A 144,179-nucleotide genomic window follows, 5' to 3' on the forward strand; every position below is an offset into this window, starting at 1 on the left:
GCAATCATCACAAACATCCCATGTAATATAGATAATAAAAGGGATAACATAGTTGGCTTACACTCGCCACGTCAATCAAGTACATAAATAACATTACATCATCCAAACACTCATGGCCCGACTACGCCGCCAAAATAAAAGATAACCCACCATGCGACACGGTCCCGATCACCCCCAACAGGGCACCACTACTGATCATCAGGAAAAGAAACATAGTAACGTTGAGAGTCCTCGTCGAACTCCCACTTGAGCTCGAGCGCGTCACCTGGAGCGGAATCATCTGGACCTGCATCTGGTGTAATAGTAATCTGTGAGCCACAGGGACTCAGCAATCTCACACCCTCGCGATCAAGACTATTTAAGCTTATAGGCAAGGCAACGTAAATATATAAGTGGAGCTGCAGCAAGCGACTAGCATATATGGTGGCTAACTTATTCGCAAAAGAGAGCGAGAAGAGGAGGCAAAGCGCGAGCGAGAAACTAGAGAACAACCTGCGCAAGCATTACTCCAACACCGTGTCCACTTCCCGGACTCCGCCGGAAAGAGGCCATCACGGCAACTCACACGATTGATTCATTTTAATTAAGTTAAGGTTCAAGTTATCTACAACTGGACATTAGCAAATTCCCATCTTCCCATAACCGCGGGCACGGCTTTCGAAAGTTCAAATCCCTGCAGGGGAGTCCCAACTTAGCCCATGACAAGCTCTCATGGTCAACGAAGGAATAGACCTGCTCCCAAGACGTTCCGATCAGACTCGGTATCTCGGTTACTCAAGACACTTCGACAGGTTAAAACAAGACCAGCAACACCGCCCGAATGTGCCAAGAAATCCCGATAGGAGCTGCACATATCTCGTTCTCAGGGCACACTCAGATTGTCCAAACTTCCGGTAGGCCAGCCCAGAGTTTCCCCTGGTGGCCACCGGCGGCTGACGAGGTGGACCAACACTCAGAGGAGCACTGGCCCGGGGGGGGGGGGGGAGTTTAAAATAAGATGATCCTCGGGCTCCGGAAACACAAGGGAAAAAGGCTAGGTGGCAAATGGTAAAACCAAGGTTGGGCATTGCTGGAAAAGCTTTAACCAAGGCGAACTATCAAGGGATTCCCATTATAACCCAACCGCGTAAGGAACGCAAAATCCAGGAACATAACACCGATATGACAGAAACTAGGGCAAGAAGAGTGGAACAAAACACTAGGCGAGAGGCCGAGCCTTCCACCCTTCACCAAATATATAGATGCATTAAGATAACATGGCAATATAATGATATCCCAACAAGTAAATAAATGTTCCAACAAGGAACGGTCTCCAAACTTCACCTGCAACTAGCAACACTATAAGAGGGGCTGAGCAAAGCGGTAACATAGCCAATCAATGGTTCGCTAGGACAAGGTGGGTTAGAGGTTTGACATGGAAATTTGGGAGGCTTGAAAGCAAATGGTAGGCATCGTAGCATTGGCATAGCAAAAGAGCGAGCAAAACTAGCATACCAAAGATAGTAGTGATTTCGAGGGTATGATCATCTTGCCTGCACAGTTGTCAGAGTTGACTGGATCCTCGAAAGCACACTCAACGGGCTCCTCGTTAGCGAACTTGTCTCCCGGCTCTACCCAAACAAGACAAACAAGCAACAAGGATACAATCAACCACGTGCAAGACTCAAACAATATGATGCAAAGATGATATGCTATGCGGGATGCATATGCAAGATGTGACAGGGAATGCATGAACCTAGCCTCAATATGGAAATCCAAGTGTGCCACTGGAAAGATGAGATGAAATCACTTGAAACGATATAAAGATCACCAGAATCGGAGTTACGGTTTGGGAATGACAAGCGATTCAAATATGACACCGGTCTGCGATTACAGCAAGTAGCCATCTAAATGCAATGAGATGAACATGCTACAGCACTCAAACATGACAACAAAATACATGGCAGGGATGCACTCAAGATGCTTAACAAAAGTCTAGCACTGAGCTACGGCCAATTCATCCATTAACAGGTTCAAACAAGCATGGCAAAAATGCATATGGTAAACAGATTTCAGACTTAGTGAAATTAACACTTGTCTGGAATTTCAGATCAGGTAGCACTCTTTGGAGCAACAAAACTACATGCTAAAGGACCTGAACATGACAAAGTAAAGCATGGCATGGAGCTACTCAAAGAGCTTAACAAAAGTCCCTTAGTGACTTTGAGCCAAAAGGGATCACAAAAAACATTTGCAAGCATGTGAACATGGCAAAAACATAATCAGTTTTCAGACTTAGTGAAAACTGGCACGTGCTGAAACATAACTCAAGTAGGCATGTTTACGAGCTTGATGCACTCACTACGGAGCAAGTCATGACAAACTAAGCATGCATCCATCTAGAACACACAAAATTCAAGCTAGACATGGCAAGAACAATAGCATGGCATGCACGGATCAACTACAGCGTCATCGGCAAAATTGCAAACAAGTTGACAATCTGCCCAGAATCACAAAGTATCAAAAGTAGAGCTCGATTGACTCAAGCTAGTGTGCTCTATAATTACAAACAAGGACATGGATGGATAGAGCACTATAAGGTTAACAAAACACCCTTACTGATAATCCTCAAAAGAGGCACGGATCACTAGGAAACAACATGAACATATGGCATCATGAACTAACCAGCTCAAGGACTTAGTGGAAATGCTAAGTCCCTGAAAACAGAATTACCAAGTGCACCACTTTGCAAGATTGCACTAGTCACCACACACATCACAAAAATACATGGGTTGCACCTCTGGAAAGATGGCAAAACCCTTAACAAAACATATGTAGAGCTCATGGGCATAACATGCACACAATAATCATGGCAAAAATGACAAAAAGCTAAACGGACTAGCAGATCTGACAATTAACTCAAGTAGCCCTCTTCTAACAGCATTTCGGGCATTAAGATGAACTCAAATGAAAATGATGCAATGGAATGAAATGATGTACACTCTGAGACGAACAATTTGATATGCTATATGCATGAATCGGAGCTACAGATGCAAAGTTACGAGGCTATGAACATGAGCACTTGGATCTGGAATTTTAGGGACTTTGACGAAAATTCAACCTCCCAGATCTAGGGTTTGACCCGAGGCACACAGATCGAGGCGATTTCCGGCGAGGTGGCGGCGGCTTCAACGAGCTCGAAAAGGCGGCGAGGAGGTGAGGGAGAGGCGAGGCCGGCCGGACTTGGCGACGTCGGCGGCGGAGGCGGAAGCGGCGCTGGCGTGGAGAGACGGCGCGGGACACGTGGCGCCTTCGAAGTGGCTGCGGGCGGGTGGCGACTCTGTCCGGCGACGACCGGACGTGTCCGGGCGCGCGAGGGGAAAATTAGGGTTTCGGGGGGAGAGGAAGATCCAGATTCGGAGGGGTCTTTAAATAGGCATAGAGGGAGCTAGGAGGGTCCAAATGAGGTGCCGTTTTCGGCCACGCGATCGTGATCGAACGATCTAGATGATGGAAAAGACTTAGGTGGGTTTTGGGCCAAATTGGAGGGGTGTTGGGCTGCAACACACACGAGGCCTTTTTGGTCCCTCGGTTAACCGTTGGGGTATCAAACGAAGTCCAAATGGTACGAAACTTGACAGGCGGTATACCGGTAGTAAACCAAGGCCGCTTGGCAAGTCTCGGTCCAATCCGGAAATTTTTAATCCCCACACACGAAAGAAAGCTAGAAATGACCACCGGAGGAGAACGAAGCGCCGAAATGCAAAACGGACAACAGGGGAAAATGCTCGAATGCATGAGATGAACACGTATGCAAATGCAATGCACATGATGACATGATATGAGATGCATGACAACGACAACAACACACGGAGACAAAACCCGAACCTGAGGAAATAAATATAACTTAACGCCGGAAACTGCAAGAGTTGGAGTACAAATAGGGAAAGTTACATCCGGGGTGTTACATTCATAGTGGAAGGAATGTATAAACATCTTTAGTCCGCCGACCGAATATTCCCTTAAGAATGCTAGCTTTCGGCTTCACCCAGTCTAAGGTACACATCCGGATGACCCGATAGTAACAGTCGCAGATGTGCTCCCTTTATGCCCTAGCCGAACTAACAGGAACGTAAGGCATAAGCACAGGAGCCAGGCAACCCAGCTTGGCCAAAAATTAAGTCATATCGATGCATATAATGGCGAAGAAAAGGTACATATGAGGAAAAAGGCATATGTGATGAGATTGATGCTCGAAAAATAACAATAATAAGCTTCTGTGCAAGAAGCCCCCAGGTATAATGGACGTACACATTTGAGGATGTGTACGTCATAGGTGCACGTTTTAGCTGCACGGAAGCTTTAAGGCTAAAAAAGCAAAAAAAAAGAGGAGAAAAATAATGGAAATAATAGGGAGAAGGAGACGAACAAAGAGTTTGGCGCTAGGCATAGAATCATCGGAGTCTGGCCGCGTTTCAGGGGTTCGGCTCTAGGCGATTGTCTTATGCATCACGCATGCGGTACACTCCTCCAGTGAAACTTCGTCAATGATGAAGGGACCCTCCCACTTGGGCTTGAGTTTTCCCTTTTCTTCTCTGGCAAGCGTAGAACGAGTTCACCAACATTATAAGTCTTGGCCCGCACTTCTCTGCTTTGATATCTGCAGGCCTACTGTTGATAAAATGCGGAACGGGCTTTTGCAACATCGCGCTCGTCCTGCAGGGCATCTAAGTTGTCCTGCCGATCAAGCTTGGCCTCTCTCACTTCGTACATGCGCACTCGAGGCGAGTCATGAATAATGTCACAGGCTAACACAGCCTCTGCGCCGTACTCCATGAAGAAAGGTGTATATCCGGTTGTGCGATTGGGCATGGTCCGCAGCCCCCAGAGTACGGAGTCGAGCTCCTCAACCCAGTGCTTGTCTGATTCTTTCAAAGGCCGCACTAGTCTGGTTTTGATGCCGCTCATAATAAGACCATTGGCTCGTTCGGCTTGACCGTTTGTTTTCGGATGATAGACGGAGGCGTAATCGAGCTTAATGCCTACATTAGCACACCAGGCTTTCACCTCACCGGCTGTATAATTGGATCCGTTGTCGGTGATGATGTTGTGTGGGATACTATAACGGTGCACTACACTGGATATAAAGTCTATCACTAGTCGGGCTTCGGCCGTTTTAACTAGTTTGGCCTCTATCCACTTAGTGAACTTATCTACCATGACCAGCAGATATTTTTTCTTATGGTTGCCTCCTTTAAGGGGTCCGACCATATCCAGCCCCCAGACCACAAAAGGCCAAGTAATGGGGATTGTTTGTAGAGCGGTGGGCGGCATATGGCTTTGGTTGGCGAAAAGCTGGCATCCGACACAATGTTGGACAAGGTCCTGTGCATCTTCTCGGGCCGTTGGCAAAAAAACCCTGTACGAAAGGCCTTACTCACAAGGGCCCGAGCTGCGGCATGGTGACCACCGAGGCCAGCATGGATTTCAGTCAAGATTTGCCATCCCTCTTCTTCGGAGATACATCTTTGAAGTATTCCGGTAGCGCTTTTCTTGTAGAGCTCTCCTTCGTGGATCTTGTAGGCTTTCGAACGCGGAACAATGCAGCGAGCCTCATTCTGATCCTCAGGGAGATCTCACCTATTAAGGTAGGTCAAGAAGGGTTCGGTCCACGGGGCAATTACTGCCATTATTAGATGGGCCGACGATGTTGTTTCGGTGGCTGAGCCTCCGATGATATCGGTATTGTGTTTAGTATCTAGGGGTATAATCGTATCCGTACTAGTGTTGCCGCTCTCGTCCTGCCACACCACGGATGGCTTGAAGAGCCTTTCCAAAAAGATGTTAGGCGGGATGGGGTCACGCTTGGCGCCCATGCAAGCAGGAACATCCGCTGCTTGATAGCTTTCTCGAGCCACATGATGAAACTCGAGTCCCTCGAATTGAGATGATATTTTGAGTTCGGAGTTATGATAGGCCGCCATCTTTGGATCTTTGGCGTCGAAGTATCCATTTATCTGGGATATTGCGAGATTTGAGTCCTCGCGTACTTCCAGGCATTGTATTCCCATGGAGGTAGCCATCCGAAGACCGTGCAATAAAGCCTTGTATTCGTATGCGTTGTTGGAGTCTGTGTATAATATTTGGAGTATGTACTGAACTGTGTCTCCAGTGGGGGACGTTAAGACAACGCTCGCCCCTAAGCCCGTCAGCATTTTGGAACCATCGAAGGGCATGACCCAGTTGGAATATGTGCCATACTCTTTAGGGAGTTAGGCCTCTGTCCATTCGGTGACGAAGTCTGCCAGTACTTGGGATTTGATGACCCGGCGTGGCTTATATGTTATGTCAAATGGAAGGAGCTCAATGGCCCACTTGGCAATCCGACCTGTGGCATTGTAGTTGTTTATTATGTCATTCAATGGTACTTCAGAAGCCACCGTGATCAAACACTCTTGGAAATAGTGTCGTAGCTTCCGGGATGCCATGAAGACCGCGTATGCTATCTTTTGACAATGAGGGTGCCGGCATTTGCATGGAGTTAGGATAGTGGACACGTAGTATACCAGCTTCTGGAGCGGGAATTTGTGTCTGTCCTCCTCTCGCTCGACGACGAGTACTATGCTCACCACCTGGTGTGTTGCAGAGATGTATAATAACATTGGTTCGCCGACGCTTGGCGCGGCCAGGATTGGGTTGCTCGCTAAATGAGCCTTTATTTATTCCAATCCGGCCGTTGCCACATCCGTTCAGTCGAAGTGGTCGGTGCGTCGGAGAAGTCGATAAAGTGGCAATGCCTTTTCTCCTAGTCTGGAGATAAAGCGGCTTAAAGCTGCCACGCATCCGGCTAGTTTGTGGACCTGTTTAAGGCCTGTTGGTGTAGCAAATTGTGATAAAGCTCAGATTTTGGCTGGAGTTGCCTCGATTCCTCTACTGGAAACATTGAAGCCAAGTAGTTTTCCAAAGGGAACGCCGAAAACACATTGTTCCAGATTAGCTTAATGTCATATGTACAGAGATTGTCGAATGTGAGGTGTAAGTCGTCTATTAATGACTCAACGTGCTTAGTCTTGATGACAACGTTGTCCACATATTCTTCAACTATGATTTGTTTCTCCAGGCATGTTTGAATCATGCGTTGGTAGGTGGCGCCGGCGTTTTTAAGCCCAAAGGACATGGTGTTGAAGCAGAAAGGCCCATATGGGGTAATAAATGTCGTTGCGGCTTGGTCGGATTCCTTCATTTTAATTTGATGGTATCTAGAATATGCGCCAAGGAAACACAGTGAGTCGTGTCCTGCAGTGGCATCAATAATTTGATTGATGTGGGGGAGGGAGAAGGGATCCTTTGGGAAAGCTTTGTTGAGGTCTTTGAAATCGACGCGTAGGCGCCAGGATTTATCCTTCTTTGGCACCATCACTAGGTTTGCTAGCCAGTCCGGGTGTTTTATTTCTCTGATGAATCGGGCCTCAATTAACTTGGCTAGGTCCTCCCCCATGGCTTGTCGTTTGGGTTTGGAAAAGCGCCGCAGTGTTTGCTTGACCGGCTTATATCCCTTCAATATAGTGAGTCTGTGCTCGGCCAACCTGGGTGGGATTCCCGGCATATCAGAAGGGTGCCAGGCGAATATGTCCCAGTTATCACGTAGGAACACTCGTAGTGCGGCGTCCACCCTTGGGTCCAGCTGTGCCCCGATGGAGGCTGTCTTCTTTGGGTCTGTTGGGAGGACTTGAAATTTGACTATTTCGTCTGCTGATTTGAAGGAGGTGGATTTGGAGCGCTTATCAAGGATTACGTCGTCCCTATCCACCGTCAAGCGCAATGCGGTTAACTCTTCGGCCGCGAGGTCCTCAGATAGTGCCTCGAGGGCCAGGGATGCTATTTTGTTTCCGGCGTGGAGGGCTATATCCAGATCACTAGCAAGAGTGATAATACCGTTGGGCCCGGGCATCTTGAGCTTCATATACCCGTAATGAGGTATGGTTTGAAAGCGTGTGAATGCATCTCGCCCTAACAGGGCGTGGTATCCACTGTTGAAAGGGGCCACTTGGAAGGTTATCTCTTCGGACCGATAGTTCTCGGGCATGCCGAATACCACGTCAAGTGTAATTTTTCCCGTGCATCGTGCCTCCCGACTGGGAATGATTCCTCGGAAGGTCGTGCTACTTTGCTCGATACGGCTCCTGTCTATTTCCATTATATTGAGTGTATCCTCGTCGATGAGGTTTAATCCACTGTCGCCGTCCATGAGCACTTTGGTGAGCCAAAAGCCGTCCACAATTGGATTGAGGACCAAGGCGGCTGGTGCCTGGGCTGTCCTGAATTTTGGTTCGTCACTGGCATTGTAAGTTATGGCCATGTCGTTCCAGGGGTTTATTGTTGTGGCTTGGCAGACTTCGGCGAGGTCGCGGAGGGATGTTTTGCGCCGATTGTTTGAGGCAAAAGTCTCAAAGACCGTCAATACCCTGAGGTCGTCGTCTTCTGGGGGGTGTTGCTCTGAGGTAGTTCTGGTGAGGATATCCTCGCCACTCTTGGCCACTTGCCATAGTATCCAACATGATCTAAGGCTGTGGGTAGGTATGGTATCCGGTGTTGTGTGTAATGGGTTTAGATTTCTTTACTGTTGTGTCTGGCGCCCCGTGAGGGTGCATCCATTTTGCCCCGACGAGGGGTTGAGTGGAAACTGGTGGTTCCTAGCGAGCTGCCTGAGTTTTCCAGGTGCTTTCAATTGCACAATACTTCTATACTATGTTTGCCAAGTCAGCAAAGTGTAATACGTGACGGCGGTTGATGGAGTTGAGGATTCCTTCGCCTGTAGAATATTGAGATCGCGTCTTCGTCGCGGCAATCTTTAATCTTGTCCTTGACAAGGAGGAATCTAGCCCAAAACTGATGGACTGTTTCCTGAGACTGCTGTCGTAGGTATGTGAGATCGCGTATATCTGGGTGGGTGGGTGGATTTAAATCCAAACCCTGACCCAATTTGGGATCCGGAGTTTCAGAAATTTCAGAGCTTGATAGTTCGGGCTCTGGGGGATCGACCGATTTTTCAGGTCTACCGTCTGATTCCGGGTTCGAAGGACAAGGCATGTCGTCCCACGGATGGGTATCTGGCTCTTCGAGCTCGGAGATCCGAACATAGTCCGTCCTCAGAATAGAGGGAGAGTTGTTGTTTTGCTCCTCTACTACCGCTATCTGATGGGTGATCGGCGGAGATTTGATTTCTCTCTAATCGGGTTTAGGCCCAATCCGATCGTAGTCTGTAGCGACCCCCAAGGGGGCAATGCGATCCAGGAATTTGTTCAAGGGCGACAATTCCATTGGATCCATCCTTTTGGAGTATTCGGAGTCAATTCGAAGGCAATTTTTGATGACCCAAGAAGTCATCATCGGCTCACCCGACGAACGGACGGTCATGATAAAGCCACCCAGCCGGAGGGTTTGGTCTGAGACCAGAGCTCCTCCGGCGGTGATATTGTCCTTGATTACAAGGCGAGCCATCAACCCCGACTTCGATGTCATAGTGGAACTCTCAATGGAAGCACCAATGTCGGTGTCAAAACTGGCGGATCTCATGTAGGGGGTCCCGAACTGTGCGTCTAAGGTTGATGGTAACAGGAGACAGGGGATACGATGTTTACCCAGGTTCGGGCCCTCTCTATGGAGGTAATACCCTACTTCCTTCTCGATTGATCTTGATGAATCTGAGTATTACAAGAGTTGATCTACCTCAAGATCGTAATGGCTAAACCCTAGATGTCTAGCCTGTATCACTATGATTGTTTTTTCTATGGACTAAGCCCTCCGGTTTATATAGACACCGGAGGGGACTAGGGTTATACAAGGTCGGTTACAGAGAAAGGAATCTTCATATCTAGGTGCCAAGCTTGCCTTCCACGCCAAGGAGAGTCCCATCTGGACACGGGAGAGAGTCTTCGGTCTTGTACATTCACAGCCCATTAATCCGGCCCATGGCAACAGGACGGATGCCCGAGGACCCCTTAATACAGGACTACCTCACCCGTTCCCCTTGCCGCGCATCGATCAGATTGTGGATTCTACTTTAGGGTGTGATCTGCTCTCCTCTTTGGATGCATACTACGTATATCACCAGATCTTCATGTCCAAAGAAGATGAGGAGAAACCATCATTCATCACTCCATGTGGTACATACTGTTTTGTCTGCATGCCTTTCGGACTGAAGAGTGTCGGGTCTACTTTTGCAAGAGCAGTCTAGATTGGTTTTGAGCCACAACTACACAGAAACATAGAAGCCTATATGGATGACATTGTGGTCAAGACCAAGCATAATGCCACCCTTATCCAGGATTTGGAGGAGACATTTGCTAATTTGTGCAAGATCAACCTGAAGCTTAACCCAGAGAAGTGCGTATTCGGTGTTCCCTTCAGCAAGCTACTTGGATTCTTCGTGTCCCACTAGGGGATCGAAGCTAGCCCCGACAAGATCAAGGACATTGAGCAGACCCAAGCGCCAAGGACAGTTAAGGATGTGAGGCGCTTGACGGGATGCGTTGTCGTGCTAAGCAGTTTCATTTCCAAGTCTGTCGAGCATGCCCTGCCGTTCTTCGAAATTTTGAAGAAGGCAGGGACTATGAAGTGGACCCCGGAAGCAGATACAACCTTGCAAGAGTTGAAGGCTTACCTGTCATCTGGGCCTACCTTGGTTGCATCCAAACCTCAAGAGCCGCTACTGCTTTACTTGGCAGCAACCAACCAAGTGGTCAGTGCAGCCTTGGCAGCACAGCGAGAAGTGGATGAAGCAGAGAGCGGCCAAACCACTGCAGAGTTAGAAGGGGATCACAATGGTAGTAAGCACGACAATGAGTGTAACCCCAAGGACGCGACAAGGAATAAAGTGGTGCAGCACCTAGTGTACTTCGTCAGCTCCTTGTTGCAAGGGGCTAGATTGAGGTACTCTGGTGTGCAAAAGTTGATCTTTGGCCTCGTCATGGCCTCAAGGAAACTGCACCACTACTTCGAAGCCCATGAGATCATGGTTGTTACTCGTTTTTTGTTGTAGAGGATACTCCGAAACCCTGAGGCTACTAGCAGAATAGTGGAGTGGGCTTTGGAGTTATCCAGTTTTGGTTTGAAGTTTGAGAGCAATTCAACCATTCAAAGCAGGGCGCTGGCAGAGTTTATTTCAGAATGGACGCCAACCCCCGATGAGGAAGCAACAGAAACAGCTCTCCCGGCAAGGAATCACCCCAAGAATGGATTATGTATTTTGATGGTGCTTTTTCCCTACAAGGTGCAGGAGCTGGCGTGCTTCTTGTTGCCCCCTCTGGGGAGCACCTGAATTACTTCATCCAAATGCAATTTGGCCGGGAAGAAGCCACCAACAATACAGCTGAGTATGAAGGGCTCCTTGCGGGGCTCAGGATTGCAGCAAAATTGGGAATCAAGAAGCTGATCATTCGAGGAGATTCACAGTTAGTGGTGAGACACGTCAACAAGGATTACCAAAGCCCATTGATGGAAGCATACGTTGAGGAAGTGAGGAGGTCAGAGGAGCGCTTTGATGGGTTGCAAACAGAGCACGTACCCCGTGCGGAAAATAGCATAGCTGATCACCTATCAAAGTGTGCTGCACAGAAGCTTCCTGTGGAACCAGGAACTTTTGTTCTCCACCTCTATCAACCCTCCGTATCACCAACCACAATGGCCCAGAAAAGGAGAAAGTTGGACTATGGTAAGCCTCTCCCGATCGAGCCATCCGCTCCTGGCAGCGACCCTGCCGGAAACAACTCCTCACAGCCTGCCGGACCACCCCCTCTAGCCGGGCCTATGGACCAGGTGAACGAGGCTGGTGCTCCCGCAGCCGAGGAGGTGCCGCTATTCCTTGTTGCCGAGCCTCAGGCTCCAACTTGGGCAAGGCACATCATCCGCTTCCTCCAAACCGGAGAACTCCCTGGCGACCCAAATGAAGTTGAGAAAGTAGCCTGGAGGGCTAGTATGTATCAGTTTGTCGATGACACTCCGTACAAATGGAGGCCCAATGGTGTGAAATTGAAGTGTCTCTGCTGGGAGGACGGAAAGGAACTGCTGGCTGAGATTCACAAAGGAATGTGCGGCTCACACATTGGATCAAGGGCATTAGTTGGGAAAGCATTCCAACAAGGATTCTATTGGCCCACAGCACTCCAAGATGCAGTTGAGCTCGTCAGGACATGTGAAGCCTGTCAGTTCCATTCCAAGAAAACACACCTGCCTACCCAAGCTCTTTAGACAATCCCTCTGTCATGGCTACTTTCGGTCTGGGGGCTCGATATCCTCGGACCCTTCCCCCAAGCAACTGGGGGCTTTGAATTATTGTTTGTTTCCATTGACAAGTTTACAAAGTGGCCGGAAGTGATTGTCGTGAGGAAGGTGACTGCTCAGTCAGCTATCAAGTTCTTGAAAGAATTGGTGTGTCGTTTCGGAGTTCCGACAAGGATCATTAGTGATAATGGCACGCAATTCACAAGCAACACCTTCATGCGGCATGTTCAAACCCTCGGATGCAAGACTCATTTGCCTCTATGGCACACCCCCAAAGCAATGGACAAGCTGAGAGGGCGAACACTGAAGTGCTTCATGGACTCAAGACAAGGACTTTTGATACACTGCAGAAGCACGACATGCGGTAGATCGAGGAGCTATGAGGGAGTCCTGTATTAGGGGGTCCTCAGGTGTCCGGGCTATGTGACATGGGCTGGACTCATGGGCCTTGAAGATAAAATACGGAAGGCTTTCCCCCGTGTCCGGATGGGACTCTCCTTGGCGTGGAAGGCAAGCTAGACGCTCGAATATGAAGATTCCTTCCTCTGTAAACCGACTCTGTACAACCCTAGGCCCCTCCGGTGCCTATATAAACTGCAGGGTTTAGTCCATAGGGACGGTCATAGTCATACATGCTAGACATCTAGGGTTTAACCATTACGATCTCGAGGTAGATCAACTCTTGTAACCCCTATATTCATCAAAGTCAATGAAGCAGGAAGTAGGGTATTACCTCCATCAAGTGGGCCCAAACCTGGGTAAACAACATGTCCCCTGCCTCCTGTTACCGTCGATCCTCAAACGCACAGTTCGGGACCCCCTACCTAAGATCTGCCAGTTTTGACACCGACATTGGTGCTTTCATTGAGAGTTCCTCTCTGTTGTCGATAGAAGGATCGATGGCTCGCCTCGTCATCAACGACAAAATCACCACTGGAAAAGCCCAAGTTCCTGGGGAGATCCTCCTGATCGGCAATTTCACCATAGGCGCCCTCCCGGCCATAAAGCCCGAGGCGGCCCCCGGATTGCTAAAAATCATCTCCGCATCAACCCTGAAAGCGTCGATAAGATGGATCCGACAGATGTTTCGTCTTTAAATGAACTTTTAGATCGCATCGCAGCCCTAGGGGTTTGAACAAATTATGATTTGATAGGGCTTAAACCCGACTAGAGAGAAATCATATCCCCACCGGTCGCCCACCTAGTGACCGTCGTGGAAGATAAAGGTGAGGATACCGCTCCTCCTATGCTAAAAACAAACTATGTTCGGATCTCCGAGCTCCGCGAACCAGACGCCCATCTTCGAGAAACTATCCATCCTCTGAACATAGAACCAGGCTTCGAGACTAAAAACTCTCAGGACACTCCGGATCCTGTGCCATTAAACTAAGAAATTCTTCAAAACCCGGATTCCATAGTGGGCCACGGGTTAGATTTAATCCCACCCGCCCACCACAAACAATACTCACCAAGAAATTCCGGTCCCTCGGACATATGCGATTTAATGTTTATACGCCAGCAACCTCAGGAAACAGTCCATCACTTTTGGCTAGATTCCTACTTGTTAAAAACAAGATTAAAGATTGATGCGACGACAACGCGATCTCAGTATTTCGCAACAACTGTACAGATGGGGGAATCCTTAATGCCCTCAACCGCTGTCACATACTGCACTTTGCAAATTTGGCACACATAGTGCAGAAGTACTGCGCAATGGAAAGCGCTTGGAAAACTCATATAGCCCACTAGGAACCTCAGGCCTTTAAGCCATCTCCCAGACGGGCAAAAAGGATGCACCCTCGCGGGGCACCTGATCACCATCCCATGGACAAGAAAATTAAGCCTTTATAGGACATAGAACTATCTTCGAGGAAAGGTTTGAAAGGCCATGTCAGATACACATGACGTCGAGTACCGAACCAAGGCACAGCCTACGGGCATGTTGGATACTCCTGCTAGTGTCCAAGAGCGGTGAGGGTATCCTCACCAACACCACCCCAGAGATGTACTCTCCGAAGGACGACGATCTCAATGTACTCACGGTCTTCGAGACCTTCTCATCAAATAATCGACGCAAAAGGGCGCTCTGCGACCTTGCCTAAGTCTGCCAAATATCAGCAATAGACCCTTGGAACGATACTATAACACCCTCGATGCGGCTATATCTCCCACGTGTCGAAGCACGACTTAGAGGCATAACCGCATTGAAAGCAATGTCGCAAGTGAGGTAATCTTCACACATCCCATGTAATACATAAGGGAAAGAGATACATAGTTGGCTTACAATCGCCACTTCACACAATTACATGAATAAAGCATTACATCATCCAAATACAATCAAGGCCCGACTACGGAGCCAAAATAAAAGAAGAACCCCAAATGCGACAAAGGTCCCCGATCGACCCCAACTGGGCTCCACTACTGATCAACTAGAACGAAACAACACAAAGGACAAGATCTTCATCGAGCTCCTCCTGAGCTTGGTTACGTCATCTGCACGGTCTCATCGACACCTGCAAGCTGGTTTTGGAAGTATCTGTGAGCCACAGGGACTCAGCAATCTCGCACCCTCGCGATCAAGACTATTTAAGCTTATGGGTAAGGTAAAGGTATGAGGTGGAGCTACAGCAAGCGACTAGCATATATGGTGGCTAACATACGCAAATGAGAGCGAGAAGAGAAGGCAAAGCACGATCGAGAAAGTATGATCAAGAAGTGATCCTAAACAACCTACGTCAAGCATAACTCCAACACCGTGTTCACTTCCCGGACTCCGCCGGAAAGAGACCATCACGGTAACACACGATGTTGATTCATTTTAATTAAGTTAAGGTTCAAGTTATCTACAACCGGATATTAACAAATTCCCATCTTCCCATAACCGCGGGCACGACTTTCGAAAGTTCAAATCCCTGCAGGGGTGTCCCAACTTAGCCCATGACAAGCTCTCACGATCAACGAAGGAATAGACCTCCTCCCGAGACATTCCGATCAGACTCGGTATCCCGGTACAACAAGACATTTCGACAGGGTAAAACTAAACCAGCAACACCGCCCGAATGTGCCGACAAATCCCGATAGGAGTTGCACATATCTCTTTCTGAGGGCACACTCAGATGAGACATCCTACGAGTAAAACCAACCCTCAAGTTGCCCTGAGGTGGCCCCGCAGTCTACTCGGTCGGACCAACACTCAGAGGAGCACTGGCCCGGGGGGGGGGGGGGGGGTTAAAATAATGATGACCCTTGGGCGCGCGACCCCAAGGGAAAAGAAAAGGCTAGGCGGCAAATGGTAAACCAATGTTGGGCATTGCTGGAAAAGCTTTACTTAAGGCGAACTGTCAAGGGGTTCCCATAATAGCCCAACCGCGTAAGGAATGCAAAATCCGAGAACATAACACCGATATGACGGAAACTAGGGCGGCAAGAGTGGAACAAAACACCAGACATAAGGCCGAGCCTTCCGCCCTTTACCAAGTATATAGATGAATTAATTAAATAAGATATATAGTGATATCCCAACAAGTAACAGGTTCCAACAAGGAACAACATCTCCATGTTCCAACGAGGAACAAACTTCAATCTTCACCTGCAACTAACAACGCTATAAGAGGGGCTGAGCAAAGCGGTAACATAGCCAAACAACGGTTTGCTAGGACAAGGTGGGTTAGAGGCTTGGTTCAACAATATAGGAGGCATGATAAGCAAGTGGTAGGTATTGCAGCATATGCATAGCAAAAGAGCGAGCAACTAAGCAAGCAAAGATAGAAGTGATTTTGGGGGTATGATCATCTTGCCTGAAATCCCGCAAGGAAGAAGAACGAGTCCATGAAGGAGACAAACGGACATAGTCGAACGGATCCTCACAAACGCGACATAACCGGAACCAATCCAAAGAAGCAAACACCGGAAAGAAGCACACAACATAGTAAACAACCACCACATAACATGGCATGATGCACAATCAAGTATGATGCATGTTCGGTTTAATGAAACATGGCATGGCAAAATGCACAAACAACACTACAAGTTAAGTGGAGCTCAATATGCAATGAGTTGCATATTGCGGAACACCACATGAATTATTTAGTTCTCTCTCGTTTAGGTACTCAACAATATTAAATGTTGATTAACATGGCAAGAGGGTGAAGCAAATGAAAACTGCCTTTCTAGTCAAGGTTAAATGAGGCCGGAAGCAACGAACAACAATTCCGGAAACTCCTCATGAGCATATTATAGATTTGGTACTGTTCTGCCCTAAACACAATTTTAGAGTTGTTTAACATGCCAATAAAGGTCACCATGTTAAACTAGGCATTTTTCTACCCCATTTACATATAAAGTTTATTAAATTCCGAGTTACGGTTATTTAGTTATGAATTAAAACATTTTAGCATGGCATAGGATCAAATTTAACCAAACAACATTTTAGACATTTTAAACATGGATGAAAGTTGCATATTATGAAACTAGACAAAATTCTAAGCAACTTTCATATTAAGTTTGTCTTAATATGATGCACTGTTTGTGAGTAATTAAATGTATGAACATGAGAGTCTTTTAAGTAAAACTGCCAAACTCCTGGATATTAAACAAATTCGCATAACTGGAAAAAAAACATCTATGGGCCGAAACTGGCCCGAACTGGGCTGCACAGGAGCAAACAGAGATGGGTTCCTCACATTGGGCCTGGCTTAGTGGGGAGGCTGGATGTGGGCTGGATCTGGCAGCGGTTGGGCTGCGGCCCACGCCATGGTCAACGGCAACCGTGCAGGGGCGCACTCGCAGCAAAGTAGAGGGTGGCGGCACTGGGACTTGTGGAGGGATGATGAAGAAGCGTGATCCGGTGATGATCTAGTGGCGAAGACAACGGGGCCCTTCCGGATCCGGGCAGATATGGCCAGGGTGGCTCAATTTCCGACTAGGGGAGACCGGATCGGGCAGGGCCGACGAGGGTTAGGCGCCATGGCGGCGGCGCTGACCAAGGAGGAGAGCAGAGGGGTTAGGAAGAGAAAGAGAGATGGGGAGGAAAGGAAAAGGCGACGGCGGCGTGACCTGGGTTCAAGGCGGCCGGCGACGAGCATGCTCCGGCGGCCTTGGTCGCCGACGGCGGACGGCGGGGACGCGAGGGAGGAGAGATCGGGGTTCTCCCAATATGGAACGGAGGCAGCGGCGTGCGGGCTCGGGGGAGGGCCCCGATGGGCTCCGCGGGCTTGCTCCAGGCTTGGGCGGGCCACGGCGGTGCGGAGAGGCAGGGGGAACGCGTGGCATGCCCGGATTGGTCGCGGGAGGTGGCTGGCGACGTCTCGGCCAACGGCGGCGCGCCATGTGGCGAGATGGTGGTGGCTGGCGCCGGAAAACGAGGGGGAGGCAGCTGGTGCAGGTGACAAGTGGCAGCAATACGCTGAAATCAAGGGAAGGGGCTGGCGGCTGACAAAAATGGAAGGGGTCCTTCCTTTTATAGGCATGGGTTTAGGGTTGGGGTTTTTGCTCCGTTTCGGAGCCATTCGATCGCTATCGGACGGTCCGGAGTGGAGGGGGAGTAGGTGGGTTGCCGGTGGGCTGTTCGGAAGGCCTTGGGCTGAGGGGAGAGAAGAGAGAGAGAGGCCCGACATTAGTTTCCGGAGACCGAAAACGTCCGATGAAAAGACCGGCTATACTGCCGCTATAGTTTACCGGTTGGGCTATCAAACGAACTCCGAATACGACGAAAATTGACAGGCGGTCTATCTACACTATAATAAGACCACACGCCAACTTTCATCCCATTCCGAGGACATTTTCCAGCCACTTATAAAATACTATTTCGGACATGCCGCGGGCGCGTGCAAGTGTGGTTGGACTCAGAACGGACAACGAAAGGAACGGGGAGACCCGGACGGATGCAAGTTTTGAAAACATGATGATGCAATGCACATGATATCAAGATGAAATGCAACACGCAAGAAAATGACATGGCAATGACAACGAATAACTGGAAGACACCTGACACATCGGTCTCGGGGCGTTACAACACTCCACCACTACGAGAGGATCTCGTCCCGAGATCTAGAATGGCACCGGAGGGGAAAAACGGAAAAGAAAGAGAAGAGGTAAAGCTAAGTTGCTCCTTTGACAAATGAGTGACACCAAAGAACCTCGAGAGGTTGCGCAAATTTGAAAGAAAGAATACAACGAAGATGAATAAGGTTGAAAGCACTCCGTTAGGGAAAAGAACAAGGAAGAACAACTTCGGGCAGCACTCCGATTGAAAAGAAAAGGAATTAAATATAAACTTGGTAAGATGAGAGGATACTTGATGAAATCAACAACACACTACCTCCGTAACGATTGAATGAATGGGGCAAGGGGGTAAGAAAGATCTCGGACAGCACTCCGGTTCAAAAGAGGTGAAAAACTAGATAACATGAAAGAGCTTGAGAAAAGGGGCACAAAACTCCAGTTAAAAAGGATAAGCACGACCAAAACATGGTCCTGATAATCCAAGGAGATGGGTTGAGGAGAGCAACATCACAATGTGTCCAGAACGAAGGGAAACAAGATCTTGAGAGAGCACGGTTACAACAAATGCTAGAATGGAGTTGTTGAAAACCAACAACGAAAAGAATAAGCTTGATATGGTCTTATGGAATACATCTCAAATTATGAGGTGACAACCTGCCATTCACGGCAGAAAGAATTGGATTGGAATGAACAAGGAGACGAGAAAGTATATCACCGGGAGGATGAATGAAGAACTTGGGTCATTTATAAGCACCATAGATAGCAACAAACCTTAGGGAAGGCTTTAGGTGAAAAATAACCCAAGATAACCCCAATGACGAGATTGGTGGATTTAAAATACCTCATTCTTAACAACATGTGAATCATGAGACATGAACTCAAATTATCAAGAATGACATAATACCATCTCCAATCATACGGTTGAAAGAATAGAACTCCGGATTACAAGAAGAAGAATGCTTGAGCTCCTTTGAAAAGAATCTTGATGAACCCTTCGAGAAGGAGTTAAATCCTTGAAGAACCATCATGAAGAACTCCGGTAACAAAAGGATGATCAAATGAAAAGAAAGAGAAGTTGAAAGCACAAGGTGAAACCTTGTAAAGATTTAGATAGATCTCCGTGATAACATAATTGCGAGAGCTTGGAACTCCGGGAAAGAAAGATGAGCTATTAAAACCCATAATATGTATGATGAACCACTCCAGAATAAGGAATTAAATCATTTGGATGAAAACAAGAATAAGAATTACATTATGCTTATCCTTCACCAATTAAATTGATGACAAGCAACGGATTTGGCATATTACTTATTCTCGTAGAAAAGGATTTGATATGATAATGAAAGGAATAGAAATCTTGAACGAACCACCGTAAGAATTGAAAAAGAACGAATAAAACATAACGAAACACTGGGAAGAATTGACAAATGAAAGAAGATGCTTGAGAGAATTTGGAGACAAGAGAACAAAGGGATCAAGAACTGATTAGAGATCACTTGAATGAAGCACCGGTAAGATTTGGAGAATGATAACTGACAGCTGAGAAAGAATAAGCCTGAATTGATGGACTTCGGAGAATCAAACTGAAAAGACTCCTGAATTACTCCGGATGGGTGAAAATATCACAACTGCAAATAATTATGAGAGGATGGATCAACCTAGAATCACGAATCTTGAAGAGAATGGAGCAAGATGAGAGAAAAATCTTCTTCGGTCTTCCAATCTGAGAATGACGATGAGAAACACCACCATGAATCGTTGAGACACTGCGGAACAATCGAAACGAAGAGGTTGAGCCAACGATGAAAAGAATTGTGAAAGATCTAGGAGATGGCATTTGACTGATGACAATTCATTCTTACGTCAAACTTCGACAAGAATTTAGGCTAGCTCCGGGAAAAATTAGAAGAGTCAGGTAAGATCCTGGGAAAAGACCTGTGGGTTAGGGCCCACTCAAGAGAAACACCGTTGAAAAGATTAAAAAGAGAGAAAGCACCGGTTGAATTAAAAAGGCTTGAATGAGACAACCACCTCGAAAGAGCTTGAACGAATGCAGAGTGGAAACACGAGTCTTCGAGATATCTTGAGCACTCTGGAACAATTGAATAGCAAGCGGGGAATAATTATGAGGTGCACCAACATGTGAATAGCATTAGAAACAAAGAAAAGAATATGATCAACACTGAAAACTCGAATTGAATCCACCGGAGAAGAAAAAAATGAGTGAAGAGTGACGAACTTGAAGCTCCGTCAGAATCTTCATGAGAATCACCGGATAAGAATATTGATGGAAAAGGAAGAGGGAGACTTCATAAGAATAAAAGGATACTTGATAAAGAAATCTTAGTCCTCGAGGAAAAAGGATGGGTGGGTGGGAAAACAAAGACGACTTGGAATGGATGACATGAACAACGTTGAGAAAGCTGAGATTGAATCTTGCGGATGTTGAAATGATCGGATCCACTTGAAGATAAAACACGCCGATTGAAAAAGGATTGACAAGACAGACTCGATGATCAAGAAGGATTAGTGTTCACCTCGAGGTATGAGAACACCGCTTAGGAAAAAGGTATGGAATCAACATTTGACATTGAAGCAACTCGAATACCACAACTCAGAACAAAACAAAGGATTGGCTTGCAGAATAAGTCGGAACAAACATATGATAGAGAATTCGTCCGAAGTTTTCGTGGTGGGGCCTACACGGGCTCGTTCGTACAACACCATCATGTACAAGGCAGTGCACATGACATACGAAGCGTCCCCGAGTCAGCATAGCCAAGGACTCTTTAAGACACAACGAGACCACTGTAAAACCGACCGTGAATAGGCGGACGACTAGACGTCGAACCCCAATTTCATATCATACATCTGTCGGAAAGATATCCTAAGAGCTACTTGAATTCCCACCTATGAAACTCCCGAACCTTTCCGGTTATGCAATCGGGTGTTGGGGATACATGGGAAGCATAATATCTCACCCAAATCTAGCAAATCCTACATCCAGCTGTATCCATCCTTCAACACTAACCAAGAAACCTTCGGAAACCATCTACCTCAACCTTTGAAAAGCATCCGTTATACAAGTTATGGTGATACTTCCGAACTCCCACCCCAGTACTGGGTGGCATCGAGGTTATCTCACCAACGAACTGCATAAAAGAGATTTTCGATGTCGGCGAACTAAACTCAGGTATTCCAGAATTGCAACGATAAAATTATGACGACAACACCTCAGAGCTCAACTCCCCGAGACACTTCCACAAAACCCCTGACAGGAGGCACCAAGACAATGTTCTCGTCATAAAACCATCGGAACGATTCCAAGATACCCGCGTGATCCTAAATTTTTTTTAGTGAAATTTGAGAAGAGAAGAGTCAAAACTCTACGTCTGGATGCCTTACCCGAGCGATGAAGGAGACTGAGAAGTAAAAAGAATTCCTAAACTCTCCGATATATAATTCCTAAATGACTCAAAACATTTTCTAGACACAACTCGGCTGCTAAAAATGATCAATCAATGGGGCTCCTAAGGTCGGGGAAGGCTCTGATTACCAACTTGTAACGCCCTCGATGTGGCTATATCTCCCACGTGTTGAAGCACGACTTAGAGGCATAACCGCATTGAAAGCAATGTCGCAAGTGAGGTAATCTTCACACATCCCATGTAATACATAAGGGAAAGAGATACATAGTTGGCTTACAATCGCCACTTCACACAATTACATGAATAAAGCATTACATCATCCAAATACAATCAAGGCCCGACTACGGAGCCAAAATAAAAGAAGAACCCCAAATGCGACAAAGGTCCCCGATCGACCCCAACTGGGCTCCACTACTGATCAACTAGAACGAAACAACACAAAGGACAAGATCTTCATCGAGCTCCTCCTGAGCTTGGTTGCGTCATATGCACGGTCTCATCGACACCTGCAAGCTCGTTTTTGAAGTATCTGTGAGCCACAGGGACTCAGCAATCTCGCACCCTCGCGATCAAGACTATTTAAGCTTATGGGTAAGGTAAAGGTATGAGGTGGAGCTGCAGCAAGCGACTAGCATATATGGTGGCTAACATACGCAAATGAGAGCGAGAAGAGAAGGAAAAGCACGATCGAGAAAGTATGATCAAGAAGTGATCCTAAACAACCTACGTCAAGCATAACTCCAACACCGTGTTCACTTCCCGGACTCCGCCGGAAAGAGACCATCACGGTAACACACGCTGTTGATTCATTTTAATTAAGTTAAGGTTCAAGTTATCTACAACTAGATATTAACAAATTCCCATCCACCCATAACCGCGGGCACGGCTTTCGAAAGTTCAAATCCCTGCAGGGGTGTCCCAACTTAGCCCATGACAAGCTCTCACGGTCAACGAAGGAATAGACCTCCTCCGGAGACATTCCGATCAGACTCGGTATCCCGGTACAACAAGACATTTCGACAGGGTAAAACTAAACCAGCAACACCGCCCGAATGTGCCGACAAATCCCGATAGGAGCTGCACATATCTCTTTCTTAGGGCACACTCAGATGAGACATCCTACGAGTAAAACCAACCCTCAAGTTGCCCCGAGGTGGCCCCGCAGTCTACTCGGTCGGACCAACACTCAGAGGAGCACTGGCCCGGGGGGGGGGGGGTTAAAATAATGATGACCCTTGGGGGCGCGACCCCCAAGGGAAAAGAAAAGGCTAGGCGGCAAATGGTAAAACCAATGTTGGGCATTGCTGGAAAAGCTTTACTTAAGGCGAACTGTTAAGGGGTTCCCATAATAGCCCAACCGCGTAAGGAACGAAAAATCCGGGAACATACCACCGATATGACGGAAACTAGGGTGGCAAGAGTGGAACAAAACACGAGGCATAAGGCCGAGCCTTCCACCCTTTACTAAGTATATAGATGCATTAATTAAATAAGATATATAGTGATATCCCAACAAGTAACAGGTTCCAACAAGGAACAACATCTCCATGTTCCAACGAGGAACAAACTTCAATCTTCACCTGTAACTAACAACACTATAAGAGGGGCTGAGCAAAGCGGTAACATAGGCAAACAACGGTTTGCTAGGACAAGGTGGGTTAGAGGCTTGGTTCAACAATATAGGAGGCATGATAAGCAAGTGGTAGGTATCGCAGCATAGGCATAGCAAAAGAGCGAGCAACTAAGCAAGCAAAGTTAGAAGTGATTTCGGGGGTATGATCATCTTGCCTGAAATCCCGCAAGGAAGAAGAACGAGTCCATGAAGGAGACAAACGGACGTAGTCGAACGGATCCTCACAAACGCGACGTAACCGGAACCAATCCGAAGAAGCAAACACCGGAAAGAAGCACACAACATAGTAAACAACCACCACATAACATGGCATGATGCACAATCAAGTATGATGCATGTCCGGTTTAATGAAACATGGCATGGCAAAATGCACAAACAACACTACAAGTTAAGTGGAGCTCAATATGCAACGAGTTGCATATTGCGGAACACCACATGAATTATTTAGTTCTCTCTCGTTTAGGTACTCAACAATATTAAATGTTGATTAACATGGCAAGAGGGTGAAGCAAATCAAAACTGCCTATCTAGTCAAGGTTAAATGAGGCTGGAAGCAACGAACAACAATTCCGGAAACTCCTCATGAGCATATTATAGATTTGGTACTGTTCTGCCCAAAACACAATTTTAGAGTTGTTTAACATGCCAATAAAGGTCACCATGTTAAACTAGGCATTTTTCTACCCCATTTACATATAAAGTTTATTAAATTCCGAGTTACGGTTATTTAGTTATGAATTAAAACATTTTAGCATGGCATAGGATCAAATTTAACCAAACAACATTTTAGACATTTTAAACATGGATGAAAGTTTCATATTATGAAACTAGACAAAATTCTAAGCAACTTTCATATTAAGTTGTCTGAATATGATGCACTGTTTGTGAGTAATTAAATGTATGAACATGAGAGTCTTTTAAGTAAAACTGCCAAACTCCTGGATATTAAACAAATTCGCATCACTGGAAGAAAACATCTATGGGCCAAAACTGGCCCGAACTGGGCTGCACAGGAGCAAACAGAGATGGGCTTCCTCGCATTGGGCCTGGCTTAGTGGGGAGGCTGGATGTGGGCTGGATCTGGCAGCGGTTGGGCTGCGGCCCACGCCATGGTCAACGGAAGCCATGCAGGGGCGCGGTCGCAGCAAAGCAGAGGGCGGCGGCGCTGGGACTTGTGGCGGGATGATTAAGGAGCATGATCCGATGATGATCCAGTGGCAAAGACGACGGGGCCCTGCCGGATCCGGGCAGATATGGCCAGGGTGGCTCAATTTCCGACGAGGGGAGACCGGATCGGGCGGGGCCGGCGAGGGTTAGGCGCCATGGTGGCGGCGCTGACCAAGGAGGAGAGCAGAGGGGTTAGGGAGAGAAAGAGAGACGGGGAGGAAAGGAAAAGGCGACGGCGGCATGACCTGGGTTCAAGGCGGCCGGCGACGAGCATGCTCCGGCGGCCTTGGTCGCCGACGGCGGACGGCGGGGACGCGAGGGAGGACGGTGGGGACGCGAGGGAGGAGAGATCGGGGTTCTCCCAATCTGTAACAGAGGCAGCGGCGTGCGGGCTCGGGGGTGGGCCCCGATGGGCTCCACGGGCTTGCTCCAGGACTGGGCGGGCCACGGCGGCGTGGAGAGGTAGGGGGAACGCGTGGCAAGCCCGGATTGGTCGCGGGAGGTGGCTGGCGACGTCTCGGCCAACGACGGCACGCCATGTGGCGAGATGGTGGTGGCTGGCGCCGGAAAACGAGGGGGAGGCAGCTGGCGCAGGTGACAAGTGGCGGCGGCGCGCTGAAATCAAGGGAAGGGGCTGGCGGCTGACAAAAATGGAAGAGGTCCTTCCTTTTATAGGCATGGGTTTAGGGTTGGGGTTTTTGCTCCGTTTCGGAGCCATTCGATCGCTATCGGACGGTCCGGAGTGGAGGGGAAGTAGGTGGGTTGCCGGTGGGCTGTGCGGAAGGCCTCGGGCTGAGGGGAGAGAAGAGAGAGAGAGAGGCCCGACAGTAGTTTCCGGAGACCGAAAACGTCCGACGAAAAGACCGGCTATACTGCCGCTATAGTTTACCGGTTGGGCTATCAAACGAACTCCGAATACGACGAAAATTGACAGGCGGTCTATCTACACTATAATAAGACCACACGCCAACTTTCATCCCATTCCGAGGACATTTTCCGGCCACTTATAAAATACTATTTCGGACATGCCGCGGGCGCGTGCAAGTGTGGTTGAACTCAGAACGGACAACGGAAGGAACGGGGAGACCCAGACGGATGTAAGTTTTGAAAACATGATGATGCAATGCACATGATGACAAGATGAAATGCAACACGCAAGCCAATGACATGGCAATGACAACGAATAACTGGAAGACACCTGGCCATCGGTCTCGGGGCGTTACAGATACGGTGATTACTTTCAGTGCCGATGACGAACCAAGGTCCCACTCAGTCCGGGCACCAGCCGCTTTGGTCCTAAACCCAGTCGTGGATGACTTTCGGCTCACTAAAGTGTCAGTGGACGGTGGGAGAGGACTGAACCTCATGTACGAGGACACGCTCAATAAAATGCAAGTGGACAAGAGTCGCATTGAGGACAGTAATACAACCTTTCGAGGCATTATACCCAGTCGGTAAGCAAGATGCTCGGGGAAAATCAAACTCGACGTGGTATTCGGCACGCCAGAGAACTATAGGTCCGAAAAGTTACTCTTCCATGTGGCACCTTTCGACAACGGGTATCACACCCTGCTGGGGCGAGACACATTCACACGCTTTCAAGCTATACCCCATTACGGGTATATGAAGCTCAAAATGACCGGGCCCAACGGAGTTATCATTATTACCAGTGATCCGGACATAGCACTCCGCGCCAAAAACAAAACCGCCTCCCTAGCCCTCGAGGCAGTATGATGCCCTCGCGGCCGAAGGATTAACCACCTTACGTTCCACAGTGGACAGGGACGATGCAATACTCGATAAGAGACCTAAGTCAACTTTCTTCAAACCAGCAGACGAAATAGTCAAATTTCAAGTTCACACGACGGTCTCCAAGAAGACAGCTTCCATTGGGGCACATCTAGATCCGACGGTCGATGCCGCATTACGTGCGTTCCTGCGCGAGAATTGGGACATCTTCGCCTGGAACCCTTCTTATATGCCAGGAATCCCACGCGAACTGACCGTACATAGTCTCAATATACTGAAGGGATACAATCCAGTCAAGCAAACGCTGCGGCGATTTTCCGAACCCAAACATCAGGCTATGGGGGAGGAGCTAGCCAAGTTACTCGTAGCCAGGTTTATCAGAGAAATCAAACATCCGGACTGGCTAGCAAACTTGGTCATGGTACCAAAGAAGGATAAATCCTAGCGCTTGTGTGTTGATTTCAAAGACCTTAATAAGGCTTTCCCTAAGGACCCCTTCCCACTACCTCGCATCGACCAGATTATTGATGCAACCGCGAGGCATGATTCACTGTGTTTCCTCGATGCATACTCCAGATACCATCAAATTAAGATGAAGGAATCCGACCAGGCCGCAACGGCATTCATCACCCCGTATGGGCCTTTCTGCTTCAACACTATGCGTTTTAGGCTCAAGAACGCCGGCGTCACTTACCAACGCATGATTCAAACGTGCCTGGAAAAGCAAATCGGCAAGACTTTGGATGTATATGTAGATGACGTAGTCATAAAAACCAAGCACGTTGAATCATTGGTGGATGACTTATGCCTTACATTCGACAACCTCCGAACATATGATATACAACTCAATCCAGAAAAGTGCGTTTTCGGCGTTCCCGCCGGCAAATTGCTCGGGTTCATTGTATCCAATAGAGGAATTGAAGCATACCCAGCCAAAATCCGGGCCCTATCACAATTGGCAACACCAACTGACCTCAAACGGGTCCAAAAACTAGCCGGGTGCGTAGCAGCTTTGAGCCGTTTTATCTCTAGATTAGGAGAAAAGGCATTTCCATTGTATCGCCTGCTCTGACCACTTCGCGTGGACGGACGCTACAGCGGCCGGACTGGAGGAAATAAAAACTTTGCTAGCGAGCAACCCAATCCTAGCCGCACCAAATGTTGGTGAACCAATGTTGCTCTACATATCTACAACTCGCCAAGTGGTGAGCGCGGTGCTCGTCGTCGAACGAGAAGAAGAGGGGCATAAATTTCCACTCCAAAAACAAGTATACTACGTATCGATGGCCCTTACACCATGCAAATCCCGATACCTGCATTATCAGAAGATAGCATATGCGGTCTTTATGGCATCCCGCGAGCTGCGGCACTACTTTCAAGAGTGCTCGATCACGGTGGATTCATAGGTACCACTCAATGACATTATAAACAACCAAGATGCCACCGGCCGGATTGCCAAATGGGCCATTGAGCTCTTACCATTTGAAATAACGTACAACCATGTCGGGCCATTAAATCTCAGGTGTTGGCTGACTTAGTCGCGGAATGGACAGAGGCCGAACTCCCTAAAGAGTACGTCACATATTCCAACTGGGTGATGCACTTCGATGGCTCTGAAATGCTAGTCGGACTTGGGGCTGGTGTCGTCTTAACATCCCCCGCGGGAGACACAGTCCGTTATGTGCTCCAAATACTGTATATAGACTCTAAAATGCAGTCGAATATGAGGCCCTATTGCATGGTCTCTGGATGGCTGTATCCATGGGCATACAACTCCTTGAGGTGTGTGGGGATTCAAACCATGCAATATCCCAAATAAATAGAGAATTCGACGCAAAAGATCCAAGATGGTGGTTAATAGCAAGGCCATACTCAAAATATCAGCTCGGTTCGAGGGGCTCGAGTTTCATCACATGGCTTGAGAGCATAATCAAGCCACGGACATCCTTGCTCGCATGTGCGCTAAGCGCGACCCCGTCCCCCCTAACACCTTTATGGAAAGGCTCTTCAAGCCATCCGTGGTGTGGCAGGACGAGAGCGGGAACACTGGTCCGGAGCCGATCATACCCCTAGATTCCGAACACAGTTCCGATATCATCGGGGGCTCGGGCACCGAAATAACACCATCGGCCCACGAAATCATGGTTGTAATTGCCCCATGGACCGAGCCTTTCCTTGCCTACCTCACTAGGAATGGGCTCCCTGAAGATCAGACTGAGGCCCCACGCATCGTTCGATGCTCGAAGGCCTACAAAGTTCATGAAGGAGAAATGTACAAAAAAAGTACTATTAGAGTCCTTCAAAGATGTATCTCCGAAGAAGAGGGATGGCAGCTTTTGGCCGAAATACACACTGGTCTTGGTGGCCATCACACCACAACTCGCGCCCTTGTAAGTAAGGCCTTCCGTACGGGTTTCTTTTGGCCCACTGCCCGAGCAGATGCACAGGACCTCATACAGCATTGCGTTGGATGCCAGCCTTTTGCTAATCAAAGCCATATGTCTCCCACTACCCTCCGAACAATCCCCATCACTTGGCCCTTTGCGTTCTAGGGGATTGACATGGTCGGACTTATTAAAGGGGGAAGCCATAAAAATGAATACTTATTGGTTATGGTCGACAAGTTCACTAAGTGGATAGAAGCCAAACCAGTTAAAACGGCTGAAGCCGGACCGATGATAGACTTTATATCCGGCGTCGTACACCATTATGGTGTCCCGCACAATATTATTACTGACAACGGCTCTAACTTTACAGCTGACGAGGTGAAAAATTGGTGCGCCAATTTGGGCATCAAGCTCGATTACGCATCCGTATATCACCTTTAGGCAAACGGTCAGTCGAACGGGCTAACTGCATGATAATGAGCGGCATCAAACCCAGACTAGTGCGATCTCTGCAAGAATCAGACAAGCACTGGGTTGAGAAACCTGATTCCGTACTTTGGGGGCTGTGGACCACGCCCAATCGCACGACCGGATATACACCTTTCTTCATGGTGTACGGCGCGGAGGCGGTCTTGCCCTGCGACATTATTCATGACTCACCTTGAGTGCGCATGTACGAAGAGAGAGAAGCCGAGCTCGATCGGTAGGACGACCTGGATGGCTTGGACGAGGAGCGCGATGTCCCGAAGGCCCGTTCCGCATTCTACCAATAGCAGGCTCAGTGGTATCAAAGCAGAGAAGTATGGATAAAGACTTACAATGACGGTGAACTCGTTCTACGCCTACCAGAGAAGAAAAAGGACAAGCTCAAGCCCAAATGGGAGGGTCCCTTCATTATATATGAATTTCTCACTAGAAGAGCCTATCGCCTTCGCAATGCTTCGGATAATCGCTTGGAGCCCAACCCATGGAACACTGCAAGGCTTCGAAGATTCTACGCCTATGTCCGCACATATACCTTTTTTGTGTTCCTTCTTTTCTCCCCTTCACTATTTTCTTTTTTATCGTTTTTATACGACTTCTAGCTCGTGTTCGGATAAACCGCACACCTGAGGGGTATACATCCTTAAATGTATATACCCCACAATACCTGGGGGCTTCTTTTCACAAGAAGCTTATTATTATTCGAGCATCAAGCTCACCATATGTATGTGTCATCTACTCATATATGTCTTTTCTTCACCATTATATGCACCTTTATGACTTAAGTTTTTGCCAAGCTGGGTTGCTTGGCTCTTGTGCTTATGCCCAACATTCCTGCTTGTTCGGCTAGGGAATAAAGGGAGCACCTCTATGATTGTTACAGCCGGGTTATCCGGACGTGTACCTCAGATGGGTGAAGCCGAAAACTAGCTTTCTTAAGGGAATAATTGGTCGGCGACCAAAAGAAAAACTGCCCTCGTTGCAATACAAAGCCCCCACACTATATTGTGTACTGTGATATTTAGCATCATAACTTCGGTATGCACAAAAAACCCGCATGCTGGCCCAAGGAAAGGAACCCTTAACGAAACTATTCTCCCTGGAAGATGTATCTTACAATCAAATGTAATATAACGTAACTCCCCTAATACAACTTGTCTGTTCAAGCAACTATGACCGGACTGCCTGGTTTCCGAACATACTTTGGTGTTTACCTACGGTATAGTATTCGGAAACACTCCAAACCTAGGGTTTTCGGTGGTCGAAGCAGAAAGTCTACCATGACAATCATTTTACAAATTCGGCTGGAGACAAGTTTGTCAATAAAAGCACATTGCTACTTCGACTAAAAAACTTCTTCTTCCTCTAGACCCTCTAACAGGTTGTCTAGTTTACAATCCTATTGAGAAAACTTGGCAGCCATCTGCACTTGGTCATACACCAGACTGACTAGAATTTCCTGTCCATCAGATCCTCGAGGTCCGACGCACGCCATATGATTTGGATCAAGTCCGGTGTACCGTGTTTTCACCGTGGCCCAGGCTTCCTAAGCACCTTCTCGGCAGGCTGATATCTTCCATAGCCCAAAACGGTGCCGAGCTCCCTTGAACAAATTAACGAGTTCCTCCATACTTCCTGGAGGAGAATCAACTGGCCATAAAGCCTTAGCGATGTTTCTCATTGCCTTCCGAGCTCGCTCATGCACCTTAGACAACTCTTGTAGCAGGTCGCCTTGAAATCCATACACCTCTTCTTCGGGCTGCCCAGTCAGCATACCTACAGAAATAAACTTGTTAGGATTTGCATTAGCGAGCTGCATGGGATTAAGTTAAAAGGCATACTGATATGCCGCCTCTCAGCTTTCGGTTCTCCTTCAAGGTGTCCGCCAGTTGGTCTTGCACGTCTTTCAGCTCTTCGCCTAGCTGGGTGTTGGCGTCCTGCAGCTTGTTCTTCTCATCCCTGGTTCGTGTCAGTACACGCTGACCAGCAGCCTCTTGCCTTTCGGCATGTTGTTTAGCCACCTGCGCGGATTTCAGTTTCTCTTCTAGCTGATCCGATGATCCTGCCATCATAAGTACAATGGTGTTTATTTGAATAAACATTACTGGCACATGATTATATTTTCCGGGCAGAAGGGGATATTACCAGTCGGTGCCTCCTTGGACTTCTCCAGTTCGGCGGTAACAGTAGTTAACTGGGTCCGACACTTTTCCAGCTCTTGAGACGGCACGTTGTTCTTCATAGTGAGTACCTGATTATACAACGATCCTTAAAATCAGTTGCTTCAACCTTTTCAATTCCCAGGGGCTACTAGTACATGATTATTAAATCTACATAGTACGATCTTACCCGCATGTCCTTTGAAAGCTGGTAAGTGGCTCCAGCAAGCCCATCCCGAGAAGCTCGGATGTATGCATCCGCCGAGCTAAAGGCATTAAATGCCTCTTCTGTAAAGTTGGGGTCGTGCATAGCGGCCCTTCGGCGCCGATGGTCCATTGCACTCTCCACTTTGGAGTTGGTGACAGATACATTATCTGAATCTTCGGAGAGAGGACAATCCAGTGTTGCACCCGTATCAACTCTAGCCTTGGAGGCAGGGTTTGGGTCGGATTGGTGGACGCATGTCCGGCGAGGTCTCCGGATATAGTCCGACGAACGCTCTTCCGAAAATATGGTGCAGTAAGCAACATTACAATTCGGTATGATTGCCATGGGGCATATTAAAATCCATACCTCTTCGACGAAGGCTGGGCAGTGTCGCCATCCGCCTTTCTCTTCAAAGACCCACCTTGCACAGGTTCCTCCCTCTTAAGGGATGCCTCTGGTGCAGAGTGGCGAGATGAGCGCCGCCCCTTTAAACCATGAGAAAGTGCAGTGAGTGAAGCGCGGTGAGAAAACTCTTTTGGAGGAGATGTCTTCAGGATACTTACTTGAGAGGAAGGGAGAAGGCCGGGGTAATCAGCTGTAATGGCCACTTCTGTGCCGTCGTAGCTCGCCTGATAGAAGACCCCCTTGTCGGTGTCAAAACCGGCGGATCTCTGGTAGGGGGTTTCGAACTGTGCGTCTAAGGCAGATGGTAATAGGAGGCGGGGGACACAATGTTTACCCATGTTCGGGCCCTTTCGATGGAGGTAATACCCTACTTCCTGCTTGATTGATCTTGATGATATGAGTATTACAAGAGTTGATCTACCACGAGATCGGAGAGGCTAAACCCTAGAAGCTAGCCTATGGTATGATTGTTGTTGTCCTATGAACTAAACCCTCCGGTTTATATAGACACCGGAAGGGGCTAGGGTTACACAGAGTCGGTTACAAGGGAGGAGATCTACATGTCCAAATTACCAAGCTTGCCTTCCACACAACGAAGAGTTCCACCCGGACACGAGACATAGTTTTCAATCTTGTATCTTCATAGTCCAACAGTCTGGCCAAAGGATATAGTCCGGCTGTCCGAGGACCCCCTAATCCAGGACTCCCTCAGTAGCCCCTGAACTAGGCTTCAATGACGATGAATCCGGCGCATAGATTGTCTTCGGCATTGCAAGGCGGGTTCCTCCTCCAAATACTCCATAGAAGATTTTGAACACAAGGATAGTGTCCGGCTCTGCAAAACAAATTCCACATACCACCGTGGAGAGTACAATATTTCCACAAATCTAATCTGCTGACAACTTTTCATAACATGACATCAAGCCATGGCCCCGGTTATTATTCAAACCGTTTTTCTCAACCAGCTACTACACATATTGCTAGGCGGTTTTCTTGGCACGTCTTGTCGAAGCAGAGATCGTGTCCCCTTATCCTGGGATCCTCATCAATATGGGCATGGGTAACCCAACCGCGCCATCAATCACGACGCTTGGGGAATAAGCGGGTTTTACCAGGCAAGTGGGGAGGCACGCAGTCTCTACTGCCCTTATAAAGGGATAATGACTCCTCTTTTTTACCCACGCCTTCTTCTTCCCTACCTATCCATTCTCGCGCACTCGAGCTCCAGCGCCCAGGTTCGCATCTTCTCCACAAAAACACTCCGAACATGTCTGGAGCGGGAGGCAAGTGGATGGCCTCCTCCGTTACGGAGGAGAACAACACGAAGCTCCGGGAAGCCGGATACCTGGCCGCAGATATCGCGCACCGGCTCCCAGTCATGGGGCAGATCGTTCCTACCTCCGAGCCCCATGAAAGGGTTGTATTCCTTACCCATTTCGTCCGCAGCCTGGGATTTCCCCTCCACCCATTTGTTCGCGGGCTCATGTTCTACTACGGGCTGGACTTCCATGATCTAGCCCCCAATTTCATCCTCAACATCTTGGTGTTTATCGTCGTCTGTGAGGCTTTCCTCCACATCAAGCCCCACTTCGGCCTATGGCTGAAGACCTTCAATGTTAAACTGAAGGTGGTGGTCGGCCAACAAGCGGAGTGCGGAGGCGCCATGGTGGGCAAAATGCCCAACGTCACCTGGCTCGAAGGCTCCTATGTGGAGATCGTGAAGGGGTGGCAATCGGGGTGGTTCTACATCACCGAGCCGCACGACACCTACTAGGAGGCGGCCCCCGAATTTCCATTCAGCATCCCCATGCGACTAACCTCCTGGAAGGAGAAGGGCTTATCCTGGGGTTCATCGGTGGAGCTGACCGGACTCCAGAACTGTGTTAAAAACATGATAAGCAAGAAAATCAAGCTTGTCAACGTGGTCTAGGTCATGCTCTTCCGCCAGATCCTCTCGTGCCAAAGACGGGCATTCAATATGTGGGAGTTCGACTCGGCAAGGCACCAGACGCTACGAGAGCTTTTTGACACGACGCACCAGGACATCTGGAGGGTGCTGTTTAAGTCTGCCAAGGTACCTCCTCCCCTTACCAACGACCTCGAACTCAGTGCAAAGCGCCCTTCTAATCTAGTAAGCTCCTTATATCTCATAAGGTGTTTCTTTCCCTAGTATAATTATGTGAGCGATTTGAGCCTCCACATTATTTGACAGGAATGGGTCGCGACAGCGGAGCAGATCGACTGTCCGGCCCCACTGCCCGAAGATTCAGCAAGTACTCTCCTGACGGAGATGCTGATTCTGGTGCCCTATGAGGCGTCGGAGAAGAAGGCCAAGAAGAAGGCCGCGGGGACCAGGAAAGGTCTCCGGCGCAAGGTTGTATCGGACTCGTCGTCCGGTAACACCAAGACGCCCTCCAACCACGAAGACGAAGAGATGGAAGAGGAAAATTCTGCCCCTCCAGCCGGGGGAGATAAGAAAAGGAAGGCCGCCCCATTTGGGGAGGCCGAAGGGCCCAAGAAGGGAAGAGCCCTCCTTCCGGACTGCTCCACCACGGCCGCGTTCAACGACGAGGAGTGGTTTCCCATGGACAAGCCCCTAGCGAAGTCGTAAGTATCCGGATACCATAACAGTTCTGGTACATTTCATTTTATTGTTTCTTATCATGCTGAACATGATCATGCAGCCCATACAAGGACCGTCTCGACGTATCCTCTTCGGATGGGTCTCTAGGCCTGTCGGAGATGAACAGTGATTCGCTCCCGGCCGCCTCCTCCCCCAGCCCTATGGACGACGCCGAGGTATTGTCCCGAAGGGCACCAAGCCAAGGGAAGGTAGTTCTGGGGGCGCCCCAAGGCGACCTCCGAGACACTGGGTGCATGGGAGGCAAGGCTCCCATGGGCCCTAATGACGGGGGCAGCAAGTCCGGCCCCCGGCCGAATACTGCACCGGAACCTCCAGTGGTTCCGCACTCTGTCGGGCGACCTGTCACTAAGGGGGTGAGCTATCTGTGCCGATGGCCTCTGTCCATCCAGAGGCACCGGACAACTTGCTGGAAGCGCTTCGCGACGCTTCCATTGACGAAGAGCACCGCACTGTCATCAGTGTGGTGGTAGAGAAGGTTCAGTCCGCTAAAAGCGAACCGACTGAAGCCTGTGTCAGCCTCCTAAGAGGCTTTGAGGTAAGTAATCTATTTATAAGAAAATGTTATAGCATAGACAGTAGCCTCTAATGCTCTGTTTGGCGTTCGCAAAGAAAGGCCGAACAGAGGATCAAATAATAATCACAGGAGTCTAATCAGAATGTGTCTTATGTGAATAAGAAGGCTTCACTGCTAGCCACTGCTGCTCGCACTACGGAGGTCTTTGTACTGAAGTGGGACCTTGAGCGGTCCGAAAAAGAGCTCGGTCTTACCAAGAGGCACCTCGAAGAGAACAAAGATAAGTAATACCCGTCCGTATATTGATAAGGAATAAAAAAATAATGTGGTTGTTAAGTCACAGGATCATCATGAACTTTGCTAGGGGCCATGACCGAAGTGGCAACCTTGAAGGAGCCGCTGTCTGAGGCCGAAGACAAAGTGTCCAAGGAGCGCACCGAGCGCGAGAAGCAAGAGGCTCGAGTCGGCGAGGTGCAGCAAGAGCTCCAGGATTTCGTCAAAAAATACGAGTCCTTGGAGTGTGACTCTAAGACGCAAGGGTCTGAGCTTGCGAAGGCCCTTGAGAATGCAAAAAATGCCAAGGCCAAAGCCACAAGGCCCTCCAGGAGCTTCAGGCAGTCCAGAAGATAGTGGTGGGTAAGGAATTCATTATGCAAAGAAAGCATGTGAAGGAAACTTTCCTTTTACTTACCCGAGTTTGGAGCTCTCCAGGAGCGTTCACAGATCTTCCCCGCAGTGTGTCCGATGCTGCGGAATTTTACCGGGCCGAGGAAGGGAGCTCGACGGATAAGTTGTTCTGGTCTCAGTATACTGGACCGAACATCCGATGCCCTTGAGCGACCAGTTGAAGCAATTGGTCGAGCTCCACAAGGCGGCCGAACAGGCCATGAAGGGCATCATAGTCCGGATGTGGCCTTGTGAGCCCCTGTCTGGCAGCTACTTCGGCCTGGTGAGGCGGCTTGTGAATGCCTACCCACGGCTTGAAGTCATAAAGCGGTCCGTCTGCATTGAGGGTGCGTGCAGGGCTTTTGCCCGAGCGAAAGTGCACTAGGTGAAGATGGACGCCGAGAAGCTAAAGGAGGGGCCGCCAGAGGGCAAGGAGCATCGCCGCCCCGAAAAGTATTATGACAGCGTCCTGAAGGGTGCCCGCCTTGTGGCGGAGGAATGTTCTAAGGATGTAATATTTGAATGAATGTACTCATGTGATCCTGTAATATGAAAACGAGCTCATCTGCACTATATAACGCTTGTTGATTTAAAATATTACCTCATGTGCGGCCGTTTATAAAATCTGAGAGTTGGCTAGTCGTCGGCTTCTGCCCCCATGTAGCTAGTACTGAGGTGTTCGGGATAAATCTGGTCACTCTTTATCCCAGTTTTGGGTCCTTCGAAGGAGGTGTTCAGCACAACGAACCAGGCAATCGGACTATAAAGCTTTATCACTCTCACATAGGCATAGAAGTCTACAATTTTAAATTTTGGTGAAGCCCCTAGTATTCGAAAGGCCGAACTTGGGGTGCTATGAACGCCTAAATCAGACAAGGCCGACTCCTCGCCTAAAGCGGAAAAAATCTTTAGTGATTTGGGATCTCTCAAACAGCGACCAACTCTCGCCACATCATGACAGTCACTTTTCGGCTTTCTCTACTGAGGTGCTCGTCCGGAAGAACCGGGACACAATCGCAGTAGTTCTCCCAGTGCTACCTTAGCAGATATAGCAGAACGTAAGGCACCAAAACATGGGAGCCGGGCAAACCCAACTATTGACCCAAGACATGATTCGGAGCTAATGCATATACTGCTATAAGTTCGGGGTGCCGCACTGTCGAAAGTGTTTGGACTTTTGTTGCCATGTTATGGGGTACACTAAAGCCCCTGCCATACTGAACGCACCAGAATGTATGGGAGCAACTTGTCGTGAATAGACAAACAAGGAAGAAAAAAAGAAGATGAAGAAATGTAATAATAAGCTGGCGATGTGATTTATAGGATATGTCAAAGCGTATGTGTATAAGTAGTACAATAAGCAAAAATAGGACTATCTGACATGTTTGATCCAAGGGCGAGCTGCGTGTGGGTATGTAAAACAGGTATAACGATTGGTATGAGAGACCACATGGGGATTCCCTTGTACGTCAAAGCTTCTTGCTCCCTTGGTGCTTCCTTCCCGTGATGGGTTCGATGATCTAGCTATCGGAGAGGGCCTCCAGAGAATAGGGTCCTGAAAGGAAGAAAATGATAAAGATATACTTGTCCTGAGGTGGTTGAACCGCATTGTGGGACATGCCATAGCCGTGCCTCCGCCTATACCCATGGTATCTTTAGTGCCTAGTTATGTACGTGTGGCGCAAATTTCATCGCTTGACTGGGACTAGGACAGAGGCAGAGTTGCTAGGATATCTCTGAACGAGCCTAGTGATTCTATTGCAGGTTATTCCGGACTCGCTTGAATGTGTCTGTGGACCATGTCGCCGAATTGGCGGTTTGCCTTGAAAGGCTGCTTTGCACTTCTGCTACAAGGGACGCAGTGTGCTCCTCCATGCGGAGCGAGCGTTCTGTGTTTCCATTAACTGTTATAACCCCGCGAGGTCCTGACATTTTGAGCTTGAGGTATGCGTAATGCGGTACCGCATTGAATCTAGCGAATGTGGTTCGTCCGAGTAGTGCGTGATAGCCACTGCGAAAGGGGACGATATCGGAGATTAATTATTCGCTTCGGAAGTTATCCGGAGATCCGAAGACCACTTCCAGTGTGATTGAGCCCATGCAACAGGCCTCTACACCTGGTATGACACCTTTGAAGGTGGTTTTTTGGGTTTGATCCTCAAGGGGTCTATACCCATTTTGCGCACCGTATCCTAATAAAGCAGGTTCAGGCTGCTACCACCGTCCATTAGGACTCGAGTGAGGTGGAATCCGTCAACGATAGGATCAAGGACCAATGCGGCAGAACCGCCATGACGGATACTAGTGGGGTGGTCCCTGCAATCAAACGTGATCGGACAAGAAGACCATGGGTTGAACTTTGAGGCGACTGGCTCCATCGCGTAGACGTCCCTAAGTGCATGCTTCCGTTCCCGCTTGGGGATATGGGTTGCGTATATCATGTTCACCGTTTTCACTTGGGCAGGAAATATCTTCTGTCCTCCTGTGTTCGGCGGCCGGGGCTCCTCCTCATCGTCGCTATGCAGCTCCTTTTCCTTGCTTTCGGCATTCAACTTGCCGACCTGTTTGAACACCCAGCATTCTCTGTTGGTGTGGTTGGCTGGCTTATCGGGGGTGCCGTGAATTTGACACGAGCGGTCGAGTATGCGGTCCAAACTAGACGGGCCTGAATTGTTTATTTTGAACGGCTTTTTCCGCTGACCGGATTTAGAGCCACTGAATCCGGCATTGACTGCCGTGTATTCGGCGTTATCGCCGTTGTTGCGGCGCTTGTATCTGTTGCGACGTGGCTTGCCGTTGCTGTCTCTGGCCTCCGATGTGCCAGGGTTGCTTGTTGTGTTGTTGCTACGGGCCAACCAGCTATCCTCGCCCGTGCAAAATCGGGTCATGAGTGTTGTGAGGGCTTCCATGGACTTCGGCTTCTCTTGGCCGAGATGTCTGGCGAGCCACTCATCACGGATGTTATGCTTAAAGGCCGCTAGGGCTTCGGCATCACGGATGTTTTGGTTAGGAATCGAGTCCAAAATTTCCTGGCTGACTCTCCAGGCTGTTGGGCTATGTGACTTAAATCATCAGCATCCGGTGGTCCCACATAAGTGCCCTGGAAGTTGTCCAGGAATGCGTGTGCCAGGTTCTCCCAACTTCCGATGGAGTTTGCTGGCAAGCTATTTAGCCAATGTCGAGCTAGTCCTTTGAGTTTTAATGGGAGGTACTTGATGGCGTGTAGATCATCCCCGCGGGCCATGTGAATGTGGAGGAAGAAATCCTCTATCCATACCACGGGGTCAGTAGTACCATCGTATGATTCAATGTTCACGGGTTTAAACCCTTCTGGGAATTCATGATCCATTACTTCATCAGTGAAGCATAGGGGGGGTGCGGCGCCTCTATGCCGGGCTATGTCACGACGCAGTTCGTACGAGTCTTGTCTGATGTGTTCAGCCCGACCGGATTTGCTTTTGGTATATCCGGCATGACGGTCGTCATCATGTGTTGGGGCACGCCCTCGTGATTCGAAGATCGATCTTTTGTGTCCTGCTTTGTTTTCCAATACGTCTCGCAGGTCATGCGTGTTACCCCAGGCCTTGTTGTTTTTGTTTGACTGGTGACAGGGTGCGGGCTGGACTTCGGGCTTATATGCCACTTTGTCCCGGCCACGAGGTGGCCAGTCTGCCCATCATACACTGGAAGCGCAGGCTTTAATGCTTCCTCTTTGAGTTGGGGTAGCAACCTGTGCTTTGGGAAACTTTTGATTGGGCGCTCGAGTTCGTGTTCCTCAGCCGCCAGGACCTCAGTCCATCTATCCGCTAGTAAATCTTGCTCAGCTTGAAGCCGTTGTTGCTTTTTCTTCAGGCTTTTTGCTATGGAAATAAGTCGGCGCTTGAAGCACTCCTGTTCGACGGGATCCTCGGGCACGATAAATTCTTTGTTGCCGAGGCTCACCTCATCTTTGGAGGGAGGCATGTAATTGTCATCCTCTGATTCTCCGTCTGTTGCCTATTCCTTGGGGCTTGCTTGCCCATCCTCCTGCTCAAAGCCTGGCTGGAGGGGATTGTCTTCGTCTTCGGCACTATTTGCAACGTTATTGTCTCCTGTGCCGGTAGCACGGTTTTTGCTATGGTGGGGCTTAGGGTGGCGCCGATGACGCCGGTTCTTGGATTGCTTCTCGGTGGGATTATCCTCCGTTGCCTTATTGCCATCGCTTTCTTTGGGGGTGTCCACCATGTATATATCATACGATGAGGTGGCAGTCCAGCGCCCTGTGGGCGGTGGTTCCTGTTTGTCTCCCGCATCATCGTCAATACCGTCGATGTCTTCGGAGTCGAAGTCGAGCATGTCGGTTAGGTCGTCGATAGTGGCTACTAAGTGGGTGGTGGGTGGGGAACGAATTTTTCGCTGTCCGCTTCCCACTCGAGCCGGACATAGTTCGACCAAGGGTCTCCTGACAAGGAGAGAGACCGTAATGAGTTTAGCACGTCGCCCAGGGAGAGTGCTGGAAGATATCCGCAAAGGTGAACTCCATGATCAGGGCCCAATCAGATTGGATGGCCACGGACATGAGCGGTTCAGAGTCTGTGGCCAGGGACGAATCCGAGTGTCCGGCAACACAGGTCTCATAGGAGGTGAAGTCGGTATTCAGCTCTATCGCCGATGAGTGTGCGGCCTCCATGGCGGGGTCCATCCACCCGTCCTTGGGCGGCGCGATCTGTTCTGGATTGAGGGCCGGAGTAGTTACAGGTGTGATCTCCCAAACACTGTCCGACGACAGAGCTAAATCATGCTCATCATGACTATGCGGCGCACCTGACATGGGTTCGAATCCGTCGAAGATCAAGTCTCCGCAGATGTCGGCGGTATAATTCAAGCTTTCAAACATGACCTGATGGCCAGGGGCGTAGCTCTCAATCTTCTCCAGATGGCCGAGCGAGTTGGCCCACAGTACGAAGCCGCCGAATACGAAGATCTGTCCGGGGAGGAAAACCTCACCCTGGATCGCATCATTGCCGATGATCGAAGCAGCCATCAAGCCATGATTGTGACGACACAGTGGAACTCTGAATGAAAGCACCAATGTCGGTGTCAAAATTGGCGGATCTCGGCTAGGGAGTCCCGAACTGTGCGTCTAAGGTGGATGGTAATAGGAGGCGGGGGACACAATGTTTACCCAGGTTCGGGCCCTCTCTATGGAGGTAATACCCTACTTCCTGCTTGATTGATCTTGATGATATGAGTATTACAAGAGTTGATCTACCACGAGATCGAAGAGGCTAAACCCTAGAAGCTAGCCTATGGTATGATTGTTGTTGTCCTACGGACTAAACCCTCCGGTTTATATAGACACCGGAAGGGGCTAGGGTTACACAGAGTCAGTTACAAGGGAGGAGATCTACATATCCAAATTACCAAGCTTGCATTCCACGCAAAGGAGAGTCCCACCCGGACATGGGACGAAGTCTTCAATCTTGTATCTTCATATTCCAACTGTCCGGCCAAAGGATATAGTCCGGCTATCCGAGGACCCACTAATCCAGGACTCCCTCACCCCTCCTTGAGCTCTACAAAAATACCTGGATCTTCCTCAAATCTTGGATCCAGGTCCCGAATATGATCCTCTGGCTGCGGAGCAGGGCTATAAATCCCTGCGACAGCCTTCCTCTATTCCCTTGGATTAAAAGTTCAAATAATTACGACCCAGGAAGGAGATTGAATAAAGTTATGAAGCAAAGGCTCACCCAGCTGGGAGGATTATACATGGAAAATCCTTCTCGGCATTTAAGGCGGGTGAACTCTTCTTTCTCCCCTTTATAAAGATCAGCTAACATGGCGACCCGGGCGGCGAAGTTGTCCGAACCCTTGCACCTGTAGCGAGATGTGTCATCCCCCCCGTTGTAGTTCCACATGGGGAGTCCTCTAGATTGGAGTGGCTGAACACCTCGCGTTATGGAAATCACCATGACCTCAATTATGGACAGTCCGGATTGGGCGAGTATCTTTATCTTGTCCATTAACTTCCTAACCTGCACTGTGTTCCTCCTCGAGGCTCCGGGGGTGCCAGTTGTGGTGCTTTTTTAATGGAGCGTTGGAAAATAAGGGTAGTCCTCGTCGGATTGGGTCCGAGAGAACGCCGTCTTCAAAATAAAACCACTCTGATGGCTACTCTTCGGATGCCTTCTTCGGAGTGTCGAATAGGTATCCTGTCCCTGCTATGTGCCATACTTCGGCACCGCCCACCTCGAATATGGATCCCTTCTGGGAGCGAGGGACGAGGCAGAAATGCTTCCTCCATAACTCAAAATGGGCCTCACAGCCTAGGAACAGCTTACAAAGAGCGATGAAGCCCGCGATGTGCAGAATGGAGCCCGGCATGAGATTGTGCAGTTGGAGGCCATGGTACTCCAGGAGGCCTCGGAGGAAGGGGTGGATTGGAAATCCAACGACTCTTAATAGAAAGGAAACGAAACACACTCGCTCCCCTTCTAAAGTATTAGGGAAATTTTCTGCCAGGGCTTCGCCAGTAAAAGAAGTTAATCCCGCCCGAACAGGGACTAGATCCGCAGGGGGGAGATATCCCTGCACCTGGAGCTTGGTTAGCTGGGCATGGGATACAGAACAGCTCTCCCAATCGCCTTCTTGAGGACCATGGGGGCAGTAGGAAGAACTGGGAGCGCTGGCCATGCTTGTGTGGTTTCTTGTGGCAAGCTCTAAGGATTTTCTGCCTTGTGTGGAATGGCATCTGAGATTCGATCTCCTTAAATAGATGCCTTCCCTACAGGGCCTGGGTGTTATGTGTAAAAATACTTGGAACCTTCGTATTCGTCTGACACGTGGGAGCCGGGGCGACGATGGCGCAGAAGCCGAAGGATATAACATTTAATGTAAAGATAAACTATTCGAAGAACTCACCTTACCAAGACCGAAGATGTAAAAGCCGAATACAGTCCTTTGGCTCATATGCTCTGAAGTCTGTGGAGGAGGAACCCGCATTGCAATGTCGAAGACAATTTGTGCGCCGGACACATCATCATTGAAGACTGGTTCGGGGGCTACTGAGGGAGTCCTGTATTAGGGGGTCCTCGGGCATTCGGGCTATGTGACATGTGTCGGACTCATGGGCTTTGAAGATACAGGATGGAAGGCTTTCCCCCCCGTGTTCGGATGGGACTCTCCTTGGCGTGGAAGGTAAGCTAGGCGCTCGGATCTGAAGATTACTTCCTTTGTAAACCGACTCTATACAACCCTAGGCCCCTCCGGTGTCTATATAAACCGGATGGGTTTAGTCCATAGGGACAGTCATAATCATACAGCCTAGACATCTAGGGTTCAGCCATTACGATCTCGAGGTAGATCAACTCTTGTAACCCGTATATTCATCAAAGTCAATCAAGCAGGAAGTAGGGTATTACCTCCATCAAGAGGCCCAAACCTGGGTAAACATCGTGTCCCCTGCCTCTTGTTACCCTTGATCCTCAGGCACACAGTTCGAGACCCCCTACCTAAGATCCGCCGGTATTGACACTGACAGCCGGTAGTTCTCTGGTCCCTTAGAATGACACCTAATCGAGCTATCGGGCAGACTCCCTTCTCCCTGGTCTACGGGGCAGAAGCAGTTATCCCCACAGAACTCATTTACGGGTCTCCTCGGGTGCTTGCCTACGATGAAGTAGTGCAAGATCAGCACCGGCATGACAACACTGTGCTACTCGAGGAGAACCGTCTCCGGGCCGCTACGCGTGTTGCACGCTATCGGGTAGCCCCGTGTCGCTATCACAGCCGCATGGTTCGTGCCCGGTGTCTCGAGGAAGGTAACCTTGTCCTTAGGCGCGTTCAGTCCGCCAAGGGTACACACAAGTTATCACTGAAGTGGGAAGGCCCTTACCGGGTAATACGAGTCTCCAGACCCGACGCAATCGGTCTGGATACCGCAGGTGGCACACCGTTGCAAAACTCGTGAAACATTGAGCATCTCCGTAAGTTCTACCCGTAAGACGCAGAGGCTGCCGGGCCCTGCCTGGCAGCCACCCATTGTACATGGCATTGCCAAAGTTGCATGTAACCCCTTGTACAAGCCGGGGCGATGACCCCGCGCAAGAGAAAATAAAGAAGCGCTGTAGGGGGCCCCAACTGAGATTGCATGCATGCACGAGCACACCCAGATCATTGCATAAGCACTTCATGAGCATTTGCATATGCATATAGATAGAATTGCATCCTGCATTCATTCTCATCTACATTGTGTTGTAGGTTCTTCTCATGAACCTGGCTTTGACAAAGGATGAGAAGATTGCACGACACAACGATCCTCGGCAAAGCAAACAGATAAGTTCACCTCTAGTCCATTAGTATTCTGTAAAGCTACAACTTTGCATAAGAAAACCTCGCCTCCCTCTTTGAAACTTAGGTGCTCCCATCCATAACTCGAACGCTGCTTCAGTCAAGGTGGTCGCAGAGGCCTCTGGGAAAAAGGATTTGGCGGGGGGCTAGCTCGTCTGCCTATTCCCCGGTAGACAAAGACGGTGCCGGCAGGATATCCTGCCAGGGAAAAGTCATTTATTCTATTAAAGAGGCACTTTGCCTCTGCATGGACATACACATGCACGAGTTCCTAACGAGATTCATCTTTTTCATTCATATGAAGTTGCAAGTACAAGCATTACAGAATACAAAGATGGACTTGAGAGATTACATTATTTGAATTAAAATTTGGCGATTGCCTACAGGTTTAAGATTAAAAAAGATAGTGCCCCATTACGCCTTTGCCCCTGTCCATCTCCTGCAGGAAGAGGTTGAAGAGGGCCGGAGGCGCGCACAGGTGGGATCCAGCGCCTCCCCAGGATCAGGGAGGCACCGCTCCCCAGCAGGGAGGAAGAAATCGGAGCGCAGGGGTGGATGGTGATGCTGCCAGAGGACCAGATGGGTGGCACAGAGTCACCGGCAAACACGACTCATCGGAACGGTCGTCCCTGTTCTTTATGCATCATGCATTGCCGGTGTCGTCCGCATCACTACAACCCGAAGACCTCGGTGCGACCACCAAGCCAGGCACCATGCTCTCTAAGCCCTCCCATAGAGAGCATGGTTGTCCTCGGGAGCCCTGACGTTAGAAGTTATTATACGTCCCGAAGACTTGTGAGAAAGCAAGGAGCCTTCCTGTCCGACGAAGAAAACTGCGTCCAGGAGGAGCCAGATTCGCTCCTGTTAGCGACGAATCTCTCCTACGGCTCCTCCCCAAGGCCGCAAAAGGAAGAAGAATGGGGAGCGGTCGACTACCACGCGACGTGCCCATCTCAAGCCGCGACATGGTGTTGGCCGCATCCCCTCCCACTGAAGTCAAGGCCACGGGCGACCCGGCGGGAAGCGTGCCGGGGTTTCCACTCCCGGCGTCAGTGCCGCGCCGCCCGAACCTTCCTTTCAGATCCAAGGAAAATCCCAAACAGGAGCCCGGGGACTAGCCCTAGGCTCTTCTCTCCAGCATGACCAGCAGAAACAGAAGATGAGGAGAGGAGGACCACGGAGATGGATGACTCCGCCCTCCTCCGCTTCTCCCCTTTTATAAGTCGGGCGGGGAAGGGCAGCTGCTCCATCAACAGGCAACCACCGCCCTCCCCCGCCAAGTCAAGGCAGGCGGGACCTCTTCAAGATGCTCTTCCGCACTACGTGCCTCCGTTACCTACCCCACGCTATGCATGCGACATAAGTGGATAAGGATAAGAGCACACTGTGGGAAGAGTAATTTGGCGGTTTCTACCCTATGCGTTAAAGTCATTAACGGGCCATCACTGCCGCAGCCCCACCACTATTGGCTTTATACCACGCGCGGGGGAATCAGAAACCGCCCCAAGATTGAAAATAATGAAGTAGCAACAGAAAACCTCAAGGGACCAACCCCTTCAGTAGCCCTTCATGTGCACTTATTAGGCCCTACCCCGCCGACGCTCCGCTACGCGATCGGGGCAGGCCTGGGGGCTTCTGTCGATGCAACAGACCCCGGATATGTTGCCCAACTGTGCACAGGCACAAGATCAAGATTGAAGCACCATCTTAAGTGATGGGTTGAAGAACCAAGAGACTTGAAGAACCAACATGCAGTTCAGAGAGATCGAGATCGAGCCAAAGGAACAGGATATCGGCAAGAGAAGGGCCTCCCTCGTCGGGCAGGCGAGCTTGGCAAGGGGCCAGGCCACCACCAGAAGCAAGCAACCAAGACTCCCCAGCAGTGCCTGCCAGGGCTAGTGGGGCCTGAACGACCCCGCCAACCGTGCAAGTACGACCCACATCGTCAATCAGTGCGGTCTCAAGCCACAAGGCGATTAAGTGGCAGCATTTGCCACATGGCAGCCATCTCCTACAGAAGAAACCCACAGGTGACACCCGTCCAGTGACATGTTAAGAGAACAGGTGCGGAGCTGGCGAGATAAGCCCGGCAGGCCTTGCCGGGCAGCTAGTGATGTGACAGTGAGAGGTGCATTTAATGCACCCTGTCAGCCCGCAGAGTTAGGTATGATAGCACTATTTGCTATCATATCAGTGGGTAATGACTGTTTTGCCACTGTGGTGACCCCTTACTCTATAAAAGGAGGCCCATGGAAATCGTAGGAAGGGGTTAGAGGGTTGGAAACTTGACAAACCCAAGCCACCATACGCCTGTGGTCATAGTAGCCCTAAGTCAGGTCTTGCCAGGCAAGTGTACCACGCACCACCACGTTCATTTCCACCATCAATCCACCAAAGCAAGAGTAGGGTCTTACGCCTTGCGGCGGCCCAAACCTGGGTAAATTGCTTGTGTGCTCTTTGCCATGCTACCACGCGCTGGTCTGCTCTTTGTGCAATGCGACATCCCCCATCGAACCAGCAAGGGGCCGCCTGGTCCCATAGGTGGCCGCGGATATCTGGCGACAACGTGCCGCGCGGCACGAACAAGGAGCAGACGACATCGCCAAGAGGGCATCTCGGCACCTGTCATAGGAGCCTAGCATCTTCGAGGAGCGGCTCTTCAAGCCATCGGCAGCCCCCTCCACCACAGAACCGGCACTGCCTCAGGAGGAATTCCCCTCGGGACCACCCTCGGGGGCACCTGCTTGCGGCCCGACCGTGGGAGCCCGTCCGCTCCTCGCGCTAGAGCCTCAGGAGGGGTGCTGGACCAAGGAGTTCAAGGCGTACCATCTCCAGGGGACCATGCCAGAGAAGGAGGAAGACGTGGAAAGTGTGGCTCGCCAGGCCACAGCCTACTGCATCCAGGATGGTGAGCTTTACCGAAGACGGCCGAATGATGTCTATCTGTGGTGCATCTCCTGGTAGCAAGGACACGAGTTGCTGGCTGATATACATGGCGGGGACTGCGAGCATCACTCTTCATCATGCACCATCGTGGGCAAGGCGTTCCGCAGTGGGTTGTATTGGCCCATGATGCTCAAGGACACCACCGAGTTGGTGAGATCCTATGAAGCCTGCCAATTCCATGCCAAGCAGATCCACCAGCCCGCTCAAGGTCTCCAAACCATCCCGCTCTCATGGCCGTTCATGGTCTGGGGGCTGGACATCTTGGTCCCGTTCCCTCGAGTGCCTGGGGGCTACCGCTACCGCTACGTCGCCATCGACAAGTTCACCAAGTGGGTGGAAGTGGAGGCCGCCCGCACCAACCCAACCGGCTCGGTAGTCAGGTTCATCAAGGACTCATGAGCCAGTTCGGGGTCCCTAATCGCATCATCACCGACAATGGCTCGCAGTTCAAAAGCAATCTTTTCAAAACATATTGTGCTAACCTTGGAATGCAGATATGCTATGCCTTAGTGGCACACCCCAGGAGGAATAGCCAGGCCGAGCGCGCCAACACGGAGGTCCTGAAAGGCCTCAAGGAAAGAACCTTCAAAAAGAAGCTCGAGGCATGCGGCAGGAGCTGGCTCGACGTGCTCCAGTCCGTGTTGTGGTCCATCCGCACTACTGCAACCAAGCCGACGGGCGAAACTCCATTCTTCCTCGTCTACAGAGCTAAAGCGGTTCTCCCTCACGAGGTCAGGCATTGCTCTGTGCGGGTCTTGCTGTTTGACGAGGCACGCCAGGATGCCTCGCGGGGGATGGACCTCGTGCTGGGGGGAGGAAATCAGCGGCCAAGCCTCGCTCCGAGTAGCGAGGTACCAGCAGGCGCTGCGGCGGTACCACTGCCACAGTGTACGCTCCAGGACGCTCGAGGTGGGTGATCTCGTCCTAATGTGGGCGCTCTCTAGGGAGGGGCTGCATAAGCTCTCACCCATGTAGGAGGGCCCGTCCAGGGTCGCCCGCGTCTCTAGGCCTGGCACTATGCGCCTGGAGACGCAAGACAGGATCCCCATCCAGAACGCGTGGAACATCTAGCACCTCCAGAAGTTCTACCCATGAAGCAAGGCCCCGTGCCTGTGAAGGTCTCCGCTCGTGACACTCTCACGTAATAATGAGTGGGGCTGTACATGCCCCGGATTCTCCTAAGCACCGCCCGCGGGCCTCATAGGGGCTCCCTCCCATGTCCTAGTGGCAATACTTAGCTCCGCGCTGGTGAGAAGACTAGACTAGGTGCCGGACGCGGCTGTTCTTTTGATTGCTTTCTGTAGTTGTTTGCAACTTTTTAATGGAATTCGGAGTTTCGGTGTTTTTCCGTTGGTCTTAGTTGGAATTTTCTCCTCTTACTTCGCTCGCCTCTCAGTCTTGACCCAGGAAGAGCGACAGTTGCCCGTCGCTCCTCCTCATGCGTCCCACCCATGGGGGTTAGGCAGGTGTGCATGTTTGGGTTCACTCGCACGCGAACACACCTCGCTGAAACCCTGTTACCCCAGTGCTTCGGCCTTCTTAATCCTCACAAGACGGTATCGAATGAGCTCGTGGACATGCGCACCCTATCAAGTCTGTTCCCCCGAGCAGCGCGACGCGGTTCATTAGCCACAGCCAACCCACGCCTAGGAGCTCGCACGAGGAAGAACTAGGCGCTTCGTCAAGCTTTCTAACAACTCTGCAGCTCTACAACGTGTCCTGAGGTCGGCGGCTCCTAAGTCATCAGGAAGGAGGCTTCGCCAGGTGCCAGTGGAAGGGCGCGTCCTCGCTAGGTGGGAAACTACCACCAACACTTCAAGCTAAGTTACCCTAACCGCACCAGCTCCGGACATGGATATTATGGCATAACATCGAAATAATAAACATAGCATAGTGGCATAAGTGCCATGGTTCATTACACACCCCAACAGGGTACTCTACTTTTTGGAAATGCAGAAAAAGGGAAGGTTAAACAAAAGCAGGCCGCACGCCTGTAGCAGCTCCCATGGCCAGGCTCCAGCAATGCCCGAAGCTCAGTCCAAGCCTTCCTCCCGCTTCACCGGAGCACAGCGGCAAGATGGCCTGTCGCCTTCCCCGATCTGAGCCCGTCGATGGGGAGGCTGATCATAGCCACTGCTGCTGGTGCTCTCGCCAAAGGAGGAGCCGCCGCTGTCGCCAATCACCCTCGTCGTCGTCGCGTCCGTCGTCAAGGCCAAGCTCATCGTCGTTGCTGCCATCTTCGGGGCAGCACCCCGCGCGGCGGCCATCTTCCCCAAACACCCTCACATAGAGGGTCACGAGGCAGTCGTACTTGAAGTGGAGGGTGCACCTCCTACTCAAGTCGCGCGCGCGGGCAAACGCCAGCTAGCCGTGAGTCAAATACACGTTACCGGCGGCGGTGACCTTGACCCAGCCCATCAGATCCAACAACATCATGTTGTATAACTCTAGCAATTTGTTTATCAAGAAATTCACCAAGTGGCACATCATCATTATCAAGCAAGGTACTAGCATCATCATAAGCATCATTCATAGTAGAAGTAGCGTCATCAATAACTTGCGACATATCAGAATTAATAGCATGTGGTGGTGTTGCAAGTTTATTCATAACAAAATGTGAATCTAAAGTAGAACTGGATGGCAGTTCCTTACCTCCCCTCGTCCTTGAGGGAAATATCTTAGTCTTAGGATCCTTTAGATTCTTCATAGTGATAATATGATAATAATCCCAAGTGACTCAACAAATATATCTATGCTCGCCGGCAACGACGCTAGAAAAAGGTCTTGATAACCCACAAGTATAGGGGATCACAACAGTTTTCGAGGGTAAAATATTCAACCCAAATTTATAGATTCGACACAAGAGGATCCAAAGAATATTTGAAGGTATTAGCAGCCGAGTTGTCAATTCAACCACACCTAGAGATTAATTATCTACAGCAAATTGATCAGTAGCAAAGTAGTTTGATAGTTTTGATAGTGGTAGCAGCAGCAATAGTTACAATCACAGTGATAGCAGTAATTTTCTAGCAAGTGTAACAGTGGTGATAGCAGTAGTAACTTAGCAGAAACAATATGGAAAAGTTCATAGGCATTGGATCGGTGACTTTTTGGATGATATTCATCATGTGACAGTTATAAGCTAAGGCGATATGGCACTAGCTCCACTTCATCGATAGAATGTAGGCATGTATTCCGTAAATAGTAATACGTGCTTTAATAAAAGAACTTGCAAGACATCTTTTGTCCTACCCTCCCGTGGCAGCGGGGTCCATATGTTGGGGAACACAATAATTTTAAAAAAATTCCTACGCACATGCAAGATCATGGTGATGCATAGCAACGAGAGGGGAGAGTATTGTCTATGTACCCTCATAGACCGTAAGCGGAAGTGTTATGACAACGCGGTTGATGTAGTCGTACGTCCTCACGATCGACCGATCCTAGTACCGAAAGTATGGCACCTCCGTGATCTGCACATGTTCAGCTCGGTGACGTCCCATGAACTCATGATCCAGCAGAGTGTCGAGGGAGAGCTTCATCAGCATGAGGGCGTGATGACGGTGACGATGATGCTACCGGAACAGGGATTTGCCTAAGCACCACTGCGATATGACCAAGGTGGATTATGGTGGAGGGGGCACCGCACACCGCTGGAAACAATCAACTTGTGTGTTCTAGGGTGCCCCCTGCCCTCGTAAATAAAGGAGTGAGGGGGGAGGCCGACCGTCCCTTGGGGCGCGCCAGGAGAGGAGGAGTCCTCCTCCTAGTAGGAGTAGGACTCCCCTTTCCTACTTCTACTATGAGGGGAAAGGAAGGAGGAGAGGGAGAAGGAAAGGGGGGTGCCCCCCCTTCCCTAGTCCAATTTGGACCAGAGGGGGAGGGGGCGCGCGGCCTGCCCTGGCCGGCCCTCTCTCTCTCTCTCCACTAAGGCCCATGTGGCCCATTAGTTCTCTGGGGGGGGCGGTAGCCCTCCGGTACTCAGCTTTTCTCCGAAATCACCCGGAACACTTCCTGTGTCTGAATATCATCGTCCAGTATATCAATCTTTATGTCTAGACAATTTCGAGACACCTCGTCATGTCCGTGGTCACATCCAGGACTCCGAACTACCTTCGCTACGTCAAAACACATAAACTCATAATATAGATCGTCACCAAATGTTAAGCGTGCGGACCCTACGGGTTCGAGAACTATTTAGACATGACCGAGACACGTCTTCGGTCAATAACCAATAGCGGAACCTAGATGTTCATATTGGCTCCCACATATTCTACAAAGATCTTTATCGGTCAAACCGCATAATGATGTACATTGTTCTCTTTGTCATCGATATGTTACTTGCCCGAGATTCGATCGTCGGTATCTCAATACCTAGTTCAATCTTGTTACCGGCAAGTCCCTTTACTCCTTCCATAATTCATCATCCCGTACCTAACTCATTAGTCAAATTGCTTGCAAGGCTTATAGTGATGTGCATTATTAAGAGGGCCCAGAGATACCTCTCTGAAAATCGGAGTGACAAATCCTAACCTCGATCTATGCCAACTCAACAAACACCATCGGAGACACCTATAGAGCACCTTTATAATCACCCGGTTACGTTGTGACGTTTGGTAGCACACAAAGTGTTCCTCTGGTATTCGGGAGTTGCATGATCTCATAGTCATAGGAACATGTATAAGTTATGGAGAAAGCAATAGCAACAAACTGAACGATCATCGTGCTAAGCTAACGGATGGGTCAAGTCAATCACATCATTCTCTAATGATGCGATCCCATTAATCAAATGACAACTCATGTCTATGGTTAGGAAACATAACCATCATTGATTCAACGACCTAGTTAAGTAGAGGCATACTAGTGACATCCTGTTTGTCTATGTATTCACACATGTACTAAGTTTCCGGTTAGTACAATTCTAGCATGAATAATAAACATTTATCATGATATAAGAAAATATAAATAACAACTTTATTATTGCGTCTAGGGCATGTTTCCTTTAGTCTCCCACTTGAACTAGAGTTAATAATCTAGATTACATTGTAATGATTCTAACACCCATGGAGTCTTGGTGTTGATCATGTTTCGCTCGTGAGAGAGGCTTAGTCAATGGGTCTGCAACATTCAGATCCATATGTCTCTTGCAAATCTCTATGTCTCCCTCCTTGACTTGATCGCGGATGGGATTGAAGCGTCTCTTGATGTGCTTGGTTCTCTTGTGAAATCTGGATTCCTTTGTGAAGGCAATTGCACCAGTATTGTCACAAAAGATTTTCATTGGACCCGATGCACTAGGTATGACACCTAGATCAGATATGAACTCCTTCATCCAGACTCCTTCATTGGCTATTTCCGAAGTAGCTATGTACTCCGCTTCACACGTAGATCCCTCCAAGACGCTCTTCTTGGAACTACACCTGAAAGTGCGTTATATCGACTAGAGGGGGGGTGAATAGGCGATTTTTATGAAAGTCTTCAAAACGTGGAAGTTATGAAGACAAACGATAGAGATAAACCTATTACCATGCAGCGGAAGGTAGACTACACTAGACAAACCATAGTCAAGTAATCAATGGAGTGAAAGCACAATGACTAATAGCAGCAATGTAGTAAGGATCAGGTAGGAAGATGTTATGAAGCCAAACAGAACACGCAGTCACTCAGTGAAGACAAAAGATAGTGCAATCATACAATGACTTCACAAGGACTAACAGTAAGTAAAGGGAAGGGAAGGATGAAACCAGTGACTCGTTGAAGACAATGATTTGTTGGGCTAGTTCCAGTTGCTGTGACAACTGTACGTCTGGTTAGGGCAGCTAGGTATTTAAACCTGAGGACACACAGTCCCGGACACCCAGTCCTCACCGTATTGCCCTTGAGCTAAGGTCACACAGACCTCGCCCAATCACTCTGGTAAGTCTTCAAGGTAGACTCCCAAACCTTCACAGACTTCGTTCACCGGCAATCCACAATGTCTCTTGGATGCTCAGAACATGACGCCTAACCGGCTGGAGGATTCACAGTCCTCAAATCTAATAAGTCTTCAGATCACACAGAGAAGAAGACTTAAGTGATGCCTAACACTCTTAGGCTCTGGGTGGTTAGGGCTTTATCCTTGCAAGGAATTCTCTCTCAAAGGCTTCGAGGTGGGTTGCTCTCAAATGACAAAAGTCGTACTCTAACTCTGAGCAGCCAACCATTTATGGTTGTAGGGGGTGGGCTATTTATAGCCACTAGGCAACCCGACCTGATTTGTCCGAAATGACCCTAGGTCACTAAGGAACTGACACGTGTTTCAATGGTCAGATTTCAAACTCACGCGGTAGCTTTACTTGGGCTACAAGCAAAGCTGACTTGTCCGACTCTGGACAAGTTTCGCTCTCATAGTCTTCACTCGAAGAGATAGGTTTTGGTTAGCATCACTTCAGTCATTCTGACTGGTTCACTTGGACCCCACTTAACAGTACGGTGGTTCCTATGACTCAACAAAGAAGAAACAGAACTACAAAAGATCTAAGTCTTCGAGCTCCATAGGCTTCATGCGATGTCTTCTCTTGTCATAGTCTTCAATGTGAGTATCTTCACATACCACCTTTGACATCAATGTCTTCATACATTTTTAGGGGTCATCTCTGGTAGGAAAACCGAATCAATGAGGGACTTCTACCTGTGTTATCCTGCAATTCTCACAAACACATTAGTCCCTCAACTAGGTTTGTCGTCAATACTCAAAACCAACTAGGGGTGGCACTAGTTGCACTTACAATCTCCCCCTTTTTGGTGATTGATGACAAACTAGTTGAAGTTTTCAACGGGGAATATAATATGTGAAATTGTAAAGGATAAGGAATTGTCTTCATAAGTTTCAAGGGCTCCCCCTGAAGATGTGCATATAAGTAATTTGCTTTTGGAATGCAAATGCACATGGTAGGTTGTACTTGTGGAGATCCTCTTCAACTTATGATGACAATTCATTATGCATGTGAAGATATGTGAATATAATGACATGTATAATGGAAAATGGACGTCTGCAAAATGATCTAACTGCGGAATTTATCGTCGCACATGCGGAATTTATCATCGCATCACAAAGTGGCAAATAAGTAGCAGACGACCATTGAGTTTAAGTGTTACAACTCAAAGAACCAAATGTATCAAAACGAGAGTTGTAAACACAAAGCAAAATATAAAGCACCCGCCCATATGGACCCGCTTGAAGACTATCAAACTCATATGCTTCTCCCCCTTTTGTCAGGAAGGACCAAAAAGGTTTGAAGACATAGAGCATCTACTCGTTCCCATGAAGAGTAGGTGAAGCAGCAGGGTCATCGGTGGTGTTCGGCGGTGCAGAAGCAGTTGGAGCAGTGTCGAAGCATGCTGAAGGAGGTGGCGGTGAAGTGGCATCGTCTTCATCCTCGATCACTCTGGCATTCACAGTTGCCTATAGAGGAAGAGAACTCAGAGTCTTCAAGAGATGGAGTGCGTCGCAGCACTGCCCTTAGAGGAGGTGTGGAGTCAAACTTGAAGTGTTCGGAGAAGCCATCCTCTTGAAGATCATCTTCAGAGCACATCAGCGTCAGCCCTTTCCATGTGCGTTGAGAGGTTTCATGGGCAACAAAAGCATTCTTGGTGGCAAGATTGCGAATGCGGTTGACATCCACCAAGAGGCTTTGCATTTGGCACATCAACCAGTCATGATGCCTATCCTGTTTCTGATGAAGAGCCACCAGAAGCTCTCGGTCATTAAGAACACGAGTGCGCTTCTTGGGTCGTTGGGCAGTTGTGCTGTCGGTGGCTTCAGTAAGGGCAGGATGTGGTGCACATGTAGTTCGAGCCAAAGGATACACACGAGTGACAGCTTCAACTCCTTCAATGTTCTGAGAAAAACTTTGATGCTCTGCATTCTGAAGACTTAGAGGTTCCTTGGCAGGCTCAGGATAGATGGATTCAATAGACATATCCACATCAGGCAGAAAGATCCGATGATTGCGAGCAGATGACTGATATGAGATAGCGGAGTGAATTTTGATCAGCCGCATTACCCATGGGGCATAGAACTTCAAGCCAAAAAGATCAGAGCCTGATGCAGCAAGTTGGCGAATGAAGAAGTCCTGTGCATTGAAGCATTTGCCATGAAGAATATAGAAGACCAAAGTCTTCATTACACCTTCTAGCCTGGCATGTGGAGAGTGTCCGTTGATGGGCCAGAGAGTTCGCCTTATGATGTGATAAATAGTCCTTGGCAGATACTCAAGGTCTTCAACAAAGAACTCTTTGGGATATGCAACATCTTGGGGTAATGGCTTCATCATACTGAGCATCTGACTCATGTTAGGTTCAGGCTTCTGAAAGATGCTCTCCACAGCTTCACTGTGAAGTTGACAGCCAGATTCGTAGAGATCGCCAGGAGTGGGTAGACCAGTGAGCTCAATGATGTCAAAGGCTTTGGCTTCGTGATGAACGTTTCCTGTCATCCACGCCAGGACCCAAGTCTTCGGACCTCTGTTGTACCCGCGGATGTGAAGTGTGGCATAGAATTGGAGCAGCAACTCTTCATTCCAATGCTCTTGATCGGTGACGAACGGCAGCAATCCAACCTCTTTGAAGCAATCCAGAGCTTCTTCCAGACAGGGCAGACCAGCTATTGCTTCAATGTCAAGACGCTTGTGTGGGAAGATGCGACCTTGATTGTATAGAATACAGGAGTAATAGCTTCGCTGCGGATAGCTCTAGAACTGATCAGATGACATTCTTTCCCTTGAGTAGGAGTTCCTGGAGCTATTGAAGAATGTGTTGTCTGCTCTGAAGCCATTGACATTGAAGGATCCAGGTGCTGATGCAGGACCTGGAAACCTGGGCAATCTTGGGATTGGCTTCTGTACCTGAGGCATGTGCTCAACATGATAGTCGAACTGAGGACCGGCAGCAGGTGCAGGAACAGCAGCAGTGGGATCAGTGGCTTCGCTGACTTCTGGTGCTTGGGTTGGTGAAGGCTCCACATTAGCTTCAGCCATGATAGCGTCAGTGGCTTCATTGGTGTTGGTGGTGGCAGCCTCAAGATTTTCAACCTCCACTTGATGAGCTGGAGGGTCGGTCACGGTCACGTTCTCCTCGAGAACAGCTTCTTGGTGGGACGGGGGAGTAGCAGCTTTTGGTGCTTCTTCTTCATCGGCTGATGCAGCCGGAATGTCTTCAGCAGCTTTAGCTTCAGACTCAAAGACTGGAGGCCTTGATCCTTTGCGAAGCCTGCGCAACGCTGGCGACGCCTGTGGAGTTGGAGTTGGCTGGGCCTGAAAGTCTTCTTCCTCTTGTGGGCGATCAGCCCATGATGCATCCTGAGCAATTGGCATCAGAGGACGACCAATGCTGATGAGTTCGATGTGCGTTAGCACAGGCGATGATACCTGTTGGTGCTCAAGCTGAGGAAGGACTGCATCATCTTCAACATGGTCATGGTGACCAATGTCTTTAGCAGCGATGGGATCAACTGCTGGAAAGTCTTCAGCTTCATGAGCCTCTGTGAAAGCAGGCTCATGGACAGTCAGTTGACGTTCTTGTGGTTCAGCGTCAGGGCGAACCATGGAGATGGGTTCAACAATCAAGGGCTCTGTGGGAGCAACCCGTTCCTTCTTGGTCTTCTGCTTCTTCTTGGAGGGAGCAGTGGCAGAGGCTTCAGGATGTTTCCTCTTTCTGGCTTCAGCCTCAGCAGTCCTCGTCTTCTTCAGCTCTGAAGCAGTTGACCGGGCCTTTGGCTTCGAGCCAGTCATGCTAGTTGGGAATACAATGGGATCTGCTTCCTGCCTTGGTGCTTTGGGTTCGGCCACAGTGGGCTTCTTCTTCTGCTTAGCAGCCATCCTGGGATCAATGCCCGGACGCCCAAGGGCCTTGCGCTTCTCAGCCTCGTTGTAGCCTTGCACACACTTGTCAGCCAGGCTCTTCATGCGCTCCCAAGAACCCTGAGCTTCTGCGCGTTTCTTGAGAAAGGCTTCTTTGAGCTCGTGCAGCATAATCTTGAAGTTTTTCACCTCTTGTACACTGAGCTTGGCCATATGCTTCTTGAACTGAGCCTTTTCATAGTCAATCTTTTGCTTTAGTTCGACGATGCGCTAAGCGAGAGCTAGCTCTGAAGCAATGGCGCCATGGAAGGCGACACTGAGGCCAATGGGTAGTTGCAGATCTTCGAAGCTGATGTTGGGCGTGTCAAACCACTCATCAATGAAGTTGTGGTTGATTGTCAAGTCAAAGAGAGGCAGATCATTGAAGATCTCTGCTTCTTCTTTGCTCTTGATGAGTTGCTCAAGAGCGTCATCTGCAAGATCTTCATCACTGGACAGACCAATGGCATCATTTCGCAGAATGGCAGCAGCTGTCAGTTCTTGGCCGGTGTGTGGCAGAGGCATTTTGACCTTCTGGGGCTTGGAGATGCGTGACAAATCTTCATACTGCACACTGTCTTCAGGAGGTGCAGTGGCCAGTGGCTTCGCCCGTGAGATTTTTGGGGCAGAGGCAGGGTTTGAAGCTTTTGGCTGCTTCAGCTTCTTTAGCTTCGGCGCTGTAGGCGCTTCATCTGATTCAGCGTCATCTGCAGGCTCATTCACGGCAGTCCCTTGAACCACGATATGGGTGATGAGACCTTCAAGGTTGTAGAAGGGCCCAAGAAGATTTTGTTCAGCTTCGCGAGTTCCATCGGCATGGGGAGCAGAGGGACCAGGGTTGAAGTCTAAACCCAAAGACTTCTTGTTCTGCTTCGCTGAGTTCTTGGCAAACTGGAAGTTGCGCTTGAACAAATTGTCGTCACGGCACCATAGTAGTGACGATGGGTGTGCATCTGCAGGCTGTGGCCCACGGACCATGCAGGGATAGAAGCCTTGTTCAATGGCTTCTTCTCTGGACCTGGGTTGAAGATTCTTGTATAGGATGTCTCCCCACGGTCGCTTGATGGCATTTTTCTCAGCATATTCTTGGGTCACAAATCGGTATTTGAACCATTGTTCTGCCCAATATCTTCGAATCCACTGGATTCGGGTCTTGCGCTGATTATAATCCTCTTCAGGATCTGTCTTGTAAAGTTCTGAGAGGTCATCAGGCAGATCTCTTGATGTTCCGCCATGACGCTGTCTGCCTCCCTTCCTTGCAGCTTTCTCTGAAGCCATGAATTTTAATCTGAAAGGCTTCAATACGTTCAAAGGCTTCAAGGGCTTTCATTTGCTGGACAAACAGGAACTGGCTTCGGGAGAATTTATATGATGCTATAAGAATTCTGCAAATGAATGCAGACTATGAGAACCAAGGGATTCTCCCACGGACATGTACCTATGACAGCATTAAGGTGCGAGGGAAGGGGAAGAGGTCATATGCATTCTTAGAAGATTTTGAAGATAAATCAGTTTAGAAGACATTGACCGCATCGTGTGAAGGCATTCACTCATAGATAAGGAGTTGGTTCCAGATTTGTACGACTCCATGGATCAGTACAAGTGAGGAATCTACCTACTTTGTGAAGTACAAGTGAATATACTAGGCATATTATGAGATGCAGTATGTAAGAGATCCAACTTGTGTGAACAGAAACTGCTTGTGGTAGAAAGTGATGAAGCTATAGGATCAAAGGGGCTGTAAAAAGGAAGTTTTATTTACCACATGAAGAACTGCTAGATGGAGTGGAAGAGGAGGCCGAGCAGTTCGATCGTCCGTGCCCTAACTTGGTGACGGAGGACACCTATGGCGACGGCAGAGAAGACGATGTCCACGGTCGGCGTGAGGACGGCGTCGGAGAGGTTGCGGCAGCGAAGCGCTTCGTCGCCGGCATCGTCAAGGGCTAGCGGTGGCGCTAGGGTTTGTGCGAGAGTGGAAGAAGTGATAATGACTGCGGTGAGGTGTGTATTTATAGGTACAGGGGCGGCACTGCGTTATTACATAGGTGCCCCTGGCGATTCACATCTGAGGGACACGTGGCAGTCATGCAGCATATCGGGGGTTGTTCCACGTCCCACGCACGCCTGGATTGTCGGGTGGTCGTTCCCACTTCTCCGGGTTTCAGGTGAAGGAATGAGCATTGAAAACGGACTTAATGTTTGTCTCTGTATCTTCTGCTGACAAGGACGCAGAGAAGACATTTAATAGTTTCAATAGAATGCATATGACTTGGAGAGATAGAGTTTGAGATAGAAAGCATAGAGAGGTTAGGGTCCGATCACATTCACTTAGTTCAAAAGATTCAACAAGAAGACATAGCTATAAGTGAACGCTGTAGAGGACAGAACACTAGTATATATATATATATATATATATATATATATATATATATATATATATATATATATATTCAACATAGTGAAGATAATCATGAAGACATGTTGAAATTGAAGCCAAACCAAATGTGAAGACATAGCAAATGTAACACCACGAGTGAAACACTTCAAACAGAACATTTGGTGGTGGCGTTACCCACCGTATAGGAAGTATTAGACCCAGACACGGCGCACAATTATCGTGGCGCTCCGAAGTCAAATTCCACATTAATGTATTCACACTTAGAATGTATGTCTTCATTGATTGAAGATATACTTTACTTCGTGTGTTGCACATCTAAGTCATCAATATGCATAAGTGTTAGGATGTGTGCCTGATCACAGGACATTTGAGGATTCCAAGATATTTAGCTCACACCGTAACTTGCAAAATCTCTTCTCATCCAAGGGCTTGGTGAAGATATCTGCCAATTGTTCTTCAGTGTTGACGTGTATAATATCAATGTCTTCCTTCACAACATGATCTCTGAGAAAGTGATGACGAATTTCAATGTGCTTTGTCTTCGAGTGCTGAACTGGGTTGTTGGCAATCTTGATGGCGCTTTCGTTGTCGCAGTAGAGTGGCACTTGCTTCAGATGAATGCCATAGTCCTTGAGTGTTTGCTTCATCCACAGAAGCTGAGCGCAGCAAGATCCAGCAGCAATGTATTCAGATTCAGCAGTGGAGAGAGATACACAGTTCTGCTTCTTTGAAGACCAACATACAAGTGATCGTCCCAGAACATGACATGTGCCTGATGTAGACTTGCGATCCACCTTGTCACCAGCATAATCAGCATCCGAGAATCCAACCAGGTCAAACTCTGAGTCCTTTGGATACCATAATCCTAGAGTTGGGGTGTGAGCCAAATATCGAAGGTCGCTTCACAGCTAAGTGATGCGACTCCTTTGGTGCCGCTTGGAATCGAGCACACATGCAAACACTAAGCATAATATCTGGCCTAGATGCACATAGATAAAGTAAAGAACCAATCATGGAGCGGTATACCTTTTGATCGAACTCTTTACCATTGTCGTCGGGACCCAGATGATGTTTGGCTGGCATTGGCGTCGTGAAGCCTTTGCAGTCTTGCATACCGAACTTCTTCAGGCAATCTTTGAGATACTTCTCTTGAGATATGAAGATGCCGTTGCGTTGCTGTCGTATTTGAAGACCGAGGAAGAACTTCAGCTCTCCCATCATGGACATCTGATATTGCTCTTGCATCATATATCCAAACTCTTCACTGTACTTCTGATTGGTGCAGCCGAAGATGATGTCATCCACATATATTTGGCACACAAACAGTTCACCATCATATGTCTTCGTGAAGAGAGTGGGGTCGAGGGAACCAGGTATGAAGCCTTTGCTCTTCAGGAAGTATTTGAGTGTGTCATACCAAGCCCGAGGGGCTTGTTTGAGGCCATACAGTGCCTTGTTGAGCTTGTATACCATGTCAGGATGTTTTGGATCTTCAAAGCCAGGCGGTTGTGCAACATACACTTCTTCTTCAATCTTGCCATTGAGAAAGGCGCTCTTCACATCCATTTGATATAGAAGTATGTTATGATGATTTGCATAGGCCAGCAGTATGCGTATGGCTTCAAGTCTAGCCACAGGAGCAAATGTTTCATCGAAGTCAATGCCTTCCACTTGAGTATATCCTTGAGCAACGAGACGAGCTTTGTTTCTGACAACTTGACCATGCTCATCTTGCTTGTTGCGGTATATCCATTTGGTGCCTATTATGTTGTGCTTCCGAGGATCAGGACGCTTAACCAGTTCCCATACATTATTCAGCTCAAACTGTTGAAGCTCTTCTTGCATAGCTTGAATCCATTCAGGTTCCATGAAGGCTTCTTCAACTTTCTTGGGTTCTGTTATTGAGACGAATGCGAAGTGCCCACAGAAATTTGCTAGCTGAGTTGCCCTTGAACGAGTGAGCGGACCAGGTGCATTGATGCTATCAATTATTCTCTCAATCTGCACTTCATTGGCAACACGAGGATGTACAGGGCGAAGGTTTTGCTCTTGCTGATCATTGTCATTGTTAGTGGGATTGTCTTCAGGCTGAGCATTGTCTTCAGGTTGATCAGGTGCGGAGATGATAAGTTCCTCTTCAGGTTGAGCTTCAGAGGGTATGATTTCTCCAGTTCCCATTAGCTTGATTGATTCGCTGGATGGAACTTCATCTAGCACATTTGGCAGGTGCTCTCTTTGTGAACCGTTAGTCTCATCAAACCGCACATCCACTGTTTCAACCACTTTATAATGAAAGAGATTGAAGACTCTGTAGGAGTGCGAATCCTTTCCATATCCAAGCATAAAACCCTCATGTGCTTTTGGTGCAAATTTTGAAGTGTGATGTGGATCCTTGATCCAGCACCTGGCGCCAAATACTCTGAAGTAACTGACATTTGGCTTCTTGCCAGTAAGGAGCTCATAAGATGTCTTGTTCAGAAGCTTGTGAAGATAAACACGATTGATTGTATGGCATGCAGTATCAATGGCTTCAGGCCAGAATTTTCTTGGAGTCTTGTATTCATCAAGCATCGTTCGGGCCATCTCAATGAGTGTTCTGTTCTTGCGTTCGACGACGCCATTCTGCTGTGGCGTGTACGGAGCTGAGAATTCATGTGTGATGCCCAAAGTATCAAGATATGTATCAAGGCCAGTGTTCTTGAATTCAGTGCCATTGTCACTTCTGATGTGCTTTATCTTGGCGCCATAGTTGTTCATTGCTCGATTGGCGAAGCGTCTGAAGACATCCTGCACTTCAGTCTTGTAGAGGATTATGTGCACCCAAGTATATCTAGAATAATCATCAACAATGACAAAGCCATAGAGACAAGCAGTAGTAGTAAGAGTTGAGTAATGAGTGGGACCGAAAAGATCCATGTGGAGCAGTTCGAAGGGTCGAGTGGTTGTCATGATTGTCTTCGAGGGATGTTTGGCCCTCGTCATCTTTCCTGCTTCACAGGCACCGCATAAGTGATCTTTCTTGAACTTGACGCCCTCGATGCCTATGACATGCTTCTTCTTTGCAAGGGTGTGGAGGTTCCTCATGCCAGCATGCCCTAGCCTCCGATGCCAGAGCCAGCATTCTGAAGCTTTTGCTAGAAGACATACGGCAAGCTGTGGTCCTGCTGAGAAATCTACCACGTACAAATCATCTTTCCGATACCCTTCAAACACTAGAGACTTGTCAGATTCCATTAGAACAAGGCAACGATATTTTCCAAACATTACGATCATGTTCAAATCGCAAAGCATTGAGACAGACATTAAGTTGAAGCCAAGGGATTCAACAAGCATGACTTTATCCATGTGTTGATCCTTTGAGATTGCAACTCTACCTAGACCCAATACCTTACTTTTACCAGTGTCAGCAAATGTGATGTGACTCTTGTCGGATGGACGTAAGGTTGAGTCCATAAGAAGGCTTCTTTTGCCAGTCATGTGATTGGTACACCCACTATCAATAATCCATTCTGAAGACGCTGGTGTCGTACCCTACAGTGCAGTTAGGGGGATAGGCTTCACGAAGAGAATTGTGAAGCAAAAACATTTGACGAACCAGTGGGTTATGAAAGCTTAGATCCAGATTAGGACTAATAGGGAGAGTAGCAAGCGATTCAGGAACGAAGTACATAGTAAGACCATTCGGGCATTTGATCTTGCGCCCTACAAGATGTTTAAGGTCCCCAGCAATAGCGTCAGACGATTTTGGTTTTCTGCTGGAGACCTTTCCCTGCAAAAGAGAGTTAAGCTTTCTTAGCCACCCACATCTTCAAGGGTGGCTTAGAAGCAATAAGTCTAAGTGCAGCATCTGAGAACTTTGGCTTTGGAGCCCTAGCAAACAGTCTTGCAGGTGGACAATAGTATTCATAAGAATAAGCAGAATAGTTCTTGGTCTTATGAACATGGCGGTTAAATGAACCACGCTCATATTCATAGGCCTGAGTAGGGTTTCCCTGCAAAACATTTGCGTTAGTGCGACTCAGGTGAGTCCTCTGTCTGTATGAAGCCTTTGGACCGTATGAAGCCTGTGGTCTGGGGTTTGTCTTCTTCACCTGTGGTGTCATGATGACATTCACAGGAAGATTCTCCAGACACTTTTTCGGAACCCAGATCTTCTTCATAGGCGGTCCATTCCTGCAGTTAGTACCAATGTACCTGGCAAACACTTCACCATTCTGATTCTTAAACAGTTTATAGTTTGCATCAAAGGATTCATCAATGACAATGGGGTTAGCACAAGTGAAGCCAGATAGATTGGATGGATCTGCTGAAGGTTCCTTTGCAGCAACCCATGTGGTTTTGGGGTACTGCTCAGGTTTCCAGTAAGAGCCATCAGCATTCATTTTCCTTACGAACCCAACACCCTCTTTCCTCGGGTTTCGGTTCAGGATCTGCCTTTTGAGGACATCACATAGTGTCTGATGCCCTTTAAGACTTTTGTACATCCCTGTTTCAAGCAATGTCTTCAACCTAGCATTCTCATCAGCAATAGCAGTGGTATCCTCAGCAGAGGGGTTAGTTCCCACATCAACAGTTGAAGATATTGCAACAGTAGCAGCAGTAGAACATTCAGCAACAGAAGTAGCATTATCACGCTCAATGCATTTAAGACATGGTGGTTCAAATCCTTCCTGAGCGGAACTGATCTGTTCGGCGCGAAGTGACTCGTTTTCCTTTTGAAGATCTTCATGAGCCGCTCTCAATTTCTCAAGATCTTGCTTCCTTTGAAGATAATCATAGGAAAGCTTTTCATGAGTTGTTGAGAGCGTTTCATGACGACTTTCAAGTTCCTCATACTTAACGTGAAGATTTTTTATGTCTTCAATTAAGGACTCAGATCGAGTCATTTCAGCGCCTAACAGATCATCGCTTTTGTCTAACAGTTTTTGAATATGTTCCATGGCTTTCTGTTGTTCAGTTGCAATTTTAGCAAGTGTTTTGTAGCTGGGTTTTGAACCACAATCAGAGTCATCGTCACTAGATGTTTGATAGTGAGTAGTGCGTGTGTTTACCTTGGCACCGCGTGCCATGAAGCAGTAGGTAGGAGCGGAGTAGTCCTTGTCATTTGCATCGGTGTCGGTGATGAAGTCATTGTCTTCAGTGTTGAAGATGGACTTGGCAACGTATGCTGTAGCCAGACTTGCAACGCCAGAATCGGACTCCTCCTCAGACTCCACCTCCGCCTCCTCAGAAGCGGACTCCTCCTCTGAATCCATTTCCTTGCCAACAAACGCACGTGCCTTGCCAGATGAGCTCTTCTTGTGTGATGAAGACTTTGAGGAAGACTTGGAAGAAGACTTTGAGTATTTCTTCTTCTTCTTGTCGTCAGAGTCATATTCCTTGCTCTTCTTCTTCTTTTTGTTCTCATTGTCCCACTGCGGACACTCAGAGATGAAGTGGCCAGGTTTCTTGCACTTGTGACATGTTTTCTTCTTGTAGTCATGAGCAGAAGCTTCATCATTCCTTGAGCTTGATCGTGAAGACTTTCTGAAACCTTTCTTCTTGGTGAATTTTTGGAACTTCTTCACAAGCATAGCAAGTTCCCTTCCAATGTCTTCAGGATCATCAGAACTGCTGTCAGATTCTTCTTCAGATGAGGAGACAGCTTTTGCCTTCAAGGCACGAGTTCGCCCATAGTTTGGACCGTAGATATCTCTTTTCTCAGAAAGCTGAAACTCATGTGTGTTGAGCCTCTCAAGTATGTCAGACGGATCGAGTGTCTTGAAATCAGGACGTTCTTGAATCATCAGGGCTAGGGTGTCAAACGAACTGTCAAGTGATCTCAGTAGTGTCTTGACGACTTCATGCTTGGTGATCTCAGTAGCGCCAAGGGCTTGAAGCTCATTTGTGATGTCAGTGAGTCGATCAAACGTGAGCTGGACATTCTCATTGTCATTTCTCTTGAAGCGGTTGAAGAGGTTGCGAAGGACACTGATTCTCTGATCTCTCTGGGTTGAGACGCCTTCGTTGACCTTGGAGAGCCAGTCCCAGACTAGCTTAGATGTTTCCAAAGCACTCACGCGGCCATACTGTCCTTTGGTCAGATGACCACAGATGATATTCTTGGCAGTAGAGTCCAGTTGAACGAACTTCTTGACATCAGCAGCAGTGACACCTTCTCCAGCCTTGGGAACGCCGTTCTTGACGACATACCATAGGTCGACGTCAATGGCTTCAAGATGCATGCGCATCTTATTCTTCCAGTAGGGATATTCAGTTCCATCGAAGACGGGGCACGCAGCGGAGACTTTAATTATCCCTGCAGTCGACATAGCTAAAACTCCAGGTGGTTAAACCGAATCACACAGAACAAGGGAGTACCTTGCTCTGATACCAATTGAAAGTGCGTTATATCGACTAGAGGGGGGGTGAATAGGCGATTTTTATGAAAGTCTTCAAAACGTGGAAGTTATGAAGACAAACGATAGAAATAAACCTATTACCATGCAGCGGAAGGTAGACTACACTAGGCAAACCATAGTCAAGTATTCAATGGAGTGAAAGCACAATGACTAATAGCAGCAATGTAGTAAGGATCAGGTAGGAAGATATTATGAAGCCAAACAGAACACGCAGTCACTCAGTGAAGACAAAAGATAGTGCAATCATACAATGACTTCACAAGGACTAACAGTAAGTAAAGGGAAGGGAAGGATGAAACCAGTGACTCGTTGAAGACAATGATTTGTTGGACCAGTTCCAGTTGCTGTGACAACTGTACGTCTGGTTAGGGCGGCTAGGTATTTAAACCTGAGGACACACAGTCCCGGACACCCAGTCCTGAACACGCAGCTCAGGACACCCAGTCCTCACCGTATTCCCCTTGAGCTAAGGTCACACAGACCTCGCCCAATCACTCTGGTAAGTCTTCAAGGTAGACTCCCAAACCTTCACAGACTTCGTTCACCGGCAATCCACAATGTCTCTTGGATGCTCAGAACGCGACGCCTAACCGGCTGGAGGATTCACAGTCCTCAAGTGTAATAAGTCTTCAGATCACACAGACAAGAAGACTTAAGTGATGCCTAACACTCTTTGGCTCTGGGTGGTTAGGGCTTTATCCTCGCAAGGAATTCTCTCTCAAAGGCTTCGAGGTGGGTTGCTCTCAAACGACAAAAGCCGTACTCTAACTCTGAGCAGCCAACCATTTATGGTTGTAGGGGGTGGGCTATTTATAGCCACTAGGCAACCCGACCTGATTTGTCCGAAATGACCCTGGGTCACTAAGGAACTGACACGTGTTCCAACGGTCAGATTTCAAACTCACACGGCAACTTTACTTGGGCTACAAGCAAAGCTGACTTGTCCGACTCTGGACAAGATTCGCTCTCATAGTCTTCACTCGAAGACATAGGTTTTGGTTAAGCATCACTTCAGTCATTCTGACTGGTTCTCTTGGACCCCACTTAACAGTACGGTGGTTCCTATGACTCAACAAAGAAGAAAAAGAACTACGAAAGATCTAAGTCTTCGAGCTCCATAGGCTTCATGCGATGTCTTCTCTTGTCATAGTCTTCAATGTGAATATCTTCATATACCACCTTTGACATCAATGTCTTCATACATTTTTAGGGGTCATCTCTGGTAGGAAAACCGAATCAATGAGGGACTCTCTACCTGTGTTATCTGCAATTCTCACAAACACATTAGTCCCTCAACTAGGTTTGTCGTCAATTACTCCAAAACCAACTAGGGGTGGCCACTAGATGCACTTGCAGCATACTGACGCTCTAATAATCACGAATACAGTGTATCCGGTCTATGGATACTCATCTGGATCAGTGTCAAAGCTTGCCATCGAATCACAACTGTTCGATGATAGTCTCATGTCATGCTCCATATACGCCAGAAACAGAGCCTTACGATAGGAAATTCAGACATAATCTTTACAGCTTTGTCCCAAGAGATCCACTCCTAAGGATATAATTTGACACCTGGAGCTACCTGATGCTAATGCTCACTAATCAGGACTGGTACACCATCTGCTACATGATAGAGCTATGGCTGAAGCATAGGGAACCCTTTCATTTCTCTCTATCTTCTGCAGTGGTCGGGCATTGAGTCTGACTCAACTTCACACCTTGTAACACAGCCAAGAACCCTTTCTTTGCCTGATCCATTTTGAACTTCTTCAAAACTTTATCAACGTATGTGCTTTGTGAAAGTCCAATTAAGCGTCTTGGTCTATCTCTATAGATCTTGATGCCCATTATATAAGCAGCTTCACCGAGGTCTTTCATTGAAAAATTCTTATTCAAGTATCCTTTTATGCTATTCAAAAATTCAGTATCATTTTCGATCAACAATATGTCATCCACATATAATATCAGAAATGCTACAGAGCTCCCACTCACTTTCTTGTAAATACGGGCTTCTCCAAAAGTCTGTATATAACCATATGCTTTGATCACACTATCAAAGCGTATATTCCAACTCCGAGAGGCTTGCACCAGTCCATAAATGGATCGCTGGAGCTTGCACACTTTGTTAGCACCTTTTGGATCGACAAAACCTTCTGGTTGCATCATATACAACTCTTCTTTAAGATATCCATTAAGGAATGTAGTTTTCACATCCATTTGCCAAATTTCATAATCATAAAATGCGGCAATTGCTAACATGATTCGGACGGACTTAAGAATCGCTACGGGTGAGAAGGTCTCATTGTAGTCAACTCCTTAAACTTGTCGAAAACCTTTTGCAACAAGTCGAGCTTTGTAGACAGTAACATTACCATCAGCGTCAGTCTTCTTCTTGAAGATCCAGTTATTCTCTATGGCCTGGCAATCATCGGGCAAGTCAACCAAAGTCCATACTTTGTTCTCATACATGGATCCCATCTCAGATTTCATGGCTTCAAGCCATTTTGTGGAATCTGGTCTCATCATCGCTTCCTCATAGTTCATAGGTTCGTCATGGTCAAGTAACATGACTTCCAAAACAGGATTACCATACCACTCTGGTGCGGATCTTAATCTGGTTGACCTACGAGTTTCGGTAGTAACTTGATCAGAAGTTTCATGATCATCGACATTAGCTTCCTCACTTACTGGTGTAGGAATCACTGGAACAGATTTCAGTGATGAACTACTTTCCTATAAGGGAGTAGGTACAATTACCTCATCAAGTTCTACTTTCCTCCCATTCACTTCTTTCGAGAGAAACTCCTTCTCTAGAAAGGATCCATTCTTAGCAACAAATATCTTGCCTTTGGATCTGTGATAGAAGGTGTACCCAACAGTTTCCTTTGGGTATCCTATGAAGACATATTTCTCCAATTTGGGTTTGATCTTATCAGGTTGAAGCTTTTTCACATAAGCATCGTAGCCCCAAACTTTAAGAAACGACAACTTGGGTTTCTTGCCAAACCATAGTTCATAAGGTGTCATCTCAACGGATTTATATGGTGCCCTATTTAACGTGAATGTAGTCGTATCTAAAGCATAACCCCAAAACGATAGCGGTAAATCAGTAAGAGACATCATAGATCGCACCATATCTAGTAAAGTACGATTACGACGTTTGGACACACCATTACGCTGTGGTGCTCCAGGTGGCGTGACTTGCAAAACTATTCCGCATTGTTTCATTGAAGTCCAAACTCATAACTCAAATATTCACCTCCACGATCAGATCGCAGAAATTTGATTTTCTTGTTATGATGATTTTCCACTTCACTCTGAAATTCTTTGAACTTTTCAAATGTTTCAGACTTATGTTTCATTAACTATATATACCCATATCTGCTCAAATCATCTATGAAGGTGAGAAAATAATGATACCCGCCGCGAGCTTCAATGTTCATTGGACCACATACATTAGTATGTATGATTTCCAATAACTCTGTTGCTCGCTCCATTGTTCCGGAGAACGGAGTTGTAGTCATCTTGCCCATGAGGCATGGTTCGCAAGTACCAAGTGATTCATAATCAAGTTATTCTAGAAGTCCATCGGAATGGAGTTTCTTCATGCGCTATACACCAATATGACCCAAACGGCAGTGCCACAAATAAGTTGCACTATCATTATCAACTCTGCATCTTTTGGCTTCAATACTATGAACATGTGTATCACTAATATCAAGATTTATTAAAAATAAACCACTCATCAAGGGTGCATGACCATAAAAGATATTACTCATATAAATAGAACAACCATTATTCTCTGATTTAAATGAATAACCGTCTCGCATCAAACAAGATCCAGATATAATTTTCATCCTCAACGCTGGCACCAAATAACAATTATTTAGGTCTAAAACTAATCCCGAAGGTAGATGTAGAGGTAGCGTGCCGACGGTGATCACATCGACTTTGGAACCATTTCCCACGCGCATCGTCACCTCGTCCTTAGGCAGTCTTTGCTTAATTCGTAGCCCCTATTTCAAGTTGCAAATATTAGCAACTGAACCAATATCAAATACCCAGGCAGTACTACAAGCATTAGTAAGGTACACATCAATAACATGTATATCAAATATACCTTTCACTTTGCCATCCTTCTTCTCCGCAAAATACTTGGGGCAGTTCTGCTTCCAGTGACTAGTCCCTTTGCAGTAGAAGCACTTAGCCTAAGGTTTAGGTCCAGACTTGGGTTTCTTCACTTGAACATCAACTGGCTTCTGTTCTTCTTGAAGTTCCCCTTCTTCGCTTTACCCTTTTTCTTGAAACTGGTGATCTTGTTGACCATCAACACTTGATGGTCATTCTTGATTTGTACCTCCGCGGCCTTTAGCATTGCGAACAGCTCAGGAATCGTCTTATCCATCCCTTGCATATTATAGTTCATCACAAAGCTTTTGTAGCTTGGTAGTAGTGATTGAAGAACTCTTTCAATGACACTATCATCAGGAAAATTAACTCCCAGCTGAGTCAAGTGGTTGTGGTACCCAGACATTCTGAGTATATGTTCACTGATAGAACTATTCTCCTCCATCTTGCAGCTGTAGAACTTATTGGAGACTTCATATCTCTCAATCCGGGCATTTGCTTGAAATATTAACTTCAACTCCTGGAACATCTCATATGCTCCATGATGTTCAAAACGTTGTTGAAGTCCCGGTTCTAAGCCGTAAAGCATGGCACACTAAACTATCGAGTAGTCGTCAGCTTTGCTCTGCCAGGTGTTCACAACATCTGGCATTGCTCCTGCATCGGGTTTGTCACCTAGCGGTGCTTCCAGGACGTAATTCTTTTGTGCAGCAATGAGGATAATACTCAAGTTATAGACCCAGTCTGTGTAGTTTCTACCATCATCTTTCAATTTAGCTTTCTCTAGGAACGCATTAAAATTCAACGGAACAACAACACGGGCCATCTATCTACAACAACATAGGCATGCAAAATACTATCAGGTACTAAGTTCATGATAAATTAATGTTCAATTAATCAATTTACTTAAGAACTCCCACTTAGATAGACATCTCTCTAATTGTAACATCCCAAATTTTCAATTTGGAATGTTATACATTAGATCATCATGCATGTCATATTTTCTTGCATTTTGCCCGATCCTGGAAATTTCACGCAACTCAAGGACCCTTGGAGAGAGTTGGAGATTTCGTTATTTTCATATTTGAGTTTTCTCAAATTTTGAAAAGAGGATCATTTGATTTATTTTATTTCATCTTCAATTATTTTTCCAATATCAAAAATAATGAGAGAGGGAATAATATGACTTTCCCAAATTTAGGAAAAATGAAGATTCAATGAATAAATCAAATTTTGGTTTTGCCGGAGTTTTGTTTGCTTTTTATTTGGATAGGGAAAATGCGGGTTTTCAAAAATTGCATTCTAGGTCCGGAGTAAAGTTCATTTTGTTCGACTAATTTTTAGGAGTCAGAGAAAATTTACTTTAGTAATTTTGGAGTTCGTTTAGTTTAGTTTTCTTTTGTTTTTCTGCGCGCGAATCCAGTTAAAAAAAAGGACCAAGGCCAGCTAGGCCAAAGGCCCAGCAAGCCGGCCGCCTCCCCAGCCAGCGCGCGCGCCAGGCGCAGCGCCAGGCCGCCGCCTCCCTCGCTCTAGGCCGAGTCCCAGAAGGACTCTAGGCCGGTTAGCCCCCCCCCCCCCTTTCCTTGTTTTGTTTTCCCTCTTTTGCTTGCCCCCTACCCCAAGTAATCCCCCCCACCTATATAAATACACCCCAAACCCCCCCCCCCTCTCCTCACATCAATCCCAAGCCCCTCCCCTCCTTAGCCGCGCCCCACCCCGCGCCCCTCACCCGCCGCCGCCGCCCTATAGCCGCCGCCCTATAGCCGCCGTCGCCGCCGTTTGCCGGAGCCTCGCCGAGGTTGTCCCGCGCCGCGTCTCTTTTTCTCCCCTCGGTTTAGTTTTTCTTCTAAACCGTTCCGGTTCTTTCTTAACAGTTCCGGTTTTCTCTCGTTTTTTGTTTTAGTTTTCTTTTCCAAAAACCCTAGATCGGTTTTCGTTCTTCTTTCGGACCGTTCGTATCAACGAACGTGATCACCGATTATTCCCCGGTTAACGACGCCCGTTCGTTTAACCGTTCGTCTCTTTCTTTTCGTCGGATTTATTCCGCGATCGCGATCTCAAATCCGATCTTCGTTCTAGTTTTTCTTCTCGCTCGTTTATCGGAATCAGGTGATTCAAGCGCCTGGAGTTTCGTTTCGAAACCACCGTTCCGTCTAATCAACTTAAACAAGTTTTTTCCCTGGTAAAATTTGACCTAGTTTCAACTTGCTAGAACCGAGTTGTTTTCTTCCGCCTTTTGTTTTCCGTTTCTTCGTTCGGTTCGTTCTTTCTTTGCAACCGGAGTTCTTAAGTTGAATTTTCTGGTTCGTTCTCCTGTTCGAGTTTTACCTGTGCATTAGATGAGTACTTATTGTATGCTTGATGTTTGTCTGCGATAGATCACCCGGATTGCGCCGCTTGTTACTTCGAAACCCTAGGTCTCGCGGATCATCAGCAAGGCAAGTAACACTTTGATCATACCTTTTTCTACAACCCATGTTTTATTGCATTAGATCAATCCTCTCACATTGCATGATTAGGATCTAATTAAACTGTGGGATGGGAAGTAGATGAGGTAGTACCTATCACCTGTATTATTATGAAACCTTTGGGAGTTACTTCTACGTTTGCTTATTATGCCATGCTATGCTAGTAGACGTGGATTCGGTGAGTGATATCCATGACAGATGTGATTTGATAATTTTAATGGTTTATCTAAGGTGGCAACTTAAACACACATCTGGGTGGATTGAGGCACCTGATGTCTATCAGGACTTGCCTGTTTTATTTGGACCGCCACCCAGGCTCAAAGGGATCATAAGATCATTCATGCTAGAAACTTCCGTGTGCAGCCACATGCTACTATGGGCTCTGGCATAGTTGACTAAGTTGTGCGAACTCTTACGGGGTGGACTAGCAGATGTAGGGGTTGTAGGTGGTACAGTCTACCCCACATGTAAGGTGCTAGCGCTTCTGAAAGACTATGTCTCGGTCATCCGTTTCTCAAACACCATGTAGTGCGAGAAAACAAACGGATGCGATCGAGTCATGTGGGGAAAAGTGCGCAAACCTCTGCAGAGTGTACAAACTAATCATGATTAGCCGTGTCCCCGGTTATGGACAACTTGAGTATCTAGTACTTGAATATCTTGTGAATCTCAACATGTTACTTCTAATTAATGTTGTTGGGTTTTAACTGTTCACTTAATTGGGATCGGAATGCTGTCAACCATTCTCGATGTTTAACAACTACCATGATAGTTAAATAAATTTATTCCTTTGCAGTAGGGAAAAACTGGCTTTACGCAAAACTGTAACCATAGAGCTTTCCACCATCCATATATGCATATAGTATAGCTGTTTCATTCCATTACTCTCTATGTGTTACATTGCTAGCATATTCCATGTGCTGACCCGTTTTCGGGCTGCAACTTCTCATGTTGTAGACTTTTCAGACGACGAGTAAGGTGCTTTTAGGTCGTGGCCCTATACTCAGTGATGCCATTGGAGTTGATGGACCCATTTATCTTCCGAGACTTCCGCTGTTATCATTATTAGATGGCCTTAAGCCATATTTATTGTAATAAGTTCTCTTTGAGACAACAATGTAATAAGTTGTGATTGCCACTCTGCTATAAATCCTTCGATGTACTGTGTGGTGTCAGCATTACTGATCTAGGGATGACACCTGAGCACAGAGCACTTGATCCATTCGGGTCGGGTCGCCACACTAATCATCTAACTGATCACGTGATCCATATCAACTAAACCATATCTGATCATCACGTGAGATGGACTAGTTTTCAATGGTGAACATCACTATGTTGATCATATCTACTATATGATTAACGCTCGACCTTTCGGTCTCAGTGTTCCGAGGCCATATCTGCATATGCTAGGATCGTCAAGTTTAACCCGAGTATTCTGCGTGTGCAAAACTGGCTTGCACCCGTTGTATGTGAACGCAGAGCTTATCACACCGGTTCATCACGTGGTGTCTCGACACGACGAACTGTAGCAACGGTGCATACTCAGGGAGAACACTTATACCTTGAAATTTAGTGAGAGGTCATCTTATAGTGCTACCGCCGAACTAAGCAAAATAAGATGCATAAAGGATAAACATCACATGTAATCAATATAAGTGATATGATATGGCCATCATCATATTGTGCCTTTGATCTCCATCTCCAAAGCACCGTCATGATCACCATCGTCACCGGCTTTACACCTTGATCGCCATCGAAACGTCGTTGTCGTCTCGCCAACTATTGCTTCTACGACTATCGCTACCGCTTAGTGATAAAGTAAAGCAATTACATGGCGATTGCATTTCATACAATAAAGCGACAACCATATGGCTCCTGCCAGTTGCCGATAACTGTGTTACAAAACATGATCATCTCATACAATAAAATTTAGCATCATGTCTTGACCATATCACATCACAACATGCCCTGCAAAAACAATTTAGGCGTCCTCTACATTGTTGTTGCAAGTTTTACGTGGCTGCTATGGGCTGAACAAGAACCGTTCTTACCTACGCATCAAAAACCACAATGCGGTATAGTGATTGAATTTTGATCTTCAGAAAGAACCATGTTCATTGAATCCGATTCAACTAATGTTGGAGAGACTGACACCCACCAGCCACCTATGTGTGAAGCACGTCGGTAGAACCAGTCATGCGTAAGCATATGCGTAATGTCGGTCTGGGCTGCTTCATCCAACAATACCGTTGAATCAAGAATCAACTAGTGACGGCAAGCAATATGTATATACCCACGCCCACAACTCCTTTGTGTTCTACTCATGCATATAACATCTACGCATAAACCTGGCTCGGATGCTACTGTTGGGGAACGCAATAATTTCAAAAAAAAATCCTATGAACACGCAAGATCATGGTGATGCATATCAATGAGAGGGGAGAGTATTGTCTACGTACCCTCGTAGACCATAAGTGGAAGCATTATGACAACGCAGTTGATGTAGTCGTACGTCTTCATGATCGACCAATCCTAGTACCAAAAGTACGGCACCTCCGCGATCTGCACACGTTCAGCTCAGTGACGTCCCACAAACTGACGTTCTAGCAGAGTGTCAAGGGAGAGCTTCATCAGCAGGATGGCATGATGATGGTGATGATGATGCTACCGGAACAGGGCTTCGCCTAAGCACCGCTACGATATGACCGAGGTGGATTATGGTGGAGGGGGGCACCGCACACGGCTGGAAACAATCAACTTGTCTGTTCTAGGGTGCCCCTACCCTCGTATATAAAGGAGCAAGGGGGAGGCCGGCTGGCCCTTGGGGCGCGCCAGGAGAGGAGGAGTCCTCCTCCTAGTAGGAGTAGGACTCCCCTTTCCTACTCCTACTAGGAGGGGAAAGGAAGGAGGAGATGGAGAAGGAAAGGGGGGCTCCGCCCCCTTCCCTAGTCTAATTCGGACCAGAGGGGGAGGGGGCGCGCGGCCTGCCCGGCCCGGCCCTCTCTCCCTCCACTAAGGCCCATGTGGCCCATTAGTTCTCCTTGGGGGGGGGGGTCCGCTAACCCTTCGGTACTCCGATTTTCTCTGAAATCACCCGGAACACTCCTGGTGTCCGAATATAGCCGTCCAATATATCAATCTTTATATCTGACCATTTCGAGACTCCTCGTCATGTCTGTGATCACATCCGGGACTCCGAACTACCTTCGGTACATCAAAACCCATAAACTCATAATACCGATCGTCACCGAATGTTAAGCGTAAGGACCCTACGGGTTTGAGAACTATGTAGACATGACCGAGACATGTCTCCGGTAAATAACCAATAGCGGAACCAGGATGTTCATATTGGCTCCCACATATTCTACGAAGATGTTTATCGGTCAAACCGCATAATGATATACGTTCTTCCCTTTGTCATCGGTATGTTACTTGCCCGAGGTTCGATCGTCGGTATCTCAATACCTAGTTCAATCTCGTTACTGGCAAGTCTCGTTACTCGTTCTGTAATGCATCATCCCGTAAGTAACTCATTAGTCACATTGGTTGGAAGGCTTATAGTGATGTGCATTACCGAGAGAGTCCAGAGATACCTCTCTGACAATCGGAGTGACAAATCCTAATCTCAACAAACACCATCGGACACACCTGTAGAGAACCTTTATAATCACACAGTTACGTTGTGACGTTTGGTAGCACACAAAGTGTTCCTCCGGTATTCGGGAGTTGCATGATCCCATAGTCATAGGAACATGTATACGTTATGGAGAAAACAATAGCAACAAACTAAACGATCATCGTGCTAAGCTAACGGGTGGGTCAAGTCAATCACATCATTCTCTAATGATGTGATCCCATTAATCAAATGACAACTCATGTCTATGGTTAGGAAACATAACCATCATTGATTCAACGAGCTAGTTAAGTAGAGGCATACTAGTGACATCATGTTTGTCTATGTATTCACACATGTACTAAGTTTCCGGTTAATACAATTCTAGCATGAATAATAAACATTTATCATGATATAAGGAAATATAAATAACAACTTTATTATTGCCTCTAGGGCATATTTCCTTCACCATATTGGAAACTAAGGGATATTAAGGCCTCCTTTTAATAGAGAACCGGAACAAAGCATTAACACATAATGAATACATGAACTCCTCGAACTACGGTCATCACTAGGAGTGGGCCCGGTTATTGTCACACCGGGGTTGCCGGATCATAACACATAGTAGGTGACTATAACTTGCAATATCGGATCTAGAACATTGATATAATGATGAACTCATAAACGGTTCAGATCTGAAATCATGGCACCCGGGCCCAAAGTGACAAGCATTAAGCATAGCAAAGTCATAGCAATATCAATCTAGAACATAGTGGATACTAGGGATCAGGCCCTAACAAAACTAACTCGATTACATGATGAATCTCATCCAACTCCTCACCGACCAGCGAGCCTACGAAGGAATTACTCACTCCAGGTGGGGAGCATCATGGAATTAGCGATGGAGAAGGGGTGATGATGATGTAGAACGAAGATCCCCCTCTCCGGAGCCCCAAACGGACTCTAGATCTGCCCTCCCGAGGAAGAACAGGGCTTGGCAGCGGCTCCATCTCGTGGATCACAATAATTCTTTCTCCCTTATTTTTTTCTCCGAAAATAGGAATTTATCGTATCAGGGTTGAGGTCTGCGGGGCCACCAGGTGGGTACAACCCACCTGGGTGCGCTAGGAGAGGGGGGCACGCCCTGGTGGGTTGTGCCCACCCAGGGGCCCCTCTTCGGTAGGTCTTGGCTCCAGTAATTCTTATATATTATATAAAAATTCCTCGCAAAGTTTCGTTCCATTCCGAGAACTTTTATTTCTGCACAAAAACAACACCATGGTAGTTCTGCTGAAAACAGCGTCAGTCCGGGGTTAGTTTCATTCAAATCATGCAAATTAGATTCCAAAACAAGAGGAAAAGCATGAGAAGAAGTAGATACGTTGGAGACGTATCAACTCCCCCAAGCTTAAACCTTTGCTTGTCCTCAAGCAATTTAGTTGATAAACTGAAAGTGAGAAAGAAAAACTTTTACGAACTCTTTTGCTCTTGTTTGCATAAATAAGCTTGAACAGCAACCAGGTTTTCAGCCAACATTATAATTAACCATGTCGACAATAACTCTTAAAGATTATAATAACTCATATCAGTGACATAATCAGCTAGCGAGCAATAATAAGATATCTCAAATAGCAACACGTTGTCAAAACAACCATGATATAATATGACAATAATGGTATCTCGCTAGCCCTTTCTGAGACCGCAAAACATAAATGCAAAGCACCTCCAAAGTTCAAGCAGCGACTAAACATTGTAATTCATGGTAGAAAAGATCCAGTCATGATGCACCCAACATTATTTACGGACAATGCATAAATCATGTACGTTGTACTCTACTTAGTTTCTGGTGCTTGTTTCAGAGGGTGATGACACAACATAAAAGTAAATAGATAGTCCCTTCGCAGAGGTAAGAAATGATATGCAGAGGTGCCAGAGCTCAATTTTTAAAACAGAGATAAATGAATTTTTGAGACATGCGCCCTTCTCATTTACTTCACGACCATCAGTTATCAACATCTTCCATGCTAAGCACGTTAGTGGCTGTTCCCAGGCGATAAAAGTAAAGGTTTACTCCACTCCACCATCAATCACACTCCACGGCTTGTCCGAAACAACGGGTGCTATCCATACTAACACCATTCCCGGGGGAGTTTTGTTTAATTATTTGCATTTTTGATTTCGGGACTGGGAATCCCTATTACTACCCATTTTCTCATGCGATTGTGTGTGAATAAACACTCGACCTGAGAGTAACCCGCTTAGCATGGAAGATACCGACCATCTCCTGTCATTCCATGAACGATCCAGGCACACAAAAAGGATAATTTTTAGAAGTTTTTAGAGGTGGCACATGCAAATTTACTTAGGACGGGAGGGTAATACCGTATATAGGTAGGTATGGTGGACTCATCTAGAATAACTTTGGGTTCAAGGTTTTTGATGTACATGCAGAATCCCCACTTAGTACAGGCGAAGGCTAGCAATTTAGATTGAGAAGCGGCCACCTAGAGAGCAACAACGATCATAACCATGCATTATGCGTAAGTAACATTGGACACTAGCATAAGTAGGATATGAACACCATGAACATAAACATTATAGAGGCTATGTTGGTTTGATTCAACTACATGCATGAACATGTACCAAGTCAAGCCACTTGAACATTCAGAGGAGGATACATATCATCATACTACATCACAATCCTTTTAACGCTATGTTGATATCCAAGATAAATCATTATTAACTCCCAGCTACTTATGCATGGCATGCGAAACTATAATCTCTAATTGTCATTGCAAACATGTTTAATCATAATGGGCTGAATCATTGGTACTAGGTTAAACATATTTACATAGATAGAACAAGTCGATTTCATACTAGTTTCTCTTTGCCACGACCAGCTCATCGAATGTCATCATTATTGCCTTTCACTTGCACGATCGAATGATATGAAAATAATAATAATAATAATAATAATAATAATAATAATAATAATAATAATAATAATAATAATAATAATAATAATAATAATAATAATAGTGCAAGAGTGCCATGGACTAAGCTGGAATCTGCAAACATTTTATTCAATAGGAGAAGACAAGGTAAATGGGCTCTTTATTAGTTCAACAATTATTCAAATAAGAGCCACTCAACATTTTCATCGTGGTCTTCTCCTCGGTACAACTTGAATAAAAGAAAAGAAATTCAGAGAAACACACTGCAATATTTTTTGGATTTTTTTTGTTTTCGTTAGCAAGCAAATAAAAGTGAAAAGCAAAAATGAGAAAAACTATTTACACGGGAAAGCTCCCAACAAGCAAAAGAAGAACAATGAAATCTTTTTGGATTTTCTTTTTAGTACTACTACTAAGCATGCATAGAAAGTAAATTAACTACAACTAATTTCTTTGGTTTTTCTAAAGTTTTTCAAACACACAAGAAGAAAGCAAGAAAATAAATCTAAGCATGGATGATACAATGAAAAAGTGTGAGCACTGACAAATGGAATAAGTGGACATGAATGTAATGTCGGTGAGAAACACGTACTCCCCCAAGCTTAGGCTTTTGGCCTATCTTGGTAGTGAATCAGTAGCCTGGAGGGTAGTATGGATCCTGAGGAGCATGCATCCACTCATCCCACTGCTAAGGAGCGGGCATCCACTGATCCCACTGTGGAGCCTCCTCCTGTGCTGCCTCCTCAGCAGCCTGAGCATTCCAATAGGTGATGATGTCTGCAGGCATAATCCTATATCCGCCCCTGGCAACAGGATCAAACAAAGCAGGAGCAGGCAATGGAATAACATCATGAGTCCTCACACTAAAAACCAGGTTATATGGAATAGGGATGTGAGGAGATTCGATATCAGTAAAATGGTGGTGATCCATGGCTGCACGGTCTAGGTAAACTTTGGTTAGAGGGAAATCATGAGGGTGTATCGCTACCTCGAAATGAGATGCCAAACGAGTGAAAAAAATCCCACCATGTTTTTTGCCCTGAGTTTTATTAAGATGGAGGAGACGAGCCACAGTAGCTCCCAAGCTATACGTGTTGTCGCCCTCCAGTGCACGACGCAAAACATCAAGGTCTGGTGAACTAAGTGCACCCATCTTCTCCCTAGCAAGCAAGCATTTGGCAATAAAAAGTGCAAAGTAACGAACAATGGGAAAAATAAGCCAACGACAGTGATGGCTAGCACTCCTCTCTCATCACCCACTGTCAGAGTGCGATAAAAGGCCTCAAATTTGGGTGGCCTAGGCTCAGCCAAGCTCCCATCAGATGGGATCATGCATATGTCACAAAACTCAGTAAGTGGTGTCTGATGGTTTTCAGCATATAAGTCAAAGCTCACTTTAGGAGGATTATTTCTAGGCAAGAAACTAAAGCTCTGAACATAGATGTTTGTGAGGATGTGGTGCTAGTCACACTCATCTGCGATGAAGTCGGTGAGGCCGGCATTAGCAATATATTGCATGAAATCCTCAAGAATTCCAGCCTCTTGCAGGAACGGGGTGTGCGGCCATTCGCACGACCGTACTTCCGCCAACCTCCAAGGGTGGAGATCATTGTCAGAAGACTCCTCAATAACACCCTTGGAGTTCTTCTTAGAGCCAAATTTCCTGAAGATATTCATGTCGGCGTACAATTTTCTGAAAATAAAATTTTGGAGTGACAAAGATTGATAGCAACTACTCATAGGGATACATAGAAGCCATAGCAAGCATTCAAACTACTTAGAACACTAAGAATTCAACATGAAAGCACATCTACAGCAGCACCAAGAGTAGCTAATTGTTCAAAGTATAAGCCACTAAAACAAAAGCTAATTGGACAAATGGCGGAGTCCCATACCAAGCAACAATCCCCCGAAACAGTTTCGGAAATGGAGCTTCGAGCAAAGAGATCGAAATCCGCGGGTTTGAGCTCAAGAACACAGGAGAGAGAGCAATGGGGATTTTTTTTCTGGAGGTAAGTGATGATGTGGTACAAAGAGATAAGTGAGGGGGGCCACGTGGGGACCACAACCCACCAGGGCACGCCTGGGGGTGCTGGCGCGCCCAGGTGGGTTGTGCCCACCTGGTGCACCTCCCTCTGATGTTTATTGCACCAAAAATTCTCAAATATTCAGAAAAAATCGTATTAAATTTTTAGGGCATTCCGAGAACTTTTATTTTTGGGTCATTTTTTATTGCACGGGAAATTCAGACAACAGACATAACATGGCATTTTATTTTACTTAACTAATAAAAACCAAGAATAAAAAGTAGGGACAGAAAGTAGTGCTTACTAAATTCGTCAACTTCATATCGTTCAAAAATGATCCATTAATAAGGTTGATTAAGTCTTATTAACAACCAATTTTGATTAACATGAAACCGAAGAACTTCCGTAAATCACTAAGTTACCTCAGTGGGGATATGCATTTCCCCAACAATAAGCATTTCATATTTCTTTTTGACAGTAGGTAGAGGTATTTGAAAACTTCCAATAGTGATTGTCAGAGATTTTTCAATAACATTAATACCATTCACTTGGAATTGATTCTTTGGAAAGTGCACCGTATGCTCATTACTATTAATACGAAAAGTGACCCTGCTTTTATTGCTATCAATAACAACCCCTGCAGTATTCAAGAAGGGTCTACCAAGGATAATCGACATGTTGTCATCCACGGGCATCTCAAGTATAACAAAGTCAGTCAAAATAGTAACATTAGCAACAACAACGAGGACATCCTCACAGATACCGATAGGTATGGCAGTTGATTTATCAGCCATTTGCAAAGATATTTCAGTAGGCATGAGTTTATTCAAGTCAAGCCTTTTATATAAAGAGAAAGGCATAACACTAACACCAGCTCCTAAATCACACAAAGCAGTTTTCACATAATTCTTTTTGGTAGAGCAAGGTATAGTTGGTATTCCCGGATCTCCAAGTTTTTTAGGTACTCCATCTTTAAAAGTATAATTAGCAAGCATAGTGGACATTTCAGCTTCCGGTATTTTTCTCTTATTTGCGATGATGTCATTCATATATTTTGCGTAAGGAGACATTTTCAAGATATCAGTCAAGTGAGTACGCAAAAAGACTGGCCTCGGCATTTCAGCAAAGCGTTCAAACTCTTCATCATCATTCTTCTTAGTTGACTAGGGTGGAAAAGGCGTAGGTTTTGGAACCCATGGTTCTCTTTCTTTACCATGTTTTCTAGCAACAAAGTCGCTTTTGTCATATCTTTTATTTTTAGGCTGTGGGTTGTCAAGATCAACAGGTGGTTCTATCTCAACATCATTGTCTGGTTCTTTATCATTGGTTGGTTGAGAGTCTTCGTGAACCTCATCATTATCTTTTTCGTTATCACTAGGTGAGTGTTCATTACCAGACTGAGTTTCAGTATCTGAGATAGAAACTTCATTATCATTGTTAGGAGGTTTTTCTATTTCGGGTTCACTAGGAGCACGTGAAGTTCTATCATTTTTCTTTTTCTTTCTAGAAGAACTGGGTGCACTAATGTTAGCTCTTTGTGAATCTTGTTCAATTCTTTTAGGGTGTCCCTGAGGATAAACTGGTTGCTGAGTCATTTTACCTCTTGTAGTTGCAACTCTAACAACAAAGTCATGCATATTATTATCCATTTCATCAAGCAATTCTCTTTGAGATTTAGCAACTTGTTCTAACTGAGTTTGAACCATAGAAGCATGTTTTCTAACACTTCTAACATCATTTGAGATTCTAAATAACAAGTCACTCAAGAGAGCAATCATATCAGAATTATATTTCAATTGTTTCGTAACATTTGCATTGAAGTCATCTTGTTTTCTTATATAGTTATCAAACTCATAAAGGCATTGACTAGGATGCATATTGTGAGGATTATCATTATCATTAAACTTCATCAGAGAATTTACCTCTACCACCTTAGGCATTGGTGGTGTATTAAGCCCATGTATTTCTGCAATAGGAGGTAAATTTTTAACATCCTCAGCTTTAATACATTTTTCCTTCATAGATTTCTTTGCCTCTTGCATATCTTCAGGACTGAGATATAATATACACCTCTTCTTCGGAGTGGGTTTAGGCGGTGGTTTAGGAATAGTCCAATCATCATAATTTTTCAATATGTTATTCAATAATTCTTCAGCCTGTCCAACAGTTCGTTCCTTGGAAACACAACCAGCACAACTATCTAGGAAGTCCCTAGAAGCATCGGTTAGTCCATTATAGAAGATATCAAGTATTTCATTTTTCTTAAGTGGATGATCAGGCAAAGTACTAAGTAATTGGCAAAGCCTCCCCCAAGCTTGTGGGAGACTCTCTTCTTTAATTTGCACAAAGTTAAATATTTCCTGTAAGGCAACTTGTTTCATATGAGCAGGAAAATATTTTTCAGAGAAGTAATAAAACTTATCCTGGGGACTATGCACACAACCAGGAGTAAGAGTATTGTACCAAGCTTTAGCATCACCCTTTAATGAGAAAGGAAATAATTTGAGAATAAAGTAATAACGAGTTTTCTCATCATGAGTAAAAAGGGTGGCTATGTCATTCAACTTAGTAAGATGTGCCACAACAGTTTCAGTTTCATAACCATTGAAAGGATCGGATTCAACCAAAGTAATTAACTCTGGGTCGACAGAGAATTCATAATCCTTATCATCAATAAAGATAGGTGAAGTAGCAAACTTAGGATCACACTTCATTCTAGCATTCAGAGATTTTTCTTTATACTTGTGTAGTAATTTCTCTAGACCATCTCTATCATTGCAAGCAAGAATCTCTTTATTTGTTTCTTCACATAACATAACCTCCCGGTACCTTAGGCAATTCATATCTAGGAGGGCTAGTTCTAGCGGGTGTTTCAGGAGATTCAGTTTCAAGCTCATCATCAGATTCAACAACATCATGTTGTATAACTCTAGCAATTTGTTTATCAAGAAATTCACCAAGTGGCACATCATCATTATCAAGCAAGGTACTAGCATCATCATAAGCATCATTCATAGTAGAAGTAGCATCATCAATAACTTGCGACATATCATAATTAATAGCATGTGGTGGTGTTGCAAGTTTATTCATAACAGAAGGTGAATCTTAAGCAGAATTGGATGGCAGTTCCTTACCTCCCCTCGTCCTTGAGGGAAATATCTTAGTCTTTGGATCCTTCAGATTCTTCATAGTGATAATATGATAATAATCCCAAGTGACTCAACAAATATATCTATGCTCCCCGGCAATGTCGCCAGAAAAAGGTCTTGATAACCCACAAGTATAGGGGATCACAACAGTTTTCGAGGGTAAAGTATTCAACCCAAATTTATAGATTCGACGCAAGGGGAGCCAAAGAATATTTGAAGGTATTAGCAGCTGAGTTGTCAATTCAATCACACTTGGAGATTAATTATCTGCAGCAAAGTGATCAGTGCAAAGTAGTTCGATAGTTTTGATAGTGGTAGCAGCAATAGTAACAGTAACAGTGATAGTAGTAATTTTGTAGCAAGTGCAACAGTGATGATAGCAGTAGTAACTTAGAAGAAACAATATGGAAAAGTTTGTAGGCATTTGATCGGTGACTAGTTGGATGATATTCATCATGTGACAGTTATAACCAAGGGCAATATGGCACTAGCTCCGGTTCATCGATATAATGTTGGCATGTATTCTGTAAATAGTCATACGTGCTTTATTAAGAGAACTTGCATGGCATCTTTTGTCCTACCCTCACGTGGCAGCGGGGTCCATATTTGAAACTAAGGGATATTAAGTCCTCCTTTTAATAGAGAACCGAAACAAAGCATTAACACATAATTAATACATGAACTCCTCAAACTACGGTCATCACCGGGAGTGGGCCCGGTTATGGTCACACCAGGGTTGCCGGATCATAACACGTAGTAGGTGACTATAACTTGCAAGATCAGATCTAGGACATGGATATAATGATGAATTGATAAACAGTTCAGCTCTAAAATCAATGCACCCAGGCCCAAAGTGACAAGCATTAAGCATAGCAAAGTCATAGCAACATCAATCTAAGAACATAGTGGATACTAGGGATCAGGCCCTAACAAAACTAACTCGATTACATGATGAATCTCATCCAACTCCTCACCGACCAGCGAGCCTACGAAGGAATTACTCACTCCCAGTGGGGGAGCGTCATGGAATTGGCGATGGAGAAGGGTTGGTGATGATGAAGAACGAAGACCGCCCTCTCCGGAGCCCCAAACGGACTCCAGATCTGCCCTCCCGAGGAAGAACAGGGCTTGGCGGCGGCTCCTTCTCGTGGATCACGATAATTATTTCTCCCTTATTTTTTTCTTCGAAATAGGAATTTACAGTTTCAGGGTTGAGGTCTGCTGGGCCACCAGGTGGGTACAACCCACCTAGACGCGCTAGGAGAGGGGGGCGCGCCCTAGTGAGTTGTGCCCACCCAGGGGCCCCTCTCCGGTAGGTATTGGCTCTAGAAATTTTTATATATTATATTAAAATTCCTCGCAAAGTTTCATTCCATTCTGAGAACTTCTATTTCTGCACAAAAACAACACAATGGTAGTTCTGCTGAAAACAATGTCAGTCCGGGGTTAGTTTCACTCAAAACATGCAAATTAGAGTCCAAAACAAGAGGAAAAGTGTGAGAAAAAGTAGATACGTTGGAGACGTATCAGCATCCAGAGGCCGCGGAGCCCTGCAATAGGAAGCGCACCCGCAAAGAAGCGTGGGAGCGGGAGACAGGTACCCGCGGGCCTCTCCGACCACATGACAAACTCCAGGAACGCGTCCGCCGAGTGGAAGCGTGGCCGAGGAGGTCAGGCCACCATGGCGCGCCTCCCTCCTTTGTAGGAGCTTCCTCGGCCACGGCGCCACCCGCCACAAGGAGAAGCGCCGCCGCGGCCGCTGCGGCCGCCAGAGGCAGCACCAGCTCTTGGAGGAGTGCGCCTGCGCCACTGGGGACCACCGACGAGGTCGCGACATGCTTACGGTTGCGTCTGTGGCCCCTCTTGGGTAGTGGCGAACCTGGCCCCTCCTTGGGGGCCTTCCCCTTTGCTACCTCTTGAGCATGCGTTGGTTTTCCCTTGAAGAGGAAAGGGTGATGCAGCAAAGTAGCGTAAGTATCTCCTTCAGTTTTTGAGAACAAAGGTATCAATCTCGTAGCAGATAACCTCGCAACCAACACGATAAAGGGGTTGTCAATCCCTTCACAGTCACTTTACGAAAATGATATCTGATAAAGATAATAAGATAAATATCTTTGGTATTTTTGTTGTATAGATTGGAAAGTAAAGATTGCAAAATAGTAAACGAGATGCGATAATAAAAAGAGATGCAATATAATAAGGAAGAGACCCAGGGGACATAGGTTTACAAGTGGCTTCTCTCATGATAGCACGTATTACGGTGGATGAACAAATTATTGCCGAGCAATTGATAGAAGAGTGCATAGTTATGAGAATATCTAGGCAATGATTATGAAATATAGGCATGACGTCCGTGTTAAGTAGAACGAAACGATTCTGCATCTACTACTACTACTCCACACATCGACCGCTATCCAACATGCATCTAGAGTATTAAGTTCATAAGAACAGAGTAATGCTTTAGGCAAGATGACATGATGTAGAGGGATAAACTCAAGCAATATGATATAAACCCCATCTTTTTATCCTCGATGGCAATAATACAATACGTGCCTTGCTGCCCCTACTGTCACTGGGAAACGACACCACAAGATTGAACCCAAAGCTAAGCACTTCTCCCATTGGAAGAAAGATCGATCTAGTAGGCCAAACTAAACCAATAATTCGAAGGGACTTGCAAATATATCAAATCATGCATATAAGAATTCAGAGAAGAACCAAATATTCTTCATAGATAAACTTGACCATAAATCCAAAATTCATTGGAGCTCGGCAAACACACCGCAAAAAGTATTACATCGAATAGATCTCCAAGAACATCAAGGAGAACTTTGTATTGAGAACCAAAGAGAGAGAGAAGAAGCCATATAGCTAATAACTATGGACCTGGAGGTCTGTGGTAAAGTAATCACACATCATCGGAGAGGCTATGGTGTTGATGTAGAATCCCTCTATGATCGAATCCCCCTCCGGCAGATCGTCGGAAAAGGCCCCAGATGGGATCTCACGGGTACAGAAGGTTGCAGCGGTGGAAAAGTGGTTTCGTGGCTCTCCTGGATGTTTTTAGGGTATAAGAGTATATATAGGTGACAAAAGTACGTCGGTGGAGCTACAAGGGGCCCACGAGGGTGGGGGCGTGCCTACCCCGTGGGCACGCCGTCCTGACTCATGATCGCCTCATTGCGTCTCTGACTTCCACTCCAAGTATCCTGGATTGTGTTTGTTCCAAGAAAGATCCTCGTGAAGGTTTCGTTCCGTTTGATATTCCTTTTCTGTGAAACACTGAAATAGGCAAAAAACAAAAACTTGCACTGGGCCTTCGGTTAATAGGTTAGTCCCAAAAATAATATAGAAGTGCATAGTAAAGCCCATTAAACATCCAAAACAGATATTATAATAGCATGGAACAATGAAAAATTATAGATACGTTGGAGTCGTATCAGCATCCCCAAGCTTAATTCCTGCTCGTCCTCGAGTAGGTAAATGATAAAAACAGAATTTTTGTTGTGGAATGCTTCCTAACATAATTTCCAATGTAATTTTCTTTATTGTTGCATGAATATTCAGATCCAAAAGATTCAAGACAAAAGTTTAATATTGACATAAAAATGATAATACTTCAAGCATACTAACCAAGCAATTGTGTCTTCTCAAAATAACATAGCCAAAGAAAGCTCATCCCTACAAAATCATATAGTTTGGCATGCTTCACTTTCATTACAAATCGACACAGCTAATCAATGGGCTATGGAGATGCACATCAATTGATGTCAATGCGAGGAGTAGGGATTTCCATGCAACGGATGCACTAGAGCTATAAATGTATGAAAGCTCAATAGAAGAAACTAAGTGGGTGTGCATCCAACTTGCTTGCTCACGAAGACCTAGGGCATTTTGCGAAAGCCCATTGTTGGAATATACAAGTCAAGTTCTATAATGAAAATTCCCACTTGTATATGAAAGTGATAAAATAAGAGACTATCTATCATGAAGACCATGGTGCTACTTTGAAGCACAAGTGTGGAAAAAGGATAGTAACACTGTCCCTTCTCTCTTTTTCTCTTTTTTAGGCCTTCTCTTTTTTTGGCCTTTCTTTTTTCTTCACACGGGACAATGCTCTAATAATGATTTCATCACACTTCTATTTATTTACAACTCAAAAATTACAACTCGATACTAGAACTAAATATGACTCTATATGAATGCCTCCCGCGATGTACCGAGATGTGTAATGATTCAAGAGTGACATGTATAAAAAATTATAAGCAGTGGCTTTGCCACAAATACGATGTCAACTACATGATCATGCAAGGCAATATGAAAATGATGAAGTGTGTCATAATAAACGGAACGGTGGAAAGTTGCATGGCAATATATCTCGGAATGGCTATGGAAATGCCATAATAGGTAGGTATGGTGGCTGTTTTGAGGAAGATATGAGGAGGCTTATGTGTGATAGAGCGTATCATATCATGGGGTTTGGATGCACCGACGAAGTTTGCACCAACTCTCGAGGTGAGAATGGGCAATGCACGGTACCAAAGAGGCAAGCAATGATGGAAGGGTGAGAGTGTGTATAATCCATGGACTCAACATTAGTCATAAAGAACTCACATACTTATTGCAAAAATCTACAAGTCATCAAAACCAAGCACTACGCACATGCTCCTAGGGGGATAGATTTGTAGGAAAGGACCATCGCTCGTCCCCGACCGCCACTCATAAGGAGGACAATTAAAGAAACACCTCATGCTTCAAATTTGTTACACAACGGTTACCACACGTGCATGCTACGGTACTTGAAAACCTCAACACAAGTATTTCTCAAATTCAAAACTACTCAACTATCATGACTCTAATATCACCATATTCATATCTCAAAACAATCATCAAGTATCAAACTTCTCATAGTATTCAATGCACTCTATATGAAAGTTTTTATTATACCTATCTTGGATGCCTATCATATTAGGACTAATTTTGTAGCCAAGGCAAATTACCATGCTGTTCTAAAAGACTCTCAAAATAATATAAATGAAGCATGAGAGATCAATAATTTCTATAAAATAAAACCACCACCATGCTCTAAAAATACATAAGTGAAGCACTCGAGCAAAATCATCTAGCTCAAAAGATATAAGTGAAGCACATAGAGTATTCTAATAAATTCCGATTCATGTGTGTCTCTCCCAAAAGGTGTGTACAGCAAGGAATATTGTGGTAAACAAAAAGCAAAGACTCAAATCATACAAGACGCTCCAAGAAAAACACATAACATGTGGTGAATAAAAATATAGCCTCAAGTAAAGTTATCGATAGACGAAGACGAAAGAGGTGTTGCCTCCTGGGGCATCCCCAAGCTTAGGCTTTTGGTTGTCCTTGAATTTTACCTTGGGGTGCCTTGGGCATCCCCAAGCTTAGGTTCTTGCCACTCCTTGTTCCAGAATCCATCAAATCTTTACCAAAAACTTGAAAACTTCACAACACAAAACTTAACAGAAAATCTCATGAGCTCCGTTAGTATAAGAAAACAAAACACCACTTTAATGTACTATAATGACTCATTCTTTATTTATATTGGTGTTTAAACTAATGTATTCCAACTTCTCTATGGTTCATACCCCCTGATACTAGCCATAGATTCATCAAAATAAGTAAACAACACACAAAAAACAGAATCTGTCAAAAACAGAACAGTGTGTATCAATCTAGAGGTTTCGAATACTTATGTAACTCCAAAAATTCTGAAAAAATAGGATGACCTAATTAATCTTTATTTGGAACTAATGCAGTTGGAATTGGTATTTTATCGCTCTCTGGTAAGAAATGAAAATTATTCTCGTGAGTGCATACTTTCTGTTTTTATCACCAAGATCAAACAACAATCACCCAAGAAGATCCTAAAGGCTTTACTTGGCACAAACACTAATTAAAACATAAAAAACACAATCATAACAGAGGATAGATGATTTATTTATTACTAAACAGGGACAAAAATCAAGGAACAAAAATAAAATTGGGTTGCCTCCCAACAAGCGCTATCGTTTAACGCTCCTAGCTAGGCATAAAAGCAAGAATAGATCTAAGTATTGTCATCTTTGGTATGCAATTCTTCAATTGAACACTTATAACCCTTAGGAGGTTCCATGTTTTTACTAATGATCAAACTCCTAGGTAGGAAATCAAGAAATTCATTTGTAGCAAAAGGTTCCTTAATGATATCTAAAAAGTTGGGGTAAACACTTATTGATTTGAGGTCTTCATTTTTCTTACTAGATGATTCACCCTTATTTTTAGGAACATAGATAAACTTGGAAACTTTGGTAGGAGGAGGATTTGAGGTATTTTTAACGGTGGAGAAAGCGGACCCCAGGTTGGTAATAAGATCTTCGAGTTTATCAATTCTAGTGGAATCTTGATCTATCTTCTCATTGACTACGGGTTCCTTTTCTTTAATATTTTTCAGAGTAACTCCTACCTTAGATCCATATTGAGTAATTTGGTTGTGGATCTTTTTATCCAAATTTTCGATTAACTCTACAGCGGCAATTTCATTTTCAATAATATCAAGCCTTTGCATCACATGTTCCAAAGATAAAATAGTTCCATTGACCAAAAGAGGTGGTGGGCCTAACAAATCTATGATAGCATTATAAGAAACAAAAGTATGGATTCCCAAGCAATTCCCTCTGGTAATGGTGTCAAGAACATATCTATACCAAGGAGTGATGCCTACGTAAAAATTCCGAAGAAGAACGGAAGTAGATTGCTTTTTAGTAGATCTATTTTGAGCATTGCAAATTCTATACCAACAATCTTTTAGATTTCCCCCTCCCTTTATTTAAAATTAAGAACTTCATTATCGGGAGTGTTAACAATGATAGGGGAACTAGCCATGAGGGAAAATAAAAGATCTAACACATGGACACACAAGAGGCAAGTGAAAAGAGGCGAACGGAAGAGGGGCGAATAAAATGGCAAAGGTGAAGTGGGGGAGAGGAAAACGAGAGGAAAATGGCAAGTAATGTAATGTGAGGGAGAAGAGTTTATGATGGGTATTTGGTATGTCTTGACTTGAGCAGAGATCTCCCCGACAACGGCACCAGAAATCCTTCTTGCTACCTCTTGAGCATGCGTTGGTTTTCCCTTGAAGAGGAAAGGGTGATGCAGCAAAGCAGCGTAAGTATTTCCCTCAATTTTTGAGAACCAAGGTATCAATCCAGTAGGAGATAACATGCAAGTCACCTAGTACCTGCACAAACAATCAAGAACCTCACAACCAACGTGATAAAGGGGTTGTCAATCCCTTCATGGTCACTTACGAAAATTAGATCAGATAAAGATAATAAGATAAATATTTTTGGTATTTTTGTTGTATAGATTGGAAAGTAAAGATTGAAAAATAGTAAACGAGATGCGATAATAAAAATAGATGCAATATAATAAGGAAGAGACCTGGGGCCCATAGGTTTCGCTAGTGGCTTCTCTCATGATAGCAAGTATTACAGTGGGTGAACAAATTACTGTCGAGCAATTGATAGAAGAGCGCATAGTTATGAGAATATCTAGGCAATGATTATGAAATATAGGCAGCACGTCCGTGTTAAGTAGACTGAAACAATTCTGCATCTACTACTACTACTCCACACATCAACCGCTATCTAGCATGCATCTAGATTATTAAGTTCATAAGAACAGAGTAATGCTTCAGGCAAGATGACATGATGTAGAGGGATAAACTCAAGCAATATGATATAAACCCCATCATTTTATCCTTGATGGTAACAATACAATACGTGCCTTGCTGCCCCTACTGTCACTAGGAAAGGACACCGCAAGATTGAACCCAAAGCTAAGCACTTCTCCCATTGCAAGAAGGTCAATCTAGTAGGCCAAACTAAACCGATAATCCAAAGAGACTTGCAAAGATATCAAATCATGCATATAAGAATTCAGAGAAGAACCAAATATTGTTCATAGATAAACTTGACCATAAATCCACAATTCATCGGATCTCGGCAAACACACCGCAAAAAGTATTACATCAAATAGATCTCAAAGAACATCGAGGAGAACTTTGTATTGAGAACAAAACAGAGAAGAAGCCATCTAGCTATTAACTATGGACCTGAAGGTCTATGGTAAAGTACTCACACATCATCGGAGAGGCTATGGTGTTGATGTAGAATCCCTCTGTGATCGAATCCCCCTCCGGCAGATCGCCGGAAAAGTCCCCAGATGGTATTTCACGGGTATAGAAGGTTGCAGCGGTGGAAAAGTGGTTTCGTGTCTCTCGTGGATGTTTTAGTGTATAAGAGTATATATAGGTGAAAGAAGATGTCGGTGGAGCTACAAGAGGCCCACGTGGGTGGGGGCACGCCTACCCCCCCCCCCCCCCCGTGAGCGCCCTCCTGCCTCATGGCCGCCTCGTTGCATCTCTGACTTCCACTGCAAGTCTCCTGGATTGCGTTTGTTCCAAGAAAGATCCTCGTGAAGGTTTCGTTCCGTTTGGATTTCGTTTGATATTCCTTTTCTGCGAAACACTGATATAGGCCAAAAACAGAAACTGGCACTGGGCCTCCGTGCATATTAAATCCCATTAAACATCGAAAATAGATAATATAATAGCATGGAACAATCAAAAATTATAGATACGTTGGAGACGTATCACCCTTCTCTGTGGCGCAGAACCTCCTCGTCGGCGCCATGAGGTCTTCGGCAAGACGGCGAGACGAAGAAGAGGAAGGAGCGGGCAGCGAGAAGATGGAGATGAGCGAGGGGGGCTCTACCCCTTCCCTCATATATAGCCGGAGGGAGGCCAACCGCTGGCCTCCATGATCACACGCAATGATGGTTTTCTCTCTGCATGCAGCTGAGTCTCGTCAAGTGGAATGGTTGCCGAGGCCGCGTGGGGAAGTGGAGATGCTCACGTCCCATCAATCTCCATGCGTCAACCAAGTCCGTAGGCGGTTGAGGCCCATGGCGCTCCGCACTTGCCCCTTGGCTTCGCCTTGAAGCCAAGTTCGAGCGCGCGTTGGGCCCGAGGGCTACTGTCGGTGTTCTGGGAATGGGGGTACCCAGACTTGCCTTCATACGGCCCATGGTGTGGCTCGCCAACGGCCTGGTATGGCCCAGCTTCAGCATCAACAATCCCAAGGCCCTCGCGAGGGGCCAAGCCTCACGAGGCGGACGACACCACAGGTACGCGTCAATGCTATACAAACGGTTTTTAACCCCTTTCTGCGACGACATTTGGCACCGTCGCCAAGTGAGTGTGGGCGATAGGGGGGTCCTTCCCACACGACCTAGAAATCATCGGGGATAGGCCCTCCTGGGACACAGGCTGGGGCAAAATGAGCTCGTGTGCAATCAGGCGAGGCATCGAAACCCAATCATTTCCATTCGTATGCACATCCCACATGGTGAATCCCAGAAAAGCATTTCCGTTTGTATGTATATCACACACAGTCAATCCAAGGAATACATTTCCGTTCTTATGTACATCCCACACAGTCAATCCAGGTCCAGGGAAAACGTTTCCGTTCGTATGTATATCCCACACAGTTTTATGTGTAGGCTCGTGTGTGAAAGGTGTAACTATCACGCACGCTTTGCCTTGGTTAACTGTTTGCTTTTATTAAGTACATCACACATGATTTGATGAAGAAAACTGTGTGGCATTCGGCTATCAATCACAAGCGTTTTTACTGCTAGAACTATTTGTAAAGTTCCATGACACATTTAGCAGGTTTATTAGTTTACAATTAATAATTCCAGTATTACGCAAATTCACATTTCATATCGAACAGCTATTTGCCTATTTCATATTAGGCACATAAATATATTATAACATCACAGTACGATAGCTACATGAAAACAACACAGTACAATATATAGCTAGTTCAACTTCATAAGAACAATATATTCATTTCCCTAATCGAGATCATCCAGGCTCGTCTTATCCACCTTTGCTTTTAGTTCAGTAAGAACTTGTTTTTCACTGGCTAACTAGGAAAGTGCCTCCTCCTTCGCCAACACCATCTTAGCAAAGTCCGATTTTAAAAATCTGAGCTCATTCTCTACCTTCCTCTTTTTATCCCGCATCTTCAAATATTATTCAACTTGACAACACTTTCTCTAAGCCTACCTCTGTTCTCTTCCTCATGCATGCTCTAGAGCTTCGCTAGGCACATCTTCAAAGACTGTGGCCACTCTTGATCAACCCACTCCAAGTAAGAACACTTCCGTTCATCCTATAATATTTAAAACTAGATCAGTAATAATTGTAGGGGAAATGGGTTTATAGAAACATAGAAAATCACCAATGCTTATTTTGAAAAACTGAAGAAACATGTTAATTATGACATATCTTCTCAAAAAGATCAATGTGCAAATGAATTAATTGCTACTGAGACAACAACCAAATTTGGAACATCAGAAGCTATAATTAACTACAACAATGCTACAAGTTCTTACTCATGTACAATAAATAACAAATTGAACATTATATGAGGAAGGTAAATATAACTGCAACATCATAGCGACAGTGTTTGGATGACAACAAATTGATACTAATAGGTGTGTACATGCACAAATTTAGTAACATAGAACTAATAGCACTAAGGCCATCCACTATGTCTGCCAAAACTGGTCTAAAGACAACTGTTGCTACATCTCGCACTGGTGCCTTGCACTGGCGAGTCGATGCAGCGGAAAAAATCAAGGGCCCGGACCCCGGAGCACCTAGTTGCTCTGATGCCCAATTCCTTCGTGCCATAAAGATTTAGTATTTTTCCTTCTTGGCTGCACAGATGTGTGGACCAAAGTTGGCTGCACAAACTGCTGAACCGGTGCCAAATAATTTTCTAATGGCACCGCTGATGAGATGGCAATAATTTTAGATACTAGGTACAAACGGTGACACTGTCTTAGGATGCGTTTGGTTGAAGGTGTGGTATGAATGTGTTGGGACCGTGAAAGTATCTGAATCACATCTAGCAAATGATTTGTAACAACGAAAGAGGGTCTAACCTTCTCTACACATGCCAGAAACTTCCTCCCACTGTCCACAGATTCAAACGCAACTAGCTTTCACGCATGGAGATTGATGGTGACAACGAGCAGATAGATCTTCAGCCACCCCGCTCCATTCGTTGCCACTGATGGTCCTAGGGAGCTACAAGAGGAAGAAATGACTCAAATCGACCACCGGGTAAAAATCCTTCATTCCAAGTCATAGCCTGAGAGAGAGAAGAGAGGCATACCCGGGTGGTGAAGGAGTCACCGGAGGAGAAACCGCTGGAGAGGTCTTTGAAGAAGACCATCGCGGCCCCGGTGGTAGGATGCGAGACGGTGAGAGCGAGAAAGCAAGCGAGGAAGCGGCTATAGGTTAGAAGGAAGCAAGGAAGGAGGAAACAGGGGAAATATGACTTGTGGTTAGGGAGAAAAGGGGGTGGGAGGGGGAGGGGGTGATACATCTCCAACGTATCTATAATTTTTGATTGTTCCATGCTATTATATTATCTGTTTTGGATGTTTAACGGGCTTTAATATGCTCTTTTATATTATTTTTGGAACTAACCTATTAACCGGAGGCCCAGTGCCAGTTTCTGTTTTTTGCCTATTTTAGAGTTTTGCAGAAAAGGAATACCAAACAGATTCCAAACGGAATGAAACCTTCGCGATGATCTTTCTTGACCAAAAGCAATCCATAAGACTTGGAGTCGAAATCTGGAACTCCATGAGGAAGCCACAAGGCAGGAGGGTGTGCCTAGGGGGGTAGGCACGCCCCCACCCTCGTGGGCCCCTCGTAGCACCACTAACATACTTCTTTTGCCTATATATACTCTTATACCCTAGAAACATCAGAGAGAGCCATGAAACCACTTTTCCCTGCCACAACCTTCTATACCCGTGAGATACCATCTTGGGGCCTTTTCTGGTGATCTGTCGGAGGGGGAATCAATCACGGAGGACTTCTACATCAACACCATTGCATCTCCGATGAAGCGTGAGTAGTTTACCATAGACCTTCGGGTCCATATTAGCTAGATGGCTTCTTCTCTCTCTTTGATTCTCAATACAAAGTTCTCCTTGATGTTCTTGGAGATCTATTCGATGTAGTACTCTTTTGTGTTGTGTTTGCCGAGATCAGATGAATTTTGGATGTATGAACAAGATTATCTATGAATATTATTTGGTTCTTCTCTGAATTCTTATATGCATGATTTGATATCTTTGCAAGTCTCTTCGAATTATCGGTTTAGTTTGGCCCACTAGATTGATCTTTCTTGCACTGGGAGAAGTGCTTAGCTTTGGGTTCAATCTTGCATTGTCCTTTCCCGGTGACAGTAGGGGCAGCAAGGCAAGTATTGTATTGTTGCCATCGAGGATAAAAAGATGGGGTTTATATCACATTGCTTGAGTTTATCCCTCTACATCATGTCATCTTGCTTAATGAGTTACTCCGTTCTTACGAACTTAATACTCTAGATGCATGCTGGATAGTGGTCAATGTGTGGAGTGATAGTGGTATATGAAGAATCGTTTTGGTCTACTTGACACGGACGTGATGCCTATATTCATGATCATTGCCTTAGATATCTTCATAACTATACGCTTTTCTATCAATTGCTCGGCAATAATTTGTTCTCCCACCGTAATACATGCTATCTTGAGAGAAGCCACTAGTAAAACCTATGGCCCCCGGTCTCTTTCCTATTATATTACATCTCTTTTATTTACATCGCATCTCATTTACTATTTTGCAATCTTTACTTTCCAATCTATACAACAAAAATACCAAAAATATTTACTTTACTATCTCTATTAGATCTCACTTTTGCGAGTGACCATGAAGGGATTGACAACCCCTTTATCGCATTTCTTGCAAGGCTCTTGATTGTTCGTGTAGGTATGAGGTGACTTGTGTGTTGTCTCCTACTGGATTGATACCTTGGTTCTCAAAACCGAGGGAAATACTTACGCTACTTTGCTACATCACCTTTCCTCTTCAAGGGAAAAGCAACGCATGCTCAAGAGGTAGCAGGGGGCGGGGGTAGATATTTTGGTGGTAGGCCAAAATTTTGAAAATGTGGAGGAAAGCTTTGCACGCGGTGCCACCAGACCATTCACTTTGAACGATTGTGTGCATCGCAAATGATTCTTCTGCTTTACGCGCATGGGATGTGTTTGATAATTCAAATTTTTGTGGAAATTTCCCCGGGTATGTCATTGCATAATTTAACATTGCTTGCTAATTTGGGCCCACAAAAGAGCGTACAGCAGACAGACCACACTTATTGAATCAAGCAATGTTAGTAATTAAATAGAGCCAGTTAACCTAAACACTGCTCTAACAAAAGACTTGCATTAAAAACAAAGCCTAAGTACGAATAATTTAACAAATCCGCCGCCATGCCGGCCTATGCATCGCTGGCGTGAGATGAGACGTCGATGACTTGTCCTGGCGACATGCCGCCGTTGGTGGACTCCTCGTCCCCCCTGCTGAAGTCGACCACGTCCTTGTCCTCGTCCTCTGCGCCGCCCTCAAGGTTGTAGTACTTGTAGTAGTGGCTGCGCCAGAGCTCGTGTTGGTACTCCATCGCTGATTCCCCGACGGACAGACTCTTCTCTACCTCGACCTCGGCCATGCACAACTCCTCCTCCCAGCACTCCTCGATCTCTGCCGCTTCCTGCATCTCCAGCTCCTGCTCGGCGACCTCATGAGGAAGCAGGTGCTCCATGGCCACCGCCGCCTTTTTGGACGTGGGTTGCATGCTGGATTCCGAGGTGGCCTGGAATATCTTGGCGTGTGCATCCTCGATCTTGGCATGGATGGCCATGACCCGGGCCAGGGCGACATCGGCGGCACAGACGGCAGCTCGAGCACTCTCGACGTTTGCAGCCGCCATCCCAGTAGCTGTTGCAACCGTCTTGGTTACTACAGCTGCCCTATCTGCTGCCGCAGAGGCCCTCTCGGCGGAAGCAGCCGCTTTGAATGCGGATGTGGCAGCACTCTCGACGTAGGCGGCCGCGCTCTTGGCGCAGGCGGCTGCACTCGGGGGGGACGCGGACATCATATGGGCCTTCACAAAGCGTTTCCACGGTGTCATCTTTGCAAGAAGGGATGCGGGAATGGGGTCGGATTGGTGGATTCGGGGGTTGCCGGCATTGGAGCATACGAGCCGGCGATGCTTCAGGAGGAAGACTTAAATAGACCCAGATATTTTCATCTCAAACGGTTCCTAGAAAACAATTGAGTGTGATGTTGTAAATATTTTCTGTTAGCTATGAAAGATGAATTTGGAGTAACGTGGCAATGGATGGTGTTTTAAATGTATGAGAAAATTTGTAGTACTAGTACAACTGTCATGTCAAATTTTGGAAAATTCCAGGGGTCATTTGACCTTTTAAGACATTTCAGTGATTTTCTAGCCACTTAATGATCGTAATTGAAATTTGAACTACATGTACATGCAACAGCTAACCATAATAGTTTGAAAAGTCATATTTTGTGTACTTGTGTGCAATTTAATTCCATGTGCAATAAATTAGAAGGAATTTTCAACATATTGGTCTAACGGCTATGACACAATTAAACATGGAGTGCCATGGCATTTAAATTCCAAAAAATTAAAAAATGTCAGAAACACAGGAAACCTTGGTTGATGTAATGTCATGCCACCAAGATGATGTGGCAAAGAATTTAGCATGTGTGACGAAAGTTTGGACACACACCCCTCACAAACGGGAGCAACTCACTAGAAGGCTCATGGTTCTGAGAGGGAACAATGCATGTTTGATGATGAACGGGAGATAGCTTCCTCTTACGGCCTTCATATTTTTTCTATGTGTAACATGCACAAATACTAGTGTCATGTGAAAATTTGAAAAATTTCAGGGGTCATTTAACCTTTTGAAGACATTTAAGTGATTTTCTAGCCATTTAATGATCGTAATTCAAATCTAAACTACATCTACATGCAACGGGTAACCATAACGGTTTGAAAATCATATTTGTGTACTTGTGTGCGAGTTAATTTCATGTGCAGTAAATTAGAAGGAATTTTCAAACATATTGGTCTCACGGCATGGACACATGCATGGAGTGCCATGGCATTTTAATTCCAAAAAATTAAAAAATGATCATAAAAACATGAAACCTTGCTTGAAGTAATGTCGTGCCACCAAGATGATGTGGTAAAAAAATTGGCCTGTTAGACGAAAGTTTGGACACACCACCCTCACAAACCAGAGCAACTCACTAGAAGGCTCGTGGTTCCGAGAGGGAACAATGCATGTTTGATGACGAACGGGAGATAGCTTCCTCTTATGGCCTTCAAAAAAATTTCTATGTTTAACATGCACGAATATAACTGTCATGTGAAAATTTGGAAAATTTTACGGGTCATTTGACCTTTTAAAGACATTTAACTGATTTTCTAGCCATTTAATGATCGTAATTAAAATTTGAACTACATCTACATGCAATGCCTAACCATAACGGTTTGAAAATCCATATTTATGTACTTGTGTGCGAGTTAATTCCATGTGTAGTAAATTAGAAGGAATTTTCAAACATATTGGTGTCACGGCATGGGCACATGCATGGAGTGACATGGCATTTTAATTCCAAAAAATTAATAAATGATCAGAAAAACATGAAACTTTGCTTGATGTAATGTCATGCCACCAAGATGATGTGGTAAAAAAATTGGCCTATTTGACGAATTTTGGACACACACCCGTCACAAACCGGAGCAACTCACTAGAAGGCTCGTGCTTCTCAGATGGAACAATGCATGTTTGATGACGAATAGGAGATAGCTTCCTCTTATGTCCTTCAAATTTTTTCTATGTTTAACGTGCACAACTACAACTGTCATGTGAAAACATCTGGTGTTCATTTGACCTTTTAAAGACATTTAATTGATTTTCTAGCCATTTAATGACCGTAATTCAAATTGGAACTACATCTACATGCAACGGCTAACCATAACGGTTTGAAAAAAAAAATCATATTTTGGTGTACTTGTGTGCGAGTTAAAAAATCATCAGACGATGTAAATATCTGGTGTTCAGAAAAGAAAATGTAAAGATCTGGCAAGACAACCGGACCCCACACGATTGGCACTCTATGTCGTGGCTTGAGGTTTAGTAGGCGAGTGGCGGGGGTCATTAATCAGACACAGTCCTGTATTGGAAACCATTAGCTACTATGTTCACACACAGATTTTGCTGCAGGAATCGTGTGTAATTCAAACTACAGTACTCGTAAATTCCGGCGACCGGTGTGTGAACTGTTCCCGTCGATCTAGATTCCGGCCACCAGTAAATACTACCTTGCTCATGTCGACCCGCCTACATTCTCATCTACATCCTCCCTTCGCTCGCCCTCTCTCTCTCAAATCTCTGCCATGGCGCCGCCGGTATGCCCACGCGCCGACGAGGAGTTGCCGCCCCCCGATGATGCTCACTTGAATAGCAACGACGAGGACCCCTATACACCGCCGGACGAGGTTGCGCCGGACCCCCAACTTTGTCTTGGTTTTGGGGCCAGTACAATCTTTGTCTGTGGAAGTCGCCGCCACTGGCAGAAAAATCCAGGCAAGTGGTGTTCAAGAAGGAGATGGCGGAGGAGGAAGCGAGGTACCAGGCGGCCTGTGAAGTCCATGATGCCTCCTAGAAAAAGGAGGCGGCGGAGGAGGTGTATGAAGAAGGGTACTTCGTGAGGAAGGTCATAGGCGTTGGGTGCAACGTCGCCGCGTGGAGGTGCGCCGATAAGCTCCAGCGTGCCACCGACGAGGAGCTCCGGTGGGCACCCAACGAAATGGCAAGATCATTTGCACGCATCCTCCAGCAAGAGGCAGATCGATATGTCAAGCGCTGCGAGGCGGAGGAGGCAGAGTACTGCCTCTGCACTGGGAAGACGCGCGCACCAGGGAGCTGCTGGAATACTGACCCTAGGAGGGATTATTAGTTTTAGTATTGTTCATTTACAATTCTATGCATTGTACCTACTAGTTAAGTATCATCATGTATATGTGATGATATTATATGTATATTCTATGATGAACTAATGATCAATTAATGTATACTCCCTCTGTTCCTAAATATTTGTCTTTCTAGAGATCTTAACAAGTGACTACATATAGAGAAAAATGAGTGAATCTACACTCTAAAATATGTCTATATACATCCGTATGTCGTAGTCATTTGAAATCTCTAGAAAGACAAATATTTAGGAATGGAGGGAGTATATATATTATGAATTCCATTTCCTATCTATTTTTGTATAATAATTTGAATCTAGTTGTTATCATCCACATATACAGAATGGAAAGCGTATATACACTCATTGAAATAGAACATATAAGAATGGAAAACAAAGTACACACATTGAAACAGAGCAATAAACCAAGCAATAATATGATGGCTGTGAATACATAGCTATCCATGTCGAAACGACTCAACAAAATAAAATGCGTCCATGAGACCATGACCAACAGCCCTTGCCTACGGTAGCTCTTGGTTCTGCCTGAACTCGTGCATGCATTCGTCCAAGCGGTCGACATGCTCGCGGTACATCTGGAATGTGATCTCGAGATCCAAGTTGGCTATTTCATCGGAGATCACCAGCTCGAGGATGCAACGGCCATGTTCCTCTATTACGCCCACGTGGACACCTGGGCCAAGGAGATGGTCGAGCCTACCAACCAGCGCATTGGCATCAAGCGGGCAATGGACAAGGGGAACGGCGCGGCAGGCGTCCGGTGCAAGTACGGCACGACCGACCTCTGGTGCAAGTACGGCACAGAGGGCCTCTGCCCACTCCTAGCGAGGAATGGGGGTACTAACGGGACATGTACCCAGCTGCGACGCCCTGTCGACAGCAGGCAAGCGCTGATGGATCCGCTCTTGCTGTGCGGCGTGCCGCGCCTCTCGCTCTGCGGCACTCCAACGGTCTCGCCGTGTGGCGAGCCACAGCCTATCAGCGCAGACGTGCCTAGCTTGCTCTGCGGCGTGCCATCGATCATATTGTGCGGCGAGCTGCACCTTGTCGGCACTGACATGCCTATCTTGATCCGCGGCGTTGAAGCACCAAGCGCCAAGGGTCTGCTCAACCCTGGCGATGACGCGCATCATGGCGTCATCCATCGCGTTTCCAGGGAGCGCCTCGATCTCAATGGGTCGTGGCGCCTGCTCGTTTTCCTCGTCGACGAGGTTGATTGCAGAGGTGGCACTTTGGTGGGCTGGCATGCTTGGAAAAGGTGGATGCTCTACAGGCTGCGCTTATTGCCTCCATGCGTCACGCGTTGCCTAGGTTTATGCGCAGTATCGCTGGGTGGCAGGAAACCAGTGAGGAAATGGCGGGAAACGATGGCGTGTTCATAAAATGCCATCAATTAATGGAAACTTAGCATAGAAGGAACGTCGAGCTAGCACAAGAAGTAGATGATCGTTTATCCTAGTTAATTATGCATGTAATAGTTTACTTTGGTGTGTGGAAATGTCATGTGTGTATTAGCCACCGATGTAATTGGATGTTTGCCATGTATTACACACATCTTGTTTATGTGAAACGTTTTTGTTCTCTTGGCTCAACACAAACAGTTTATTGGAATGAACTGTATGCCCTCCATTGCACACACCTTGGTCTGGTTGAACCGTTTCTGTTGCATTGCCTAATCGAAAACAGTTCATCCGAGTGAACCGTATGTCGTATATCACACACACCTTGATCTAGGTGACCATTTCTGTTGTGTTGCCTAATCACAAACAATTCATCTGAGTGAACCATAAGCTGTATATCGCACACGCCTTCATCTGGCTGCCCGTTTCTTTTGTTCTACCACATCGCAAACAGTTAATTGAACTGAACCGTATGCCCTACATCACACGCGTAACTAAAATTTGAACCATGTTTTATGCATGCGTCATCGCAAATGGTTTGCACCTTTTTTGACGGTTATTTTACACCACCTTTTGTGATTATTGCATCGCACACAGTTTCATCGAAGGGTCTCTAATAGTAGTGTCATGTTAGCAGCAACCTACAGTAGTGCACTAAGACCTCCACCAGGAGCGGCCTCCTCAGGCTGGCTTCCGAGGAGCGGAGATTTCTATGATGGCTTCACCTCGTGAGGTTCGGATGACGTGAGCCATGACGACCAAGTCCAGGTGGGCGCCAGCGGCCGTAGTGTAACAGTTTCCTCTTTGGTGCTAAGGAGGCCAGCGTAGGCGCGAAGTCCTGAGGAATCAGCCAAAGGTTTCCATTCCGGTGCAACAAGACCAAAACTGCCAGGATGGCAGGACGGGGGTCCTCGCCGAGCCCACCACGGTGTCACGACTAGAGGCTTTTGCAGGCGAAGACTACTTTTGTCAGGATAACATGTACTAGTTGTCTCCCTACGAATTTGGCCGTTGTCGGACCCCTTCCCGCCTTCATTTTGGGAAGAGGACCAAGTCCACTATAAGTAGGACTTAGCCACCACCATAGGGAGGGACCGGATGAGATCCATTCCATCCTCACACTCACTAGTTTGCTCGAGCCCAAGAACACTCTTCCTCCTGAGGTTGTGCTCCCACTATACTAGTTCATCCTCGGCCCCTCGAGGCCAATCCACCACAAAGCAGGAATAGGGTTTTACACCGTGAGGTGGCCCGAACCTAGGTAAACTGTTGTGTCTCGTTTCCTTCCTGTTCATCAAGCTAGGTCGAGAGATTGGCGAGTAGGCAGACTGGGAAGGTTGAGTTCTTCACACGCACCCCGGAGTTTGAACCTCTCAAGGGTCTGCAGAACACGAAATCCGACAGGTACTTGGATGAATCCAAATCAATGAGACTGCAACTCACTCACATCTTGAGAAATATCTACATCACCAAGACTCTACAATATGGTGGTTGAAGACAAGGAAGCATGAACCCTTGCAACATATCCTTTGACAATTTCAACATATCAAATTTCATTTGGTATCAAGTTTCATGATTGTCAATTTGGATACACAACTGCTCTTCCTTGCAAAACTAACCCATGTAGGTAGATGAACTCAAACTACAAGTGGTGCTCCCAACTCTTGATGAACTACATCAACCTTGAGCATCCAACACAAGTTCAACAACACCCAAGGTATGTTATTCCATCTTAGAGAAGCTTTACCCCAAATCATGGGTCAAAGCATCTCAACAAGATGTGAATACATCAAAATGCTTAAATGAAAAATGGTAACCCCATTTTGAGCTTAAACAATGAGTATGACCTACGATCAAGTGTTCTCACTTTAGTCCTCAGTCAATATACTCTAACATAGGTGACTTTGTCGCCAACCCCTTCTAGATGAAGTTCTCTAGTATTTCTATGTGTTCTTGCTTTTGTGCCTAGCTTGTTTATTTCCTTTTCACTTCATCTAGATTTATTTTATTTTCTTTGTTATTTTCTGCATTCTCTGCATCTAATTCATTGCAAATCTTTCAGTTTATTCCCTGGAAATCCTTGTGAGATCTTATTTGCTAAGTGAGCTTAGATGACAAAATGTTTCCTCTGCATTGAACTCGGTCTCACCGATTTCTGCCCCTCGGTTGGACAGAACTACAATATTGTTTCGTAGATTGTTCATCGGTACAACCAACAAGGACAAACCCGGTCTGACCGATATGGATCATCTATGACATCTCCAACTTGGTGTCACCGATGAAAATAACTCGGCATTACCGATTTCACTACTAAGAAAACATTTTGCCCTTACCATTGTCATTTCTTCTCCAGCTCCACTCGATGATTCTTATCCTCTACTAGCATCTTATATTACATGCTGCTTTGTAATGTGACTCGAGGACCAGACCTATATGACTCATGGTCTAGAAGATCCCTTCTTGGAAATTGATGTCAAAGGGGGAGAGGGAGAAAGCACATCTGAGCTTCTCCAGATGCTTTTTAACCATAGAGGAGAGAAGTCACATGTCTTTAAGGGGGAAAGACATGTTAGCATATGTTGCTTTTTTTGATTTTCTTTACCCTACCTTCTCCCATTATCCAATATCAGATTCAGGGGGAGAAAGAGTTCATATCTAAGGGAAGAAAATCCTTGGAATTCATTGCATATCTTTAATCTTTGGGGACATGTCTATATCCAAATAGAGTACTAAGTACTCACTCTCTACATGCCATACCAATCTTGTTACTGTCGGATCTTGGGTTCCGGCAAACCCTTGGGGTTCGAACACTGGGGTGCGCGCGCTCCCTATCGATCCACGCCCTAGCTCTCTAAGATCTCACAGACGAACTCAACGAACTCACAACACAGAAAGACACAAGATTTATACTGGTTCGGGCCACCGTTGTGGTGTAATACCCTACTCCAGCGTGGTGGTGCTGGATTGCCTCTTGTGCTGATGAAGAACACTTACAAGGGGAAGAACTGCCTCCTAAGGTTGAGGAGTTCTTGTGTTTTGCGGACTTGTGATGAGGCCGATCCTCACTTGTCTCTCGTCCCCTTGTTTTTGATCCGGTCCCCCTCACTGTAGTGGCTAGTTTTACTTATATAGGCCCTGGTCCTCTCCCCAAATATTGAGTGGGAAGGGAGCCAACAACGGCCAATTCGGAAGGGGACAGCTAGTACAAGTTATCCTGACAAAAGGTGGTCTTCGCCTGCCAAAGGCTTTGGTGGCGACGCCATCTTGGACTCCATGGTGACCTCCGTCCTGCCGTCCTTCTGGTCTTGGTCTTGTTGCACCAATATGGAAATCTTTGCCTGATGGCTCGGTACTCTGCGTCTGCGCTTGCCTCCTTGGCACCAAAGAGGAAACAAGGACACTGCGCCCGCTTGGTCTCGATCGTCATGGCTCACGTCATGAGGACCTCACGAGGTTTGCCCTGCCTTGATCTCTCCGCCCCTTGCGAGCCTGCCTAGCGAGGCCGCTCCAGAGGAGGTCTTGCATCGTCCGCCTCGCGAGGCTTGGCCCCTCGCGAGGGTCTTGAATGCCTTGTTGATGAAGATGGGCCGCACAGACCTGCCAGCCCAGCCACGTCGTGGGCCACAGGCAGGCAAGTCTGGGGACCCTCGTTCCCAGGAGGCCGACAGTAGCCCCCGGGCCCAAAACGCGCTCGGGCTTGGCTTCGAGGCGAAGACAAAGGGTCAAGCACAGAGCGCCGCAGGCCCGCAAAGCCTGCGGCCTCGGTTGACGCGTGGTGGTTGATTAGACATGGGTGTCTCCGCTTACCCACGCTGCCTTTGAACCCGCCTGGCTATGCGGCCCTCGCAACCTACACAGTTATTCTCCCATTGCCCATGCCTTGCTTCCACAGTCCTTCTGCTTCCTCGAAACTCCGCCCCTCCTCTCCAATCTGACCTGCACTCCGCCTGCTTCATCACCATGGTGCCGAAACAAGCTGACAAGGGGAAGAAGCCACTGTCTCCGCCAAGTGCGCCTCCAGCCGCCAAGCCTGCAGTCGGCCGATCCTTGGTGCTCAACGACGAGGCCATGGACAAGGTGCACCCAATGCTCGCCACCAGCTTCAACGAGTGGGGGATACGGTGGCTTGGCCCGCATCTCGCGCTCGCATCGCTCGGATGGTCACCGAGGTCCCAATCTTCATCGACGCCCTTTGGGCGGGCCTAATTCCCCCTTTCTCCCTCTTCTTCAACGCAGTGCTTGAACACTACCAGATCCATATGATGCATCTCGACCCCCAATCCGTGACTCTCCTTGCCGTCTTCGCCTTTGTGTGCGAGGCCATGGTGGGCATCGCTCCCTCTGTGGCCCTTCTCCGCCATTTCTTCTCATTGCATCTGACCGATCCCCGGCAAAGCTCGGGGTGCGTGAGCTTCCAGGCCATGGTTGCGACGGTGGGCACGGGGATCGACTTCGAGCTTCCTCCCTCTACGAGCGAGTTTCGGACACGGTGGGTATTTGTCGACGTTGGTGCGCTCAGCCCCCTGCTCCACGCCCCGTCAGCGCCCGCCGTTCCCCACTCTGGTTGGGGACATGAGAGGCTCGTGATCCCCCATCTTGCTCATGTCTAGTTCCGGATAAGGATGCTGAAGGACCGTGGCGTGACTGCGCCGATAGTGGTGAGGGAGTTTATCAGGCGTGGGGTTGCTCCGCTTCAACGCCATTCTCGCCCGATGTGGACCTTGCTCAATAGTTAGGACCACATGAGATTTTAAGAGTCCGGGCTCCCCCTTGGGGCACGGCAAATGGTGCTCAAGGTCCTGACAGGTGTCCCTTCGTCGGACGATTTTCCTGGGAAGAACTGTCTGCTGTACCGCTGCGGGAACAAGGCTGAATTCGCGAAGAGCATGCCTCCCTTTGACAAGTGGGGGCTGCATACGGACAGCCTGGTGGGGTCCCACGAGAACCCTGCCAGCGTGGTTCCCCTCTCTGTCGCTGACATCGGGCTCGCCCCGAATGTGGGTGCAGGGGGACGAGCGCCGTCGGAGGCTGGTGGCACGAGTGCTGAGGTACGGACGCCGCCCGGGGCTCCCGAGGCGTCGTCCTCAGGATCCCATGATTTTGGAACGCCGGTTGCTGAGGCGATGCAGCACGCGGCTCCCGAGGCCGAAACTCCGGGGACCTTGAGATGTTGCGGTGAAACGGCGCCCGAATGTTCTCCGCAGCCGGGCACCACTGAAGTCGTTCTCCCGAGAACTTCTCCGGCTTAACCCCGCACTGGCCGCCATGTTCAGTGCTTCAGTCGGCTTTGCATGAACTTTGAGGAGCTCCGCAAAAGGAAAGGATCTCCTAGAGGCATTGGTATCTTCGGACCGTTGAAGCGACGAAAGTACATCACCGTCGATGAGTAAGTACAGTATTTCGGTGATCTTCTGTGAGCCGTCTTCCCTTCCTGACGATTGTTCCCTCAGGACTCCTTCTTCGGGGGCTGTGAAATCTCTTGAGAAGCAGCTCCCTCTCGTCCTGCCGCACTTGCCAAGCTCCAGCATTGCGGGTTCGGGTGCCGCCCGCGACGCGGGATCAGCCATTGGAGTTGGTCCGTCGTCAAGGCGCCTCGAGCTCACGCCTTCTCCGTCCTTCCTCCGCGGCCTCGCTCGGAGCACAGTAGGCGTGCCAAGGGCTCCCCCTAGTCTCGGTTCATAGCTGGCTGGCCTCGACCCTGGGGTTTTCTTCAAGCAGCGGGCCTTGCTCAGCTCGTGCCCCTCATGACGGTCGGCTGGCGCCCGAGGCTGCGCCAGCCCCCTACTGAGAAGGGGTGTGCCGCGCCGGGCTCCACCCGCAGCCCCCGTGGCGAGGGCGAAATGGGCCGTGCAGTCGAGTTCGAGCGTGGGCGGAGCATCGTTCACCGTGAGCTCTTCTAGGAGGTGACGGACGCGATGAACTGACTCGGTGAAGAACTTGAGGCGGAGGGTTTTCGGTTGGTGGAGTGGCAAAAGCTAAAAGTGGCCATCAACCTCGGGCGTCACCAGCGCGAACTAGAGAACATGAAGGCCGAGGCCTCCCTCGCGGCCTCCCGTGAGACCTGCTCCCGGGCTCTAGAGGAGGCTCGTGAAGCTGACCGCCGTCGCGAGGCTGCGGAGAAGCGCACGTGGGAGCTCCATGCCTGGAGTGCGTCCCTCGAGCAGCAAGTGGAGGCGCACCAGGCCGCCCTCGCGGCACTAGGGGGTACGCCTGCTGAGGAAGATGAGGTCCGAAAGCACGAGGAGGCATTGGCTCTATAAGCCATGGAGCGCAGCCTCGAGCTCGAGCAATTGGAGACGAGGGAGCGTCGGGTTGCCCAAGCAGAGGATGCCGTTGGGGCTCGCGAGGCCCGAGTCCAGGAGGAAGTCGACCACCGGGTGGCCGAGGTTCGCGCGGATCTTGAAGGTCAGCGTGTCTTGGAGCTGAAGCTTGCGGGAACTGGGGCAGGACCGCTGGTCCCCGGCCCAGGTCGGATGAGGCGGAGAGGCGTGAGGAGGCCACGGTTGCCGCCCTGGTCACGACACAGGTGGACTTGGCCTCCGCCCGCGCCGAGCTGCTCTCTCTTCGGAGGCGGGTTGATGACGTCGAGGCCATCGCGTGACAAAACAGGGAGGAGGTGCTTCAACGGCGGACACTGGAGCATGAGCACGCCCCCATGCTCTAGGGTATTCGGAGCAAGGCTAAGGCCGCCCTGGGCTTCATCTGCGACGAGAACGCACCGCCCCCCACTCAGATGACTACACCAGTCACTTGACCTTCTTCACCAACGCGGTGATGCGCCTGGAAGCCCGGTCTAACAGGGCTCGCCAGCTTGTGGAAGAGAGAAGCCGCAGTCTGCTTGGGCGCACGTTCTCCCGCATCTTCAGCCACCTCCGCAACATTGATCTCGACTTTGATTTTGACACCGCTATCGCTCCCGTGCCAGAAGCCATCTGGGGCGACTTGGCGTGGTGGGTTGAAGACCATGTGGACGCGCTGGTCAGGGCCTTCGCTTCTGACGATGACGGGGTTGTGGTTACAGCGGACGCAGGCGACGTGGTTGATGACGGCGACGTCGACGCCGGCCAAGGTGGAGGCAATGCCAACAATGGCGACAGCGACGCGAGGGGTGCGTCTGATGATGACATGGGGGACGCGGCGAGTGACGTATCCGGCTGATTCCTTATTTCCTTGTAAAAACTTGGGCGTGGCCCTGGAAGACTGTAAGAGCATGTTGAGAGGGGGAGCCCCTCATGTAAATAATCGTAGCTTTCATCCTTTCGTGCTAAATTGAGTACGCGTCTTCATGAGCTTATGCATGTCAGGGCAATGTTGTTGTTGCGGTTTACCTTAGCTTGGACGAGCCCAAAAACCGGCCCGAGAGACTGCCGGCTTCCGAGGAGCCCCTGACGAATTCGTCGCCACGCTCGAGAGGGCCGTATGATAAGCGCGCAGTCACCACGCGTGTGGCTCGTGTGCTTCATGCCCAGCTCGGCTCGCGAGGGGCCCGCGAGGGGGGGGGGCGACTGGCGCGAACTCCGAAATAAGGCAAGAACGAGACCGCGAGAAATAACTCGAACGAGAAAAGGTATCCCCCACACGCATCAAATGAAAATTCAACTTCAACTTAAAACCAAACCCAAAAAGCAGGGTTACAGAAAAGAAAACCAAAGCAAATGGCCGCGTCCGGCGCCTAGTCTAGTCTTCGACGTCTTCTCACCTGTGCAGAGCTAAGTGCTGCCACTAGGCATGGGAGGGACCCCCGAGGCCCGAGGGCGGCTCTCCGGAGACTCCAGGGTGTGTGCAGCCCCACTCATTATTACATGAGAGTGTCACGGGCACTGATCTTCACAGGCACTAGGCCTTGCTTCATAGGTACCGGCCTTGCTTCATATCGCCAGGCGAGGGCCCCGCCTTGCTCCACCCCCTACAACTTCTGGGACGACCGGAAACTGGGATGGCCCAATGATGGAAGAGGGGACGCCAGCGGCGCCCTCAGCGACCACGGGTCCTCTGCCGGGGGAAGGGTTGCGGTCGCCACCTCGGCAGAGGGCCTACCTCCGGGTGTTGCCTTGCTCCTCGCGACACGGGGAGGGGCCCTGCTCCTAGCCCCTTCCGCGCAGCCCCCAGCGGGTCTCTCCTGTCAGGGCGGGCATCGCCGTGCCGGAGCTATGTTCGGCGCCGCGGCCTGGTTCATCTATGACTCATGGTTAGCGTAAGTTGCTCCCGAGGGATTAGTGGTACCATGTATCTATTGTCGATGGCGCGGTTGGCGGGGCTCTCCGGCGGCTCTTGGAAGGCTTCAGCTCCCGATGCCTCCTCCTCCGAACCTGGCCCGGGAAACAAGCCAGGGTCATCCTCCAGCGTGTACTCCTGGTCCATCATGCAGGGCACATAGGCTTCCGGGGCTTCCACCCCAGATACCTCGCCGTAGTGCCCCACACTCCACGTCGCCTCGCTGGGGCCATGGGGAGCAACACTCGTGACCATGCTCATCAGAGGCGGCGCGGGGGCAACGAGGCCCCCGGTGCTGCCGGCCGTCCTGGTGTTGGTGTAGCCCCCGGGCGCACCCGAGGGCACGCGGTTGCGGCACGGCCCGTCGTGAGGTCCAGTAGCGGCTCGGGAGGGAACCCGATAGCAGAAAGGTGGCGCTCTTGACGCCACTGCGTCCAGCAGCTCGGTGACACGTTCCAGCAGTGCGTCGCGTCCGCTCTCCATCAGCCGCCACCGCAGCAACTCCCGCGCCACAGTGAGCGCGGCCCGCATATTCGCCTGCTCCCGCTGGGTGTGTGGTGTCGTTGCCACGGCGTGGCTTGCGGCCCTTGTAGCGGCTCGCGCTTGTCATGGAGTGGGGGTGGATGATGCCTAGCCGCGCCGCCTGCGCCCCGCAGCGTTAGGCGGTGCTTGCACCATTTGGAGTGCGGGTTTGAGGTCTTCATAGGCAGGTGGTGCCGCCTGGGCTTGCCAGGCTTCGCATCGGTCGGAGTCGGCCCTTGGGTCGCCAGACATCGGGGCCACGGAGCGTCGACGGGTCGATTGGTGGGGAAGAGACTCTGGCGCACCCCTACCTGGCGCACCAAATGTCCGATCTCGGGTTCCGGCAAACCCTTGAGGTTCAAACACTGGGGTGCACGCGAAGGTTTTCTCCCTATTGATCCATGCCCTAGCTCTCTAAGATCTCACAGACGAACTCAACGAACTCACAACACAGAAAGACACAAGATTTATACTGGTTCGGGCCACCATTGTGGTGTAATACCCTACTCCAGCGTGGTGGTGCTGGATTGCCTCTTGTGCTGATGAAGAACAATTACAAGGGGAAGAACTGCCTCCTAAGGTTGAGGAGTTCTTGTGTTTTGCGGACTTGTGATGAGGCCGATCCTCACTTGTCTCTCGTCCCCTTGTTTTTGATCCGGTCCCCCTCACTGTAGTGGCTAGCTCTACTTATAGAGGCCCTGGTCCTCTCCCCAAATATTGAGTGGGAAGGGAGCCAACAACGGCCAATTCGAAATGGTACAGCTAGTACAAGTTATCCTGACAAAAGGTGGTCTTCGCCTGCCAAAGGCTCTGGTGGTGACGTTGTCTTGGGCTCCATGGTGACCTCCGTCCTGCCGTCCTTCTGGTCTTGGTCTTGTTGCACCAATATGGAAACCTTTTCCTGATGGCTCGGTACTCCGTGCCTGCGCTTTCCCCCTTGGCACCAAAGAGGAAACAAGGACACTGCGTGCTGGCACCCGCCTGGCGCCCGCCTGGTCTCGATCGTCATGGCTCATGTCACGAGGACCTCGCGAGGTTTGCCCTGCCTTGATCTCTCCCCTCCTCGTGATCCTGCTCGGCGAGGCCGCTCCAGAGGAGGTCTTGCATTGTCCGCCTCGCGAGGCTTGGCCCCTCACGATGGTCTTGAATACCTGGTCGATGAAGATGGGCCGCACAGACCTGCCAGCCCAGCCACGCCGTGGGCCGCAGGCAGGCAAGTCTGGGGACCCCCGTTCCCAGGACGCTGACAGGTACTCTTGTGGTTTCCTCATTTTCTATGTTTAGTAGGCGTTCTTGTGTTATCTAACCCTTTTTTCTCAAGTTCACCTCTTCCGAAGCCAGCTCAAGACCACAAGGTAAGTATATGCATCACACCCATGTGCATGATGATCTCTTGCTGATGTACATATTGTTTGCAAGAAGGTCTCATGAACATGAAGGTGCATTTCTTGTATTTACATCATTTGCTCTGATGCATATAGCCAAGATACATGTAACTCATTGTTTTCTCTGACATGCTTATGCATTCACATGCTCTCATATTCCATCTTTATTGCATACATGTAGGGGGAGCCTATGCTTGTTACATGTCTTTCCAAAGCTTTACCTGTTATTCTTCATATCTTTATCTAAAGCTTTGGTGTATGCTGTCATCAATTGCCAAGAAGGGGGAGATTGAAAGCACAAGTGCTCCCTGGGTGATTTTGGTAATTAATGTCAACATATCTCCTGTTGGACTAATACCTTCATCTAGTGTATTTCAGAAAGTTCAACAAAGGTGTGGAATGGACAAGAGGATGTGGAACCCCTTCAAGATGCTAAGGACAAATATTAGCCAAAGCTCAAGACTCTTCATTTCTATTTTAGTGATCCAAGATCACATTGAGTCAATAGGAAAAGTCAATACTATTAAAAGGGGATTAGGTGTTGCTTAATGGTCTACTTGCTCAAAGTGCTTAGTGATATACTCCAAAGCCCTCATCCACTTTCTCAAATCCAAATATGTCCAAAACCTAAAGTCAAACATGGCCCCACCTATTTGATTCATCTAGCGCCACCGAGTTCACTTGACATAGCCACTGTCATAAACCCTAATCAGTTCGATCTCACCGATGGGATCTCAGTCTCACCGAGATGGGCTTGCAAACTCTCTGTTGCCTATTGCAACTATTTCGGTCCCACTGAGATATGCAATCAGCCCCACCGAGTTTGCTTGACCAACTCTATGATTGCTTATTACTAAAATCGCTCTCACCGAGTTTGTGTAATCGGTTAAATTGAGATGAGGTTTTACCCTAACCCTAGCATATCAGTCCCACCGAGTTGATCATGTCGGTCCCACCAAAAAGCCTAACATTCACATTTTGAACTGGATCGGTCTCATCGAGTTCATATTTTCGGTCTGACCGAGTTGGCTCAAATGTTTGTAACGGTTAGATTTTATGTGGAGGCTATATATACCCCTCCACCCTCCTCTCCATTCGTGAGAGAGCCATCAGAACGTGCCTACACTTCCACTACTCATTTTCTGAGAAAGAACTACCTACTCATGCATTGAGACCAAGACATTTCAGTCCAACATCAAGAATCTTTCCACCATAGCCAAATTTGTGAGAGAGAGTTGAGTGTTGGGGAGACTATCATTTGAAGCACAAGAGCAAAGAGTTCCTCGTCAACACACCATCTATTACCTTTTGGAGAGTGGAGTCTCCTACTCCCTCTGTTCCAAATTACTCGTAGCAAAAAAGGATGTATCTAGAACTAAAATACATCTAGATACATCCATACCTGCGACATGTAATTTGGAATGGAGGGAGTAGATTGGTTAGGTGTCACTTGGGAGCCTCCGTCAAGATAGTGGAGTTGAACCAAGGAGTTTGTAAGGGCGAGGAGATCGCCTACTTCGTGAAGATCTACCCAAGTGAGGCAGGTCCTTCGTGGGCGATGGTCATGGTGGGATAGGCATGGTTGCTTCTTCATGGACCCTTCATGGGTGGAGCCCTTCGTGGACTCGCGCAACCGCTACCCTTCGTGGGTTGAAGTCTCCACCAATGTGGATGTACAATAGCACCACCTATCGGAACCACGACAAAAATCTCCGTGTCTCCAATTGCGTTTGCACACTCCAATACCATCCCTTTACTTTCTTGCAACTTGCATGCTTTACTTTCCGCTGCTCATATACTCTTGCCATAATTGCTTGAAATGTATTGTGAATGCTTAAACTTGTGCAAAAACTCCACCTCAACTTGAAGAACTTAAAAACTACTATTTTTGCTTGTTGAGGGTCTAATCCCCCCTCTAGACTCCTCTTCTCGATCCTTTCAGTGGCTAAGCACGCAGCCTCCAAAGTTGGAGCCTCGGAGGTCTCCCCAATGATGGGGGTCTAGAGCGCCTGGACGTTTTGGCGATGCAGCTCTTCCCTCTACTCTGCAGTGAGGGCTTGGGGGTAATACTCGTCGTGATCGCGTGACGGGCCACCACTGCCGCCCCGCCACTGCGACGGAACCCAGGCGGACTGCGTTGGAAGTCGACCATGAGGACTTCCGCCGTGGGATCATTGCTCTTGCACTCGGAAAGTTTATTCGAATGAACAGTCGGCAGATCAAACAACCCGCAGAGGGTTCGTTGGGCTCAATCCGCGACTTGAGGGGTGGTCGACTGACGAGCCACCACATGCTTCACCCACCACTGGAGCAGCAAACGACCAGATCGCTTGCGACGGCAGACAGCGGGGAGCGAAGACGCCACGGGAGCCAACCGATACTGAGTCGATGGCTGCCGCAGGAGGACGCCGCAAGCACTCGCGCGGAAGTGTGCCTCCCCATGGATGGGGAGGGCCTCGACATCTAGGGGGGCTTCTTGAAGCCAGGCAGAGTCGTCAGCGATGAAGACGAGCATGCCGAGATGGATCTCCCGACCCAGGGCCAAACCACCGCGGAAACCATGTTGATGGAGATCGAAAATTGCAACCTCGCCGGAAGTTGCTCAGACGCCTGCCCCATGGTGGGCGCCAACTATCATGGGAATGAGTCTGAAAGTAGAATTAGGGGGTACGTAGGTGAGGGCGGAGTCCTAGCTATGGCGAGGTTGTACGCACAGTTTTACGAGTTCAGGCCCCTCTCGGAGGAGGTAACAGCCCTACGTCTTGGTGCCATGGAGGCTTGTCGATTGAAGTGTGTGATAGTCATCGGGGGTGCGAACCCTTGTGCCAAAGGGGACGGGCGGCTTATATAGAGTGCGCCTAGGCCCTCGCAGCCCTTAGTTACACAGGGGTTCAATGAGAGCTATGTCCTAAACGTTACTGGCAACACCTGCAATAAATGGTCTTTATGACGACGGAGTGAATGCCTGACCGTTGCCATCCCGGGGTGACTTTAGGCCTTCTGGAATCCGAGTGGTTTCTTGTATGGTCGAGTGAAGTTATCATGGTCGAGTGGAATTGGGATATCCGAGTGGAATCTTCCGTCGAGTGGATTGCACTCATGTCAATTTTAGTCGGTATCTTCTATTGAACCTTGTAGGCCTTTGACTCTAGGATAGTGTCCTTGGGCAGGGCGTCTAGGTCAGGCCTAAAACCCTACCCTAAGTACATGTCATCGTCATACATCGAGTGGGAGTCCATCGAGGGTAATCTCTCGTGTTTCCCCTTGTTGTTTTCGACACAGTGTTACTCTGACTTACCACAAAACCATGATGACATTGAATCGGCCATGAGCGGTACCCGTGAGTAGTGATGTGAAGTCGGGTTGACCTGGAGGGTACTCGCGAGATAATTACATGGCACGGCCGAGCATTCTTAGCCCTTGTCGTAAGTCCAGGAGACAGGACGACGGGGTCACATTGATCGTGAGTCTCTGCTCATTAGTGCGCACTACCAAGACACTAACGGTTTGGATATGTGATCCGAGTAGGCCTCTGGCCTTTTTTGCTATGACCACCACACGAGAATAAGTATGGGCACTCTGTGTCATACATTTCTCCCGAAAGCTCTTCAGACGCAATAGTTGAGCGGTACGCGCCCGGGTGGTGCGTGTAAGCACCTGCCTTGTATAAGGAGGTAGCCAGGACTGATGCCGGCAGTCCTTGCAATGCAGGATTGCAAAGGACGATTGGCCCATGACCCTTCACATTTAGGATGTAGACCGGCATGTGAACTCTCTATTTAGCCTAGGTAGGACTACGGCATGTTGATCGGCCGAGGCCGGTCATGACATCATGGTGTGTCCGGCTAGAGTTGATCGAACGTGTTGGGTAAGTTTGTGCACCCCTGCAGGGAAGATTGATCTATTCAAATAGTCGTGTCCATGGTAATAGACGCTTGGAGTTGTATCCTGATTTATACAACTAGAACTGGATACTGAGATATGATTTGGATATGATGGCTCTTGGATTGCTTGCTCGCAGGGAGTCGAGAAAGGATCTCTGGGCATGTTTACTACAACATGTTTGTCAAATATAAAATGTTATTCTTTACTCTTCTAAATGCTGCAAGATGCTTGAAGATGATAGTCTTCAATAGGCTAGCCATTTCCCTCTATTCTGCATTCTCAGTTTAGTCCATAGATACGACCCTTCCATATGATACCAAGGCATTCTTAGAATAGATCTTATGTCAGTCTTGCGAGTACTTTGGATGAGTACTCATGGTTGCTTTGCTACCCCTTTTTCCCCTGCTTTCTTCTTTCTGGATGCCACTACTGACGACTACTACTACCCCGATGGTGCCTACTACTACGTGGAGGCCGCCAACGACCAGGAGTAGTAAGGAGGATCCCATGCAAGAGGCCTTGCCTTTTCGATCGTTGATGTTTGTGCTAGCTTTCTTAAGGTAGATCTTGTTTAACTTATGTCTGTACTCAGATATTGTTGCTTCTGCTGACTCTTGTGTACTCGAGCTGATGTATTCGAGCCTCGAGGCCCCTAGCGTCTAATATAAAACTTGTATTATTTTAATTTGTGTCAAGAGTTGTGTTGTGATATCATCCTGTGAGTCCCTGATCTTAATCGTACACTTTTGCGTGTATGATTAGTGTACGATTGAATTGGGGGCATCATAAGCTACGACACCCCTTCACGCCGTAGCGCCGCAATACGTGGTCCACTTCGCCGTCCATGCGTGTCGACTCTTACTCCCTCCGTTCCTTCATATAAGGTGTATAGATTTTTGAGAGAAAAAACTGAAATATAAGGTGTATTGCGTTGCATCACTCGTTTGGATTTCTTTTGTGATTTGATTACATTTCCTAATTTCAGGCAAGCTCCTCTATTTTCTCATGTCGATTAGTTAGTTGAAATCTCGCCCAAAACTTGTGAAATTTTCCCTTCACATGTGTTCTTTAATTTCTGTGCCAAAAACTATACACCCTATTTAGATACGAAAGGAGTATTTGGTATGCATCGCATCGCAATCCTAGGCGCGGGAATGCCCCCGTCCACGCCGGTGTTTGTCATGATGTCGGGTTCTTCCTCGCATAATTCGAGCACCGCCATCGCGAGCTGCCACTGCCGCCTCCTCCTCCTCCTTAGGCCGCCGACGCTCATCTTCTCGGTCCACGTCGACTACCTCGACATTGGCCACCCTGACTCGACACCAACCACAGCGTCCCTCGCATGGCTACCTCAACCATGGCTAAACCATCCAACGCTCTCGACTACCTCTATATCGGCACAAAGGGATACTGCCTTGCTTGAGCAACCTTGTCGGTTTTCACTCCAGCCATGACTTACGCGATGCATCGACCGTTACGACTGTGGGCGATGTCCGCTGGCTTACCATCGGATTCTTCTCCAGTATCATCGTCTACGTTGATACCGTTGTGACTGCGAGGTGATATTCAGTATTATGATTATTAGGAAGTATAGTATAGACTAGGATTTGGTCCTGCCTTGTCATATACTCCAAATTGATCATTGTACTCCTATATATATGCACACAAGACTCAAGCAATAAACATCAATTTCAACAATCTCTCTCTATCCCCTCTGACAAATAGGAATTATCTACGCTGATAGAAATCGTGAATCATCTTGATCTAGAGATGGAGTAGCCCCTATTCCAGCATGATAAGAAATGCTAGCGCCAGCCAGGCCGCAGGTAGCTCCTCTCTGCTACCCTGGCCACTCTCCTTTGCTTCTTGCCATCAGTGGCGTCGACCCGTGGATAGAGAGGCGCCCAAGATCCCACCAGAGCCCAAGCCTTCACCCTTTAGAGCATCTACAGTCGGACTTGGCAAATCTGCCCCCTCAAACACCTGCAGACGCGCCCGGGCGCGTCCGCGGGCACTGACCGGGCATGCCTCAAATTTCCACAGTTGCAGCCGAACATCTCATACTAAATTCTCAAATCCATACAAATACATGCAAACTAAAAGAAACCTACGTACTACGTCAATCACCTAGCTACTCGTCATTCAAGATGTCGACGATCTCCATGCCCGGCTTCGGCAGCATGGGTGGCAGCTGCAGCTCCGGCGCGTCCGCTCCGGCCTCCTCTGCCTATATCTCCGCGTCGAGTTCGGCAAAGAGCGCGTCAGACTCCGCCTGCTCCCGCCAGAGGAACGCCCGGCTGGCCTCCACATAGGCCTCATCCTGGATAGACTCCAGGATGGCCTACTGCTCTGCCATCTCGTCAGACTGAGCGACAATGGACTCCATCTCCGCGTGCTCCATATTGAAGCCCGACAGCTGCTGCTCCGGCGCCTGCTGCTCTGCCTCCTCCACTTCCAGCCAAGCCATCTCCTAATTGTCCTCTTCCATTGGCTGCTCCTCCTCCGGCTCCGCGGAGTCCGGAGGCAGCTGGGTAGCAATGACGGTGGCGCACGCGGCTTGCCTCGCCCGGATCTCTAGCTGGATCTCGGCACGGCGCTCCGGCGTCTGCATGGCATAGTAGGTGATCTTGCTCTGGACAATGGCGGAGTGCCAGTGCGTGGGTGGAGTGTCGGACCATGGGCTGAGCGCCGGAGCGAGAGAGGGAGGAGGTGGATGGGCTCGTACTGGCGGCACGAAGAGGGTGGAGGTGGATGCGTTAAGGTTGTGGGACGCCGGTCGGCTTAAATAGCCAGTTTCGATCTTGGGCGGCGAGCGTGAGCAGCGCCACACGATGTTTACACCGTGGCGATGGACGCAGCGTCCGTCAGACCACTGGGTTTCCGAGGGTTCCCCCATGGGACCGCTTCGCCAGTTCGACATTGTAACGCCCCGTATGTAACTTGCCATATTTGTATTCCAACTCTTGCCATTTTCGGCACTAAGTTATGATTTTCCCTCGTGGTTGGGTTTTGTCTCTGTTTTGCTTTTGCCTTGTCATGCATCTCATATCATGTCATCATGTGCATCGCATTTGCATACGTGTGCGTCTCATGCATCCGAGCATTTTCCCTGTTGTCCGTTTTGCATTCCGGTGCTCCTACGTCCTCCGGCGTTCCCTTTTGCCTCTTTTCATGTGCGGGTGTTAAACGTTCTCAGATTGGACCGAGACTTGCCAAGCGGCCTTGGTATACCACCGGTAGACCGTCTGCCAAGTTTCGTGCCATTTGGACTTCGTTTGATACTCCAACTTTTAACCGAGGAACCGTAAAGGCCTAGTGTGTGTTGCAGCCCAACACCTCTCCAAAGTGGCCCGAAACCCACCTAAACCCCCTCCATCCTCTCGGTCGTTCGATCACGATCGCATGGCTGAAAACCGCACCTCATTTGGAGTCTCCTAGCTCCTTCTATGTATAAATAGGTCCTCCCCATTCAAAATCACACGTGAAACCCTACCTCTCCCTCTCCTCGCGCTGCCGGACGAAAACCTCGCGGTCGGACGTGTCCGCCGGCCACGTCTCCTGCACCAATCGGGCGCCGCCACATCGTCACCTCCGCTGCACCAGCAAACCGTCGGCCGCCACGCATCCCCGAGCCTGCGCCCATTTTGCCGCCAACCGCGCTGGCCCGCCGGGGCCCGAGGGAGGCCCTCTCCAGCCCGAGCCGCCGCGCCTCCCGGCCCGCGCCGGTACACTGCCTGGCCCCCAATGCTAGTAGTCGGTGCCGCAACATCCCCTCCCCCCAATGCTGCCACCGCCGTCCCGCCACTGGGCTCCGAAAGCTTCCCACCCCCACCTCCTTGACACCGCCGCGACTAGGAAGCCTCCTCGCCGCCCCGGCCAGCTCCTTCGTCCTGGCACCAGCACGCTCGTCGAACACCGCCAGGGCAGCTAGCTAGTCCAAGGATGGTGCGCGTACCTTCGTCGGCCGGCTCCTTTGTCGATGCCCGTAAGTTGTTTGACAGTTTGCCAAGGTACAAAATGCACTCTGCCGACGAGTTCATTTTCTAAAATTTCCTTTGCGATTCTGACAATTCCTCGTCCAATGATGAGAAGGAGATATTGGCTGCCGTGTTGGTCCATCATGACCTTAATAGCCAGCAGCCGTTGTTCCGTCGCTCCATTCTGTGGCACCTTCCGATGTTGAATTGCAACCGAGAGTGCAGGCATTTCCTTATTTGGAAGGACTACTTTGACACAACCAGCCCTCTGTTCAAACATCAGAAATTCCGGCGACATTTCCATATGAGTAGGCATCATTTCAACCATATTAGAGAGGGGGTGGTCGGATACAATGAGTATTTCGAGTGCAAAGAGGATGCCCTTGAAAAGATTGGAAACTGTGCTTTATTTCCTTGTGAAACTATATATTTGCTTGTGAAATATGCAAAGTGTTTATTGAAAATGGAGGCTAGCCGGCCACGCCGGCAAATATGGGTCGGCCCGTTGGGCGCACAACCGACCCAAATCAAAAAGAGGGCGGACACCGAGCGGGCGGCCAAGAAAAATCGGATAAAATGCGGACAAATGCACTGTCCGTTTGGGTCGGCGCGTTGGAGTTGCTCTTAACGATTTGCAAAAACAACATGACAATCACGGAGGTGTCGGAATTTTCCGAAGGGCATACCCGGCTTTTGCATGACGGTGCTGGTGGGCCTGCTGAAGACATCTTCCTAGCAATGGCTAGCAAGACTAGGGCACTGATACCAAGGTTTTTTTATTTCGAACAATGACTTTTTTCTTGTGGGGCACCGAAATACTCGGTTCCTGTGGTAAGTGAAAAACACGGATCAAATTTTGGATGAAATTTAAAATCAAATTTTGAATTCAAATATTTCCACCTATATATATATTAAACTATAGTTTAACCTAATTTAACGCCTAGTAATCGAAACCATGACTGGTACTTATGCACGTGAATGGTGGGGAGTCATGACGACGCAACGACACAGGCTGTGGCATCTACATCTACCATGCGGAAGATAAAGCGGCGGTGATGGGCACCGTTGATCACTACGAGGACGCCAGCATTCCGCAACATCCGCAACATAGAGGTCAAGATCAAGGGTTGCAGGTCCAGACAAGAAGACACTTCTGCAGGCATAGACGCGCATTTGTAGTAGCAGTGGTAGTGATGACATGCGATGGTGGCTGTGTTACGGAAGAAGTTGATCTAGATTCATATCTTGTAATGGTTTGCCTATGGTTACCCATGTTTCGTTACTTTGTTTGTTGATGTTTTTGACTTTGTTGCCTTGCATCACCTATAATAAAAGTTGGTTGTGTGCATCTGCATAGGGGGGTAGGCACTCCCCCACCCTCGTGGGCCCCTCGTAGCACCACCGACGTACTTCTTTCGCCTATATATACTCTTATACCCTAGAAACATCAAAGAGAGCCGTGAAACCACTTTTCCCCCACCACAACCTTCTGTACCCATGAGATCCCATCTTGGGGCCTTTTCCGACGATCTGCCGGAGGGGGAATCAATCACGGAGGGCTTTTACATCAACACCATTGCCTCTCCGATGAAGCGTGAGTAGTTCAACACAGACCTTCGGGTCCATATTTATTAGCTAGATGGCTTCTTCTCTCTCTTTGATTCTCGATACAAAGTTCTCCTCGATGTTCTTAGAGATCTATTCGATGTAATACTCTTTTGCGGTGCGTTTGCCAAGATCCGATGAATTGTGGATTTATGAACAAGATTATCTATGAATATTATTTGGTTCTTCTCTGAATTCTTATATGCATGATTTGATATTTTTGCAAGTCACTTCGAATTATCGGTTTAGTTTGGCCTACTAGATGGATCTTTCTTGCAATGAGAGAAGTGCTTAGCTTTGGGTTCAATCTTGCGGTGTCCTTTCACAGTGACAATAGGGGCAGCAAGGCATGTATTGTATTGTTGCCATCGAGGATAAAAAGATGGGGTTTATATCATATTGCTTGAGTTTATCCCTCTACATCATGTCATCTTTCTTAATGCGTTACTCCGTTCTTATGAACTTAATACTCTAGATGCATGCTGGATAGCGGTCGGTGTGTGGAGTGATAGTAGTAGATGCAGAATCATTTCGGTCTACTTGACATGGACATGATGCCTATATTCATGATTATTGCCTTAGATATCTTCATAACTATGCGCTTTTCTATCAATTGCTCGGCAGTAATTTGTTCACCCACCGTAATACATGCTATCTTGAGAGAAGCCACTAGTGAAACATATGGCCCACGGGTCTCTTTCCTATTATATTACATCTCTTTATTTACATCACATCTCGTTTACTATTTTGCAATCTTTACTTTCCAATCTATACAACAAAAATACCAAAAATATTTACTTTACTATCTCTATTAGATCTCACTTTTGCGAGTGACCGTGAGGGATTGACTACCCCTTTATCATGTTGGTTGCAAGGTTCTTGATTGTTTGTGCAGGTACTAGGTGACTTGTGCGTTGTCTCCTAGTGGATTGATACCTTGGTTCTCAAAACTGAGGGAAATACTTATGCTACCTTGTTGCATCACCCTTTCCTCTTCAAGGGAAAACCAACACATGCTCCAAAGGTAGCAAGAAGGATTTCTGGCGCCGTTGCTGGGGAGATCTACGCCAAGTCAAGACATACCAAGTAGCTATCATAAACTCTTCTCCCTCAAATTACCTTATTTGCCATTAGCCTCTCGTTTTTCTCTCCCCCACTTCTAAAATGATTTTTGAAAACCTTTGCCTTTTCTTCGCCCCTCTTCTGTTCGTCTCTTTTCACTTGCTTCTTGTGTGCTTGTGTGTTGGATTGATTGTTTGTCACGATGGCTCAAGATAATACTAAATTCTATGACCTTTCCAATACCAGCGACAATGATTTTATTAGCACTCTGATTGCTCCTACTACCGATGCTGAATCCTATGAAATTAATACCGCTTTGTTGAATCTTATTATGAAAGATCAATTTTCTGGCCTTCCTAGTGAAGATGACGCTACCCATCTAAACAACTTTATTGATTTGTGTGATATGCAAAATAAGAAAGATGTGGATAATGATATTGTTAAATTGAAGCTATTTCTGTTTTCACTTAGAGATCGTGCTAAAACTTGGTTCTCTTCTTTGCCTAAAAATAGTATTGATTCATGGAATAAGTGCAAGGATGCTTTTATCTCTAAGTATTTTCCTCCTGCTAAGATCATCTCTCTTAAGAACGATATTATGAATTTCAAGCAACTTGATCATGAGCATGTTGCACAAGCTTGGGAGAGGATGAAATTAATGATATGTAATTGCCCTTCACATGGTTTGAATTTGTGGATGATTATACAAAATTTTATGCCGGATTAAATTTTGCTTCTAGAAATCTTTTAGATTCGCCCAAGGGAGGCACTTTTATGGAAATCACTTCACGAGAATCTACTAAACTCCTAGACAATATTATGGTTAATTATTTTCAATGGCACACCGAAAGATCGACTAGTAAAAAAGTTCATGCGATTGAAGAGATTAATGTTTTGAGTGGAAAGATGGATGAACTTATGAATTTTTTTGATAATAAAAGTGTTTATTCTGATCCTAATGATATGCCTTTGTCCACTTCAATTGAGAATAATAATGAATCTATGGATGTGAATTTTGTTGGTAGGAACAATTTTGGTAACAACGCGTATAGAGGAAACTTTAACTCTAGGCATTTCCTAGTAATTCCTCTAATAATTATGGTAATTCCTACAACAACTCTTATGGAAATTTTAATAAGATGCCCTCTGATTTTGAGACTAGTGTTAAATAATTTATGAGTTCGCAAAAGAATTTCAATGCTTTGGTTGAAGAAAAATTGCTTAAGATTGATGAGTTGGCTAGGAACGTGGATAAAATTTCTCTTGATGTTGATTCTTTGAAAATTATATCTATTCCACCAAAGCATGATATCAATGAGTCTCTCAAAGCCATGAGAATTTCCATTGATGAGTGCAAAGAAAGAACCGCTAGGATGCGTGCTAAAAAAGATTGCCTTGTGAAAGCGTGTTCTTATAGTTTTCATGATAATAATGATGAAGATCTAAAACTGATTGATGTGACTCCTATTAAATCTTTGTTTTCCAATATGAATCTTGATAAATATGGGACTAGAGATGAGTCAACTTTAATTAAAAGGCGTCCCAATGATTCGGAGTTTATAGATCTTGATGCAAAAATTAATAAAAGTGGGATTGAAGAGGTCAAAACTTTACATAGCGATTAACCCACTATTTTGGATTTCAAGGAATTTAATTATGATAATTGCTCTTTGATAGATTGTATTTCCATGTTGCAATCTGTGTTAAATTCTTCTCATGCTTATATTCAAAATAAAGCTTTTACTAAACATATCGTTGATGCTTTAATGCAATCCTATGGAGAAAATCTTGAACTAGAAGTTTCTATCCCTAGAAAACTTTATGATGAGTGGGAACCTACTATTAAAATTAAGATTAAAGATTATGAATGCTATGCTTTGTGTGATTTGGGTGCTAGTGTTCCACGATTCCAAAAACCTTGTGTGATGTGCTAGGTTTCCGTGAATTTGATGATTGTTCTATAAATTGGCATCTTGCGGATTCCATCATTAAGAAACCTATGGGAAGAATTAATTATTTTCTTATTGTTGCAAATAGGAATTATGTGCCCGTAGATTTCGTAGTTCTTGATACAGATTGCAATCCTACATGTCCTATTATTCTTGGTAGATCTTTCCTTAGAACAATTGGTGCAATTATTGACATGAAAGAAGGAAATATTAGATTCCAATTTCTGTTAAGGAAAGGAATTGAAAACTTTCCTAGGAAGAAAATTAAATTATCTTATGAATCTATTATGAGAGTCACTTATGGATTGCATACCATAGATGGCAATACCTAGATATATTCTTGTTTTTATGCCTAGCTAGGGGCGTTAAACGATATCGCTTGTTGGGAGGCAACCCAATTTTATTTTTGTTCTTTGCTTTTCGCTCCTGTTTAGTAATAAATAATTCATATGGCTTATGTTTAGATGTGGTTTTATGTTTTAATTAGTGTTTGTGCCAAGTAGAACGTTTGGGAAGACTTGGGTCAAGTCTTTGCGATCTTGCTGTAAAAAACAGAAACTTTTGCGCTCACGAGATTAGCTGTAATTTTTTAGTGGAGAGTGATTTTAGGTTTATTCTTTTTTCAGATGATTAATAGAAAAATTCCTCACGTCCACCAATTTATTTCAGAATTTGTGGAGTTACAGAAGTATTATAAAGTTACAGAGTTTTACAAACTATTCTGTTTTTGACAGATTCTGTTTTTCATGTGTTGTTTGCTTATTTTGATGAATCTATGAGTACTATCGGGGGGTATGAACCATAGAGAAGTTGGAATACATTAGGTTAACACAAATATAAATAAAGAATGAGTTCATTACAGTACCTTAAAGTGGTGGTTTATTTTCTTATACTAACGGAGCTCATGAGATTTTCTGTTGAAGTTTTGTGTTGTGAAGTCTTCATGTCTTTGAGTAAAGATTTGATGGATTTTGGAATAAGGAGTGTCAAGAGCCTAAGCTTGGGGATGCCTAAGATACCCCAAGGTAAAATTAAAGGACAACTAAAACCCTAAGCTTGGGGATGCCCCAGAAGGCATCCCCTCTTTCGTCTTCGTCTATCGGTAACTTTACTTGAGGCTATATTTTTATTCACCACATGATATGTGTTTTGCTTGGAGCATCTTGTATGATTTGAATCTTTGCTTTTTAGTTTACCACAATCATCCTTGCTGTACACACCTTTTGGGAGAGATACGCATGAATTGGAATTTATTAGAATACTCTATGTGCTTCACTTATATCTTTTGAGCTAGATAATGTTGCTCGAGTGCTTCACTTATATCTTTTTAGAGCACGGTGGTGGTTTTATTTTATAGAAATTATTGATCTCTCATGATTCACTTATATTATTTTGAGAGACTTTTAGAATAGCATGGTAATTTGCTTTGGCTATAAAACTAGTTCTAATATGATGGACATCCAAGATGGGTATAATAAAAACTTTCATATAAAGTGTGTTGAATACTATGAGAAGTTTGATGCTTGATGATTGTTTTGACATATGAGGATGGTGATATTAGAGCCATTCTAGTAGAGTAATTGTAAATTTGAGAAATACTTGTGTTGAGGTTTGCAAGTCCCGCGACTTGCATGTATGGTAACCGTTGTGTAACAAATTTGAAGCATGAGGTGTTTCTTTGATTGTCTTCCTTATGTGTGGAGGTCGGGATCGTGCGATGGTTAAATCCTACCAACCCTTCCCCTAGGAGCATGTGCATAGTGCTTGGTTTTGATGACTTGCAGATTTTTCCAATAAGTATGTGAGTTCTTTATGACTAATGTTGAGTCCATGGATTATACACACTCTCTCCCTTCCACCGTTGCTAGCCTCTCTAGTACCGCGCAACTTTCGCCGGTACCATAAACCCACCATTTACCTTCCTCAAAACAGCCACCATACCTACCTATTATGGCATTTCCATAGCCATTCCAAGATATATTGCCATGCAACTTTCCACCGTTCCGTTTATTATGACACGCTCCATCATTGTCATATTGCCTTGCATGATCATGTAGTTGACATCGTATTTGTGGCAAAGCCACCATTCATAATTTTTTTCATACATGCTACTCTTGATTCATTGCACATCTTGGTACACCGCCGGAGGCATTCATATAGAGTCATATTTTGTTCAAAGTATCGAGTTGTAATCCTTGAGGTGTAAATAAATAGAAGTGTGATGATTATCATTATAAGAGCATTAAAAAAGAGGCCAAAGAAGCCAATGAAAAAAAGAGAGAAAAAAAGAGAAGGGACAATCCTACTATCCTTTTTCCACACTTGTGCTTCAAAGTAGCACCATGATCTTCATGATAGAGAGTCTCTTATTTTGTCACTTTCATATACTAGTGGGAATTTTCATTATAGAACTTGGCTTGTATATTCCAATGATGGGCTTCCTCAAAATGCCCTAGGTCTTCGTGAGCAAACAAGTTGGATGCACACCCACTTAGTTTCTTTTGTTGAGCTTTCATACATTTATAGCTCTAGTGCATCCGTTGCATGGTAATCCCTACTCACTCACATTGATATCTATTGATGGGCATCTCCATAGCCCATTAATATTCCTAGTTGTTATGAGACCATCTTCCTCCTTTTTGTCTTCTCCACAACCACCATTCTGTTCCACCTATAGTGCTATGTCCATGGCTCACGCTCATGTATTGCGTGAAAGTTGAAAAAGTTTGAGAATACTAAAGTATGAAACAATTGCTTGGCTGAAACCGGGGTTGTGCATGCTTTGAATATTTTGTGTGACGAAGATGGAGCATAGCCAAACTATATGATTTTGTAGGGATTAACTTTCTTTGGCCATGTTATTTTGAGAAAAAATTATTACTTTTTTAGTATGCTTGAAGTATTATTATTTTTATGTCAATATTAAACTTTTGTCTTGAATCTTTTGGATCTGAACATTCATGCCACAATAAAGAAAATTACATTGATAATTATGTTAGGTAGCATTGCACATCAAAAATTCTGTTTTTTTCATTTACCTACTCGAGGACGAGCAGGAATTAAGCTTGGGGATGCTTGATACGTCTCCAACATGTCTATAATTTTTGATTGTTCCATGCTATTATATTATGTGTTTTGGATGTTTAATGGGCTTTAATATGCTATTTTATATTATTTTTGGGACTAACCTATTAACCGGAGGCCCAGTGTTAGTTTCTGTTTTTCTTGCCTATTTTAGAGTTTTGCAGAAAAGCAATACCAAACGGAGTCCAAATGGAATGAAACCTTCGCGATGATCTTTCTTGGACCAAAAGCAATCCAGAAGACTTGGAGTCAAAGTCTGGAACTCCACGAGGAAGCCACGGGGCAGGAGGGCGCATCCACGGGGTAGGCGCGCCCCCACCCTCGTGGGCCCCTCGTAGCTCCCGCGACATACTTCTTTCGCGTATATATACTCTTATACCCTAGAAACATCAGAGAGAGCCACGAAACTAGTTTTCCACCGCCGCAACCTTCTGTGCCCGTGAGATCTCATCTTGGGGCCTTTTCCGGTGATCTACCGGAGGGGGAATCAATCACGGAGGGCTTCTACATCAACACCATTGCCTCTCTGATGAAGAGTGAGTAGTTTACCACAGACCTTCGGGTCCATAATTATTAGCTAGATGGCTTCTTCTCCCTCTTTGATTCTCAATACAAAGTTCTCCTCGATGTTCTTGGAGATCTATTCGATGTAGTATCTTTTTCGGTGTGTTTGCCGAGATCCGATGAATTGTGGATTTATGAACAAGATTATCTATGAATATTATTTGGTTCTTCTCTGAATCCTTATATGCATGATTTCATATCTTTGCAAGTCTCTTTGAATTATCGGTTTAGTTTGGCCCACTAGATTGATCTTTCTTGCTGTGGGAGAAGGGGTTCAATCTTGTGGTGTCCTCCCCCAGTGATAGTACGGGCAACAAGCACGTATTGTATTATTTCCATCGAGGATAAAAATATGGGGTTTATATCACATTGCTTGAGTTTATCCCTCTACATCATGTCATCGTGCTTAATGAGTTACTCCGTTCTTATGAACTTAATACTCTAGATGCATGCTGGATAGCGGTCGATGTGTGGAGTGATGCCTATATTCATGATCATTTTGGTCTACTTGACATGGACGTGATGCCTATATTCATGATCATTGCCTTAGGTATCTTCATAACTATGCGATTCTATCAATTGCTCGGCAATAATTTGTTCACCCACCGTAATACATGCTATCTTGAGAGAAGCCACTAGTAAAACCTATGGCCCCCAGGTCTCTTTCCTATTATATTACATCTCTTTTATTTACATTGCATATTGTTTACTATTTTGCTATCTTTACTTTCCAATCTATACAACAAAAATACCAAAAACATTTAATTTACTATCTCTATTAGATCTCACTTTTGCGAGTGACCATAAAGGGATTGACAACCCCTCTATCGCGTTGGTTGCAAGGTTCTTGATTGTTCCTACAGGTACGTGGTGACTTGTGCGTTGTCTCCTACTGGATTGATACCTTGGTTCTCAAAACCGAGGGAAATACTTACGCTACTTTGTTGCATCACCCTTTCCTCTTCTAGGGAAATGCAACACATGATCAAGAGATAGCAGGGGGCGGGGTTGATATTTTGGCAGTAGGCCAAAATTTTGGAAATGTGGAGGTAAGCTTTGCGTGCGGTGCCACCGGACCATTCACTTTGAACGATTGGGTGCATCGCAAACGATTCTTCTGCTTTACGCACATGGGATGAGTTTGATAATTCAAATTTTGGTGGAAGTTTCCCTGGGTACGTCATTGCATAATTTAACATCGCTTGCTAATTTGGGCACACAAAAGAGCGTACAATAGACATACCACACTTACTGAATCAAGCAATTTTAGTAATTAAATAGAGTCAGTTAACCTAAACATTGCTCTAACAAAAGACCAGCATTAAAAACAAAGCCTAAGTACGTATAATTTAACAAATCTGCCGCCACGCCGGCCTATGCATCGCTGGTGTGAGACGAGACGTCGATGACTTGTCCTGGCGACATGCCGCCGTTGGTGGACTCCGCGTCCCCCCTGCTGAAGTCGACCACGCCCTCAAGGTTGTAGTACTCGTAGTATTGGCTGCGCCAGAGCTCGTGTTGGTACTCCACCACCGATTCCTCGACGGACAGACTCTTCTCTACCTCGACCTCGGTCATGCTCAACTCCTCCTCCCGGCGCTCCTCGATCTCCGCCGCCTCCTGCATATCTAGCTCCTGCTTGGCGACCTCAAGCGGAAGCAGGTGCTCCATGGCCACCGCCGCCTTTTCGGACGTGGGTTGCATGCTGGATTGCGAGGTGGACTGCCATATCTTGGCGTGTGCATCCTCGAGCTTGGCATGGATGGCCACGACCCGGGCCAGGGCGACATCGGCGGCACAAACGGCAGCTCGAGCGCTCTCGACGTTTACAGCCGCCATCGCAGCAGTTGTTGCAGCCGTCTCGGCTGCTGCCGCTGCCCTGTCGGCTGCCGCAGAGGCCCTCTCGGTGGAAGCGGACGCTTTGAATGCGGATGCGGCAGCACTCTCGGCGTAGGCAGCCGCGCTCTCGGCGCAGGCGGCGGCGCTGGGGGGGGGACGCGGCCATCATACGGGCCTTCATGAAGCATTTACACGGTGTCATCTTTGCAAGAAGGGGGTGCGGGAATGGGGTCGGATTGGTGCATTCGGGGGTTGCCGGCATTGGAGTAGACGAGCCGGCGAAGCTTCAGGAGGAAGACTTAAATATACCTAGATAGTTTCATCTCAAACGGTCCCTAGAAAACAACTGTGTGTGATGTTGTAGATATTTTCTATTAGCTGTGAAAGATGAATTTGGAGTAAAGTGGCAACGGATGGTGTTTTAAATGTATGAGAAAATTTGTAGTACTAATACAACTGTCATGTCAAATTTTGGAAAATTTCAGGGGTCATTTCACCCTTTAAGACATTTCAGTGATTTTCTAGCCATTTAATGACCGTAACTGAAATTTGAACTACATATACATGCAACAGCTAACCATAACAGTTTGAAAAGTCATATTTTGTGTACTTGTGTGAAATTTAATTCCATGTGCACTAAATTGGAAGGAATTTTCAAACATATTGGTCTAATGGCTATGACACAATTAAGCATGGAGTGCCATGGCATTTAAATTCCAAAAAATAAAAAAATATCAGAAACACATGAAACCTTGGTTGATGTAATGTCATGCCACCAAGATGATGTGGCAAATAATTTGGCATGTGTGACGACAGTTTGGACACACACCCCTCACAAACCGGAGCAACTCACTAGAAGGCTCGTGGTTCCGAGAGGGAACAATGTATGTTTGATGATGAACGGGAGATAGCTTCCTCTTACGGCCTTCAAATTTTTTCTACGTGTAACATGCACAAATACAAGTGTCATGTGAAAATTTGAAAAATTTCAGGGGTCATTTGACCTTTTAAAGAAATTTAAGTGATTTTCTACCAATTTAATGACCGTAATTCAAATTTGAACTACATCTACATGCAATGGGTAACCATAATGGTTTGAAAATCATATTTGTGTACTTTTGTGCGAGTTATTTCCATGTGCAGTAAATTAGAAGGAATTTTCAAACATATTGGTCTCATGACATGGACACATGCATATGTATGCATGGAGTGCCATGGCATTTTAATTCCAAAAAATTAAAAAACGATCAAAAAAACATGAAACCTTGCTTGATGTAATGTCATGGCACCAAGATGATGTGTTAAAAAAATTGGCATGTTTGACGAAAGTTTGGACACACACCCCTCAGAAAATGGAGCAACTCACTAGAAGGCTCGTGGTTCCGAGAGGGAACAATGCATCTTTGATGACGAACAGGAGATAGCTTCCTCTTACGGCCTTCAATATTTTTCTACGTTTAACATGCACTACTACAACTGTAATGTGAAATTTTGGAAAATTCTAGGGGTCATTTAACCTTTTAAAGACATTTAAGTGATTTTCTAGCCATTTAATGACCGTAATTCAAATTTGAACTACATCTACATGCAATTCCTAACCATAACGGAATGAAAAATCATATTTGTGTACTTGTGTGCGAGTTAATTCCATGTGTTGTAGTTTAGAAGGAATTTTCAAACATATTGGTCTCACGGCATGGACACATGCATGGAGTGCCATGGCATTTTAATTCCAAAAAATTAAATAATTATCAGAAAAACATCAAAACCTTGCTTGATGTAATGTCATGCTACCAAGATGATGTGGTAAAAGGTTGGCCTGTTTGACGAAAGTTTGGACACACCCCCCTCACAAACCGGAGCAACTCACTAGAAGGCTCATGGTTTCGAGAGGGAACAATGCATGTTTGATGACAAACGGGAGATAGCTTCCTCTTACGGCCTTCAATTTTTTTCTACATTTAACGTGCACTAATGCAACTGTCATGTGAAAATTTGGAAAATTCTATGGGTCATTTGACCTTTTAAAGACATTTAAGTGATTTTATAGCCATTTAATGACCGTAATTCAAATTTGAACTACATCTACATACAACGCCTAACCATAACGGTTTGAAAAATCATATATGTGTACCTGTGCACGAGTTAAATCCATGTGTAGTAAATTAGAAGTAATTTTCAAACATATTGGTCTCACAGCATGGACAAATGCATGGAGGAACCCAAAAAACATGGCTCTCCCACCTCCCTCCCCCTCCCTGGCGACTCCATGGGCGAATCCTTCAGTGATACATGGCTCTCCCTCCTGGTGATCTTCCCCGGCCAAGATGGTTCCTCCCCTCTTGGATCTCTCCCCTGGGACGGGCTTCGCCAACAAGGTTAGAGCAAGGTTCTCTACTCCTGTCCATTGTCTCAATCCTAGTGATGCTTTTCATCTCGTCGTCTCCTTTGGCCACTCCACCTTTCCCCTCAATGTTGAGCATGTTGGTCTTGCGCTTGAGGCATGTGTTGGTGGATCACCATCTGATCTTCATGTCTACCACCTTCGTGGACAAGTTTATAAATTTTCTGTGATCTCTAAGGCGGTCGGATTTATGATCTACCAACTTAGATCTTTTAAGTGTCCTAATTTCTCATGTTTTTTCCACCTATGGGGTTTCGGTGGTCCAGCTTGGATTAGAGAATATAATTCTTGGTTATACGAACTTGATCACGAATGGACTACGGTCTCTAGATCACCTCGGCGCATGCTCACCGGTGCAAACTCTATTCCGATTGGCCGTCGTCCTAATCCTTCGCCGCCGATGTGCCGTTCCCCAACTATCGCCAACAATCTTGCTCCCATCTCGGATCACGAGCCAAACACGAGCGCGTTGGTTACAATTCAAAATTCTAGCTCACCTAACTTGGCCCACCAATCCAGCAGTCTAGCCCATAATGGCGACACCCATTTGCAGATCACGGCCCGACAACATCTTTCAGCCCATGGACAACCCAACCACATAGCCCATACCACCACGCCAATCACCAATCATCATCTTCAACCGTCTTAGGAGATTATTTTTTGTGGCAAATGTTTATCTCATGAGCATCTTCGTCTCGATTGCAAAAATGATTTCCGTTGTCGAAGTTGTTATCGATATGGCCATATATCTCGTTTTTGTTATATCTCCAAATGCCAACCTCCCGTATATCGGGTCAAATCCCACCAACCTACCAACCAAATACCAGATTCCAATAACCCGCTTGATGACTCGTCTCCCCAAAACCCCACCCACTCCTCTATTCGACCACCCAACCTGCCAAACCCCCTGTTCGCCAGCTCATCCTTGCTCTGCTCCGCCATTGTTCTCCACCGCCTCCTCAACTTCCTCCGACGCCATGGCCTCCTACCCTTGCGACCCAATCCCTCTCCTCCCTCCTGGTACTGCCATCATGGAGGCTGATGGCAATCGACGTCGGCGTACCTACCACTTCCTTGGCGGTGAACCTCTTGTTCAGTTCGGGGACTGGGCCATCATCTCCCTTGCTCCGCCACCTGATCCTCTCCAGTTTGATACGGATGCCATGCTCATTCATCATTATCTTGACCATGAGCGGGGTTTCCGCATTGCTGAGGTTTCTAGATGCGGGATGGGGGCGGCCTTCGTCAGGTTTCAGCACGCTTGCCACATCGACACCGCCATCGCCAACAGTCCCTACTTCGTTGGTGACTCGATCCTCAGAGTTATTCGTCATGCCAGAGGTATTAATCACAGAGACTACACTTTTTCACACGATGTCTGGATTATGATGGTGAACTACCCTCTAGAGGCTTGGAGACCGGATAAAGTTAGGGAATCTGTTAGTGGTTTTGCCAAGTTCTTAGTCTGGAACAGAGACATGTCAAATAGAGCTCGTATTTTGGTCAAAGTTAGAGTTCCAGATTTGTTAGATATTCCTGTCAGTCATGTTATCTGTGAGAGTCTTGATGACTTTGGCCATGGGCAATCATGGACAAGTGCTGTATATATACTGCAGTCTGATCTTCTTGGAGGTATGGGTGGAGATGAAGATCTGATCCCTCTTGATGGTGTGCTGCACCCTATGCCCCTTGCCCCGTTCGGTGGAATATGGTATGATGCTGATTTTCATGACCAGGATCATCATCAAGCTGCACCAGCTGCCCATCATGCTCCAGATGGCAACAATGAGGATATCCCTATGGTTCACACTCCCCCGCTTAGCCCTGAGCAACATCAACCCAACCAGCCTGTAGTTGAAGCCACTGATGCTTTCATTGCAATGCACGACATGATGTCCAAAATTATGGCTGCTGCTCCTGACATGATAACACAGCTATCAGAATATGATGTTGTTAGTGCCAGATGCCAGATGCTATGTGTGGATGAGGAGCATGGACCTATCAAGAAGTGCCTGATGACTGTCACTACTATTGTACCGCAGGAGCCTTTTGTTTCTTCAGTGGTGATATCTGAACTCCCTGAACATTCTGAACTTTCTGATAACTCTAAATCTCTCAGTATGACAGACCCTGAGCAAGTCCCATCCCCAGCTATGCTGGATTTCATAGCTAGCAATCACAACTCTCCTGTGCATGGGCCACCTCTTGTGCTGGCTGATCCACTAGATGCTGTTGTATACTCTCCTGCTGTCAATAAGAGGAAGAGTAACAATGTTCATTGGATGTAAAGGATCTCAGACGCAGTCGTCGTCTTGCTGGATTGAGCGTTGGATTTAAGAATGAAGCTGCTGCTATCAAGGCCAAGAACATCAACAAATGTCAGAAGAATTTAAATGCAGAATTTGAATATGAGGTTGTTGACCCCACTGCCAAGCCTCCACCTGAGTTGCCAATGAACACCATCCAAGCTATTGCCACCAAGCAGTGTCAGATACCCCTTGAGGAGGTCTCTGGAGAGAAGCTGAAGGCCACGATGGACTATGAATAAATCCAGTTATTATCCCAGTTGGTCTTGCTGTAAAAAGACCCTATCTGGCCTTAGGCCTTTATTTTGTTTTCCTTGGTCCTGGAATGTTACTTATGCCTTATTTATGTACTTGGTTTGTAAGGAGTTAAACTCCAGTAATTTCTTATGTTGGTGGAACATCAAGACTTATCTATTTTACATAATTAGTTATCTGAATGGTCAGTTCTGTTATGGGCAAAATTACTGCCAGTTTTCTGGTTGGAGCATCATGTTTTTAATTTTTCATATCTTGAGATGGCTGAATGGTCAGTTATATTATGTGCAGTCAATATGGGGCAAGTGCACTTATCGTAAATACTGGTTACAATTCCTATTGCCTGCAAGTGAACATTACTGTAATCTTGTGGATATGATTAACTCATGTCCCTGTGGCCTTCTTCCACCTGCACAATTTAATGAATAGAAGTTGGAATATTTTAAACTGGAATGTCAGAGGTATAAATCTCAAACCAGATGGGATGATTTAAGAGCTAGAATTGAGGAAAGCAATTGTGGTGTTATTTGCATTCAAGAAACAAAAGGAGAGACATTTGACCAAGTTTATCTCAGAAATTTCTCACCTAGAAGATTCAACCAATGTGCATATAATCCATTAGTTGGTTTGTTAGGTGGACTTATTACTATTTGGAATGGCAGTTTATTCAGTGGACTTGTCATCAGTCAATCTTCATTCCAAATCACTGTCAAGCTAACATGTAATCTATTTGGTCATATCTTTTATATCAGTAATATATATGGGCCCTGTCAGAATGAGGATATAGTGGATTCTTTTGATTGGTTAAACAATGTTAATGCATCACAGATGGACCACTGGATGTTGGTTGGTGATTTTAATTTAATAAGAAGCCCTCATGACAGAAATAGGCCTGGAGGGGACACAAATAATATGCTCATGTTTAACAGCCTACTCCAACAATTGGATCTTGTGGAAATCCCTCTCAAAGGTAGAAGCTTCACATGGAGCAATATGCAAGATTACCCTTTATTGGAAAAATTGGATTGGATATTTACTTCTGCAAACTGGACACTATCTTTCCCAAACACATTGGCTCATCCACTCACCAGAGTTACATCAGACCATGTCCCTATCCATATTCAGATTGGCAGTGATATTCCTAAATCCTCCATATTCAGGTTTGAAAATTACTGGTTTGAATTTGATGGTTGTTATGAAACTGTCATACAATGCTGGAATAAGAACCAACAGTTGATAAACTCTGCTCAAGATATTGCTGCCAGATTCAAATGTCTTGGAATGGGACTCAAGAAATGGAGTAAGAACTTGTCCAAACTCAACACTAACATGTCTGCTTGGAATTATGTTTTATCTATGCTGGATGGCATTGAAGATCAAAGAATTCTCAGCACTATGGAAGCCAATTTCAGGACTATATTGAGGAGGCACATTTCCAAATTAATGGAAGTGAAAAGAGTATATTGGAAAACAAGATTCAAAATGAGGTGTGTGAAACTGGATGATGACAATACCGATTTTTTCCATGCCATGGCTACCCAGAGTTACAGAAAAAACTTCATTACTTCTATCAATGATGAAGATGGAAATCCTGTCCAAAACCATGATCATAAGGCTGTTATCATATGGAAATCTTTCAAAGACAGACTGGGCAAGTCAATTGATCCACATATGTTATTTAACCCAGAGGAACTTATTCAACCATCTAACCTCTCTGAACTTGAAGCCCCTTTCACTATGGAGGAGATTGATCAAGTGATTAAGGATATTCCATCTGATAGAGCACTAGGACCAAATGGCTTCAATGGTGCATTCCTAAAAAAATGTTGGGATATAATTAAACAAGATATTTACACTATGATTTGGGATTTTTTTGAAGGGAACAGTGACATTCAGAGTATCAACACTACCTTCATTACTCTTATTCCAAAGATTTCAAACCCTGTCAATATGAATGATTATAGACCTATTTCCCTGGTCAGTCTTGCTTTAAAAATTATTACTAAGCTTATGGCTAACAGAGCTCAGAAAATTATTACCTCAATTATACATCAGAATCAGTATGGGTTTATCAAAGGTAGAAATATTCAAGATTGTTTGGGTTATGCTTTTGAATATCTCCATTTATGCCATTAGTCAAAAGAACCCATCATCATTCTAAAATTAGATTTTGAAAAGGCATTTGATAAGGTGGAATACAAAACCATTACTGCTATGCTCAGAGCCAAAGGTTTTGGACCTAGATGGATCAAGTGGGTAGAAAATATTCTCCAAACTGCCTCTACTTCTGTCCTACTTAATGGAGTGGCTGGGAAAAAAATCATCTGCAGGAGAGGGGTCAAACAAGGGGATCCTCATTCCCCTTTATTATATGTTATTACTGCAAATCTTCTTCAAACAGTTATTAATGCTGCCTGGTCAAATGGAGAATTATCTCTTCCTATAAATCATGCCTATGGTCAAGATTATCCAATCATTCAGTATGCTGATGATACTTTGTTGATTATGTCTGCCAATGAAGACCAGCTAAACCACCTCAAATACCTTCTGAATATGTTCAGTCTGTCCACTGGTCTCTTTGTTAATTTTAGCAAATCCTCAATGATTCCCATCAATGTAAATCATCAAGAGGTCACCAGACTTGCCACAGTATTTGGATGCAAAGTGGAGAGCCTTCCCTTCACTTATCTAGGTCTACCCATGGGCACCACAAAACCATCAGTACAGGATCTCATTCCTGTCATATCTAGAATTGACAAAATATTAGCTGGGGTTGCTAGATTCATGAATTATTCTGGCAGACTTACTTACATCAATTCAGTTGTTGCTTCAATGCCAATATTTGCCATGTGCTCTCTCAAAGTGCATATCACCATCCTAGATCATGTTGATAAATCAAGCAGAAATTTCTTCTGGTATGGAAATGATATTAATAAAGGTGGCAAATGTTTGGCAAGCTGGCAGATTATATGCAAACCAAAAAATCAAGGGGGTCTTGGTGTTTTGAATTTGAGAGAACAAAACAAAGCCCTACTTATTAAGCATCTTTACAGATTTTATAACAAGATGGATGTACCTTGGGTTAAACTAATTTGGGAGGCACATTATCAGAATAATGAAGCTCCTCATGATAACAGAAACAAAGGCTCTTTCTGGTGGAGAGATTGCATGAAAATGTATGATTACTTCAGAGATATGACAACTTGTGATATTACAACTGGGGATACCAATATGCTATGTGAGGATAAATGGAATGGTGATATTAGGAAGCTAAAGTATCCTGAGCTACACTCATTTACTTATAATGAAAATATATCTATCAAGGATGCCAAGGATATGGATAATTTGTATAGTTTATTTCAACTACCCCTATCCATTCAAGCACATCAGCAATTTCATCAACTTTCTGATGAATTAAGTGCCATCAGGCACAACCAAGAGCATGACATTTGGAATTTCAATTGGAGCAACAACAAAAGCATGACCAGGATGATTTATCAATTTCTTATGAAGGGTGAAGATGCTGCCGATACTTTTAAGTGGATATGGAAATCATGTTGCCTTCCTAAACATAAATTTTTCTGCTGGCTTATGCTTAATGACAGGATAAACACGTGTGACCTTTTAACTAGAAAGAGCATGCATCTTGATTCCACTACATGTGTGTTATGTAATGCAGAAGACATGGAAGACAGAATGCACCTCCTCTTCACTTGCCCATTTAGTCAAGGTTTCTGGTGGGATATTGGATTTGAATGGAATTCAGATTTGGATATTCATAGTATGATCATGGATGCCAATCACAGATACAAAATCAAACATTTTATGGAAATTATGATAGTGGGCTATTGGAGCATTTGGAATCAAAGAAATGGGATGATATTTGAGGGGATACCTTGCTCAATTAATGAATGCAGGTATGATTTCATCAGATCTTTCAATATTACCATGATGAGAGCTAAACCATCTCTGAAAGATGGCATGTCATCTTGGATTGACAACATTTAATTTCAATAATTTAGATTACCTTTTCTTCTCTTTTCATCTTTTATTGTATTTCTCCCTTTTCTGGTTATCTCCCCAACAACCATTGTAAGACCATTTTATTTGTTTCTTTGTTTTAATGAAAAATGACATATAGTAGGGTTGTTGCCCTACTATTCTTTGGTAAAAAAAACAAATGCATGGAGTGCCATGGCATTTTTATTCCGAAAAATTAAAAAATGATCAGAAAAACATGAAACCTTGCTTGATGTAATGTCATGCCACCAAGATGATGTGGCAAAAAATTGGCCTGTTTGACGAAAGTTTGGATACACCCCCTCACAAACCAGAGCAACTCACTAGAAGGCTCGTGGTTCCTAGAGGAAAAAATGCATGTTTGATGACGAACGGGAGATAGCTTCCTCTTATGCTCTTCAAAAAAAACTCTACGTTTAACATGCACTAATACAACTATCATGTGAAAATTTGGAAAATTTTACGGGTCATTTGACCTTTTAAAGACATTTAAGTGATTTTCTAGCCATTTAATGATCGTAATTCAAATTTGAACTACATCTACATGCAAGGGCTAAACATAATGGTTTGAAAATCATATTTGTGTACTTGTGTGCGAGTTAATTCCATGTGCAGTAAATTAGAAGGAATTTTCAAACATATTGGTCTCACGGCATGGGCACATGCATGGAGTGCCATGGCATTTTAATTGCAAAAAATTAAAAAATTATCAGAAAAACATGAAACATTGCTTGATGTAATGTCATGCCACCAAGATGATGTGGTAAAAAATTGGCCTGTTTGACGAAAGTTTGGACACACCCCCCTCACAAACCGGAGCAACTCACTAGAAGGCTCGTGGTTCTGAGAGGGAACAATGCATGTTTGATGACGAATAGGAGATAGCTTCCTCTTATGGCCTTCAATTTTTTTCTATGTTTAACATGCACTACTACAAGTGTCATGTGAAAATTTGGAAAATTCTAGGGGTCATTTGACCTTTTAAAGACATTTAATTGATTTTCTAGCCATTTAATGACTGTAATTCAAATTTGAACTACATCTACATGCAACGGCTAACCATAACAGTTTGAAAAATCATATTTTTGTGTACTTGTGTGCGAGTTAAAAAATCATTAGATGATGTAAATATCTTGTGTTCAAAAAAGAAAATATAAATATCTGGCAAGACAACCGGCCCCCACACAATTGGCACTCTATCTCGTGGCTTGAGGTTTGGTTGATGAGTGGCGGGGGTCATTAATCAGACACAGTTCTGTATTGGAAACCGTCAGCTATTATGTTCACACATAGATTTTGCTTCGAGAATCGTGTGTAATTCAAACTACAATACTCATAAATTCCGGCGACCGGCGTGTGAACTGTTCCCGTCGATCTAGATTCTGGCCACCAATAAATACTACCTTGCTCACGTCGTCCCGCCTGCATTCTCATCTACATCCTCCCTTTGCTCGCCCTCTCTCTCTCTCTCAAATCTCTGCCATGGCGCCACCGGTCTGCCCACGCGCCGACGAGGAGTCGCCGCCTCCCGATGATGCTCACTCGAATAGCAGCGACTGGGACACCTATACGCCGCCGGACGAGGTTGCACCGGACCTCCAACTTTGGATTGGTTTTGGGGCCAGTACAATCTTTGTCTGTGGAAGTCGCTGTTGCCGGCTGAGAAAGCCAGGCAAGTGGCATTCAAGAAGGAGATGGCGAAGGAGGAAGCTAGGTACCAGGCGGCCTGTGAAGCCCATGATGCCGCTTGGAAAAAGGAGGCGGCAGAGATTTGGGATTGGGCGCATCATCGTGCAGAGGAGGTGTACGAAGACGGGTACTTCGCGAGGAAGGTCATAGGCGCTGGGCGCCATGTCGCTGCGTGGAGGTGGGCCGATAAGCTCCAGCGTGCCACCGACGAGGAGCTCCAGTGGGCACCCAACGAAATGGCACGATCGTTTGTGCGCATCCTCCAGCAAGATGCAGATCGGTACGTCAAGCGCTGCGAGGAGGAGGAGGCAGAGTACTGCCTTTGCACTAGGAAGACGCCACGCACCAGGGAGCTGCTGGCAAGGGGTTGCCGGAATACTGACCCCATGAGGGATTATTAGTTTGGGACATTTACGTCTGTGCCCCTAATTTGCACCCACTCTCAGATTTACCCTTAATTTCAAAGCCTGCTCAAATTTGCCCCTCCGCCGTTAGGTGCACTTACAGAAATACCCTTCTATGTCGTTACCGTCCGGTCAAAGCAGGTCAAAGCTGGTCAAAGGCCTTTGACCATCCTGAAAAAAATAGCAAAAAAATTGTAAAAAATCGGAAATTTTGTGGGATCAAAGATACTCAGGTTTGCAAGGTGCATGCGAAGTTTCGTGCTGTTCGTACATTCCAAGAGCTCGTTAGAGGAAAAACAATAAATATGTAAGCCTGTGAACAGTAAATTCAAAAAAATAGTAAGAAAATTCAAAAAAATATGAAATTTTTTGGCATCAAAGAGGCTCGAGTCTGCAAGCTGCGTGCAAATTTTTGTTGTGTTTGGACATTGGAGGGGCTTGTGGAGAAAAAAACAAAATTTGGCTCGGGAAAAAACTTGGGAAAAATGACTATTTTGTTTTTTCTTGATAGAGTTCCTCGCATGTCATTTGATCACAAAAACTTGCAAGCACCTTGTGCACCCAAGCCACTTTGATGCCAAAAAAATTCATATTTTTTAATTTTTTTGCTATTTTATTTCAAATTTATTGTTCACAAGCGTGCAGATTAACTGTTTTTCCTCGCCACGAGCTCCTGGAATGTCCAAATAGCACGAAACTTTGCACACACCTTGGGAACATGAGTATCTTCGATCTCACAAAATTTTAGATTTTTTAGATTTTTTTGCTATTTTTTCAGGACGGTCAAAGTTGTTTGACCGGACGGTAACAGCGCAAAAGGGCATTTCTATAAGGGAACCTAACGGCGAAGGGGCAAATTTGAGCAGGCTTTCGAATTAGGGGTATATCTGATTAGGTGGTTCGAGTTAGGGACAGAAATGCAAATGGCCCTATTAGTTTTAGTATTGTTCGTTTACAATTCTATGCATTGTACCTAGTAGTTAAGTATCATCACGTATATGTGATGATAATATATATATATATATAGTGTCGCACTATTCGTCACCCTGGGTGAGGAATAGTTATTCTTCACCCCCCCTCTATTTTACCATCAATGCACCCTAATTTTACGTTCTGTAAGTTTTGTCTTATTTGTAACGCAAAAAGAGACCGTAAGAAAATATATAATCGCCGTAAAAAATATTTTATGTTATGTAAAATTATAAACGTAAAAACATAGTCTAAAATACACATAAACTGCAAAATTTCTTGTCTTATGACCTATATTTTTATTTTCTTATGTCAAATTTTACGTAGTGAATCAATACAAATGTAACTATTTCAATTCCAAACGTAATTTAATTATAAAATGATCGTAAGATTACCTCAGGTGAAGAATAACTTATTCTACACCCTGGATGATGAATAGTAACACTATATATATATATATTCTATGATGAACTAATGAACAATTAATATATACTCCCTCCATTCCTAAATATTTGTCATTCTAGAGATCTTAACAAGTGACTACATACGGAGCAAAATGAGTGAATCTACACTCTAAAATATGTCTATATACATCCGTATGTGGTAGTCATTTGAAATCTCTAGAAAGACAAATATTTAGGAACGGAGGGAGTATATATTATGAATTCCATTTCCTATCTGTTTTTGTATACTAATTTGAATCTAGCTGTTATCATCCACATATACAGAATGGAAAGCGTATATACACACATTGAAACAGAACATATAAGAACGGAAAACAAAGTACACACATTGAAACATGACCAATAGCACTTGCCTACGGTAGCTCTTGGCTCTGCCTGAACTCGTGCAGGCATTTGTCCAAGCGGTCGACACGCTCGCGGTACATCTGGAGCGCGATTTCGAGCTCCAAGTTGGCTATTTCATCGGAGATCACTAGCTCGAGGATGTGACGGCCATGTTGCTCTACTGCGCCCAGGTGGACACCTGGGCCAAGGAGGCGGTCGAGCCAACCGACCAGCGCATTGGCATCGAGCGGGCCACGGACAAGGCGAACGGCGTGACCCATGCGAATGGCGCGGCGGGCGTCCGATGCAAGTACGGTGCGGCCAGCCTCTGGTGCAAGTACGGTGCAGAGGGCCTCTGCCCACTCCTGGCGAGGACTGGGGGTACTAACGGGACGTGTACCCAGCTGTGACGCCCTGTCAAGAGCAGGCAAGCGTTGATGGATCTGCTCTTGCTGTGCAGCGTGCCGCGCCTTTAGCTCTGCGGCGCTCCAACGGTCTCGCCGTGCGGCGAGCCACAGACTATCAGCGCAGACGTGCCTAGCTTGCTCTATAGTGCGCCATCGATCATATTGTGCGGTGAGATGCACCTTGTCGGCACTGACATGATCCGCGGCGTTGAAGCGCCATGCGCCAAGGGTCTGCTCAACCCTGGCGATGATGCGCATCATGGCTTCGTCCATCACATTTCCAGGGAGCGCCTCAATCTCAATGGGTCGTGGTGCCTGCTCGTTTTCCTCATCGACGAGGTTGATTGCAGAGGTGGCGCTTTGGTGGGCTGGCATGCTTGGAAAAGGTGGATGCTCTACAGGCTGTGCTTGTTGCCTCCGTGCATCACGCGTTGCCT

Source organism: Triticum aestivum, chromosome 4A (genome assembly GCF_018294505.1).
Source record: "Triticum aestivum cultivar Chinese Spring chromosome 4A, IWGSC CS RefSeq v2.1, whole genome shotgun sequence".
Lineage (NCBI taxonomy): Eukaryota > Viridiplantae > Streptophyta > Magnoliopsida > Poales > Poaceae > Triticum > Triticum aestivum.